Source organism: Triticum aestivum, chromosome 7B, assembly GCF_018294505.1.
Source record: "Triticum aestivum cultivar Chinese Spring chromosome 7B, IWGSC CS RefSeq v2.1, whole genome shotgun sequence".
NCBI lineage: Eukaryota > Viridiplantae > Streptophyta > Magnoliopsida > Poales > Poaceae > Triticum > Triticum aestivum.
Genome location: NC_057813.1, coordinates 10050598 through 10194776, shown reverse-complemented (window position 1 = coordinate 10194776; position 144179 = coordinate 10050598). Strand labels below are relative to the sequence as shown.

General features: G+C 44.7%; 2 protein-coding genes and 1 pseudogene across 3 annotated transcripts; all 3 read left to right on the top strand.

Annotated features, from left to right (window-relative positions):
- Positions 1-95980: 95980 nt before the first annotated feature.
- On the top strand, positions 95981-97935 carry LOC123159104 (protein HEADING DATE 3A-like; annotated as a pseudogene). Its single transcript, XR_006479513.1, has 3 exons — positions 95981-96314; positions 96941-97002; positions 97100-97935. The product of XR_006479513.1 is annotated as a protein HEADING DATE 3A-like (transcript).
- A 10403-nt stretch (positions 97936-108338) lies between these two features.
- Positions 108339-110292, top strand: LOC123162402 (protein HEADING DATE 3A). The gene is made up of 3 exons (XM_044580186.1): positions 108339-108668; positions 109296-109357; positions 109455-110292. Exons 1-3 carry the CDS (start codon positions 108468-108470, stop codon positions 109723-109725), a joined length of 534 nt encoding a protein of 177 aa, XP_044436121.1. The 5' UTR covers positions 108339-108467; the 3' UTR covers positions 109726-110292.
- Positions 110293-120684: 10392 nt separating this feature from the next.
- LOC100037541 (protein HEADING DATE 3A) lies at positions 120685-122636 on the top strand. Its single transcript, XM_044580170.1, has 3 exons — positions 120685-121012; positions 121640-121701; positions 121799-122636. Exons 1-3 carry the CDS (start codon positions 120812-120814, stop codon positions 122067-122069), a joined length of 534 nt encoding a protein of 177 aa, XP_044436105.1. The 5' UTR covers positions 120685-120811; the 3' UTR covers positions 122070-122636.
- The last annotated feature ends 21543 nt before the right edge of the window (positions 122637-144179 follow it).

Sequence of the window (144179 nt, the reverse complement as noted above, 5' to 3'; positions counted from 1 at the left end):
ACGAAATCCTTTAGCCTTTCTTTTGTTCATCATTTCCTTTATCTCAGCAATCTCCTTGTCAGTCTTCTGAGCTTCTCTGATCTTATCCATCAAAGTGGAATGAATTTCCAATGTTGCTACATAACCTCTCGGAACTATTTCCAAACATAGCTCACAAAGATCCTCTACTAATTCCTTGGGTAATTCTTCGGTCATGAGCGTATTGACATAACTCTTGCGACTCAACGCATCGGCTACTATGTTAGCCTTTCCGGGATGATAGTGCAACTTCATATCATAATCCTTGATGATCTCCAACCATCTCCTCTGCCTGAGATTCAACTCCTTCTACGTGAAGATATAATTCAAACTCTTGTGATCCGTGTACACCTCACAATGGTTTCCGATGAGAAAATTTCTCCATGTTTTCAACGCATGCACTACGGCTGCTAGCTCCAAATCATGTGTAGCATAATTTAGCTCATGAGGTTTAAGATGTCGTGAGGCATATGAGACAACTCTTCCCTCCTGCATAAGCACTGCTCCAAGTCCTCGACGTGAAGCATCGCAATACACTTGATAATCCTTACATTGTTCTGGAAAAATCAGCATTGGGGTTGTAACCAAACCTTTCTTTAACTCCTGAAAACTGGCTTCACACTCCTCAGTCCATTTGAACCTGGTGTCCTTCTTCAACAACTCTATCATGGGCTTTGCAATCTTGGAGAAATTCTCAATGAACCTCCGGTAATATCCTGCGAGTCCAAGAAAACTCGTGATCTCTCCAACTAACATGGGTGCTACCCATTTAGTCACAGAAACAACCTTGGTGGGGTCTACTGCTATTCCTTCTCCGGGTATAACATGTCTAAGAAATCCAACTTCCTTCTACCAAAACTCTCATTTGCTGAACTTGGCATATAACTGATGTTCTCTGAGCTTCTCAAGAACTAAACGCAAATGCTCCTTATGCTCCTCTTCATTCTTCGAGTAGACCAATATATCATCTATGAACACCATGATGAACTTATCCAAAAACTCCATAAACACCTTGTTCATCATGTTCATGAAATAGGCAGGCGCATTAGTCAGACCAAATGACATAACGGTATACTCATATAGCCCGTACCTTGTGGTAAAAGTTGTTTTAGGTATATCTTGCTCTTGAATCTTCAGCTGGTGGTATCCTGATCGCAGATCGATCTTGGAAAATACTTTAGCTCCTTGCAATTGGTCAAACAAATCATTGATCATCGGCATTGGGTACTTGTTCTTGATCGTAACTTCATTTAACGCACGATAATCAACAACCATCCTTAACGATCCATCCTTCTTCGCCACTAGAAGTACTGGACATCCCCAAGGTGATGAGCTTGGTCGAATGTACCCTTTATCCAGTAACCCCTTAATCTACTTCTTAGTTTCTTCCAAATCCTTTGCGGACATCCGATACTGTCTCTTTGATATTGGCCCGGTGCTTGGCAAAAGCTCAATCAAAAACTAAATGTCTCTATCCGGTGGCATGCCTGGCAACTCCTCGGGAAATACATTAGGGAAATCCTTCACCACTAGTAGTTCCTCCTATACAACTCCTGATAAGGAATTCAGTTGAGTCCTCTTCGGCACATGCCGGGATGCATACTTAATCCTTCTTCCTTCTGAGGTGGTGAGCATAATCGACTTACTGGCGCAGTCAATGTTCCCTCCATACTTTGATAACCAATCCATGCCTAATATTACATCCAGTCCTTGTGACTCCAATACTATTAGGTCTGAGGGGAATACGTAGTTACCAATCCTTACTGGTAATCGATCACACCATAGGCTAGCCAAATACTCTGCTCCTGGCAAGGTTACTAACATGGGTGACCTAAGGCTTGGGTTGGCAGGTGATACTTATCCACAAATCCCCTTGATATGTATGAATGCGATGCACCAGTATCAAAAAGAACGATTGCAGTAAATGACTTAACCAGGAACTTACCTATAACTGCATCGCGTTGCGCTTCAACCTCCTCCACGCTAACGTGGTTCACTTGTCCCCTGTTGAAAGGGTTGGGCTTCTTCCCAGAGCTTCCATTGCCATTTCCACTCTTTTCTTCAGAACATGCTGTGGCGTAATGTCCATTCTTCCCTCACTTGAAACAAGTAATGTGACTTAGATCCTTCTTGGCGGGCGTTGCTGGGTTGGAACGTTTCTGGCCATTGCTTCCTCCATTCCCATTCCCATTCGTGGGGCCAATATGGTTATGTGAACTTCCTCCATTAGTATTATGGCCTCCATGGTTATGGTGAATGTGTCTGCCCGTGTTTGGGGTAAAACGGGGCCTCTGCTGAGCTCCTGAATTGTACTTCCCTTATCCATACTTCCTCTTGCGGTTGTCTATCTGTGCTGCTTCCCTTCAATCATGAGAGCTCTATCTACCAACTCATGGTAGTTGCTGAAGGTTGCCACCATCAACTGCATGCTCAGCTCATCATTCAATCCTTCCAGAAACTTCTCCTTCTTAGCAGCATCAGTAGCAACGTCATCAGGGGCATAACATTCTAACTTACTAAAATCATCCACATACTGGCCCACTGTGCGTCCTTCTTGGCGTAAGTTGTGAAACTCTTGCTTCTTCATGGCCATAGCTCCTGCTGAAACATGGGCAGTGCGGAAAGCCTGCTGAAATTGATCCCATGTAACAATGTCAATGGGGTGAGTGGCTGTGAAATTTTCCCACCATGATGTTGCGGGTCCATCAAGCTGGTGTGCAGCAAAATGCACTCTCTCCGCATATGTGCATCCTGCAGTGGTCAGCTCTCTTCCAATCTTTCGGAGCCAATCATCTAACTATCGGCTCAGTGCTACTGGAGAACACCGGCGGATTCAGCCTTAGGAAATGGGCTAAGTGATCAATAGGTGGGGTGGGGTGGGTTGTTGTTGTTGTTGTTGTTGTTCCCCTGGTTCTGATTCTGAACTAGTAGCTGCATTAGGGTATTCTCCTGCTGGATCAACTGAGTGATCTCCGGTGGGAAGGCAAATCCATTGTCACATCTCGGAGGCATATGATGGGTTTAGAAAAGACGAGAGAACAGAATAGAATGAGGTCTAGGGGAAAACACTACCCAATGCACACGAGACAAACACAAACATATCACTTCAATCAATTCAAACAAGGGCATACAATCGGTCTAACTATCATTATAAAAGTGCTTCGACTATACTATATACATGGGGAAATACTACTACTCATATGGTGGTCGACTAGAAGTTTTAATCGGTGGAAGACTCCATGATATCTGCTCTAGCTTCATCAATATAGTCATCATCGCTATCGTCGGGGTCCTAGTCGGTGTCTTGATGATGATGTAGTCCTCCAAACGAATGTCCTTGGAATCATCGTCATCTCCTCCTGGCGCTGGGTCTCCCATGAATACTCCTAGCTTCCTTGTCAGATCATCATTCTTCTCCACTAGTATCGTCATTTCCTCCTCATATACATTGCATGTAGACTTGAGTTCTTCATCTAGCTCCGTGATTCTGATCATTGCCTTCTTCAGATCTATCATGCCTGCGCACATCTGGTTCTCCTGGCGACGAATGTGTTGGTTTAACTCCTGGATGAAAGCTGCAATGGACCTGTCCCTCCTAGTGCTGATCATCTCCCATTGCTCATCTCGGGGCCCACATACCTGGTAAATAGTGTCCTTAAGATCCTTGTGATAAACTTCTCCAATGCGTCTCATGGTGATGTGGGCTGCCATGCTCGACTCCAGGTTGGTGCATCAAAGGAAAACTCTATGGGATCAGTGACTGGCATGAACATCCTTCCTAGAACTTAAACTCAAATCATCCAACGCTCCTCTTCTGGTAAAGTGGCGATGTAGGTCCCACGAAGCTTGGTATTCTGATGTTTAGGTACCTAGTGACTTCCTCACTAATAGGGAAAAGCCTAGCAGCAGCGCGGGTTTTGGGCCTATCAGTAGCGCGGGCAGGAGCGCTACTGATAAGGCGCTACAGCTAATGCTTAGCAATAGCGCGTCTTGGCCCACGCTACTGCTAAATTGACTTAGTAGCAGCGCTTCATCAGAACATCGCTACTGGTAACTAGTAGTAGCGCTTCTCCTTACCCGCGCTACTACTATTTTTTAGTATTTTATTTCTTTTCTTTTTCTTTTCATGTTGTATTCATACACCTTTACACAAGTTTTCATACAACAGGAATTTAGAGATTGTTTTTACATCATAATGAGTTATTACATCATGGGGTGAAAGAACCGTGGACTAGTTTCAAGTGGATGTCGATCCACTTGAAACTAATCCGCGGTTCTTTCACCCAATGATATAATAATATCATCATCATCATCATATCATTAACAACTTAGCATCATAATACATCATTGTCATATAACACCTCCTCAATATCATCGTTTTTATCATTGACATCACATAACACCTCCTCAAGATCATCATTATCAACTCTAACACATTACCACATAATAAACATATTGTACCTCATAGGACCTATTACATTCGATTAAGACCTACTACATTTCTAAGGTAAAATAACAAAAAACAAGATAGCCCCTGACTCTCCATTATGGAGAATGGAGATTAGCCTGTCTCCAATTCTTGCCTTTCGCTGAATGCTACTTCCAAGAACCTCCTTGCGAATGTCCATACATTTCTTCCATTCTCTAATGATCATGTGTTCACGGGTTTTAGAAATCTGATATGCACAGGTGAGCTTTATAGATTTACCTGGCAGTATGTTCAGAACTGGGAGGCGACCATGCAGAGACATCAGATGAGGCACACAATCCATCGGGAGTTTCTGTTGAAAAACATAATAATAACTTCGTAGTTAGCAATGATCTACTAGTTTTAGAAGTATGCAAAAGATGCACGGATGTCGTAATAGTAAAAAATCTTACCAGGGTATCTCTAGAGAAGTTATCGTTGTTCAAGACATGCACCAGTGGCACGTATTCACCATAATTTGGAGGAGTTCGATAATAGTCATTGTAATTCTCAAGAAGAGCAAAAAATGCGATCAGATGATTTTTCTCCTTATACATTAATTGGGTGCCTTCGGTGTAGTGGGTTTTATCTACCATCTTCCACACAGTCTTTGAAGAATCAAAATAAGCTATCAATGGAAATAAGCTATCAACTATTTTGAAATAAACAATATAAATTAGTTAATAACTATGTTTGAGAAACTCACATAGTGGTACAATCGGAAGCATATCAACAAGGACCCAAATGTCCATATTGTCTTCCTCGCTGTCAGGGTCACCAAGATCCATGGTGACAATCATACCCTCATAAAAACCATACATTTTGCAAAGTGCTTCCCAATTTTGGCAACCAAAATGGGTTACGCTCTAAGCATTGCACAGATTTACTTCAAAATCCATATCATGATGGGTCCTTAGGTGTATTTTCTTTATTTCGAAATTTTCATGGTCTTCAAAACCCATCCTCTCCAAGACATAGCGTCTTGCATGGCATGGGATAAGCTAGTCGAATTGTAAAATATGAAAATTAGACGTTGAAATAGTTGAAGTCATGCTTAATGGAGAAAAAAACACTTGTCGTTGTTGCGTACCGTTTCACAATCGAAGGTCTCCTCGAGCTTAATGCTGAAGCGCCGATCTTCGTCCAGCCGAACGAACCTGTCACACATGCCTCGATCATCGTGGCACCAGCTACACTCCCCCGGGAGACCGTCGTCGTCCGATTACGACATTTCCTACAATCATAATTCAAAGATTAAACTTGTACATATTCTAGCACAAGTCATGCCAGAATTCACGACAAAATTCGGCATGACCTTTGCTAAAAAAGGACATATCGAGCACCTGAAATTTGCCGGAACGGAAATTAATCAACACTCCGGCAAAACATAGGCCACTCGGAGATGTAAACTGAACATGAACGGGCACTTGGGCAACCACATATCCTATTTGAGCAACAACACAAGATATACAAGGATATTTGGCTGGTCTCACCTCGATGTCGGAGGGGGTCGGTGACTGGGACGACGGCGGGGATGTCGGAGGGGGTCGGTGACGGGGACGACGGAGGTCACCTGAAACCATATAAGTTATCACTAACAACAAACATGACATGTTCAACTAGTTTTATTAATTCAACTAGTTCTTACTAAATATAAACTTACTATAAATAGAAAAAAAACTAGTTCTTTCTAAAAATAAAGTAGTTCAACTAGTTATATTAATTATCTTACTAAAAATAGATTAGTTCTGTTAATTCAACTAGTTCAACTAGTTTATTAATTTACTTACTAAACTAGTTCAACTACAACTGAAGTAGTTCAACTACCACTACTACTACTAAAAATCTAGTACTAACTAAGCAACATCTAGTACTAGCTAACCCTAAATTAACATCTACTACTACTAAATCTAGTACTAACTAGTGGCAGGGGGTGGGGGCGACGGAGAGGTAGCTAGGGGCGGCGAGGTCGAGGGCGGTGGGAGGAGGGCTGCTGGCAGAGGAGGGAGGAGGGGCGACCGCAGGCGGAGGGAGGAGGGCGGCGGCGGAGGAGGGAGGGGCGGCCGCAGGAGGAGGGAGGATGTGCGAGGAGGATGGAGGAGGGACGGAAGGAGGGGAGTACCTCGGCGGCGGACGGACGAAGGCGGCGGTGGCGGCGACGCACGACGACGGTTTACGCGGGCGAGAGTGAGAGTGTGAGTGAGAGGGCCGGTCGTGCGCTTGGGAATAAGGTAGGGATAGTTGTAGCGCGTTTCCCCAAATGCGCTACAGCTAACCTGAATAGCAGTAGCGCTCTATAGTAAAGTGCGCTACTGCTATAGCTAGCGGGGGGCGAGGTCATGGCAACTATAGCAGTAGCGTTGTATGCGGTGCACGCGCTACTGCTATTTCCAAGTCAGCAGCGTGTTTCGGTCACACGCGCTGCTGCTAAGTAGCAGTAGCGTGGTATTTTGAAGAGCGCTGCTGGTAAGATTCTGTGTATAGGCTTTTCCCTAGTAGTGCCTTCAAGTGTCGTCCAAAAGGTGTATATTCATGAGGTTGGGTCAACTTGTTCCTTGCATCCGCCATCCTATAGAGTTGAAAATGGAGAGAAGTCAGAAACGAGTAGAGAAGAGAGTGACCTATGGTTTTAGCTTAGTGATCGTGTCCTACAGTCAACGTGTGCTCTGATACCATCTTGTAGTGACCACACCTCAAACAGTCTAGTCTCTGTGCATCAGTGTCATCCTTGGATCGGTAATGCTGACACGCAAAATACTTGGGGATTTATAATAGAGTAGCAATCACACACTTATTACATCGAATGTCTCAAAAGAGAACTTATTACAATAATATGGCTTAAGGCCATCTAAAAACGATAATAGCAAAAGGCTTGGAAGATAAAGTGAGTCCATTAACTCCAACAGCATAGCTGAGTGAACGACAATGACCTATGGCACCTTACTCATCGTCTGAAAAGTATGCAACATGATATGTTGCAGCCCAAAATGGGTCAGTACATGGAATATGCTGGCAATGAAATACATAGAGTAATGATCAGAATAAATGCTATAACTACATGCATATTTGGCTGGTGGAAATCTATATGGTTACAATTTTGCATAAAGCCAATTTTTTCCTACAACAAAGGAATAAAATTATTTTAACTATCATGGTGGTTGTTAAACATTGAGAAGGTTCCTCCAACTCAATCCCAATTAAACATCATCATTAAAACCCTATCAAATTAATTAAGAGTGATTAGATCAACATGATAATCCAAGATCCATATACTCAAGATGTCCATAACCAGGGAAATGGCTAACCATGATTAGTTTGTACACTCTATAGAGGTTTGCGCACTTTTACCCACAAGACTCAAACACATCCATGATCGGAGATTCGAGACACAACCTTTCTGAAGCATTAACCCTCTACTCTGGTAGACAGTACCACCTACAACCCACTACATCTGCTAGTCTACCTCTTCAAGAGCTCACGCAACTTACTCAACTATGCCAGAGCCCATATTGGCTTGTGGCTGCACACGGAAGTTTCTAGCATGAATAATCTTATGATACCTTTGAGCCTGGGTGGCGAACCATAGGATGATCACACGGGTACTCCGGGATATCCTAGGACAACACTGGATTACCCAGATGCCCTGACAACCATTGGGTACTCAAGGGTGCCTCAACCAATCCACACAGATGTGTATTTAAGTAGCCACCTTAGGTTAACCATTAATTAACAAAACTCACATCTGTCACGGATACACTCACCCAAACCACGTCTACGAGCATAGCATAGCAATCCTGAGCATAACGTAGAAGTAACTCCCAAAGGTTTGATAATAAAAGGGTAATAGGTTCTACCTCATCATCTACTTCTGAAACCCACATGTTATTCAGATCCTAACCATGCAATGTTTGAGGGTTGATCTAATGCATAAAAACTAGTTAATAAAGAGGTATGATCAAAGTGTTACTTGCCTTGCTGATGATCTGCAAAACCTAGGGACTCGTAGTAGCACGCTTCGCACTCTGGGTGTTCTATCGTAAACAAACAATAACATACAATTAGCGCTCAACTAGAAGCACAGGTTAAACTCAAATAAAAGAAGATGTAACCAGAAAGTTCAACTGAAGAACTGCGGTTTGCAAAAAGAAACAAATCAAACGGGGCAACGAAACTCAAACCATGAAAGAAACACGATCTGTTTACTAATCTGGACTAAAGCTAAATTTTACTGTACCAAAATCTTGCCCAAGTTGGTTTAACAGAAAGAGGGCTACGAGACGAAGATCTAGGCGCTTGAATCACCTGATTCCGATAAACGAGCGAAAAGATAAACTAATACAAAGATCGGGGCGGAAATCGTGATCGAAAATAATCGCGGAAAAACCCTGGAAAAAGAAAAACTGATGAACAGGCTAACGAACCAACGTTCACTGTCTGCGCTAAACAGACGATCAATGTTCGTTAAAACAAATGTACGGACGAATGTCCGCTATTTAACTAAACCGAAAAACGAACCAAAACAAAAAAATTGCATCTAGGGTTTCTAAAAAACCGATCGGTTTTCTTAAGAAAACCGGCAGTGGCGGCGGCTACCTCGGCGGCGGCGGGATCGGCGGCGGTGGGGCGACGGGCGGCGGCATGTGGCGGGATGCGGCAGCGGCGGTGACGGCGGCGCTAGGGTTCGCGAGGCGGGGCTGGGCTGGCGGCGGGGCGAGGCCTCGGCCTTTAAAGGGCCGGCTGGGCTAGTGCCCAGGTCGGACACGGCCTGGTTAGGTCGGTTGCCTTTTTTTTAAATCCTAACACAGAAAAACTAATAAAATAAATAATAAAAGGACTCCAAAAAATCCCAAAATAAATTTTCTTGGTCCTCTAATAATATTGCAGACAAAGTGAACATTTATTTGGGCCTCTAATGCAATTTTGAAAAACACACTTTTTTCCTAGTTCAAATAAAATGGTAATAAAACTCCAAATAAAATACTTATTTGATTTTAATATTTTTCCTCCCATATTTCTTTATTTTGGAGAAGTCATTTTATCCCCTCTCTTTTATTTTCATATTGGAAATATTCAGAGAGAAAAATAATTAAAAGCAAACGATCCTCTTTTCAAAAATTTGAGAAAATTCAAATTTGAAAATATCAAAATCCCCAACTCTCTCCGTGGGTCCTTGAGTAGCTTAGAATTTCTAGGATCAACCAAAATGAAATAAAATATGATATGCAATGATGACCTAATGTATAACATTCCAAATTGGAAATTTGGGATGTTACAAGTAGGCTCTCCAAGAGTACCTAGAGATCCAGTTCGAAGGTATGCCTAGTTTTTACATAGTGCACACATAGTAACTACTCATTTCATTGTGTGCAAGAGATGTGGCATGTTTCATTATGTGGTGTTGTTCTGTTATAATATCATCCTTTTTTGTTGCTCATAGACTGGAAAGTATGCATATTGTGCTCATTCCATTGTGTGCAAGAGATGTGGCAAGTTTCATTATGTGGTGTTGTTTTGTTATAATATCATCCTTTTTTGTTGTTCACAGACTGGAAAGAATGCATATTTATCTTCCAAGGAGACCAGTAACTAGTTTGTGTCACCTTGAAAAGGTGGTGCAATGAAGATAAGATTGAGGATTTCCAAGTACAAGATGTTAGGAAGGAGGCTTGCAAGATAAGAAGGGGCAGCGCTGAGCCTTATCAACCAGTTAAGGTAAGTCACACTGTATTACAATTACCAGGACAACGAGTTAGGGTTCTTCACCTGTAACCCAGCCATTGGGCCATTGATTAAAAAAACCTCCACTTACCACTATATGAGTTCTAAATTTTTTGTAACTCAGATGTATGTAAACACATTTTAATGTGTCTGTTCACTCATTATGGAGTCTACTTTTAAATATCTAAAACATCTTATAGTAGTGAATAGTGTGAAACTACTTCCTACCATGGTAGAGTTGTCGATGTCAGAAATGTCATAACCAAACGCATATTCACATCATTAGCCTCCCTATAATTACTAGGATATTGATGACATACTAGTCGATATGCTTAATGGGGGGCAAACAATATTACATTACTTGTTCCTTTATATAGTAATTGTAGCTAGGCCATGGATGTTATTGAGGCGTGCGTGTATGCATGCTACCAACACAACAGTTCAATTGCTTGTTTGTTTCAGGCATAGTTAAATTGCTCTTTTCAATTGATTTATTTGTCCTCAGTTAATGAGATGCCCAAACAATGATGCCTGATGTTGGGTACTTGTATAACTATTAGCTGATATAATTAAAGTCCTTACCATTTAATTACTCTAGCGAAGTGTGCCTGAAGCTTTGAAGTCTATTAACCAACTATTACTACATGAGGCTCACAATCCAGTTTATACTAGGCTAATGATTGCATAGTTTTGCGTGCTATAGTAGGTTTGCATGAATCCCTCTATTGTTCATTATGCTCCCTAAGACTTTAATTGATCTACAGAATGGCCAACTGCTTGCTTATACGCAACATGTTGTCTAAATTTGTAACATGTGTGTGTTTTGGATTTTCCCCAACATCATGCTCCTCTAGTGAGCTAAGAGAGATTTCTGTATGCGGGCTACACAGACTACCATTTTTATAATTTTTAAAATATTACCTACTTATGCTTCATGACGTGTAACATTATTGTTAGTCCTGTTTTGCCATGTACAAAATAGTTTGTCTTGCTCGATTCATTGTTGTAACTATATTTTTGGCCTAGTCATGTGTACTTACAGAAACATTTCAGGATGAGTTACATCAACACAAAGATCTGTGAGCAGTGCGGCATGGCCGTTACCAAATGATTATGGATTGGAATTGGAATGTGCTGATGTTCTCGAGCATCAACTAGAGGTGGCAAGACAACATGTACAAGATCCTGAACGTGCAATCAACAAGTTGAGACTGGACTTGCAGGTATTAGATGCAGGAGTCAAGAAAATGAAACGAGAGACTGAGGTAGCCATGAAGGAATTGGAGATTTTGCAGACTGAAATTTGTGCTATCTGAATTCGGCCAATCCTATTTTCTGAAGAGATTATAGTTCAAATGATAAGTTATGTTGATGCGTGTCCAAGATGTATGAGCTGTATTTCACCAATGCATGTAATTTGTTGTTTGTGCATGCTTTATTATCACTGGTGCCGAACCATAATGCCCAGTGGGTATAATCGGTTGTAATTTCTTTATTGTATAGTGTAAGATTATTCTATGTTTCTATGCCTTAGTCTCTTTATTGTGTAGTGTATGTTTTTTAGAGGTGATGGTATAGAGTAGGATAATTCTTTGAATATGCTATATCGTTCAAACGGGGGACAACTCGCCCAAATGTTGTAGATACCATGGACCTCCACGGGTCGTATGATCCATGAGCCATCTACAGGACGTGGGATCCATGGCCTTCTATGGCCATCGGATCCGTGGGCCTTCTATGGGTCGTCGAATCCGTGGGCCTTCTATGGTATGTCGAATCCGTGGGCCTTCTACGGGCCGACGGATCCGTGGGCCTTCTACGGGTCATATAATCATTTCACCAAACATGGGATGTACCATTTGTGGACCAATAACAGACCGCCAAATGGGTCGTAAACGGGCTAGAGTGGAAGTTGTGTCTTTTATGTCCCAACCATAACAGGTCATTAGTAGGCCGTATTTGATGATGCTCTGAAAATGGCCCAATGGGTTAACGGGCCAAAAACAGGCTGACTGTAACCACGGGCTAAATTTGGCCCACAAGCAGAAAAGGCCAGTAATTGGCCGTAAGTAATAGAATGATGGAAATGAGCCCAAGAATAAATGGGCCCTGAGAAGGCCGAAAGGTAACACGGGCTGGAAACGGCCAATTGGAATAATGGGCCGCTAATGGGTATAAAGCGATATACTGTTCATTACGGGGCAGTTTCACCACGGGCCGTTAATGGGCCAAGAGTTACAAAGGGACTCATATGGGTCGAAAGACGTCATGGGACATACATGGGTCGGAAGTTACAACAGGCTGGAATCATATTGAATGGCTCAGATGACGCTACTGGGCCTAATTCTAGTAAATCGTAACGGGCCGTGAGTTAGCGGGTTGTAAATGGGCTATATGTGAAAGCACAAGTGCTCCCTGGGTGGTTTTGGTAATTAATGTCAACATATCTCTTGTTGGACTAACACTTTTACCTAGTATGTTTCAGACAAGTTCAACAATGGAGTGGCATGGACTAAAGGATGTGGAACCCATTTAAGATGCTAAGGACAAAGGATTGGATCAAGCTCCAAGATCAAAACTCTACATTTTCCATTTTAGTGATCCAAGATCACATTGAGTCTATAGGAAAAGCCAATACTATCAAGAGGGGATGAGGTGTTGCTTAATGGCTTGCTTGCTCAAAGTGCTTATTGATATGCTCCAAAGCCCTCAACTACTTTCTCACATCCACATATGACCCAAACCTAAAGTCCAACTCGGCCCCACTGATTCTTTCTATCCGGCGCCACCGAGTTCAGATGTCATAGCCACCGCCACAAACCCTAGGAAAATCGGTCTCACCGATAGGGATCTCGGTCTCACCGAGATGGGATTGTAATCTCTCTGTGTATGTCCATTACCAAAATCGGTCTCACCGAGTTTAGGCAATCGGTACTACGGAGATTACAATGCAAACTCTCTGGTTAGCTTATTACCAAAATCGGTCCCACCGAGTTTGTGTAATCGGTCAAACCGATTTTTCCTGACCAACTCTCTGGTTAGCTTATTACCAAAATAGGTCCCACCGAGTTTGTGTAATCAGTCTCACCGAGATCACGTTATGCCCTAACCATAACCATATCGGTCCTACTGAGTTGCATGTCGGTCCCACCGAAAATCCTAACGGTCACTAGATTTGCTAAATCGGTCTGACTGAGTTTGTTGATTCGGTCCCACCGAGATTGGTAAATTGTGGGTAACGGTTAGATTTTGTGTGGAGGCTATATATACCCCTCCACCTCCTCTTCATTCGTGGAGAGAGCCATCAGAATGAACCTACACTTCTAGCATCCTATTTGTGAGAGAGAACCACCTACTCATGTGTTGAGGCCAAGATATTCCATTCCTACCATATGAATCTTGATCTCTAGCCTTCCCCAAGTTGCTTTCCACTCAAATCTTCTTTCCACCAGATCCAAATCTTGTGAGAGAGAGTTGAGTGTTGGGGAGACTATCATTTGAAGCACAAGAGAAAGGAGTTCATCATCAACACACCATTTGTTATTTCTTGGAGAGTGGTGTCTCCTAGATTGGCTAGGTGTCACTTGGGAGCCTCCGACAAGATTGTGGAGTTGAACCAAGGAGTTTGTAAGGGCAAGGAGATCGCCTACTTCGTGAAGATCTACCGCTAGTGAGGCAAGTCCTTCGTGGGTGATGGCCATGGTGGGATAGACAAGGTTGCTTCTTCGTGGACCCTTCGTGGGTGGAGCCCTCCGTGGACTCGCGCAACCGTTACCCTTCGTGGGTTGAAGTCTCCATCAACATGGATGTATGATAGCACCACCTATCAGAACCACGACAAAAACATTCGTGTCTCCAATTGCATTTGAATCCTCCAATCCATTCCCTTTACATTCTTACAAGTTGCATGCTTTACTTTCCGCTGCTCATATACTCTTTGCATGCTTGCTTGTTATGTATTGTGAGTGTTAAACTTGTGCCTAAACTCCACTCCAACTTAAAGAAGTTAAAAACTGCTACTTTTAGCACTTAGTGTATAATCACCCCCCCCCTCTAGACACCTCTTCTCGATCCTTTCAATTGGTATCAGATCTTTGGTCTTCATTGCTTTGGTTTAAACACCATTGGAGGAAGATGGATGAGTCTACTATTGGGAGTCTTAGACATAGAGTGCCTATACTTGATGGAGGTACTTTCATGAGTGGAAAAATGAGATGCTTGTAATTTTCAATCAATATCATTTGAACAAGAACATTGCTAGTCCTTGTGCACCTCATGTTGATCCTATGCATCCTACCCTTGATGAGTCAATTGACATGATTAGGAATCTTAGAACTGTTAATCTTATCACTAGAGGCTTTCCTAGAAACTTGATTAGAAACTTGCCTACTCTTGAGTGTGCCTACACTATATGGAAATTTCTTGAGGAATGCTTTCCAAATTATTCTTTGAAAAATCTAGATGAAATTCTCCATAAGTCTATTGCCTTGAGTAAGATGAATTCCAGTGATCCTATGTTTGGTGATTGTCTATTTGAACTTACAAACCTTATGCGTGCCAAAGGAGATGTTGGAATTATTAGTGATATTATTTCCGAAGCTATAAAAATTCATCAGCAAGATCATTGTCAAACTCACTCTAACGAATCACCCTCTCTAGGATTTGATCCACCACATGACGATGTTGAACATGGATACTATGATGAGGATGATGATAGTGACTTCGATCTTGATGATGCAATGAGACACTTTGGTCTTATGGCAAATCTTTGGGGATATATGGCAGGAGGAAAGGAATGGGTTCTTGATAGTGGGTGTACCGATTACATGACCGGAGATAAAGACATGTTTTGTGAGCTTGCTGAAAATGATAGTCCTCGAAAGTATGTCACCTTTGGTGACAACTCAAAGGGTAAGGTGGTTGGCCTCGGTAAGGTGGCCATATCACATGATAGCTCCATACAAAATGTCATGCTCGCTGAATCTCTTGGCTACAACATACTTTCAGTATCTAGACTTGCTAATTTCGGTTTCAATGTCCTACTTACTGAAGTAGATTGCCAAGTGTTTCATACAGACAATCATAAAATGGTCTTTACCGGTATACGTAGAGGTGATCTTTACATTGTTGATTTCACTAAAAAGGCTCAACCTAGAACATGCTTCATTGCTAAATCCTCTAAAGGTTGGTTATGGCATAGACGACTAGGTCACGTTGGTATGCGAAACCTTGACAAGATTATTAAAGGAAATCATATCCTTGGAGTTAACGATGTCATATTTGATAAGGGTAGACTTTGCAGTGCTTGCCAAGAAGGTAAACAGGTTGGTGGAAGGCATCCCGTGAAAAACATCATGACCACAAGGAGGCCACTCAAGCTACTTCACATGGATCTTTTTGGTCCCAACACCTACAAAAGTCTTGGTGGAAATTCTTTTGGTCTAGTTATAGTTGATGATTTTTCAAGATTTACGTGGGTGTTCTTTCTCGATGACAAATCGCAGGTCCAAAAGATCTTCAAAAACTTCGCCAGGAAGGCTCAAAATCAGTTTGAAGTGAAGATCAAGAAGGTTCGCAGCGACAACGGAACGGAGTTCAAGAACGCAAATGTGGACACCTTTCTTGACGAAGAAGGGATTTCACATGAGTTCTCGGCTACGTACACACCTCAACAAAATGGAGTTGTTGAGAGGAAGAACCGGATGCTCATCGAAATGGCGAGAACGATGCTTGATGAGTACAAGACGCCAAAGCACTTTTGGGCGGAAGCGGTTGAGATGGCTTGTCATGCAACAAATCGCTTGTATCTTCACAAAGCTACTCAACAAGACGGCATACGAGGTCCTCACCAGTAACAAACCCCAAGTTGGATACTTTCGAGTATTCGGCTCAAAGTGCTACATTCTTGATAAGCATCGTCGTTCTAAATTTGCTCCTAAGTCTCATGAAGGTTTCCTAGTTGGTTATGGCTCAAACTCTCACACATATTATGTCTACAACAATTTCACCCGAAAGGTTGAAGAAATGGTAGATGTGAAGTTTGATGAATCTAACGGCTCGCAAGTAGAGCAATTGCCAATTGATATAGGAGACAAAGATACCTCGGAAACAATCCAAGACTTGTCTATTGGCAAGATTCGCCCAACGGAGGTGAAGGAGAGTACCTCGTCCGTCCAAGTGGAAGCTTCTACCTCACGACAAGGTGAACCAAGAGTTGATACGGAAGCATCCACAAGTGGGACACACCAAGATGAAGAAAACAAGGAGGTACACCAAGAACGTCAACAACCTCCTTCTCCACCACGACAAGAAAACGACAACGCCAACAATGAAGAAGGCCAGGAAGAAGAACAAGATGAAGGAGATGTTCAACCAAGACCCAAGCAAAAGCTTTCACGAGTTCGAGCAAGAATTGCTAAAGACCATCCCCTCGAGCAAATCTACAACGATATCCAAACCGGGAGAATCACTCGCTCAAAAACTCGTTTAGCTAACTTTTGTGAACACTATTCATTCATCTCTAGCATTGAACCTATGAAGGTTGAAGAAGCATTGGAAGATCCGGATTGGATAAATCCCATGCATGAAGAGCTACACAACTTTGAGAGAAATCGAGTTTGGACATTGGTTGAGAAGCCCGACAACAACCACAACATCATCGGTACCAAATGGGTGTTTCACAACAAGCAATATGAAGATGGACAAGTAGTTCGCAACAAAGCACGTCTCGTCGCCCAAGGCTACACACAAGTTGAAGGTATGGACTATGGTGAGACTTATGCTCCCATTGCTAGACTTGAGTCCATTCGCATCTTACTTGCCTATGCTAATCACCATGATATCACCTAATACCAAATGGACATTAAAAGTGTTTTTATAAATGGTGAAATATAGGAGGAAGTTTATGTTAAGCCACCTCCCGGCTTTGTCAATCCTAAGAAACCAAATCATGTTTACAAACTTCACAAAGCTCTTTATGGTCTTAAACAAGCTCCTAGAGCGTGGTATAAATGCTTGACCAAGTTCCTTATTGAAAAAGGCTTTGAAATTGGAAAAATAGATTCTACACTTTTTACTAAGAGGGTCAATGGAGAATTATTTGTATGCCAAATTTATGTTGATGATATTATATTTGGTTCTACTAACCCTCATTTTAGTGAAAAGTTTGGGAAGCTGATGTCGGAGAAGTTTGAGATGTCTATGATGAGTGAACTCAAATTCTTTCTTGGTTTTCAAATCAAGCAAACTAAGGAAGGTACTTTTGTCTCTCAAACGAAGTACACCAAGGACTTATTCAAGAAGTTCAATATGCAAGAATGCAAAGGTATGACTACACCCATGCCTACTAGTGGACATCTTGACTTGACCAAAGATGGTGAACCGGTTGATCAAAAGGTTTATCGCTCTATGATTCATTGTTATATCTATGTGCTTCACGTCCCGATATCATGCTAAGTGTGTGCATGTGTGCACGATATCAAGCTGCTCCTAAAGAATGTCATCTTAAGGCCGTGAAAAGGATAGTGAGATACTTAATCCATACACCAAATTTTGGCATTTGGTATCCTAAGAGGGCCTCTTTCGATCTTGTTGGCTACTCCGACTCGGACTATGCCGGTGACAAGGTTGATAGAAAGTCCACTTCGGGTACTTGTCAATTTCTTGGTAGATCTCTTGTATCTTGGTCTTTCAAGAAACAAAACTCGGTATACTTATCCTCCGCCGAAGCGGAATACATTGCCGCTGGTTCATGTTGTGCTCAATTACTTTGGATGACCCAAACTCTTAAAGATTATGGAATATATGTGAAACATGTTCCATTACTTTGTGACAATGAAAGTGCTATCAAGAATGCTCATAATCCCGTGCAACATTCTCGAACTAAGCATATTGAAGTTCGTCATCATTTCATTCGAGATCATGTTGCCAAAGGGGACATAATCTTAAGCATGTTCGCACCGAAAAACAATTAGTGGATATTTTCACTAAACCACTTGATGAGAAAGTGTTTTGCAGGTTAAGAGGTGAATTGAACATCATTGATGCTTCAAACTTGGAGTAGAAACTCCATTTGATACATGCAAGACATATGCCTATGACTAATCCTTGATATTTCTCTTATGATGATAATCTTATGTCTTGGATATATTTGCACCTTGCATGTTACCTAACCCATGTAGGTACTTGGATGAATCGAATTCCATGAGATTGTAACCTACTCATATCTTGAGCAGTCTCTACATCACCAAGTCTCTACATAATGGTGGATGAAGACAAGGAAGCACGGAACCATTCAAACATATCCTTTGACAAATTCTATGTTGAGTTTCATGATTGTCATTTTGGACACACAAGTGCTCTTACTTGCAAAAACTAACCCATGTAGGTAGATGAACTCAAATTCCAAGTGGTGCTCCCAACTCTTGATGAGCTACATCAACCTTGAGCAACCCACACAAGTTCAACTACATGATCGACACCACCACCCAAGGTATGTCATTCCATCTTAGAGAAGCTTTACTCCAAGTCATGAGTCAAAGCAACTCGACAAGATGTGAATACATCAAGATGCTTAAACGATAAATGGTAACCCCATTTTGAGCTTAAACGATGAGTATAACCTATGATCAAGTGATCTCACTTGACTCCTAAGTCAATATACTCTAACATAGGTGACCTTGTCGCCGACCATCTCTAGATGAAGTTTACTTGTGTTCTTTTCTGTGCTCCTGCATTTGTCTCATGCATGTTTGTTTCCCCTTTCAAAAAAAACTTCATCTAGATTTCTTTCTTTTCTATTTGTTCTGCATTCCCTGCATCCAATTCATTGCAAATCTCTCTGTTAATTCCTTGCAAATCCTTGTGAGACCTAACTTGTCTAGTGAGCTGAGGTGACAAGTGGTTTATCTGTGATGAACTCGGCCTCACCGGTGTGTTATTTTCAGTCCAACCGAATCCTTTCGGTGCAACCGAAGCATACCACTCGGTGCCACCGATTTCACAACAGGAAAAACATGTTGCCATTTTTTCCTACTTTACTTTTGATCCATCTCCACTCAATGAATCTTGTCCTCTACAAGCATCACACTTTTATCAGTGCTTTGTGCTGTGACTCAAGGACCAAACCCATTCACGACAAATTCCAGAAGGCCCTTCTTGGAAATTGATGTCAAAGGGGGAGAGAGAGATCACATCAAAGCTTATCACTTCCAAAGGGGGAGAGAGAGTATCACTTCCACAGGGGGAGAGAGAGATCTCCAGGGGGAGAGAATACTCAAGAAGAGAGGATCCCAGATGCTTGGTGTTCAAGAGGAGAGATGCCACATGTCTTCATGAGGGGAAAGACATGTTCATATGTGCCTTTTTTGCATTTTGCTCTGTTTTTCTGTTCCCTATCTTCTCCCAGTATCCCATGCTAGATTCAGGGGGAGCAAGACATCTAAGGGAAAGAAATTCCTTAAATTCATTACACATCTTTACCTTTGGGGACATGTCTATGTGGTACTTAGTACTCACTCTCTACATGTCATCCCAGTCTTGGTATTCTTGTGGTTTCTTCTGTTTGCTCTGGCTAGTAGGTGTATCTGTGTTATCTAACATTGTTTACGTAGGTTCATTCCATCCTAAGCCAACTCAAGACCACAAGGTAAGTATATGCATCACAGTCATGTGTATGAGGAATTCTTGCTGATGTACATATTGTTTGCAAGAAGGACACATGAGCATGAAGGTACATTTCCCACATACACATCTATTGCTATCATTTGCTCTGATGCATATGGCCAAGATACATGTAACACATTGCTTACTCTATCATGATTATGCATTCACATGCTTCTATATTCCATATTCACATGATTGCATACATGTAGGGGGAGCATATGCTTGTTATATGTCTTTCCAAAGCTTTACTTGCTATTCTCTATATCTTTATCTAAAGCTTTGATGCATGTTGTCATCAATTACCAAAAAGGGGGAGATTGAAAGCACAAGTGCTCCCTGGGTGGTTTTGGTAATTAATGTCAACATATCTCTTGTTGGACTAACACTTTTACCTAGTATGTTTCAGACAAGTTCAACAATGGAGTGGCATGGACTAAAGGATGTGGAACCCCTTCAAGATGCTAAGGACAAAGGATTGGCTTAAGATCCAAGATCAAGACTCTACATTTTCCATTTTAGTGATCCAAGATCACATTGAGTCTATAGGAAAAGCCAATACTATCAAGAGGGGATGAGGTGTTGCTTAATGGCTTGCTTGCTCAAAGTGCTTAGTGATATGCTCCAAAGCCCTCAACTACTTTATCACATCCACATATGACCCAAACCTAAAGTTCAACTCGGCCCCACCGATTCTTTCTATCCGGCGCCACCGAGTTCAGATGTCATAGCCACTGCCACAAACCCTAGGCAAATCGGTCTCACCGATAGGGATCTCGGTCTCACCGAGATGGGACTGTACTCTCTCTGTGTATGTCCATTACCAAAAATCGGTCTCACCGAGTTTAGGCAATCGGTACTACCGCGATTACAATGCAAACTCTCTGGTTAGCTTATTACCAAAATCGGTCCCACCGAGTTTGTGTAATCGGTCAAACCGAGTTTGCCTGACCAACTCTCTGGTTAGCTTATTACCAAAATCGGTCCCACCAAGTTTGTGTAATCGGTCTCACTGAGATTACGTTATGCCCTAACCCTAACCATATCGGTCCTACCGAGTTGCATGTCGGTCCCACCAAAAATCCTAACGGTCACTAGATTTGCTAAATCGGTCCGACCGAGTTTGTTGATTAGGTCCCACCGAGATTGGTAAATTGTGTGTAACGGTTAGATTTTGTGTGGAGGCTATATATACCCATCCACCTCATCTTCGTTCGTGGAGAGAGCCATCAGAACGAACCTACACTTCCAGCATCCTATTTGTGAGAGAGAACCACCTACTCATGTGTTGAGGCCAAGATATTCCATTCCTACCATATGAATCTTGATCTCTAGCCTTCCCCAAGTTGCTTTCCACTCAAATCTTCTTTCCGCCAGATCCAAATCCTATGAGAGAGAGTTGAGTGTTGGGGAGACTATCATTTGAAGCACAAGAGCAAGGAGTTCATCATCAACACACCATTTGTTACTTCTTGGAGAGTGGTGTCTCCTAGATTGGCTAGGTGTCACTTGGGAGCCTCCGACAAGATTGTGGAGTTGAACCAAGGAGTTTGTAAGGGCAAGGAGATCGCCTACTTCGTGAAGATCTACCGCTAGTGAGGCAAGTCCTTCATGGGTGACGGCCATGGTGGGATAGACAAGGTTGCTTCTTCGTGGACCCTTCGTGGGTGGAGCCCTCGGTGGACTCGCGCAATCGTTACCCTTCTTGGGTTGAAGTCTCCATCAACGTGGATGTACGATAGCACCACCTATCGGAACCACGACAAAAACATCTGTGTCTCCAATTGCGTCTGAATCCTCCAATCCTTTCCCTTTATATTCTTGCAAGTTGCATGCTTTACTTTCCGCTGCTCATATACTCTTTGCATGCTTGCTTGTTATGTATTGTGTGTGATAAACTTGTGCCTAAAATCCACTCCAACTTAAAGAAGTTAAAAACTGCTACTTTTAGCACTTAGTGTCTAATCACCCCCCCCCCTCTGGACACCTCTTCTCGATCCTTTCAATATGTGAACATGCCATTAATAGGCTTTCCGTGGGCCGGCCCACTACCTTTTGACCAACTCAAACGGGTCGACCTTTTCATCGGAATGGGCCTCTGTTGGGCCGTGCCACGTGTCGACGTATCATAGGTGCCTTCCATCCAATGAGTGGATGACATTTGTCCCAACCGTGAACCGACACATGGTTCCTCTGGCCAATGAGAAATTTACACATGGATAATCCCCATTGGTCGTGGCTGTTAGCGGGTTATCGGATCCAAAACCGGACCTGATAGCTTAACGGCGGCCCGTTACGGTGGATGCCATGTGTCAGTCACCCTTGACGAAAGCACTTCCATGACACGTGATTTATCTTCATGGAAGTGGACACTTCTGTGATGATACTTTTGGTAATTTCATGGAACACTCTACGACAGCACAGGTATGACTATCTTGATTCTGTCATAAAATCGTCATGGATGTACATGCATGACAGAAAACGTGACCTACTGTGACAAACACGTATCATCACGGAAGTGTATTTTTTTGTAGTGTGTGTTGCATCCCCTCATTTTTGAGTTGAGCAATGAGCATCACGTATGCCCCATGCAACAAGAAGCTTGTGTTATAAAGTAGCAGTCGCGTGTTCGGGCCTTTTGTGATGTGGTAACCCTGAAGAAAGGGCAAGAAAATCATAAGCTTTGTAAGAGAAATTAAGGTTAGCCAGTCATGTAGGCCATATTCAATCATGTAAGTAGAACATCGCTGATTAGAGAATTTCAATGTAGGTGGTGTGAGTAGAGGGCAGAGAAGGCGACGACTCGTGGTTCGACCAACAACCAACAATCATACTTGAAGAGTGTAGATCGGTCATTGTCAACACGACATTGTGTAGCTGGCCTAAACATGGTAGTATGTTTGAAATTCATATTGGCTAAGTAGGAGGCATTCTTAATTTGAGTAAAGGGGAGGGCCCAGTAGTTTAACATAGTACAACATTTGAACGCACATTTCAACAAAAGGCAACAATATATGTTTAACGCTAAGGTATCGTCATACCTTAGGGGTGGAGTGTTAACTAATGTATTTGCCTTGGATGGCACTAGCCCCCACCCTCCCCTACAGCCTTGCTCCGCAAGATGGTATTTCCCTTGAATACCATGGTAGGGTTAGCAAGAGGAGAGGAATAAAGGAGAAGGGCATTTTAATGTGATTCAAAGACATTTTAGGGGGTTATTTGTAAGGTTGTACCATCGGTATGGCTATGCATGATGATTGAGCTTGAGCATAACTCGAGCGGGGTTGTCTCTTGCTGCACGTACACGGGCGGTGCAGGCTGACCTACAAACTTGGAATCGAGAGACTATAAAAGTACCAAAGTGAAGAATTAATAAATTAAAAAAGGAGTTGGAGAAATTAAGGCGGGGACCTATGAATACGGTGTCTCGCTCTCGCCAAAAGGAAGTTCTAGTCCTGACTGAGAACTTGTTAGATCAAGAGGAGATTTTTTGGTTACAAAGAGGAGGACCTAATTGGTTGATGCATGGGGATTGTAATACATCTTTTTTTTCATAATGCCACAACGGCGAGAAAGAAAAGAAATAACATAAAAAAGCTTCTTGTTGACAATGGTGTTTGGCGGCAAGGAATGGAGTTAAAGAACCATATCAAGGGCTATTTCTCAAACCTTTTTACATCTGAAGTGTGGCAACTGAATATGGAAGTTTTATCTCTTGTTAGGAGAAGAGTGTCAGATGAGATGAATAATGCCCTCCTAGGGCCCTATATGGCTGATGATGTCCGTAAAGTTCTTTTTGACATTGGAGATTTAAAATCCCTAGGCCCTGACGGTCTCCATGCTATTTTTTATAAAAGATTTTGGCCTATGCTTGGGGATGATCTTGTTCAACAAGTTTTGCAAGTTGTGAATACTTGTACTATTCTAGATGGATGAAATGATACTGCAATAGCAATGACCCGAAAGGTTAATTCACCGGAAAACGTAACCCAGTTCGAACAATTAGCCTTTGTAATCTTGTGTACAAGATTATATCAAAAAGGGTGGCTGCTCGATTTAAGGTGTTTCTCCCAGAAATTATCAGCCCGACTTAGAGTGCTTTTGTGCCTGGAAGAATGATTTATGGTAATATTTTAGTGGCCTATGAATGGTTTCACAAAATAAAAAATAAGAGGGAAGGAAAGGAAGGACTGTGTGCTATCAAACTTGACATGCATAAAGCATATGACCGGGTTGAGTGGGTTTTCCTAAAGGAGATTAAGTTAAAGTTGGGCTTCCATGAGAGTTGGGTCAATTTTATTATGCAATGTGTTTCCACTATAGAATATCGGGTTAGGTTCAATACGGAAGAAACTACGAGCTTTAAGCCCTCCAGAGGATTACGACATGGAGACCCATTATCTCCTTATTTATTTTTATTATGTACTAAGGGCCTGACCGCTCTCTTGTCACATGCGGATGAGACTGGAAAAATTCAAGGTGTGAAGGTATGTAGGGAGGCTCCATCAATTACGAATCTTCTATTTGCGGATGACTCATTGATAATGATGAAAGCTAATATACACAATGTCAAGGCTTTGAAAGCCATTCTGGATACGTATTGTACCACCTCTGGGCAAATGGTGAGTGTTGAGAAATCAAGCATATTTTTTAGCCCCAACACGAGAGTGGATATCAGGGAGCAAATTTGTACCACTCCCAGTATTATGACTGAAGCTCTGGATGATAAATATTTGGGCCTACCGGCTATTGTGGGTATGGACAAGTCTGACTATTTCCAGTACTTGATTGACCGTATCATCATGAAGATTAGTGGATGGAAAGAAACACTTCTATCTGCGGGAGGGAAGAAGATCCTCCTGAAATCTGTTGTACAAGCGATCCCCACCTATGCGATGTCCGTCTTTAAAATTCCTAAAAAACACTTGCAAGGGAATCACTGATGCGATGTCTCATTATTGGTGGGGAGACGAGGGCAACCAGAAGCGGATGCATTGGATGGCTTGGTGGAAAATGTGTGTACCCAAAAATCAAGGGGGTGGGGGGATGGGATTCTGGGATATTCATTGTTTCAACCTGGCAATGTTGGCAAAACAAGCTTGGCGTATTCTTGAGAATCCAGAGTCCTTATGTGCTACCATGTTGAGAGCTAAGTATTTCCCTGATGGTGATTTGTTGAATACGAAGTTAAAGAAGGGATCCTATTTTACTTGGCAAAGTACAATGGTGGGGGTTAATTGCCTAAATCATGGTTATGTATGGCGTGCTGGAAATGGTCACAATATTAATATTTTGAAAGATGCTTGGATCCTGGATTGTGCAAACAAAAAAGTAATCACACCTAGAGGGAGTAATTTGATCTCAAGGGTATCTGATTTGATTGACCAACTTGGAGGAAAATCTAGTTACACAAAGGTTGTGGCCAGTTGACGCACAGCGGGTCCTTGCAATTCCGCTTTCGCAACATGATATGTTAGATTTTGTTGCTTCGAGCTATTCAAAAAATGGGTTGTTTTCAGTTCGCTCAGCCTATGTTGTGGAATGGGAACACCAACACAGGAGAAAATTTAAAAGAACTGGTGATATGGGACATTTAACTATTAATCCTATTTGGAGTGAGATTTGGAAGTTATCTTGTCCAGCGAAGGTAAAAAAAATCATATGGCGCACGTTGCACGACACTCTTCCGTGTAGAGTTACTTTGGTGAATAGGCACATAAAAGCTCCCCCCAGTTTTCCTTCTTATCCTTTGGGACAAGAGGATACAAAGCATATGTTATTTCAATGTCAGAAAGCAAAGGAGGTGTGGAGAACGCTAGGACGATCAGGTCATTAAAAGAGCTTGTGAATTTGATTATGTTGGTGAGGCGGTCCTCGAGTTTTTACTCTCTATACCTGAAAATGAGTTGAATATCTTGGGTAGACGGAATGTTCATGAAATGATTGCAAATATAGCCTGATATTTATGGTGGGAGAGGCAAAAATTTGTCCATAAAGAGAAAATTCAAGATGTCAACTAGATTTCTATGAGGATTCGTGATGTTACGTTAAACTATGTTATGGCCATATCACCGAAGGCTACAATGAAAAGAGGTGGATGGATACAACTTCCAATGGGGTTTGTAAAACTTAAAGTGGATGACTCTTTTGATCATGGCCTACTTAGGGGCACGGCTGACACTGTTTTGAGGGATGATAAAGGAAAATTCATTGCGGGGGGGGGGGGGGGGGGGGGGGGGGGGGGATTGAAGAATTGATTGGTGCACGAATGTCATGCCGGCGGATGCTCTAGCACTCAGATATGGACTATCCATTGCTCAAAGGACGGGTTTCAACCGTATTGTATAAACTTAGATAAGCTGGAGGTCATTGAAACCATGAACAACACAGGACGGACGACGAGTACAGCGGCAGCAATGTTTGACGATTGCTACTTTTTGGCTTGTGATTTTCCCATTACTAGAATCGAGCACTCTAATAGGGAAGCAAATAAAGTTGCCCAAGAACTTGCTAAGTTAGCTAAATTTTCTTGAATTTTTGACTGGTTTGAGGAGTCTTTGAGTGGAATTGTACCCCTCCTCATAAACGATGTAATTGTTATTGAAAATGAATAAAGATCTGTGTTTTTTTCAAAAATAATAATTCGAAAGGGGGCCATGACTTGAAGGAAAACCGATACATAAGGAGGGGGTAATCCATAGTTTGAACACCAATTATGCCTAAAATGCATCATAGTCTTTAGTGTAGTGCAAAAATTAAGGGTTGGCTACACTGCTTCGCCTGTCTCTTAGACACAAGTAGGCTGAACTTGCCTGTTTACAACAAAATGAATCCCGGAGTCAAGTTCGTGAACTAGTTCATCGCAATTATGTATAATGTACCAAAATTAGTCTAGAGGGCAACTTTGTGTGACTATTACCTCTTTCGAGCTCGATCATTGAGCAATTCAGATAATTGATACCCTTTTTCTGCATTTTGCTCACGCAATTACATCTAGGACCTAGCAAGCATAAAACCTCCTGCAAACGTCGATAGCTAATGTGGATGTCTGCAGATAAGCGAGGCATCAATCAATCACGCGTGCCCCACCAGCAATTCATTTCGTCCAAGGACGGGAGCACATCAGCTGCCACCATGTCCTCGAACAACGAAACTGCAGGGAAAACCCGAGCTGCACCACCGCCGCCGCCCTCCACGCTGTCATTGCTCTTCGGGCTGGAGCCACCGGCGGCCTCCGCGCCGACATTACAGTTCCGGCTCGACACACCGGCGTCCGCCACCGCTGGCACCGTCGTCATTCTAACCGGATTACAGTCGCCGAGGAGTTCCAGACGCGCTGCCGCAGAGTCTTTCCCGGTGAGCCTCTGCACGACGTCTTTGAAGCTGGCCTCGTCCGCGATCACCTCCCTCGGCACGATGTGCGTCACCTTCACCCCGTGCTTTGGCGCCGTCCGCCCGGCGCTGGTCGGCGGCCGCCTTAACGGGCCGCCGCGGTCGCCGTCTATTGCTCGCCTATCCATATATATGTGCTGGGGTACGTCACCGCCTGCCGGCCGGTGCGAAGATGGAAAATATATTATATTAAGCTACAGCTCCATATATATAGGCACGGCGCGGCGGTAGCTCGATCTGCCGACCACTGGTCTGAGTCAATCTGGATCATTGAGCTCCGGGACTCCGGGAACGGGGAAGGATGGAAGGAAAGGTCGTGGCAAGATCTGGAACCGAATCGCGAGTGTTGAATGGAGAAGGAGAGCTACCTTTCCGTGGATGGAGTGGACGCGATCTGGAACAGAATAGCATCAACGCATGACTGGTCGTTGCCTGTGTGGAAAACTGGAACTGCAGGTAAGTTATACTTTCCGCCTTCCGAGGTTTTCCCCCTCGTGCAACATGCAGGTAGGAGTACGTAGTGGATGACATCAAGGCGTCCATAGTTGTGCAGCTCCGATGACATCGGCGAGGTTCAAATCAACTGGTGTATGTCACGTGGAATGTACTACTTAAGTAGATATTCCCTCCGTTTCTAAATAATTGTCTTTGTAGAGATTTCAACAAGTGACTACATACGTAGCAAAATGAGTAAATCTACACTCTAAAACATGTCTACATACATCCATATGTTGTAAGTCCATTTAAGATGGATAGAAAGACAATTATTTGGGAACGGAGGGAGTAGATAATACTCCGCACGTTGCTACAGGAATCGGTTACAATACGTGTCAATAAGATTTGCTTGTGATGAATGTATTTACATTAATAACACGTGAATCAAAATAAAAATACTTACGATTATGTTTGACTATATATAGTTGTAAAACATTTATTGAATCCAAGTAGAGTAACAGAATACCGGGTGGCAGGCCAGTTAGCAATCTCATACATTGAATATGAAATAAGTAGAATAGTAAAATGAAATATGTTTTTTCACGTATGGTTGCATGTGATGGTGGGTCTTTTTCCATGCATGTTTGCATGATGAGATGTGCCTTATCCGATCCATAATTATATGATGATGTGGCATGCTTGCATGTTGAGATAAATAAATTAGTGAGGATCGCTCTCTCACTTATATATGATTAGGAAAGATCGTGATAGGATCATTTTCATGGTGCTGGACAATGATGTACATGCATAGCATAGAGTTGGCTTGCGAAGCGCGAAACGGTTCAACCGGGGCAAATCCTAGCGCCGCCGGCGGCAAACCCCGAAGATGCTCCTCCCTCCGCCACTTCTACCTGCCTACGTCGCGGTGGCGGTCGGTCCCACTACCAGAATGGTGGGGGTCTCTCTGATGGTAGTGCTCGCATCGTATGGGATGTCGGCAGCTCGGAACATGCACATCATGGTGGCGCGTTGCGGTCATCTTCCCTTGTGGAAAAATGATGTATGGGTGACGACCTAGCCGGCACCCGTGATAGTGGAAGTTCGAGGCATAGTAGTGCTGCTCGGCCATGTTCGATCTATGCATGTGTAGGCCTGATGCGGGAGCTACTGGGGGTGGCACAGATGTGCCTTTTTTGCTCTAGGTCTAGCAACGTCGGCCATGGGCCGATAGCCTGGGCAAAGCTCTCTCCGGTGATACGGTCGCCGGTAGTAATGTGCTGCGTCGTCAATGTTGTTCCATGTGGTGACCACTCCAGCCTACAGCGGCCCCACCTAGCAGCGGATTGTTGTAGCCACCGAAAGACTTTGTGAGAGTTCCGCTCTTCAAATATGGTGGTTCACTTTGGTGATGGATGCAAACTATGGACGACGAATTGACGCAGATGAATGGTTGTGCAACAGCAGTTGTCGCACGTCGCATGCATGCACCTGGTCTCAAGCTCCGTGGTGATATCCTAGGTCTGACCCGAGTTGGTTATACCTTGCAATGATGATGTTTTTACATCACGTTATATATCTTTTTCAAGGCAATGCTCAAACTGGTTTTTTAGGATGAAAACCTAGATTCCGGCCTTGGGTGATTGGACCCGGTGTTGACGACGCTTGAGCATCACACCCTTTTTGAAGGTGTTACTGTTGAAGAAACTCGCCATCTGCGTGGTGTCATGAGATGATTGGTTTGGATATAGTCATGCCATAGTTTGTTGGCCGTGGATCTGATCACTTGGGTTTTAAAGTTTTCCTCACCTACACATAATTGTGGTCCTATATGATGTTTTTTGTCAGCGTGTTTTTATGTGTATACATTAATTTTGACTATCTGCATTCTAGTTATCCAGAGGCCGATGCATCCTTATTGTGTTTGTATCTCCTTGATCTTTGTTATGTATCAAATAAAATCTACTCTTTATGGGGAAAAATATAGAGCCGGTTCATCTATCGTCCGAGGAGAGAGGACATAGACCAAGGACGGAGACATCAGTGTTTGCCTGTTCCCTCGACCAATCACTGCACACGGTCGATCACAAGTAGCCATCTTTTGTCCTTTTCACACATGGTTTATGGGTTTGTTCCAATGAAAGCATGGTCGATCTCTTCCAAAATATCTACTCTTATCCTCTGACCGATCAGCTCTGTCTGTCTCATGCTTCCACACGAAGTCATGCAGTCGTGTATCGCTCTCGGTCGCGTACCGTGTGTGTACCAGTCTGAACCGCTTGAAGCCTACTATCTACCGTGGTCCTGTCAAAGGCTGCCACCCTGATGGCTTGATCTGAAGCTGCATGGAAGGCCTGCACGAAGGATCGACGCGCATGCAGACACAAAGATATTAACCGAGGTTACATACTGTACATGTGATGCCGATCGAACCCAGCTGTCGCCCGGACGCAGGACCGGCCAGCTAGTCGTCCGGTGGAATTCCTGCGGTGAAAACCCACGCGGCCGGTAAAAGGCGAGAGACCCACGTTTTCTCTGTTGGATGCTAGTTTTTTTTCTTTTTTGAGGGGTTGTTGGATGGCTTCTTCTTCTGAATCATCTGAAAATATCACGCATCCACCGTCATGACGTGTTCGACCAAAACTGATCCATGGGCTCAGCCGGCGATGTTTACTGTTTTCCCGGGCCGCTAGGCGTGGGTGGGCCTTTCGCCCTTTCAGATGGACGTGAGAGCGAAATCACTAATTAAGGAGTACTTCTTGCGGAAATCCCTTCAACTTTCCCTGGTTGCGACAAGTGGCGCGTTGCATGTGCGTCACTTGTCGCAACCTGGGAGTTTTTCCTTTTTTCGTAGATCCGTTTATTCAAAATGTTTTATCTCTTAAACCGTGCGTTCAAATCTCGAACCGCTTTCGTCATTGGATTCCTCGCATCGAGATCTTCAAAACTAGATCCCATGTTGATAGGTTTTGACGAACTTTCTTTCACGAAAAAACCGGACGAAAAAAACCGACGAAAAAACCGAACCGGAAACACGGATTTTTTTCCTTTCCGAAAGGGGCACGCCCGTGCCTCTAACGAAAGCACAACCGTGCCTCTGGCGGAAGCAAAACCGTGCCTCTCGCAAAAGAAAAAAAAAACAAAAAACACGTTTTTTTCCTTTTCCGAAAGAGGAACGGCCGTGCCTCTGGCGGAAGCAAAACCGTGCCTCTCGTAAAAAAACAGAAAACGCGCTTTTCCCTTTCCGAAAGAGGCACGCCCGTGCCTCTCGCGAAAGCACAATCGTGCCTCTGGCGGAAGCAAAATGTGCCTCTCGCGAAAGAAAAAAATAGAAAACGCGTTTTTCCCCTTTCCGAAAGAGGCACGCCCGTGCCTCTCGCGAAAGCACAACCGTGCCTCTCGCGAAAGAAAAAAAACAGAAAACGCGTTTTTTTTCCTTCCGAAAGAGGCGCGCCCGTGCCTCTCGCGAAAGCACAACCGTGCCTCTGGCGGAAGCAAAACCGTGCCTCTCGCGGAAAAAATGCATTTTTTTTGCGCAAAAAACTTATTTTTTTCAAAAAAAAAATTTGGTCGAAAAGCTAGGGAAGACCGGTAGAAAACCAAAACGTCAAAAAAACGAAAAAAAACCTTTTAAAAAGCCAAAAACGCGTGCGTAAAAATAAAAAAACAAAATCCGGAGGGAGCGCCTAAAGCGCGACACGTGGCGAATGGCTGTGAGCGCGCCAAGTGGCGTTGATCATTGCAAGGCTCCCGAAGGAGCGCTCGTTAATTGGTTGCTCCCACGTGAGAGTTGCTCCGATCGGGCCTGCCACTGCCTGATGCCAGACCGTTTGCAGCTGGGTGGGTAGTGGGTACCTGAGGGAAAACAAAGCAGTACAAGGCCATCTTCAACGCCAACTCATAAACCTCTCGCATGCGTCCGAACCGCGTTGTTCGAAAAGAGAAGGCCATCCAACGCAGGTATGTATCGGTCTGCGGCGCGCTATTCCTCCCGCAAACCAGAGACAATTATGGTGGACTTTGCAGGAGTTCACACTGATCTCAAGCCTGCTTCTGACCGCTGTGGCCAACCAAAAACCCCTCACCCCTTCTGTGCTCGCTTCCTGCCCGGCGCCAGTTGCCCGCTGCTACTCCACCTCCCTCATCTAGCCCAACGGAGCAAGTCACGCCGCAAGCCGGCGCGTGGTTCAGCAACTCGCCGCTCCAACCTAGCTCGTGGAGGAGTGGCAAGTTGCTCCAGGCTGGCACAGCGGGAAGCAAGACGGCACGGCCATCATCGTTGCCATTGACGACGGTACGTCGTACCGCGCCCCCAGTTTCCTCGACCGCGCCATCCACTGAAGGAAATATGTCCTAGAGGCAATAATAAAGTTATTATTTATTTCCTTATTTCATGATAAATGTTTATTATTCATTCTAGAATTGTATTAACCGGAAACTCAGTACATGTGTGAATACATAGACAAAACATAGTGTCCCAGTATGCCTCTACTTGACTAGCTCGTTAATCAAAGATGGTTATGTTTCCTAACCATAGACATGGGTTGTCATTTGATGAATGGGATCACATCATTAGAGAATGATGGGATGGACAAGACTCATACGTTAGTTTAGCATAATGATCATTAAGTTTTATTGCTATTGCTTTCTTCATGACTTATACATGTTCCTCAGACTATGAGATTATGCAACTCCCGGATACCGGAGGAACACCTTGTGTGCTATCAAACGTCACAACGTAACTAGGTGATTATAAAGATGTTGTACAGGTGTCTCCGAAGGTGTTTGTTGGGTTCGCATAGATCGAGATTAGGATTTGTCACTCCATGTATCGGAGAGGTATCTCTGGGCCCCCTCGGTAATGCTCATCACTATAAGCCTTGCAAGCAATGTGACTAATGAGTTACTTACGGGATGATGCATTACGGAACGAGTAAAGAGACTTGCTGGTAATGAGATTGAACTAGGTATGACGATACCGACGATCGAATCTCGGGCAAGTAACATACCGATGACAAAGGGAACAACGTATGTTGTTATGCGGTTTGACCGATAAAGATCTTCGTAGAATATGTAGGAACCAATATGAGCATCCAGGTTCCCCTATTGATTATTGACCGGAGACGTGTCTCGGTCATGCCTACATAGTTCTCGAACCCGTAGGGTCCTCACGCTTAACGTTCGATGACGATTGGTATTATGAGTTTATGTGTTTTGATGTAGCAAAGATTGTTTGGAGTCCCAGATGTGATCACGGGCATGACGAGGAGTCTCGAAATGGTCGAGACATAAAGATTGATATACTGGGTGACTATATTTGGACACCGGAAGTGTTCCAGAGAAGTTTCGGATAAAATCGGAGTGCCGGAGGGTTACCGGAACCCCCCGGGGGAACTAGTGGGCCTAGATGGGCCTTAGTGGGAGAAGAGGAAGGGCCAGGAGGGCCTGCCCCCCCCCCCCCCGAGTCCGAATAGGACAAGGGAAGGGGGGCGCCCCCCCCCCCCCCCCCGAGTCCGAATAGGACAAGGGAAGGGGGGCGCCCCCCCCCCTTTCCTTCCCTTCCCCCTCTTCCTTCCTCCTTCCCCCTCTCTTCCCTTGTTGGAAACCTACTAGGAATAGGATTCCTAGTAGGAATCCTACATGGGGCACGCCCCATGAGGGCCGGCCGGCCTTCCCCCTTGCTCCATTATATACGGGGGCAGGGGGGCACCCTAGAACACACAAGTTGATTGTTTAGCCGCGTGCGGTGCCCCCTCCACAGATTTCCACCTCGGTCATATCATCGTAGTGCTTAGGCGAAGCCCTGCGCCAGTAACTTCATCGTCACCGTCACCACGCCGTCATGCTTACGAAACTCTCCCTCGACCTCAGATGGATCTAGAGTTCGTGTGATGTCACCGAGTTGAACGTGTGCAGATCGCGGAGGTGTCGTACCTTCGGTGCTAGGATCGGATCGTGAAGACGTACGACTACATCAACCGCGTTGTCATAACGCTTCCGCTTTTGTTCTACGAGGGTACATGGACACACTCTCCCCTCTCATTGCTATGTTTCACCTTGATAGATCTTGCATGATCGTACGATTTTTTTTGAAATTACCGTGCTCCCCAACAGTGGCATCCGAGCCAGGTCTATGCGTAGATGTTATATGCACGAGTAGAACACAAAGAGTTGTGGGCGATAATAGTCATTCCCGTGAAGAAGCCCAAAGCTAGACCTAAGCCTGAAACTGAGTGCTTCTACTGCAAAGGGGCTGGTCACTGGAAGCAGAACTACCCCAAGTATTTGGTGGAAAAGAGGGATGGCAAAGTAAACAAAGGTATATTTGATATACAGGTTATTGATGTGTACCTTGCTAGTGTTCATAGTAGCCCCTGGGTATTTGATACTTGTTCGGTTGCTAAGATTAGTAGCTCGAAACAGGAGTTACAGAATAAATAGAGAATAGTTAAGGATGAAGTGACGATGTATGTTAGAAGTGGTTCCAAGATTGATATGATCATCATCGCACACTCCCTCTACTTTTGAGATTAGTGTTGAACCTAAATAAATGTTATTTGGTGTTTGCGTTGAGCATGAATATGATTAGATCATGTTTATTGCAATACGGTTATTCATTTAAGACAGAGAATAATTGTTATTCTGTGTACATGAATAAAACCTTCTATGGTCATACACCCAATGTTGATGGTTTATTGAATCTCGATCGTGGTAATACACATATTCATAATATTAATGCCAAAAGATGTAATATTGATAATGATAGTGCAACTTATTTGTGGCACTGCCGTTTGGGTCATATCGGTCTAAAGCGCATGAAAAAACTCCATAAAGATGGACTTTTGGAATCACTTGATCATGAATCATTTGATACTTGCGAACCGTGCCTTATGGGCAAGATGACTTAAAACTAAGTTCTCCGGAACAATGGAACGAGATAGTGACTTATTGGAAATAATACATACCGATGTATGCGGTCCAATGGATGTTGATGCTCGTGGCATGTATTGTTATTTTCTGACCTTCACAAATGATTTAAGCAGATATGGGAATATCTACTTAATGAAACACAAGTCTGAAACATTTGAAAAGTTCAAAGAATTTCAAAGTGAAGTGGAGAATCATCGTAACAAGAAAATAAAATTTCTACGATCTGATCGTGGAGGAGAATATTTGAGTTACGAGTTTGGCCTTCATTTAAAAACAATGTGGAATAGTTGTTGGAGATCGTTGCAGAAAATAAAAAAAATCTACGCATCACCAAGATCAATCTATGGAGTCATCTAGCAACGAGAGAGAGGAGTGCATCTACATACCCTTGTAGATCGCGAGCGGAAGCATTCAAGAGAATGGGGTTGATGGAGTCGTACTCGTCGTGATCCAAATCACCGATGATCCTAGCGCCGAATGGACGGCACTCCGCGTTCAACACACGTATGGAGCGGAGACGTCTCCTGCACCTTGATCCAGCAAGGAGGAGGGAGAGGTTGAGGAAGAGGGCTCCAGCAGCAACACGACGGCGTGGTGGTGATGGAGAGGCAGTACTCCGGCAGGGCTTCGCCAAGCTATGACGGAGGAGGAGAGGTGTTGGGAAGGGGAGGGGCTGCGCCTTGGAGGTGTGTGTGCAGCCCTCCCCTCGCCCCTCTATTTATAGGGGAAGGAGGAAGGGGGCCAGCCCCCTCTATATGAGATCTAGAGGGGGCGGCGGCCAGGGGGGGACTTGCCCCCCAAGCAAGGGGGGCCTTTAGGGTTGCCCCCCCCCCAACCCTAGGCGCATGGGCCCAAGGGAGGGATGCGCCGAGCCCTCTAAGGGCTGGTTCCCTTCCCTCCACGGCCCATGAGGCCCTCCGAGAGAGGTGGCCCCTCTCGGTGGACCCCCGGAACCCTTTCGGTGGCCCCGGTACAATACCGGTAATGCCCCCAAACTTTTTCGGTGACCGTGTTACAACTTCACATATATAAATATTCACCTCCGGACCATTCCGGAACTCCTCATGACATTCGGGATCTCATCCGGGACTCCGAACAACATTAGGTAATCACATACAAGTCTTCCTAATAACCCTAGCGTCACTGTCGTGGAATTGTCACGTCAGATGTCCTCATGAAAGGACTTAGTTGTGGAGCCATCACAACTAGGAAGCTTGAAGGGGTTAATCGGGACAAGGGACACAAGAGGTTTTTATACTAGTTCGGCCCCTTACGCTGGAGCCATCACAACTAGAAGGCCTACGTCTAGTTGGGTTGGTATTGATGTCTCGATGACCAGGGAGCGAGATACGTTATGCCCGGTTCTCGATGAGTTGTTTCTTGCCCTAAACCGCCAGCAGGTCGTCCCCTTATATACACGGGTTGACGCCCTCTGGCTTAGAGAGTCCCGACCGGCTTATAAACAGTGTCCAGACGGTGACTAGTTAAATCTACCTTATGATACAAGTCATGCCATTATGGCGGTTTACTACAACGGGCCTTAAGTCGCCTGTGGGCTTTAAGCCCTTTATTGAACCGCCATCTTCATGCTTGGTTTTGGGCTTCCTTCTGGTAAGTCTTCTTTGCGTAACCCGGACCCTCCTGGGCGGCTTACACAAATAGTTGCATCCCCAACATTACGCCCCAGATTGATTTGAACCTGTTCATGTCAATCTTAAAATACCTTAAAACATAAATCTTCAGTCCTCTAACTATGCAAAAGGGTTTCTTTAACCTTCCCTGACGTCATCTTTTGGATCCGTGTTAACCCGTCGTGACGTCATCTTTTCTTAAATCCCCCCCCCTTTTTTATTCCACCATATCCTTCAACGGATCTCTGTCTTTATTAACTGTTCCGAAAACCGAGGCGTTGGGGCCGCGGGATAATAATTCTTATCTCCTCGTTTCTCGCGCTGTCTCAATTTTCCTTTCCTTATAAATAGGTGCGACCTAGGTCTTGCCATTCTCCTCCTTCCAGTTGTCTCCTTCCTCTTGCTACTTCTCTGTCGCTCGAGCTCTGCCGCCGCCGTCATCGCAGATCTCGTCTTCACCAACTCTGGCCGCTGCATCAACCTGGTTTGACCAGAGAAACGTGACGATCCTCCGTTGCAACCCTGCATCCGTAAGTCTACTCTTTCCTGCCTCTTAGATCCACATTAAGACCTTCGAGTTCTTGCGTTCTTCGTTGTTTAGCAGTTCCCTTTCATAGATTCCATTACCCCCACTTTTCTTGATCTTTAGAGATGGTAGAAACCGATATGGTAGATTTTCCGCACCTACTTTGGACGTAGATAGATCCCTTTCTGTTACACAGAGGCCCCATTCGAGCTCTTGAACTTCATCTGCATCAGTTTTAGGTCTAGAAAATTATCTTGTCAGTGTCATTTTTTGATCTCAAATATCAATAGCAGATTATGAAACCTGTTTGTATCACCCGGAAAACTACTTCTGTCAAATACTCTTCCACACAACTGTCCATGTAGCCGGCTTTAAATAAATGACACTGAGTTGTGAACCTTGCTTGCTTCTCATGACCTTAAGAAGTTGGAACTGCTTTTGATATTTGTGGCGGCTTAAATACCATTGCGTAGTTATCCTTATATCATTAGGCCCCTTCTTAAGCCGCCACCTTAAATAATTAAGATATTTCTCCCGGGTTAATATTGAACCAGAACTTTTGATTTTGTCGTAGGCCAACTGTTGTCATCGCACCTAAGGCAACCAAGGCCCCTGTGACCTGCAATTGGGTCCCATCCATAGTCACTAATAGTAAACTATCTGAATTTGTGAAGTCCGGCCATTTGCCAAAAACGGAGGTCATGTCTTATCGTGCCCCTGACCCTTCTGAAGAGAGGCCTCAACCCAAAGAAGGGGAGGTAATAATTTTTACGGATCATATGAACCGGGGATTTGCTCCTCCCGGCTCAAAATTCTTTAGGGAGGTTTTGAATTTCTTTGATCTTAGACCTCAAGACATTGGACCCAATTCCGTGTCAAATATTTGCAATTTCCAAGTCTTCTGCGAGGTGTACCTGGGAGAGGAGCCAAGTTTGCTATTGTTCAGGGAACTTTTCTACTTGAACCGGCAGAAGGAACGTGCCAATGGGCCTAGTCTTGAGCTTGGCGGTATTTCAATTCAGCGGCGGAGAGATTGCCTTTTTCCTTACGCTGAGCTACCGAGTCATCCAAAAGATTGGAACCAGACGTGGTTCTATTGTCAGGATACTTCACCGGCCGATGAGATCCCTCTGCCCGGCTTCCGTGCCCTGCGCCTTGAGTCTAACACCCACTAGCGGACAAACTGGCGGCATTGAGCGTCTGCCTCTCAATCCCACCATCAAGAAGATCAGAGCTCTCTTGGGAAATGGTTTAAACAGCATTGATCTGCTCCAAGTCTGGGTCACTTGGCGAGTACTTCCATTAAGCCGTCGTTCCGGCTTAATGTGTACTTACACAGGAGAAAAGGATGACCCGCTACGCCATAGTCCTGACGACTTACCAGATGATGTGGTGGATGCTACGACCCAGTCGCTGCTGAAGGAGGGCACTGTAACTATTAACGCCTTCGGCTTACTTCCCTTTTGCAAGAAGAACCCGGCCCCTGCATTAAGTTATCAATCTTAATAAATACTCTTTGCTATGTTATACCTTTTTTTGTACTCTTAATTCCTTATCCTTTCCACAGGCCGATGATAACTTATGGAAGGTCAAATATGACCATGAGGCTGCCAAACAAGCCAGGACGACCAAGAAAACCGAAAGGAAAGCCGCCAAGACGGGAACCTCAAAGAAGAAGAAACCCAGCGCCTCTGACTTACTCAAATTGGATGATACTTCTTCGGATGATGAAGAGGTAATCTTTAAATTTTCTTAATTCCCTTGTCATTACCTGACTTACATTCTATCCCTTCAGGAGGATACGGGGAACAGTCAAGCAGCTGATGAAGAGGTAACTATAATCTCCTCCGACTCAGAGCCTTTGCCAAAGCAAAAGATCCGAAGGGTGACCCGGAAAGTAAGATTTTCACATCCTCTTGCTTATCAAGATCCTCAATTTGTTTTGAAGCAACAACAGCTTCAGAACCGCAGGCAGACCCGAAACAACAAGGATGCAAAACTCTCCTCCGGCTTACCTGTCGTAACCAAGAAGCGTCGGACTGAGGTTATCTCCGATTTACGTTCTGTTTTACCTTTAGCGGGCTTAATTCGCCAACCTCTCAATTCGTCTGACTCCAATTATCAGGATACCTCTCCTTCTTCCAGCGAATCCATGCAATCAAACATGCCGGCTTTCAAAACTGCTCTCGTGTAATGTAACCTTATGTACCTTGAGCTTTACTTTACCCATGCTTTAGTATTCATCCTTCTGCCTTTGTTAACAGCATGCAAGTGAAATCCAGCAAGAGGGCAAAGAAGAATAAGCCGTCCCAAGACCCGATTATAATTGAACCGGTGATTAATACGTCTACTCCAGACAGCTCTACCCATCAGCCGCCTGAACCGGCCTCTGATATTCTAGTGCCAACTTCTGATCTGCCTGCCGAAGATACTCTCAACAGCTCCGATAACCCGGAAGCTCCTAGCCCGGTCAAGACGTCTGAACCGGAAGTTGAGTTTATGAAAAATCAGTTTGTTGAACCTGGGCGGCCTACTGTCCTCGCCAAATGTTCTGCCAAAGAAGAACTTGTCGAACGCCGAAAGGCCAAGCAGGATATTACTGATTATACTCACTTCAGCATTGGTGATACAGTCTCGGGCTATCTGAATCAAGTGCATAATAGTCGTGACCTGGAAATTGACATGGTAAAACAAATACAGCACAAATCAGAGGTATAACTTATGCTTTTTCCTGAATCTTATTTACTGTACCAGCACCCAAGTCTATTGCTTATGAATAAATGTGTTGTAGACTTAGAAATCTGCTTTACTGTTAGTTTGCCTGGTTTTAAAGAGAATATATTTAACCCGGTTGTGACATGATAGCTTAAATTTACGATACACATTACCCCCAAGTGTCAAGTATCTTTACTTGTAAAGTGCTTGAGACTTAATATGTGTGACCCGGCATGGTAGGTTTGAAAAATACTTCAGCATACATTAGCCTCCAAGTGTCAAGAACCTTTGCTTGCAAAGTACTTGGGACTTTAATATTATCTTACCATGATTCTTACCATAACCCGGTATTGATGAAGGCCACTATAAGTCAATTTGAGTCAGAGCTTGCTGTCCTGAAGAGCTGGTTGGAAACTCAAGAACTTGAAACTCAAAAGGAAAATTCCAAATTTGAATTCACTGTCTCTGAAAATGAGAAGTTGAAGAAAAGTTTTGAGTCAGAGAAGAAAGCCTGGGCTGATGAGAAGGCTTCTCTGGTGACTCGGGCCGAGATGGCAGAAACATCTCCTGCAGAGGCAACAACCGAGCTGTCCGACTTAAAACGGCAGATATCTCAAATGGTCTTAGCCATCTTTGGTAAGTTACTGTGTAAAACCTCAAACATTGTAATCTTCCAATGACTATTGTAATAGTTAACTTTGTCTTACTGCTATGCTTGTGCACACACAGGCCCCAGGAGTGCCAGCTTTAAGCAAAAGATTCTGATCAAGCTTAAGGCGGTTTACACCCTAGTGGAACAGTTGTACTCCGGGTCACAATGTGCCTTGGCCGTTGTAGCCTCATCAAACACCACTCCCCGCCTTTTGCAAGATGTGCTGAAGCATCTCGCTGTGCTACCTCAGCGAGTTCAGGATTTAAGGCGGGCATCCGCCAGAGCCGGAGCCGTAGCCGCATTGAGCCGGGCAAAAGCATCGCTTCCAGAGCTAGACCCAGCCGACCTTGCTCTTGGATATCCCAGTCGGAAGGAGGACGGTACTGTATTTGATGATCATGACTTCATCGCCTGTGTCAAAGTTATACATCCCGTGGCAACCCTTATTGGGAACGATACCGACCTCACCAAGTATTCTCCGGGCTATGACAGTGAGAACCGGAGAATTCCAAACGTTCCATATGATGAAGTCAGCCTGATCCCTCCTACTCGTAAGCATACTTTTGCCCCTGAAGTGGACCCAGCCGGTTTAATAGATGATGAAGCTGAGTTTGAAGCTTTGAGCGGCATTGACTGGGCCTCGTCAACTTTCCAGGACAAAACAGCCGACGGAGAGGCAGAGAAGGATAACCCGGAGACTTCAAGCCCATCGAAGGAGTAAAGCGTCATGTGTTTTACAAAAGACAATGCTTCATTTGTTCAGACTCGGGGAGTCTTGTAATAGGGTAGAAAAACTTCTCAATGTTTGTCATGCCTTCGCGCATATTCCTAACGCTTAACATTTTTGTAAGCCTTCGTTCCTATATACTTCTGGCTTATGTTGATCGTTTATGCCCTTGGTGTTTTAAATTTGCTTACCTTATCCTGCACATAAAAACAAGCAAAAATTCCCTTGGCGGTTTATTGCGCCGGGGGTCCCATAAAGTATTGACAACCCAGAATACCAACCAAAGATACCATATATGAGCCGATTTATGACTATAGTTGTTTAAACATAACCATGATAACATACCTGCGATCCCCTTGATAATCTCTCCTGCTGATATGATGCTCACCTGGTACTTAACAACCTGGTGTGACCAATATTAAACCGGAAAAGAAAAAAAACATCTCATAATGCCTTTCACAAGGTCTTAGGATAGTCAAAATAATTTATGCTTATAATGGATAATAACCAACATTTACAGGCTTCTGATTCGAATACGATCAGTAAACCGTTCCAAAGGGGTTAAGCTAAGATTCGAATACGATCATATAGCCCCCAGTGGCTTTGGCGATGCCGATCAAGTGGGTATCGACAACTATGTTCTCTTTGGTTCGAATACGACCCATGTGTGAACAGGAAGCCCCCAAGTGACCATAAGAGTTGTTTAATGACGCTGATTCGAATACGATCCACGTCAGACCCAAAGGGGTTAAGCTGTGATTCAAATATGATCAAGAAGCCCCCAAGTGGGTTTGGCAGTATGCCGATCAAGCGGGTATCGACAGCTATGTTCTCTTTGGTTTGAATACGACCTATGTTTGAACAGGAAGCCCCCAAGTGATCATGGCTAGATTCAGATATGATCATAAGCCAGACCAAAGGGAAAGCCGGATTCAGATATGATCTGTTCCCCGTTGGTAGTTTCGATCCTCATCCAATAAGTCAAGTGCATCCTGACGAGCCTTTTCGTTGTCCGCCTCAACATAAGCCGCCACACGGGGTGAGTCGTGTCGGATGTCACTTGGTAGAACTGCCTCTGCTCCATAGACCATGAAGAAAGGTGTGTAACCCGTAGATCTGTTAGGCGTAGTGTTGATGCTCCATAGTACAGAGGGTAACTCCTCCACCCAGCAACCCGGAGTCCGTTTTGAGGGGACAAAGAGCCGGGGCTTAATACCCTTCAGTATCTCTTGATTATCTCTTTCTTCTTGACCATTGGATTGAGGATGAGCAACAGCCGAAACATCAAGCCGGATATGTTCTCGCTGACAGAACTCTTCCATGGCTCCCTTGGAAAGATTAGTACCATTATCAGTTATAATGTTGTGTGGGAAACCAAAATGAAAGATCGCCCTTTTCATGAACTGAACCGCTGTGGCCGCATCACACTTACTGACCGGCTCCGCCTCAACCCACTTTGTAAAGTTATCCACTGCCACCAGGAGATGTGTCTTTTTATCCTTAGACCTTTTGAAAGGTCCAACCATGTCAAGCCCCCAGACTGCGAACGGCCAGGTAATTGGGTTCATCCTCAATTCTTGAGCCGGCACATGAGTGCATCATGAGAACTTCTAACAACCATCACATTTACTGACCAGATCCTCCGCATCAGCATGAGCCGTGAGCCAGTAGAAACCATGACGGAAAGCCTTGGCCACAAGAGATTTTGAGCCAGCATGATGACCACAATCTCCTTCACGAATCTCACGAAGTATCTCTTGTCCCTCTACAGGTGACACACAGCGTTGAAACGCCCCTGTTACACTGCAATGATGCAATTCACCATTAACAATCGTCATGGATTTGGATCGCCTGACAATTTGTCTTGCCAAAGTCTCATCCTCCGATAACTCTCCCCGGGTCATATAGGCCAAATACGGCACGGTCCAATCCGGGATGACATGAAGAGCCGCCACCAGCTGTGCCTCCGGGTCTGGCACCGCTAGTTCTTCCTCAGTAGGCACCTTGATAGAAGGGTTATGCAGAATATCAAGAAAGACGTTAGGTGGCACCGGCTTACGTTGAGATCCCAGTCAGCTCAGAGCATCAGCCGCCTCATTCTTCCTTCGATCAATGTGCTCCACTTGATAGCCCTTAAAATGCCCAGCCACAACATCTACCTCACGATGATAAGCCGCCATGAGAGGATCCTTGGAGTCCCACTTGCCTGACACCTGTTGAGCCACAAGATCTGAGTCGCCTAGACACCTTACCCGGCTTAAGTTCATTTCTTTGGCCATCCAGAGACCATGGAGTAAGGCCTCGTACTCATCCGCATTGTTAGTACATGGAAACATAAGCCGGAGCACATAACAAAATTTATCACCTCGAGGGGAAGTTAAAACAACTCCAGCCCCCAAGCCTTCTAGCTGTCTGGACCCGTTAAAGTGAATAGTCCAATATGTGTTATCTAGCTTCTCCTCAGGTGCCTGCAACTCTATCCAATCATTGATAAAGTCCACCAAGGCCTGAGACTTAATAGCAGTACGTGGCATGTACTTCAAACCATGAGGCCCAAGCTCGATAGCCCACTTGGCGACTCGTCCTGTGGCCTCCCTATTCTGGATGATGTCTCCCAAAGGGGCAGAACTTACCACATTTATAGGATGACTTTGAAAGTATTGCTTCAACTTCCGGTTGGCCATAAACACTCCGTAAACGAGTTTCTGCCAATGTGGATACCTTTGTTTAGACTCAATGAGCACCTCACTGATATATAAAATGGCCGTTGAACCGGATGCTCCCTGCCAGCTTCCTTACGCTCCACTACGATAGCAACACTGACGGCTCGTGAATTGGCAGCCACATATCAAAACAACGGCTCTTTGTCAATAGGAGCTGCAAAAACCGGGGGTTCAGGCAACTGTCTTTTTAAGTCTTCAAAAGCGGAATCAGCAGCATCACTCCAGACAAAAGTGTCTGTTTTCTTCATCATCTGATATAACGGCAGGGCCTTCTCCCCCAACCGACTTATGAACAGGCTTAAAGCGGCAACACGACCCGCCAGGCGCTGGACATCATTGATACACGCCGGCTTAGCTAGAGAGGTAATCGCCTTGATCTTCTCCAGATTAGCTTCAATGCCTCTCTTTGACACCAGAAAACCTAAGAGCTTGCCCGCAGGTACACCAAACACACACTTGGCCGGGTTAAGCATCATCTTGTAAACCCGGAGATTGTCAAAGCTCTCTCTCAAGTCAGATATCAAGGTTTCCTTTTCTCTGGACTTCACCACGATGTCATCTACATAAGCATGAACATTACGCCCAATTTGATTGTGCAAACAGTTCTGTACACATCACTGATAAGTCGCATGGGCACTTTTGAGTCCAAACGGCATAGATACATAACAGAAGGCTCCAAACGGAGTGATGAAAGCTGTCTTCTCTTGGTCCTTAACTGCCATCTTGATCTGATGATAACCAGAGTAAGCATCCAAGAAGCTCAAACGTTCACAACCCGCCGTAGCATCAATGATTTGATCAATACGGGGAAGAGCAAAGGGATCAGCCGGACAAGCTTTGTTTAAGTCCGTGTAATCCACACACATCCGCCAAGTGTCGTTCTTCTTGAGTACAAGCACCGGGTTAGCCAACCACTCCGGGTGAAAAACTTCTACAATAATCCGACCGCTAAGAGTCGGGCGACCTCTTCCCCGATAGCTTTCCGTCTCTCTTCGTTGAACCGTCGGAGAAACTGCCTGACCGGCTTATACTTCGGATCAATGTTGAGAGTGTGCTCAGCGAGTTCCCTCGGTACACCCGGCATGTCAGAAGGTTTCCATGCAAAGATGTCCCGGTTCTCACGGATGAACTCGATGAGCGTGCTTTCCTATTTGGGATCCAAATTGGCACTAATACTGAACTGCTTAGAAGCATCTGCTGGGGTAAAATCAACAAGCTTTGTCTCAGCGGCCAATTTAAACTTCAACGCTGGGTCATGCTCAGTCGTCGGCTTCTTTAGGGAGGTCATATCTGCCGGGTCAACATTGTCTTGATAAAATTTGAGCTCCTCCACAGCACAGGCAGACTCAGCGTAAGCCGCGTCGCCCTCTTCACACTCCAAGGCCACCTTTCGACTCCCATGCACAGTGATTGTGCCCTTATAACCCGGCATCTTGAGCTGTAAATAAACGTAACACGGCCGTGCCATGAACTTAGCATAAGCCGGTCGCCCAAATAAAGCGTGATATGGACTCCTGATTTTAACCACTTCAAACTTTAATTTCTCAGCCCTGGAATCATACTCATCTCCAAAGGTCACCTCCAATTCAATCTTGCCAACTGGGTAAGCCGACTTGCCTGGAACCACCCCATGGAAAACAGTGTTGAATGTTCTCAAATTCTTCTCAGTCAACCCCATGCGCTGAAAAGTCTCGTAGTAGAGGATATTGATGCTGCTACCTCCGTCCATGAGTACCTTACTGAATTTATATCCACCAACCTGGGGTGCTACCACCAAGGCTAACTGGCCCAGATTATCGATTCATGGAGGGTGATCCTCTCTGCTCCATATAATGGGTTGCTCTGACCATCTCAAATAACGAGGAATTGCCGGCTCAATAGAATTTATGGCCCTCTTATGAACCTTCTGGTCACGTTTGCATAAGCTAGTGGTAAACACATGGTACTGCCCACCACTCAACTATTTCGGATGGCATTGATAACCCGACTGCTGCTGTTGTTGCCCTCCCTGACCAGACTGTTGCTGATTATTTCCACCCGGATGTCCCTGAAAACCGGAGTTTGAACCGCCGCCCGGGCCATGAAAGCCGCCAGCCCCTGAACCGCCGCCAGATCCATGACTACTATCAAAGGTATTGGAATTTTTAAAAGCCTTCATGATCGCGCAATCTTTCCACAGGTGTGTCCCGGGTGCCGTGTCTCGGGCAGGGCTCATTGAGTAGCTGCTCAAGAGATGGGCCTGACCCACCGGATCGAGGCGGCTTACCCTTATGTCTCTGATTGTTACCCTGTGCATTAGCGTTGGCTACAAAATCCGGGTTGCCGTCCGTCTTATGCTTATTGCCGCTTTGATTCACCGGGTTGTGTTGTTGACCCTTTCCATTGCCGTTCCTTTTTCCCTTCCCTGTCTTCTCATCGTCAAACGCGGGATCCTTGGTACTATCAGAATCGGCATATTTGACTAAAGCCGCCATTAGCGTACCCATATCCTTGCAGTCACGTTTAAGGCGCCCCAGTTTCTGCCTCAGCGGCTCAAAGCTGCAATTCTTCTCCAACATAAGGACTGCAGAGCCGGCATCCATCTTATCAGACGAATGAATTATCTCCTTGACCCGGCGTACCCAATGGGTGGTGGATTCACCCTCCCCCTACTTAAAATTCGTCAAGTCCACGATCGACATAGATTGCTTACAGGTGTCCTTGAAGTTCTGGATGAAACGGGCTTTTAACTCTTCCCACGAACCAATGGAATTGGGTGGTAAACCCTTTAACCAAGACCGGGCCGTTCCATCTAACATCATGGTGAAATATTTAGCCATTGCCGCGTCACTGACTTCCAACAGCTCCATGGCCATCTCATAACTCTCGATCCATGCTACCGGTTGTAAGTCGGCCGTGTAATTTGGCACCTTTCGAGGTCCCTTGAAGTCCTTGGGCAGGCGCACGTTGCGCAAAGCCGGTACCAAACAAGGAACACCACCAGTTCTAGTGGCTACTCCCGTCTCAACAGAAGTCGTTGGATACTCTGGAATATCCTGATGAGCCGCCTGTTGAGCCGCCAGCTGAGCCGCCTGCTCGTTCTCCTGACGTACTCGGTCTTGCACCGGGTTATAGCCACCGTGTTGGTTACGGCGTTGTGCGTTGCTTGACAAAGCTTCAGATTCCATGTGCCTGCTGTAACTCGGGCTCCGGTTCTAACAAGGGGGTGCTAACCAAGGCGGAGGAGTTGAATGAATCATGTCCCTGCTGTAAGAATAGGTCTCTTGCTGAGCCAGGGCCATCTGGAGAAGCTCTCTGACCCTCCGGGTCTCCACCGCTGTCGGGTCATCACCGTCCATGGGCAGAGCCGCCAAGCGCGCTGAAGCCGCGATTAAGTTCTCCATGGGGTTGGAAAAGTGACCCTCCGGTATCGGCACATAACGCGGTGGTGCCATGCTCACATGAGGAGGTGGCATCTCTCGAGGCTGAGCCGGTCCTCCTGCTCCGTCTGTCATAAACTGATTGGCATCTGGTGGGTTACTTGGGTCGGCTCCGGGTGTAGCGAAAAGAACCCGAGGGTCGTAATTCGGAGCTAAACGGGATTGGGTCTTCTGGTGTCTCCTCCTCATTACCTCATTGGACGCGTTTAAGCTCATCGTGAGCTGGTAAGCTTCTGACTGCAACCGCTGTGCCCGGGCATCGAGAGCCGCCCGCTCCGTAGCTAGTCTAGTATCCTCAGCTGCCAAGGCCTCCTTGGCCTGAGCTATCTCCTCACATACCTGTGCCACCTCCGCGTCATGCTCATCTTTGTTTGCATGGATAACCGTGGCGGTTAACACGGTCGTAAGCTTGTCCATGAGGTCTATCAGCACCTGAGCCGATGGGCGCACAGGGCCACCTGCCCCGGTTGTCCCTATCCCGGATGTTATTGTTGCAGTAGCTGTAGAATTAGAGCCTGGCTGAGTCCCAGCCATAAAGATTCCTACCCATCTTGGCGGCTCATAGGGGTCCGGAATACTAATGCCATCGGAACAGCCCCCGAGCACGCCGTCTTGCACCTGGTACAACGAATATGTTGAACCGGCGGACGAGTCACCATCTAAGAGGACGGCCATCTCACCACCATCTTCAGATCCTTCAGAAAGTTCCTCTCCATGGATACAACCCACGAAAGCACGCTTCATGATGGGTTGAGCTCGGGTCTTCCTCGCACGTTGAGACGTCTCGATGAGGTCGATGCTTCTGTCCGGCTCAGGTCCCGGCTCTCCGATCTGGCCGATGAAGACGTGGATTCCGCCGAAGGGGACCCGGTACCCGTACTCAATTGAGTCGGCGTCGGGGGCCCAGCCTTCTTCGTCGATGTAGATCTTGCCACGACTACTCTTGGTTATCCGGCCCCACTACGTATCCCTTGAGCCCTTCGAAGTTGCCCTTCAAGAAATCAAATCCACCGTGCGCTGGCCCCACGGTGGGCGCCAACTGTCGTGGAATTGTCACGTCAGATGTCCTCGTGAAAGGACTTAGTTGTGGAGCCATCGCAACTAGGAAGCTTGAAGGGGTTAATCGGGACAAGGGACACGAGAGGTTTTTATACTAGTTCGGCCCCTTACGGTGAAGGTAAGGCCTATGTCTAGTTGGGTTGGTATTGATGTCTCGATGACCAGGGAGCGAGATACGCTATGCCCGGTTCTCGATGAGTTGTTTCTTGCCCTAAACCGCCAGCAGGTCGTCCCCTTATATACATGGGTTGACGCCCTCTGGCTTAGAGAGTCCCGACCGGCTTATAAACAGTGTCCAGACGGTGACTAGTTAAATCTACCTTATGATACAAGTCATGCCATTATGGCGGTTTACTACAACGGGCCTTAAGTCGCATGTGGGCTTTAAGCCCTTTATTGAACCGCCATCTTCATGCTTGGTTTTGGGCTTCCTTCTGGTAAGTCTTCTTTGCGTAACCCGGCCCCTCCTGGGCGGCTTACACAAATAGTTACATCCCCAACAGTCACTGAACCTTAAGTGTGTAGACCCTACGGGTTCGGGAATCACGCAGACATGACCGAGATAGCTCTCCGGCCAATAACCAACAGCGAGATCTGGATACCCATGTTGGCTCCCACATATTCGACGATGATCTCATCGGATGAACCATGATGTCGAGGATTCAAGTAATCCCGTATACAATTCCCTTTGTCACACGGTACGTTACTTGCCCGAGATTCGATCGTTGGTATCCCAATACCTTGTTCAATCTTGTTTCCGGCAAGTCACTTTACTCGTTCCGTAATGCATGATCCCGTGACCAACCACTTGGTCATATTGAGCTCATTATGATGATGCATTACCGAGTGGGCCCAGAGATACCTCTCCATCATACGGAGTGACAAATCCCAGTCTTGATTCGTGCCAACCCAACAGACACTTTCGGAGATACATGTAGTGCACCTTTATAGTCACCCAGTTACGTTGTGACGTTTGGTACACTGAAAGCACTCCTATGGTATCCGGGAGTTACACAATCTCATGGTCTAAGAAACTGATACTTGACATCAGAAAAGCTTTAGCAAACGAACTACACGATCTTGTGCTATGCTTAGCATTGGGTCTTGTCCATCACGTCATTCTCCTAATGATGTGATCCTGTTATTAATGACATCCAATGTCCAGAGTCAGGAAACCATGACTATCTGTTGATCAACGAGCTAGTCAACTAGAGGCTCACTAGGGACATGTTGTGGTCTATGTATTCACACATGTATCACTATTTCCGGTTAATACAATTATAGCATGAACAATAGACAATTATCATGAACAAGGAAATATAATAATAATCATTTTATTATTGCCTCTAGGGCATATTTCCAACAGTCTCCCACTTGCACTAGAGTCAATAATCTAGTTACACTGTGATGAATCAAACACCCATAGAGTTCTGGTGTTGATCATGTTTTGCTCGCGGAAGAGGTTTAGTCAACGGATCTACGACATTCAGATCCCTATGCACTTTGCAAATATCTATTTCTCCATCTTGAACATTTTCACGAATGGAGTTGAAGCGACGCTTGATGTGCCTAGTCTTCTTGTGAAACCTGGGCTCCTTGGCAAGGGCAATAGCTCTAGTGTGGTCACAGAAGAGAGTGATCCGCCCCGACGCATTGGGAATAACTCTTAGGTTGCTGATAAACTCCTTCATCTAGATTGCTTCATGTGCTGCCTCCGAGGCTGCCATGTAATCTGCTTCACATGTAGATCCCGCCATGATGCTCTGCTTGCTGCTGCACCAGCTTACTGCCCAACCATTCAAAATATACATGTATCCGGTTTGTGACTTGGAGTCATCTAGATCTGTGTCGAAGCTAGCATCGACGTAACCCTTTACGACGAGCTCTTCGTCACCTCCATAAACGAGAAACATATCCTTAGTCCTTTTCAGGTACTTCAGGATATTCTTGACCGTTGTCCATTGTTCCATGCCCGGATTACTTTGGTGTCTTGCAACAAAACTTACGGCAAGGTTTACATTAGGTCTGGTACACAGCATGGCAGACATAATAGACCCTATGGCCGAGGCATAGGGGATGACACTCATCTTTTCTTTATCTTCTGTCGTGGTCGGGGATTGAGCCGAGCTCAATTTCACACCTTGCAACACAGGCAAGAACCCCTTCTTGGACTGATCCATATTGAACTTCTTCAATATCTTGTCAAGGTATGTGCTTTGTGAAAGACCTATGAGGCGTATTGATCTATCTCTATAGATCTTGATGCCTAATATATAAGCAGCTTCTCCAAGGTCCTTCATTGAAAAACACTTATTCAAGTAGGACTTTATGTTATCCAAAAGTTATATATCATTTCCCATCAAAAGTATATCATCCACATATAATATGAGAAATGCTACAGAGCTCCCACTCACTTTCTTGTAAACGCAGGCTTCTCCATAAGTCTGCATAAACCCAAACGCTTTGATCATCTCATCAAAGCGAATGTTCCAACTCCGAGATGCTTGCACCAGCCCATAAATGGATCGCTGGAGCTTGCATACCTTGTTAGCATTCTTAGGATCGACAAAACCTTCCGGCTGCATCATATACAATTCTTCCTTAAGATAGCCGTTAAGGAATGCCGTTTTGATGTCCATTTGCCATATCTCATAATCATAGTATGCGGCAATTGCTAACATGATTCGGACGGACTTTAGCTTCGCTACGGGAGATAAAGTCTCATCATAGTCAACCCCTTGAACTTGTCGATAACCCTTAGCGACAAGTCGAGTTTTATAGATGGTAACATTACCATCCACGTCCGTCTTCTTCTTAAAGATCCATTTATTTTCTATCGCTCACCAATCATCGGGCAAGTTTGTCAAAGTCCATACTTTGTTTTCATACATGGATCCTGTCTCGGATTTCATGGCTTCAAGCCATTTGTTGGAATCTGGGCCCGCCATCGCTTCTTCATAGTTCGAAGGTTCGCCATTGTCCAACAACATGATTTCCAGGACAGGGAACGTGTCCTTGTGGACCTACGAAGTTCAGTAGCAACTTGATCCGAAGTACCTTAATCATCATCATTAACTTCCTCTCTAGTCGGTGCAAGCACCACAGGAACATCTTCCTGAGTTGCGCTACTTACCGGTTCAAGAGGCAGTACTTCATCAAGTTCCACTTTCCTCCCACTTACTTCTTTTGAGAGAAACTCTTTCTCCAAAAAGGACCCGTTCTTGGCAACGAAAATCTTGCCTTCGGATCTGAGGTAGAAGGTATACCCAATGGCTTCCTTAGGGTATCCTATGAAGACGCATTTTTCCGACTTGGCTTCGAGCTTTTCAGGTTGAAGTTTCTTGACATAAGCATCGCATCCCCAAACTTTTAGAAATGACAGCTTAGGTTTCTTTCCAAACCATAATTCATACGGTGTCGTCTCAGTCGATTTAGACGGTGCCCTATTTAAAGTGAATGTAGTTGTCTCTAAAGCGTATCCCCAAAATGATAGCAGTAAATTGGTAAGAGACATCATAGACCGTACCATATCCAATAGAGTGCGATTACGATGTTCGTACACACCGTTACGCTGAGGTGTTCCAGGCGGCGTGATTTGTGAAACAATTCCACATTTCCTTAAGGGCGTACCATACTCGTGACTTAAATATTCTCCCCCACGATCTGATCGTAAGAACTTTATTTTTCTGTCATGTTGATTCTCTACCTCATTCTGAAATTCCTTGAACTTTTCAAAGGTCTCAGACTTGTCTTTCATTAAGTAGACATACCCATATCTACTTAAGTCATCAGTGAGGGTGAGAACATAACGATAGCCACCGCGAGCCTCAACGCTCATTGGACCGCACACATCAGTATGTATAATCTCCAATAAGTTGGTTGCTCGCTCCATTGTTCCAGAGAACGGAGTCTTGGTCATTTTGCCCATGAGGCATGGTTCGCATGTGTCAAATGATTCGAAATCAAGAGATTCCAAAAGTCCATCTGTATGGAGCTTCATGCGTTTGACACCAATGTGACCAAGGCGGCAGTGCCACAGATATGTGGGACTATCATTATCAATCTTACATCTTTTGGTATTCACACTATGAATATGTGTAACATCACTTTCGAGATTCATTAAGAATAAACCATTGACCAGCGGGGCATGACCATAAAACATATCTCGCATATAAATAGAACAACCATTATTCTCGAATTTAAATGAGTAGCCATCTCGTATTAAACGAGATCCAGATACAATGTTCATGCTCAAAGCTGGCACTAAATAACAATTATTGAGGTTTAAAACTAATCCCGTAGGTAAATGTAGAGGTGGCGTGCCGACGGCGATCACATCAACCTTGGAACCATTCCCGACGCGCATCGTCACCTCGTCCTTCGCCAGTCTCCGCTTATTCCATAGCTCCTGTTTTGAGTTACAAATATGAGCAACCGCACCGATATCAAATACCCAGGAGCTACTACGAGTACTAGTAAGGTACACATCAATAACATGTATATCATATATACCTTTGGTGTTGTCGGCCTTCTTATCCGCTAAGTACTTGAGGCAGTTCCACTTCTAGTGACCGTTCCCTTTGCAATAAAAGCACTTAGTCTCAGGCTTGGCTCCATTCTTTGGCTTCTTCCCGGCAACTGGCTTACCGGGCGCGGCAACTCCCTTGTCGTCCTTCTTGAAGTTCTTCTTACCCTTGCCTTTCTTGAAGCTAGTGGTTTTATTGACCATCAACACTTGATGTTCCTTTTTGATTTCTACCTCCACTGTTCAGCATTGAAAATACCTCAGGAATAGTTTTCACCATCCCCTACATATTGTAGTTCATCACAAAGCTCTTGTAGCTAGGTGGGAGCGACTGAAGGATTCTGTAAATGACCGCCTCATCTGGGAGGTTAATGTCCAGCTGGGACAAGCGGTTGTGCAACCCAGACATTTTGAGTATGTGCTCGCTGACAGAACTATTTTCCTCCATCTTACAACTGTAGAACTTGTCGGAAACTTCATATCTCTCGACCCGGACATGAGCTTGGAAAATCATTTTCAGCTCTTCGAACATCTCATATGCTCCGTGTTGCTCAAAACGCTTTTGGAGCCCCGGTTCAAGGCTGTAAAGCATGCCGCACTGAATGAGGGAGTAGTCATCAAAGCGACTGCCAAGCATTCATAACGTCTTGGTTTGCTGGGGCGGGTGCTTCACCTAGCGGTGCTTCTAGGACATATGCTTTCTTGGCAGCTATGAGGATGATCCTCAAGTTCCAGACCCAGTCCGTATAGTTGCTACCATCGTCCTTCAGCTTGGTTTTCTCTAGGAACGCGTTGAAGTTGAGGTTGACATGAGCGTAGGCCATTTGATCTACAAGATATTTTGCAAAGGTTTTAGACTAAGTTCATGATAATTAAGTTCATCTAATCAAAATATTTAATGAACTCCCACTCAGATAGACATCCCTCTAGTCATCTAAGTGATACATGATCCGAGTCAACTAGGCCGTGTCCGATCATCATGTGAGACGGACTAGTCATCATCGGTGAACATCTCCATGTTGATCGTATCTTCTATATGACTCATGCTCGACCTTTCGGTCTCTTGTGTTCCGAGGCCATGTCTGTACATGCTAGGCTCGTCAAGTCAACCTAAGTGTTTTGCATGTGTAAATCTGGCTTACACCCGTTGTATGCGAACGTTAGGATCTATCACACCCGATCATCACGTGGTGCTTAGAAACAACGAACTTTCGCAACGGCGCACAGTTAGGGGGAACACATTCTTGAAATTGTTATGAGGGATCATCTCATTTAATACAGTCGTTCTAAGAAAATAAGATGCAAAAACATGATAAACATCACATGCAATCAAATAGTGACATGATATGGCCAATATCATTTTGTTCCTTTTGATCTCCATCTTCGGGGCGCCATGATCATCATCGTCACCGGCATGACACCATGATCTCCATCATCATGATCTTCATCATCGTGTCTCCATGAAGTTGTCTCACCAACTATTACTTCTACTACTATGGCTAACGGTTTAGCAAAGAAGTAAAGTAATTACATAGCGTTATTCAGTGACACGCAGGTCATACAATAAATGAAGACAACTCCTATGGCTCCTGCCGGTTGTCATACTCATCGACATGCAAGTCGTGATTCCTATTACAAGAACATGATCAATCTCATACATCACATATATTTCATTCATCACATCCTTTTTGGCCATATCACATCACAAGGCATATGCTGCAAAAACAAGTTATACGTCCTCTAATTGTTGTTGCAAGTTTTTACGTGGCTGCTATAGGGTTCTAGCAAGAACGTTTCTTACCTACGCCAAAACCACAACGTGATATGCTAATTTCTATTTACCCTTCATAAGGACCCTTTTCATCGAATCCGATCCGACTAAAGTGGGAGAGACAGACACCCGCTAGCCACCTTATGCAACTAGTGCATGTCAGTCGGTGGAACCTGTCTCACATAAGCGTACGTGTAAGGTCGGTCCGGGCTGCTTCATCCCACGATGCCGCCGAAACAAGATAAGACTAGTAGTGGCAAGTAAATTGACAAAATCTACACTCACAACAAAGTTGTGTTCTACTCGTGCATAGAAACTACGCATAGACCTAGCTCATGATGCTACTGTTGGAGATCGTTGCAGAAAATAAAAAAATTCTACGCATCACCAAGATCAATCTATGGAGTCATCTAGCAACGAGAGAGAGGAGTGCATCTACATACCCTTGTAGATCGCGAGCGGAAGCGTTCAAGAGAACGGGGTTGATGGAGTCGAACTTGTCGTGATCCAAATCACCGATGATCCTAGCGCCGAACGGATGGCACATCCGCGTTCAACACACGTACGGAGCGGAGACGTCTCCCGCGCCTTGATCCAACAAGGAGGAGGGAGAGGCTGAGGAAGAGGGCTCTAGCAGTAGCACGACAGCGTGGTGGTGATGGAGAGGCAGTACTCCGGCAGGGCTTCGCCAACCTATGACGGAGGAGGAGAGGTGTTGGGAAGGCGAGGGGCTGCACCTTGGAGGTGTGTGTGTAGCCCTCCCCTCGCCCCTCTATTCATAGGGGAAGGAGGAAGGGGACCGCTCCCCTCTAAATGAGATCTAGAGGGGAGCGGCGGCCAAGGGGGGGGGACTTGCCCCCCAAGCAAGGGGGCGCCCCCTTTAGGGTTTTCCCCCAACCCTAGGCGCATGGGCCAAAGGGGGGATGCGCCCAGCTCTCTAAGGGCTGGTTCCCTTCCCTCCATGGCCCATGAGTCCCGCCGGGAGACGTGGCCCCTCTCGGTGGACCCGCGAAACCCTTCCGATGGCCCCGGTACAATACCGGTATGCCCCCGAACTTTTCCGGTGACCGTATTACGACTTCCCATATATAAATCTTCACCTTCAGACCATTATGGACCTCCTCGTGACATCCGGGATCTCATCCGGGACTTCGAACAACATTCCGTAATCACATACAAGTCTTCCTAATAACCCTAGAGTCATCGAACCTTAAGTGTGTAGACTCTACGGGTTCGGGAATCACGCAGACATGACTGAGACAGCTCTCCGGCCAATAACCAATAGCGGGATCTGGATACCCATGTTGGCTCCCACATGTTCCACGATGATCTCATCGGATGAACCACGATGTCGAGGATTCAAGTAATCCCGTATACAATTCCCTTTGTCACATGGTATGTTACTTGCCCGAGATTCGATCGTCGGTATCCCAATACCTCGTTCAATCTCGTTTCCAGCAAGTCACTTTACTCATTCCGTAATGCATGATCCCGTGACCAACCACTTGGTCATGTTGAGCTCATTATAATGATGCATTACCGAGTGGGCCCAGAGATATCTCTCCGTCATACGGAGTGACAAATCCCAGTCTTGATTTGTGCCAACCCAACAGACACTTTCAGAGATACCTATAGTGCACCTTTATAGTCACCTAGTTACGCTGTCACGTTTGGTACACCCAAAGCACTCCTACGGTATCCGGGAGTTACACAATCTCATGGTCTAAGAAACTGATACTTGACATTAGAAAAGCTTTAGCAAATGAACTACACGATCTTGTGCTATGCTTAGGATTGGGTCTTGTCCATCACATCATTCTCCTAATGATGTGATCCCGTTATCAATGACATCCAATGTCCATAGTCAGGAAACCATGACTATCTATTGATCGACGAGCTAGTCAACTAGAGGCTCACTAGGGACATGTTTTGGTCTATGTATTCACACATGTATCACCGTTTTCGGTTAATACAATTATAGCATGAACAATAAACAATTATCATGAACAAGGAAATATAATAATAATCATTTTATTATTTCCTCTAGGGCATATTTCCAACAGTCTCCCACTTGCACTAGAGTCAAGAATCTAGTTACACTGTGATGAATCGAACATCCATAGAGTTCTGGCGTTGATCATGTTTTGCTCGCGGAAGAGGTTTATTCAACGGATCTACGACATTCAGATCCATATGCACTTTGCAAATATCTATGTCTCCATCTTGAACATTTTCACGAATGGAGTTGAAGCGACGCTTGATGTGCCTGGTCTTCTTGTGAAACCTGGGCTCCTTGGCAAGGGCAATAGCTCCAGTGTTGTCACAGAAGAGAGTGATCGGCCCTGACGCATTGGGAATAACTCTTAGGTCGGTGATGAACTCCTTCATCCAGATTGCTTCATGCGTTGCCTCCGAGGCTGCCATGTACTCCGCTTCACATGTAGATCCCGCCACGACGCTCTGCTTGCTGCTGCACCAGCTTAGTGCCCCACCATTCAAAATATACACGTATCCGGTCGTGACTTGGAGTCATCCAGATCTGTGTTGAAGCTAACATCGATGTAACCCTTTACAACGAGCTCTTCATCACCTCCATAAATGAGAAACATATCCTTAGTCCTTTTCAGGTGCTTCAGTATATTCTTGACCGTTGTCCATTGTTCCATGTCGGGATTACTTTGGTGTCTTGCAACCAAACTTACGGTAAGGTTTACATCAGGTCGGGTACACAGCATGGCATACATAATAGACCCTATGGCTGAGGCATAGGGGATGAGACTCATCTTTTCTTTATCTTCTGCCGTGGTCGGGGATTGAGCCGAGCTCAATTTCACTGTTTCCGGTTAATACAATTATAGCATGAACAATAGACAATTATCATTAACAAGGAAATATAATAATCATCATTTTATTATTGCTTCTAGGGCATATTTCCAACAATAGTTTCACAGCTCATGCCACCTAGAACACCACAGCGTAATGGTGTGTCTGAACGCCGTAACTGCACTTTATTGGATATGGTGCGATCTATGATGTCTCTTACTGATTTACCACTATCGTTTTGGGGTTATGCATTAGAGACAACTACATTCACTTTAAATAGGGCACCATAAAATCCGTTGAGACGACGTCTTATGAACTGTGGTTTAGTAAGAAACCAAAGTTGTCGTTTCTTAAAATTTGGGGTTGAGATGCTTATGTGAAAAAGCTTCAACCTGATAGGCACGAACTCAAATCGGAGAAGTGCGCCTCCATAGGATACCCAAAAGAAATTCTTGGGTACACCTTCTATCACAGATCCGAAAGGCAAGATATTCATTGTTAAGAATGGATCCTTTCTAGAGAAGGAGTTTCTCACGAAAGAAGTGAGTGGGAGGAAAGTAGAGCTTGATGAGGTAATTGTACCTTCTCCTGAATTAGAAAGTAGTTCACCACAGAAATCAGTTCCAGTGATTCCTACACCAATTTATGAGGAAGCTAATGATGATGATCATGAAACTTCAGATCAAGTTACTACAGAACCTCGTAGGTCTTCCAGAGTATGGTCCGCACCAGAGTGGTACGGTTATCCTGTTCTATAAGTCGTGTTACTAGACCATGATGAACCTACGAACTATGAGGAAGCGATGATGAGCTCAGATTCCGCAAAATGGCTTGAAGCCATGAAATCTGAGATGGGATCCATGTATGAGAACAAAGTGTGGACTTTGGCGGATTTGCCCGATGATCAGCAAACCATAGAAAATAAATGGATCTTCAAAGAGGAAGACGGACGCTGATAGTAGTGTTACTATCAAGGTTGTAAAAAGCGGTAGGCATAAGCGAGGCAATTGGCCTTTGTCTAGTGCCTAGGCGGTGCTTAAGAGCCCTAGACGCAGCCTAGGCGGTAATATAGTTTTTAGTATCAGGGTGTATTTGTGGTATTATATGTGTAACTATATTAATTAAGGTCATATTAATGATTTAACTATCGGCTATTGCCATTTGAATATGGCATGTTTGGAATATCAGTGCAATACGGTAAAATTTCTTGCTTGACCTGCCTAGACTTCTGCTTATACCCTAGGTGAGGCGTTTGGCCATCACCTAGCGCTTAAGCATGCCTAAGCGCCTCCTAGTCACTGCCTTTTCAACAGTGGTTACTATCTACAAAGCTCGACTTGTCGCAAAAGGTTTTCGATAAGTTCAAGGTGTTGACTACAATGAGATTTTCTCAACTATAGTGATGCTTGAATCCGTCCGAAACATGTTAGCAGTTGCCATATTTTATGAAATCTGGCAGATGGATGTAAAAACTGCATTCCTGAATGGATTTCTAGAATAAGAGTTGTATATGATGCAACCAAAAGGTTTGTCGATCCAAAAGGTGCTAACAAAGTGTGCAAGCTCCAGCGGTCCATTTGTGGACTCGTGCAAGCCTCTCAGAGTTGGAATAAACGCTTTGATAGTGTGATCAAAGCATATGATTTTATACAGACTTTTCAAGAAGCCTGTATTTACAAGAAAGTGAGTGGGAGCTCTGTAACATTTCTAATATTATATGTGGATGACATATTGTTGATTGGAAATAGTCGGTGTCAAAACCGGCGGATCTCGGGTAGGGGGTCCTGAACTGTGCGTCTAGGCGGATGGTAACAGGAGACGAGGGACATGATGTTTTTACCCAGGTTCGGGCCCTCTTGATGGAGGTAAAACCCTACGTCCTGCTTGATTAATATTGATGATGTGGGTTACAAGAGTAGATCTACCACGAGATCAAGGAGGCTAAACCCTAGAAGCTAGCCTATGGTATGATTGTTGTTCGTCCTATGGACTAAAGCCATCCGGTTTATATAGGCACCGGAGAGGGCTAGGGTTACACAGAGTCGGTTACAATGGTAGGAGATCTACATATCCGTATCGCCAAGCTTGCCTTCCACGCCAAGGAAAGTCCCATCTGGACACGGGATGAAGTCTTCAATCTTGTATCTTCATAGTCTTGGAGTCCGGCCGATGATGATAGTTCGGCTATCCGGACACCCCCTAGTCCGGGACTCCCTCAGTAGCCCCTGAACCAGGCTTCAATGACGACGAGTCCGGCGCGCATATTGTCTTCGGCATTGCAAGGCGGGTTCTTCCTCCGAATAATTTATAGAAGATTGTGAACACCAGGATAGTGTCCGGCTCTGCAAAATAATTTCCACGACCACTGTAGAGAGAATAATATTACACAAGATCAATCTGCTGACGTATTCTGCGGCGTGACGTCACACCGCTCCCAAGCCTTTACTCGAATTGTTTTTATTGTTCCACCTCAGCACGTTTAGCGAGGCGGTTTCCTTGGCACGTCTTGTCGAAGCGGAGATCATGTTCCCCTTATTCCGGGATTCCCATCAATATGGACGTGGGTAACCCAACCGCGCCATTGATTGTGACGCTTGGGAGATAAGCGAGTTTTACCAGGCCGGTGGGGACGCGTGTTTCTGTCCGCCCATATAAGGGGATAAAGATCCAACCTTTTTACCTGCGCCTTCTTCCTCCTTGGCTTATCCATCTCTGCGAACTCGAGCTCCAGCGCCCAAGCCCGCACATCCCACCTCAACCTTCTCCGATCTTGTCCGGAGCGGGAGGCAAATGGATGGCCTCCTCCGTTACGAAGGCGCACATCAAGAAGCTGCACGACGTCGGATATCTATCCAGCGATATTGCGCACCGGCTCCCCAACGAGGGAGAGCTCATCCCCACCCCCAGGCCCCATGAGAGGGTAGTATTCCTTCCCCATTTCCTCCGCGGACTGGGCTTCCCACTTCATCCCTTTGTCCGGGGGCTCATGTTCTACTACGGCCTAGATTTCCATGATCTGGCCCCGAATTTTATTCTCAACATCTCGGTGTTTATCGTCGTGTGCGAGGCCTTCCTCTGCATCCAGCCCCACTTCGGCTTGTGGCTCAAGACCTTCAGTGTCAAGCCGAAGGTTGTGAAGGGCAGCCAAGCGGAGTGCGGAGGCGCCATGGTGGGCAGGATGTCCCACGTTACGTGGCTGGAGGGCACCTTTGTGGAAACCATCAAGGGGTGGCAATCGGGGTGGTTCTACATCACCGAGCCGCGTGATCCCGAATGGGCAGCGGCCCCCGAAATCAGATCCGGCATCCCCACATGGCTCACCTCCTGGAAAGAGAGCGGCCAGATTTGGGGCGATTCGGAGGAGCTGACCGGACTCCAAGCCTGCGTCCAAAAGCTGGTGGACAAGAAGCTCAAGCTCGTCAACATAGTACAGGTCATGCTCATCCGCCAGATTCTCCCGTGCCAATGACGGGGCTTCAATATGTGGGAGTTCGATCCGGCGTAGCACCAGACTTTGAATGGGCTCTTCGACACTATGTACGAAGAGGTCTGGAAGGTGCTGTTCAAGGGCGCCGAGGCTCCCGCATCCGCTACTGAAGATCGCGGATTCAGCTCGCAGCGTCCAGCTGACGAGGTAAGTGATATTGTCCTTTACGGGACGCCTGTTATTCATAGTTTGACTCTATGCGGGATCTAAATTCCCTTTCCTTTGACAGGACTAGCTGAAGAAGGCCGCACAGGCTATCTGTCCGGCCCCATTGCGAGAGGACCCAGCTGACGCCCGCCTAACGGGGCTGCTGGCTTCGGCACCCCACATGGTGCCGGAGAAGAAGGCTAAGAAGAAGGCCACGGGGACTCGGAGGAGTTCCCGTTTTCAGGTGCTATCGGACGATGAATCCGAGGCCGACTCCTCCCACCAAGGCGAGGAGGAGAAGAAGAAAGCCTCTCCCCAGTGGGGGGAGGGAAGAAAAGGAAGGCCTCCCCAACAAGGGAGGCCGAAGGGTCCAAGAGGGGAAAAACTCTTCCCCCGGACTGTTCCGCCAATGCCAGTGACGACGACGAGGACTGGCCTCCAAGGGCCAAGCCTCTGGCGAGATCGTAAGTATCCGGACTCCCGAATAACTTCAAGGTTTTCATTTTCCGCCACATTATGTCTTTCTAATGCCGCATACAACCCTGCAGTCCGCCTAAGGATGATCTCCCCACTTCGTCGAGTGGGTCCTTAGGGGCGTCGGATATGGATTCCCTTCCGACTGCCTCCACCCCCCGTGATGCGGATGATGCCGAGGTGGGATCCCAAGAAGGGACCCACCAGGAGGAGAGGGCCCCGGAGGTGTCGCAGGACAACCTCCCAGACTTTGCACCGGACTCAGCCCCGGAACCCATAGTGGCTCCGGAGTCCGGCTGGCGACCCCTTCGTAAGAAGGGCAAGACCGCGACACCGGCTGCCTCCGTCCAACCGGAGGTGCCCGATAATTTGCTAGAGGCGCTCAACGGCGCCTCCATCAAAGAGGAACACCGCACTGTTATGAGTGCGGTGATTCAGAAGGTTCAGCTCGCCAAGAGCGGGCTGACCGAAGCCTGCAGCAGCCTGCTAACAGGTTTTGAGGTAAGAATTGCAATATATGTAAAATGGTACTGCATAGATAGTAGCCCCTGATGCTCGGTTCGGTGTTTGGAAAGAAAAGCCGGACTGAGGATCTTTAGAAAGATAAACGCAGGAGTCATGAAAATATGTCAATATGGGATTGCAGATTGTGCTGCTGACCTCTGCCGCACTGACTGTGGAGGTCAAAACTTTGAAGGAAAACCTCGAGCGGTCCGAGAACGAGCTCGGCCATGCCAAGAAGCAGCTCGAGGAAAAAGAAGGTGAGTAATACCTTATGAAAATTGTACCTTACAGAAAAGGATTTGGTTGCAAGAAAAATGACAAGGATAACTGGGGTATTGCAGGGGCCACTAATGAGGTGGCGACCCTGAAGGAAGCGGTGGCCGCGGCCGAACGCAATGCGGCTGCAGAGCGCACAGAGCGAGAGAAACAGGAGGCGCGGGTGGCGGAGGTACAGCAAGAGCTCCAGGATCTCATGAGGAAACATGAGAGCCTGGAGCGTGACTCGAAGACTCGAGAGTCTGAGCTTGCAACGGCTCTTGAGAGTGCCAAAGCCGCTAAGGCCGAAGCCTACAAGGCCAGGAGATCGAGGCGGTAAAGAAAATAGCAGCGGGTAAGGCATTTTTCATGCAAAGTAAGCATGTGAGTGTTAATTACCTGTCGCTTACCCGAATTCGGAGCTCTCCAGGAGCGTTCGCAAATCTTCCTTGCAGCGTGTCCGATGCTGCTGCATTCTACCGGGCCGAGGAGGGGAGCTCGACGAAGAAGGTCTTCTGGTCTCAGTATGCTGAGGCCGAACATCCGGTGCCCCTTAGCGACCAGCTGAAGCAGCTGGTCGAGCTCCACAAGGCAGCCGAACAGGCCATGAAGGGCCTCATAGTTCGGCTGTGGCCTAAGGAGGCCATGCCTGGGAGCTACTTCGGCCTGGTGCGACGGCTGGTGGATGCGTGCCCGCGGGTTGAAGTCATCAAGCACTCCGCCTGTATTGAAGGTGCGCGTCGGGCCCTTGCCCGCGCAAAGGTGCACTGGGGCAAGATGGATGCCCAGAAGCTTGTGACGGACCCCCCACCAGAGGGCAAGGAGCATGGCACGCCCGAGATGTATTATAGGAGTGTGCTGAAGGGCGCCCACACTATTGCGGGTGAGTGCTCCAAAGATGTAATATTTGAGTAGATTCGCATTTTGTTATCCTGTGCACTGAAAACTTGGTTCATATGCGCTAAGCAACACTTGTTAATTTAAAATATTACCTTTTGTGCGGTTGTTTATCAAATCTGAGAGATGGCAAGTCGTCGGCTTCAGCCCCCATGCCACGAGTGCTGGGGTGTTCGGGATAAATTTGGGCACTCTTGTTCCCATATTTGGGTCCATCGAGGGAGGCGCTCAACACAACGAACAAGGCAACCGGACTTATAATGCTTGAACACTCTCACTTAGCCATAGAATTCTATAATTTTAAATTTTGGCGAAGCCCCTAGTTTTCGGAAGGCCGAATTTGGGGCGCTATCCACGCCTTGGCCGGACAGAATCCGGCTCCTCGCTCGAAGCGGCATAAGTCTTCAGGGACTCGCAAAGAACCTCTCGAACAGCGACCAGCTCTCGCCTCATCATGACGGTCAGTTTTAGCTTTCTCCACTGAGGCGTTAACCCAGCTCAACTGGGGCACAATCGCAGTGGTTCTCCCAGTGCTACCTTAGCCGATAAAACGGAACGTAAGGTACCAAAACATGGGAGCCGGGCAAACCCAACTATTGACCCAAGAACATGATTTGGAGCCGATGCATATAATGCTATAAGTTCGGGGTGCCGCACTTGTGAAAGTGTTCGGACTTATCACACCATAACGCGGGAAACATAAGCCCCTGGTGTATTTGGCCGTACCAAAATGTACGGATGCAACATGTCATAGATGAACATATGTGTAAGAAAGAAATGCAATTGGAAGCAAAAATGTGCCGCATTGCTTTAGTCAATAAAAAGTGTTGTAAGTGCAGGACGATACAAGTGGTGTGGTAAGCAAGGGATGGGACTGTTTAACATGTCCCCCTCCAGGGGTAGGCTACGGAATAATGCATGAAACGGATTTAATGCTCATGATGGAGACCACCTGGATTTTCGTTGTAGCCTTTCTCCTTCCCTGGCTGTTGCATCATGGGTTCGGCATGTCTGCTGCCGGACAGGGCCTCTGACGAACGGAGTCCTGTAGGTAAAAAAGGAAAAGAAAAAGAAACGACACACTTAAGAGCCCCTGGTGCGGTTGAGCCGCAGTCTGGGCTTATCGTGGTCGAGCCCCTTGCCCCATGCCCATGGTATCTTCAGAGCGTAATGGAGTACGCGAAGGGTCTGTCTTAATGTTTTACAGGGGCTGGGGTTGGGGCCGCACTGCTACGCATGCTCGGAACGTGGCAGGTGGTCGTGTTGTAGGTTACTCCGGGCACGCTTAGCTGTGTCCGGCCACTTGGCAGCCGGACTCGAGAATTGCCTTAAAAGGCTGCTTTGTACTTCTGCCGTGAGAGCCGCTGTATGTTCCTCCGTTCGGAGGGAGCGTTCAGTGTTTCTGTTGACCGTGATGACTGCTCTAGGGCCTGGCATCTTGAGCTTGAGGTATGCGTAGTGCGGCACCGCGTTGTACTTTGCGAACGCGGTACGTCCGAGCAAGGCATGATAGCCGCTGCGGAACGGGACTATGTCGAAGATTAACTCCTCGCTTCGGAAGTTATCCGAGGATCCGAAGACCACTTCCAGTGTAACTAAGCCTGTACAATTGGCTTCTACACCTGGGATGACGCCTTTAAAGGTCGTCTTGGTAGGTTTAATCCTTGAGGGGTCTATGCCCATTTTGCGCACCGTGTCCTGATAAAGCAGGTTAAGGCTGCTACCGCCGTCCATGGATTGAACTTCGGGGCAACTGGCTCCATCGCGTATACATCCCTGAGTGCACGCTTCCGCTCCCTTTTGGGTATGTGCGTGGCATATATCATGTTCACCGTCCGCACCTGTGGGGGGAAACCCTTCTGTCCTCTATTGTTCGGCAGTCGGGTCTCTTCCTCGTCATCGCTATGTAGCCCCTTGTCGCTATTTTCGGCAATTAACTTGCCTACCTGCTTGAACACCCAACAGTCCCTATTGGTGTGGTTAGCTGGCTTTTCAGGGGTGCCATGTATCTGGCACAAGCGATCGAGAATTCGGTCCAAATTGGACGAACCCTGAGTTGTTCTTTTGAATGGCTTTTTCCGTTGACCGGGTTTAGAGCCTCTGAATCCGGCATTGACTGTCGTATCCTCACTGTTATCGCTGTTGTTTTTGTTGCGACGCGACCTGCCACTATGGTCCTTGATATCCGGACTGCCAGAATTTTTGTTGAGGTTGTTGCTGCGTGCTAGCCAGCTGTCCTCACCCGCACAGAAGCGGGTCATGAGTGATGTAAGGGCTGCCATGGATTTCGGCTTTTCCTGTCCTAGGTGCCGGGCAAGCCACTCGTCGTAGATGTTATGCTTGAAGGCTGCGAGGGCCTCGGCGTCCGGACAGTCGACGATTTGGTTTTTCTTGGTTAGGAACCGTGTCCAGAACTGTCTGGCCGATTCGTCTGGCTGCTGAATTATGTGGCTTAGGTCATCTGCATCTGGTGGTCGCATGTACGTGCCTTGGAAGTTATCAAGGAATGCGGCTTCCAGGTCCTCCCAACTCCCGATTGACTCTGCTGGCAAGCTGTTCAGCCAGTGCCGGGCTGGTTAAGTTTGAGTGGGAGATATTTGATGGCGTGGAGATCGTCTTCGCGGGCCATGTGGATGTGGAGGAGATAGTCCTTGATCCAGACCGCGGGGTCTGTTGTGCCATCATAAGATTCAATATTGACGGGTTTAAACCCTTCTGGGATTTGATGATCCATTACCTCATCTGTGAAGCATAGTGGGTGTGCGGCGCCTCTGTACTGGGCGATATCGCGACGGAGCTCAAAAGAGCTTTGTCTGTTGTGTTCGGCCCAGCCGGACTTACTGTGTCCGGGGTGACGGTGATCGTCACGTATCATGGGGCGCCCACGTGATCCATAGATCGATCTTGATTGTCTTGCCTTATCCTCCAATATGTCTCGCAGGTCCGGAGTGTTCCCCTGTGGCCTTGTGCTTTTCGAGCGATGCCGGGGTACGGGTCTAGTGAAGGGCCTTAAGGCCTCTCTGTCGCGACCACGGGGTGGTCGATCAGCCGTATTGTCTCCTGGTGAAGCGGGATCATATGCCTCCACCTCTAATCAGGGGAGCAGCTTACGTTTGGGGTAGCTTTTGGAGGGGCATTCGAGTTCATGCTCTTCGGCCACGAGGACTTCGGTCCATCTGTCGGCTAGCAGATCTTGATCAGCTCTAAGCTGCTGCTGCTTTTTCTTGAGGCTGTTTGCCGTGGCCATAAACCTGCGTTTGAAATGTTCCTGTTCGACGGGATCCTCAGGCACGACGAATTCGTCGTCGTCGAGGCTTGCCTCGTCTCCGGAGGGAGGCATATAGTCCTCTACCTCTTCTTCTACCACTCTCTCATGAGGGCTGGCGTCCCCCTCCTCCTGTGCTGGATCTTGCTGGAGTGGGTTGTCTTCGGCGCTATCCGGTGTATTATTGTCTCCGGTGCCGGAATCCTCATTCTTGCTATGGCGGGATTTAGAGCGGCGCCGCTGACGCCGGCGCTTGGGCTGTTTCTTGGAGGGGTCATCCTCCGCTATTCCTTCGCCGTTCCCATCCTTTGGGGTATCCACCATGTATATGTCGTATGAAGAGGTGGCTTTCCAGTGCCCGGTGGGCGCTGGTTCTTGGTCGTCTCCGGCATCATCGTCCATACCGTCGATGTCCTCGGAGTCGTAATCTAGCATGTCGGTTAGATCGTCGATAGTGGCTACCAAGTGGGTGGTGGGTGGGCTCTGAATTTCTTTGTCGTCCGCATCCCAACCGTCCTGGTCGCAGTCCGGCCAGGCCTCTCCTGATAACGAGAGGTGCTTTAGCGAACTCAAGATCTCGCCAAAAGGTGAGCGTTGAAAGATGTCCGCTGCGGTGAACTCCATGATCGGCGCCCAATCGGATCCGACTAGAGGGGGCGCGGGAGGTCCGGAGTCCGGCAAGGAGTCCGGCACCTCGGAGTCACGAGCTTCATGAGGGACAAGATCGGTGTTCGGCTCTATCGCCGTAGAGGTTGCAGCCCCCGAGGTGGTGTCTAGGCATCCATCCTCGATCTGCGGAGCTGGCTCCGAATTGAAGATCGGAGTGGTTTCGAGTGCGGCCTCCAGGGTACTGTCCGGCGGCAGAGCTAAATCATGCCCGACGTGGCAGTGCGGCACGCTCGGCTGTGGCTTGAATCCGTCGAAGATCAAGTCCCCGTGGATGTCAGTCGTGAAGTCCAAACTTCTAAATCTGACCTGACGGCCCGGCGCGTAACTTTCAATCTGCTCTAGATGGCCAAGCGAATTGGCCCGCAGTGCAAAGCCGCCGAATACGAAGATCTGTCCGGGGAAGAAGGTCTCACCCTGGACGGTGTCGTTGATGATGATCGAAGAAGCCATCGCGCCTATCGGTGATGACACAGAGGAACTCTCAATGAAAGCACCAAAGTCGGTGTCAAAACTGGTGGATCTCGGGTAGGGGGTCCCGAACTGTGCGTCTAGGCGGATGGTAACAGGAGACGAGGGACACGATGTTTTTACCCAGGTTCGGGCCCTCTTGATGGAGGTAAAACCCTACTCATGCTTGATTAATATTGATGATGTGGGTTACAAGAGTAGATCTACCACGAGATCAAGGAGGCTAAACCCTAGAAGCTAGCCTATGGTATGATTGTTGTTCGTCCTATGGACTAAAGCCATCCGGTTTATATAGGCACCGGAGAGGGCTAGGGTTACACAGAGTCGGTTACAATGGTAGGAGATCTACATATTTGTATCGCCAAGCTTGCCTTCCACGCCAAGGAAAGTCCCATCCGGACACGGGACGAAGTCTTCAATCTTGTATCTTCATAGTCTTGGAGTCCGGCCGATGATGATAGTTCGGCTATCCGGACACCCCCTAGTCCGGGACTCCCTCAAAAATGATATAGAATTTCTGGATAGCATAAAGGGATACTTGAATAAGAGTTTTTCGAAGAAAGACCTCGGTGAAGCTGCTTAGATATTGGGCATCAAGATCTATAAAGATAGATCAAGACGCTTGATAAGATTTTTCAATGAGTATATACCTTGACAAAATTTTTGAACGAGTTCAAAATGGATCAGTCAAAGAAAGAGCTCTTGTCTACATTACAAGGTGTAAAGTTGAGTAAGACTCAAAACCCGACCACGGCAGAAGATAGAAAGATAATGAAAGTCACTCCCTATGCCACAGTCATAGGTTCTATAAAGTATGATGTGTTGTGTACCAGACCTATTGTGTACCTTGTCATGAGTTTGGCAAGGGGGTACAATAGTGATCTAAGAGTATATCACTAGATAGCGGTCAAAATTATCCGTAGTAAGGACTAAGGAAATGCTTCTCGGTGATGGGGGTGATAAAGAGTCTGTCGTAAAGAGTTATGTCGATGCAAGCTTTTACACCGATCCAGATGACTCTTAAGTCTCAATCTGGATACATATTGAAAGTGGGATCAATTAGCTAGAGTAGCTCCATGCAGAGCATTGTAGACATAGAATATTTGCAAAATACATACGGCTCTGATTGTGACAGACCCGTTGACTAAACTTCTCTCACGAGAAAAACATGATCACACCTTAGTACTCTTTGGGTGTTAATCACATAGCAATGTGAACTAGATTATTGACTCTAGTAAACCCTTTAGGTGTTGATCACATAGCGATGTGAACTATGGGTGTTAATCACATACACATGTGAACTATTGGTGTTAAATCACATGGCGATGTGAACTAGATTATTGACACTAGTGCAAGTGGGAGACTGAAGTAAATATGACCTAGATGCAATAATACAGTTATTATTTATTTCCTTATTTCATGATAAATGTTTATTGTTCATGCTAGAATTGTATTAACCGGAAACTTAGTACATGTGTGAATACATAGACAAAACATAGTGTCCCTAGTATGCCTCTACTTGACTAGCTCGTTAATCAAAGATGGTTATGTTTCCTAACCATAGACATGTGTTGTCATTTGATGAATGGGATCACATCATTAGGAGAATGATGTGATGGACATGAAACATCCGTTAGCTTAGCATTATGATCGTTTCAGTTTCATAGCTACTGCTTTCTTCATGACTTATACAAGTTCCTCAGACTATGAGATTATGCAACTCCCGAATACTGGAGGAACAATTTGTGTGCTACCAAACATCACAACGTAAATGGGTGATTTTAAAGGTGCTCTACAGGTGTCTCCGAAGGTGTTTGTAGGGTTGGCATAGATCGAGATTAGGATTTGTCACTACGTGTTTCGGAGAGGTATCTCTGGGCCCTCTCGGTAATACTCATCACTATAAGCCTTGCAAGCATTATGACTAATGAGTTAGCTACCGGATGAAGTATTACGAAACGAGTAAAGAGACTTGCCAGTAACGAGATTGAACTAGGTATTGAGATACCGACGATCGAATCTCGGGCAAGTAACATACCGATGACAAAGGGAACAATGTATGTTGTTATGCGGTTTGACCGATAGAGATATTCATAGAATATGTAGGAACCAATATGAGCATCCAGGTTCCGCTATTTGTTATTGACTGGAGACGTGTCTCGGTCATGTCTACATAGTTCTCGAACCCGTAGGGTCCGCATGCTTAACGTTCGATGACGATTGGTATTATGAGTTTATGTGTTTTGATGTACTGAAGATTGTTCGGAGTCCCGGATGTGATCACGGACATGACGAGGAGTCTCGAAATGGTCGAGACATAAAGATTGATATATTGAACGACTATATTCGGACACCGGAAGTGTTCCGAAGAAGTTTCGGATAAAACCGGAGTGCCGGAGGGTTACTTGAACCCCCGGGGGAACTAGTGGGCCTAGATGGGCCTTAGTGGGAGAAGAGGATGGGCCAGGAGAGGCTTCCCCCCCCCCTTGAATCTGAATAGGACAAGGGAAGGGGGCGCCCCCCCCCCCTTTCCTTCCCTTCCCCCTCTTCCTTCCTCCTTCCCCCTCTCTTCCCTTGTTGGAAACCTACTAGGAATAGGATTCCTAGTAGGAATCCTACTTGGGGCGTGCCCCATGAGGGCCGGCCGCCCTCCCCCCTTGCTCCTTTATATACGGGGGCAGGGGGCACCCTAGAACACACAAGTTGATTGTTTAGCCGTGTGCGGTGCCCCCCCTCCACATATTTCCACCTCGGTCATATCATCGTAGTGCTTAGGCGAAACCCTGCGCCGGTAACTTCATCATCACCGTCACCACGCTGTTGTGCTGACGAAAGTCTCCCTCGACCTCAACTGGATCTAGAGTTCGTGGGACGTCACTGAGCTAAACATGTGCAGGTCGCGGAGGTGTCGTACCTTCGGTACTAGGATCGGTCGGATCGTGAAGACGTACGACTACATCAACCGCGTTGCCATAACGCTTCCACTTTCGGTCTACGAGGGTACGCGGACACACTCTCCCCTCTCGTTGCTATGCTTCACCTAGATAGATTTTGCGTGATCGTAGAAAATTTTTTGAAATTACCGCGTTCCCCAACATCCACCGCGCGCGTATCCGCGCCATGCAGGTAGAGAAAGAAGTCGGTTGCACGGAGATCGACGAGTCAGCGGCTAGCGCGTTTGCATCCGCCGCCAACATCGAGGGAAAGTAGAACGCGGGAAGCCGCCGTCGCTTGGGTCCAAGGAAGGCCACCGCCGAGGCGACGCCAGCATACACGGCTGGTGTCTTGCCCGGTTCTTTAGCGCAGACCATCGTCGACCCACTGCCTGGGCTCCACCGAAGCGGGGGCGCCCCCACCTTCCCCTCTGGCTGAGGCATCAGCCGGCGGTTCCACTCCGATGAGCGGTCGGGAAGCGAGCCACCCTTACCGCTGAAGTATATACCTCCGGGGCTCCCAATAGTCCGTTGAGCGGGCTGCCGAACATGAGGAAGACAAGTCGCGACCGACCGTAGACTAGTGTAGTGTATCTGTGTCATGGGTGTGGAGCTCTGTGCGACTCGTACGTGCACATAGTTTTACCTTTTTATTTAATATTTCCAAAATGTAAACTTTTTTGTCTTTGTATAAAATTCGTCATGTTTCTATGAAATTTGGACTTGTTTGAACGAATTTCATCCGGTTGATTCGAGTTATACTGAAAATGTATGTGGCTACGGTTGGATAGCGGCCTCCCGCATCCGTGTCGCGAACTGGTCTCCTGTCCGCGGATGGATGCCTGAGAAAATCTGCGGGCTGCCGTTGGATGCCCTAACAACTTGGGCGGTCTCATACCCCTAAAAAAACTTGAGTGGTCCCATCATTCACCTAAAAGAACATGAGTGCTCTCACAAAAGAAAGAAAAGAAAATGTTCTGAAAAAAAGTTAACCTCGAGTGGATGGGCACTTGAGGCTTGAGTGGATCGGTTCTTACTTGTCTTTTCTATCTTTATAACCACTCGCAGTGAAAGTAAAAAAGTATAACCACTAGTGATCATGCGCATATATTTTTTTGACAGGGATCATGCGCATATGTGTTTACTCACGTAACATCTAGCACATCATGCATGTTGAACTAAAAGGTGTGATTATCAGTGGCGTGCGCGCAAGTGCTTGCTCTCGCGTCTAGTATTTGAAGATCCACAAAGTTACCACGGGCAGCTCGCGGCCGACGAGCCTGCCACCAAGAGAACATTTCATGTTGATATGACACAACCACATAGGAAGCTGAGTTGTTCCCCGGTGGATCGATGTTTGACAACCACCTTCACTAAAAACCGTCAGTGGAAGCGACAGTTTTGTTCTCTTGGCTCCCTATTCGTGGATTCATGGCCCAAGCATTGACAATACACGAGCCGTCCTCATTTCACCATTGCACGTCTACTGTCTAGACTTTCTTTTATCTCATCAACGTTTCTATTCCTCATCTCCGACAACCGGCTCATGAAAAAAAGAGCACAATTTTCCTACCCTAGCCGCCGCCGCCACCAGGCGACTAGGGCGAGGCACTTTTTTCTCCGATCTCCACCGGCCGGTGCGCTGGCCCCCTCTCCCTTCGACTGCTGCTCCGGCGGCAGGAGGGAGGGGGGACCCCGTTCCTCCGCTCTGTAGTTAGGTTTTGGATTTGTAGATCGTGGTGCGTCGTTGGGGTGGTGGGAGCGACGCCCGGACGAATAAATCTGCCTCAACCCCACTCCCACACCGGCGGTGTCCTTCATGGCGGCGTCTCGGAGTTGATGGCATCGTGTCTATGTCGATCCCTCAGATCGACAGCGTTAGGGTTCATGGATGGTGTTGACGAGGCGGCGGCGGCAACTCCATCAGGTGTGTCTCTCCTTCTGCTCTGTCCCCGTTGCTGTGGCGTTGTCTCCGACGTCATGGTGGAGCAGGGAGGCTTTGTCGTTCAGGAGTACGCGCAGGCGGTTGTCTACGCAAGTGACAGCTGTAAGATGGAGTATCTTGTGTTGGGTCTGTGGTCGAAGGCGGGCAGTTCTGGTTTCCTTCTCCGACCTCGTCGTCATGCGAGGGTGTCAGTTCTGAAGTTCAATGGCGTGTCCGGGGACATGTTGCCCCGGTCTGATTCTTTCAACGGCTATGGTTTTGCTTTTGGCAAATTACTTTGGAGATCCGTAAAGCTGCTGATCAGCGATGGAGCCGCGTCGAGCTTGGGCGAAGAGGTGATCTGTCTTTTTAGCCTTTGGTGGCCGCTTCGGTGGTGTCGAAGGAAAGGGACAGGCGCTGGTATTTTGCATAAGATTTTCCTATCTTTTCAGTCATGTATGGTCGGTACTTACGTGCCTTGTAACTTGATCTTTATTCTATATAAATGAGACACGTATTACCATGCGGAAAAAAAAAAGACAACCGGCTCATGATGCATACCCTGTCAACTTCTCTAGACGAGGCAACGAATGTCTTTCACCGCTCCAAATAGCAATCCGCAAATCTTGCCGCATCGATCAAGAGTGACATCATCACCCATAACTAAGTAGGATCGGTATGATTTGGGCCCAACAACAAGTATTATATAGATCTACCTACATCTCTTTGATTTACACAGTCTGACGTTATGAGTCCGATCTTGCAGGCTATGAGGACTCGTTGCAACCGCCGTCGACAAAACCTCACGACCCGATTGAGGCGGACTTGTTGTTGCAACACTTATTGATATTCTTGCGTGCAATTCTAACTAAATTCGGTATTCATCTAAAAATAATAAGTTAAATATTTGAATTGGTAATTAAAGATGAAAACTCTACTAAACCTATACTATGTTCTGACAGCAGGCCCCACGCACTGGCGTGGCTTTTTCTTTTCTTCTGAAAACCCCAATAGCCATGCATTCATTCCGTACGAATATCTCAAAGCATTCGTGTGGTGTGTGGATGAAAAGGCCACCGGCACTCCGGCAGGCAGCGACGAGCACGTGATAGATATATGCAGCCGATGGATGCTAAATGCGGAGCATCCAGAAGGCCTCAGGCGAAGCTTTTTTTTCTTTTTCTTTTTCTTTCTCTTTTTCTTTTTTTTTTCTTTTCCAGATGGTACAAGGAAAAGAAGGGCTGACGCGGACACAAGCCCATGTGAATGATGTTGAGCGGTGACATGGAAACTTCTGTGCACGTCGCCTCATTCCGATGACGTCGAGCACCCGGCCGGGCGTTATCTTTATCGAAGATGGATTTGCCTCCACACATGTACGAGAGAGTATTATTTCCGCTGAAAGGGGCATGCAGAAACATATCCGTGGTGGGCGGGCGTTATCCTCCAGGGAGAAAAAGATATCCCTGGCCCGGCTCGTCGCAGGCCATGCATCTGCGGAGATAAAGATCCTCCGGCCGCCGGAGGCCATGCAATGCTAGGAAAAAGATACAGCCGTTAGAGGCCACGCAAAACGCGGGAGAAAGGAGGATACAGCCATCGGAGGCCACGCAAAACGCGCGAAAAGATAGGGATACTGCCATTAGAGGCCGCGCAAATACAATCTGATTCTCCATTTCTCCTCCCTGTCCAACGGCGTGAAGGATTTTGATCCGCTCGCTGGATCAAACGCAAGTGCCCTTTCTCTGTCGTCCCTGAAAGTTGAACTGAATTTACGGAAGGAGCTCATTGCACAATGTTGTTTAGATGGCGCCGAGAGGCCTAAGAGAAGATTATCCTCTCAACCATTCCACATATTATATACCAAAAATGACATGTTCAGAGGTATCAACACAACAGTATCTTTTAGCAAAACATGTTACCAAGACACATACCAGTAAAAAATTCAGACGAGTGTTAATTGGTGAGAGATGGACCGCCTGGATGCACCTGGTTCGGAGATTGATAGAAGTTCAACTCTTCGATCAATCGGATTCAATTGAATGGAAATTAGCTTCGAATGGGAGATTTACGGTGAAATCTTTATATATGGATCTCATTAACTCCGGCCCCCTATCTCGGTCGGTACACATTTGGAAAGTTAAGATCCCTTTGCGTATTAAAATTTTCATGTGGTTTGTTCATAAGCAAGTGATACTCACCAAGGACAACCTAATTAAGAGGCGATGGGTAGGTTCTTCGCGGTGCTGTTTTTGTGATCATGACGAAACAATACAACATTTATTTATTGAATGCCCACTTGCCAAATTACTTTGGAGAACGATTCATATAGCTTTTAATATTAATCCACCAGTCGATATTGCGTCTTTGTTTGGGACGTGGTTAGCTGGGGTGGAGAAAATAACTGCGGTCCGTATTCGGATTGGAATATGCGCGCTATTATGGGCTATATGGAACTGCAGGAATGATATGATTTTTAATAGACAACACACTTTAACTTTTTTGCAGGTTATCTTCAGGGCTATGGCTTGGATCCGTACGTGGTCCTTACTCACTCCTATGGACTCCAGGGAGCCTTTGGTTACTGGGTGCAACCAATGGGAGATGGTAGCTCGGGTTATCTTCAACCGGTTCGGATGGCGCTCGCATAACAGGATAGGAGTCTAGAGAGCTTATCCTATTTATCTTCATTGTGCCGGTTGACTCGGTTCGCTTGTAATTTTCCTTTTTTGGATTTTCTTGGCTGCTCCGTTTTGTGAGCTGTAAGACTTGTTCGACGATATTGGTTTGTTAACAAGATGGCCACATGCATCATCATGATGCAGAGGCCGGGGGTACGCCTCCATTTTTAAAAAAAACATACCATTAAAAAAATTGACAAAACATGACTGGTCTCTACCGACATGGTTATGACCTATATTCGCATTTTCAAACCGTCTTTTAAGAGCTTTGGATTGGTTAAAATTGGGGGGGGGGGGGGGCGTAGTGGAAGGATTACGTAACAGGCCCGCAGGTGTAGAATTGTTGATTTTTTTTAATACCCTTGGGTGCTGAGCTTAATCTCAAGGAATGTGGGGGAAACCTTGTTGCGGCTATGTATTGGAGCCACAAGAGGGCCCAAATCCCACGGAAAAACTTGGATCTGCAAAGTTCGAGAGAAAATTTTGGATATCAACATACATTAAGAAGTCAAAGCAATAACAAGGGGTACATAATTTTTCATGTGGAAAATTCTTTGATAATAGAACCACGAGTGCGCGCTTATAACTACCATAATCGAAGAAGCATTCTAAACACATAAAATTTAAAACAATCACCATAAGCTCATCCCGTTTGTGAAACTTAATCCATGTAAATAATCCGTATGATAGAGCATGGCATCTCTTCGTAAGAATCTACGAAGATCACATGTTACCGGCTTAATTAACGGAAGGACTTCAGTACCAGACACCAATCTGAATACATTAACATTTCTAGTGGAGAAGTGCATATTGCAGGACGCAAACAATTTAAGGTGGATATTATATTAAAGTGGCATCCAGTGGTGGAACTAAAGCTTGATGAGCCCGCCCAGCTGCCTGAGCTCCTGAGCTCCGACGGCGAATCTCTTTTCGTGCCTAGAAACAAGTGCTAGTTTAAGTAAGATTTTTAGGACAAACTCTAACGAAGAAGATTGCACTTAAATCTTGCCCAGGCTCAATGATTGAGTTTGACCCATCACTATGGCCAGTGGCAAATCTTGGATGAAAGTGAAGGGCGGGCTCAACTTCTCGGTACAAGGGATGGAACGGATAAACAACGATCTAGACACTAGACAGCGCGAGATGGACTAGGAACTAGTAGTAATTTTTCATTTTTCAATTTCAGAGGGCAGGCTTGAGCCTGTTAAAGCATGCCAGTAGAATCACCACTGACTATGGCATCATAATATATCTATATAGCTCCCTTCCTATCAACTAAAGAGTAAGTTCAGATAGTGTACAACTAGATCAATGAAAATGGGTTTTCAACCAAAAGGTTAATTGGAGCACCAAAACAAATCCAATGAAAGTTCAAAGATATATCGATCAATAGCGAAAGGTCTAGCTCTTTCTATCTATTACCTCCGTCCCAAATTAGTTGCCTTAGATTTGTCTAGATACAGATGTACCTAACACGAAAACGTGTCTAGATCGATGCAAATGGATTTTCAGATGAAAGGTCAATTGGAACACCGCAAGAACTCCAAGGAGTGTTCAAAGATATATCAATCAATGGTTAAAGGTCTAGCTCTTTCTATCTATTTTGTTACATGTCCAGCCAAGTGGCTTCCTGGGCTAGAACATATGGCCCATGTTAGCCTATCCGCCATGATTCTAGGTATCACAAGAGAGAGGAAAATGTGGTCATATCATATGCCTACTTGAGTGCTTCCTTGGTCACATCATATAAGAAAGTGACACATTATTCTCATTTAGCTAGTTGAACAACCATTTCTCGCAATTCTCTACCCCTAGTAATGTTTGAATTTTTTTTCTTGCATATAATACTCCACATAGATAGCCAATTGCATATATGTTCATCACTTGAAGAATTGGATTTTGTAGTAATTTATTTCTTGTACCCCTTTGGGCACCTCAAAGAACAACAACATAAACATCAACACACTAGTGAGTACCACATTTATTGAAACAAGTTGCCCTCCATAGCAACTAACCATTCCAAATGCTAAGTTTTTCTTAAAATAAGCATTGATCCCTTCACATTCTTTGTTAATAAGCATTTGTTGGGAATATACCCAAGAGGCAACCATCGATATGATTGTATTCCTTTGTATTAATGTGTTATTACATTTGTGCTTGAGTATCATCCTGACGTGGATTGACAGATATATGATTGTTTGTGAAACTTAATGTTGGCTGATGTTATTCTAGTTGTCTCTAGTCCTCGAGGATACGGGGATATATACTTGAAGAGTAGCATATCTATTAGCAAATGACCATATTTCACATGTCATGCATACGTGATGTCAGTCTTATATAGGTAATACCTTGTGTTGGTAGATTTGATGTCGGACAAACCCACTTTGAGATGCATCCATAAGTTTCATTTGTTAGTCCCAGCAAATAAATTTATATGTCATGTCCTAGACTTGGGTTCGTCATATGTTTTTGGGACATGGCCAAATGCCTAGAGATCATTGAGTGCTACTCCATAACTGAGTAGTCATAAAAGGTAGATTTTAGGCTTGTCATGAAGCAATGATGCGAGGAATGGTCAACCAAGTCATGATTCATGCTTCCTACTTTGAAAGATATCACTGAACCCTCTTGAGTGATCAGATTTAGAAATACATGGCAATACAACTAAGATTAAGTGTTAACCTTAGCAAGGAATCTATATGGGAGTTTGAGAAGATAGGTTGAACCACCCGGGCAAGATGAAAATAAAATACTAGCCTTGAGTTCGACGATGCATGTCATGAGACAAAAATATGAATCATTGTGAAGTTTCTCAGGATGAATTTGTGAGCACATGAGAGTTGGCAAATTCTGCTAGGGCTTGCTACTAGCTATTGTCCGAGTTAGAGTAAGTCATAGTCTAAGTACTATACTCGCGGTACCCCCACCACACCAGGTACTCGGAGGTTGGGAGAGTGTTACTCCCTACTAGCTATTGTACTCGGAGGTCATGAACCTACAGGGTCACACACTCCAGGGGTCAGAACCCACTTGGGATTAAATCTGGGTAGATAATGGGACACGGGTGTCAAACCGGTTTAGAGTATTATTGGGACATGGGTGTCAAAATCATATAAGTATGTCTATATAATCTGATTGGATAAGGGTATCGAGTTTTGTTGGGACACAAGAGTCGTAACCCATGTAAGGACGTCTATATAAGTGGGAAGGAATGAACGACGTTTGGATACCTTGGAGTTGTTGCATCTGTGACTCTGGGATGTACCCTAGTAGGATCTCGCGGAGAGAAGAAGATTGTACACCTACAATAATGCTGGCATGCTACATCGACTATACTTCCACTACAGGTCAACTTTCTTTTGAGAAACCGACAGGAGCTCTTCCTCTTCAAAATCGACACAACAAGCACACACCTGCCCTGGGCTGAGTGCCAAACCAGTCGACGACTCTATCGCCCAAGTAACCAAAGTAGACACCCTAACACTCGATGCGGAGCCGCCACTCCATCTTATAGACCTCAACAACGCACACACACCGACCCCGAGGGCGTGCTCCACACTAGCGGACGAATCTGCAACCCACACGACCTGATCCAACACTCCACACCACATTGGTGCTCTTTGAAGCTGTCGCTCGGACTTCCCTGCATTGACCCCAAAGCCGCGCTCCAAACGAGCCGACGACTCAGCCGATCACATCACCAGATGTGACATGCCACAACATTGAGGTGCTCTCCGGAGCCGCAGCTCCGACTTCCACGCCGACCCCGAGGCCGACACGTACCTAGCCGATGATGAAAATGTAGGACAACAACAGTCACCAAGGTACAACAAAAGACCGGGAATCCAATACGATGCCCCCAAGGGGGATGCGGAGGGTACGTCATCGCCGCCCACCCCGACCATGGCTGTAACATAGCTTTTCACCCTAAAAGCTCGAGATCCCAATAACACGGGAGGTGAAGGGGCTCCATGACGACGCCTCCAAAAAGGTGAACAACGCTCATGACCGCCGCCATCATCGGCATCACCCGAGGCCGATGCAAGGCTTTCGCCCGGAGCTCACCATGCCCAAAGTCATAGCATCATGTCCCGACCTCTGCCCGAGAACCGGTAGGCAAGTGTCCAAGACGGCTACCACATGCCAGATCTAGGTCGTGCAGCTCCAAATCCCCTAGGACGCGCTGGCGGCGCCAGGGGTCTTCTTGGGTATTCGGTTGAATACCCAAGATTTTGACAAACCATTGTAATTTTATATAAAACATGCGATTTTTTTTGCTAAACAGTGATGATTTGGGCAAAATGAATACCCTCCTCCAAAATCAATACCCACCCTCTAGAACCTGGCGCCGCCACTGCTAGGACGCCGCCAGCCGACCACTCCGTCGCCACAGCCCTCAGCCGCAGACAGTCAAGCATGGATGTCGCTGCCTCAGCCACCACCCAAGCTGCCACCACCTCCATACGAGTGTCGACGAGCCAATCACAGGGCTGCCGCCCCGGCCTCCTCGCGCTAGGCCACCAACCATTGCCGCCCCAGCCGGCGGGATCGACTCCTAGTGCCTCCCCGAGCGGAACCCCCGACACCTTCGGTAGCCTGGTTTGCCACCACCGCGGCGGAGGCTTGTGGCAACGGCGGTGAACAAGGGCAGAGGGAGGTAAACCCATGATCTACAATAATATTACGTTCCTAGTTTACGTGGTATAGAAAATTTAAATTTGGTCTAGTGTAGTCTACCCATATGCCAAGAGTTTTATGTGGTAAAGGGGATGCCAAGTTAGCGAGAAGGTAAAGACTCAAGTCTCACAACCCATGCATAGATGACGGCAATCACAACATGCATGGAAACGTCTGCACTCCAATTATTCTGGATAGATGTTTCGTTGAGGACAACGGCCCGCACGCGCCTGGGCGTTACCTTTGTTTCGGTTCTGTCAACGCACACCAGAATAGTACTCCCTCCGTCCCACAATATATAGCTTCAAAAAATGATCATATATTATGGGACGGAGGGAGTAGTTCAGTTGAAAGAGCAGTGCAAGTTGCAAGCAAAGTGGCGTTATCTTTGTCTGAAGTTCAGTCTCCACACAAAGAGGTATTTCCGTAGAAAGAACAGTGCAAGTTGCAAGCAAAGTGGCCTCGGTTATCTTACAGAGAGAAAAAGATATCCTCTCAGGGTAGTTGGAGGCCATGCATATGCAGAGATAAAGATCTCCCGGCCGCCGGAGGCCATGTAAATGCAGACAGAAAGAAGATCCTCCTAGAGGCCGTGCAAACGCAGGAAAAGATAGTGCTGTTTTGGAGGCCGTGCAAATGCAACCTGATTCTCATAGCAATATCTCCCTGTCCAACAGTGTAGAGGATTTAGATCTGGCTCGGTCCAAGTGCCCTTTCTTTGTCATCTGGGAAAGTTTAGAATTAAATTTTAATTCTTTCGTAACTACAATGTCTGATTGTATCGTCGAAATTTTAAATGACGCAACATAATTGCAGCATGGTATTTGCCCCCTGAAATGTTTTAAATGCTATGGAACTATTTCTTAATCTAATTTCCTTTGAGCCAACTAAATTGGCCAATATCCGAAATTGCTAACAATGTGTTTCTAAGTATTAACATTGACACCTTTGCAGGGGATGTTCGAAAACGGGTTGAGCTCTAACCGTGAGAACCAGCAATTAGTTTTTTGTTCATGTTCATTTGCGTTTATAATAATAAAAGTTTTGAACCGAGTTCAAACTCTTTATGAGCAACTGTGCTTAACCTAAACCTAATCTAGATGGAGCACAGCAAAACTCATGTCCTTGACAATAGGAGCCAACCAGAGGCATGAATCACATGGCAAAACTGAATGTGAAAATTTTGAGTAGTCCATCGATGAGAAAATGCTACATAACAACAAAAATAATGGTAAAAGAGTAAAATCAATAACGACGGTCGCTGCCGAATCTTCACGTCGAAAAACCTTTCGGCAAAGAACCACGAGGTCATGATGGTGATCTTCATGCCTCCTTTGCGATGTAAAGGGGTGTGTTTGTTGGGTCGATTATGCTGTCATGGGGTTTCATGCTTTGTGAGTGGTATGCATGTGGCCTTTCTGTATCGGTTTTCACCTGGTTTTCATTACGTAACTAGGGAAATCACTTCCTAAAAAATCATTTAGGTAAAAAAAAATTGTCGCCTTTTTGAAAGAAAAAAATCTTCACGATGTCATAAGAAGTGTTGCAAACACAAGGAATTTGCATTTGAGTCATAGCAACTCATCTCATGCGACTTTTTTTTTTTTGAAAAAGGACATTGTACCCCCCCCCCCCCCCCCCCCCCGCCCCCAACCTTTGCATTGACTGATTCACACAACCATTTCATTGCAACATTTTTAAATGCACTATCAAAAGGTAAAAAAAGGACTCATAAACAACCATAGAGCTTACATAAAGCACTTATGCATTACTAATCCTTTTGTTAAACCATCATTTAAATCAGTGAATAAAGCTGGTGCGGCCATCTTCAAATAGTTGCAACCAGAGTCTAGAAGCTCCCAAGTCTTCACATACTGTAAGAACCATGTACGGCTCCAATGAGCAGCCTTGTAGATAATAAACCGTAAATTCTCCAAACTCTCACTTTGTTAAACACAATATTATGTTGACCCAGTTACAGAGGAGGAGAATGATGTACTCCCTCCGTCTCAGTTTACAAGTCCTACGCGTATACCTAGGTTGCCAATTTGACCACCCTAATATAAACTATATAACACAAAAATTATATCTTTTGAAAATAGAACATCTGAAGTTTATATTAGTATATATTTGTAATATATGACTTGTATTAGGTTGGTCAAATAGACGACCTAGGGGTACGCGCACGCCCTGTAAACTGAGAGAGAGGTAGTACAACTGCAACAGTCCCAGGTTCCAACACACTGCATCGACTCTACTTCCGTTGGGGCTGCATCTCATGGTAATCCGGTAAGAGTAATGATACATCTATAAAATAATATTTACATTTTTACAGGCACGCTGATGTGTGCGATTATGATTGGTAATGGAGGGATGAAATGGCCCACCCCAGTTAAAATAGAGAGGGGGAGGGGGATTAAGGTAAGTAAACGTTTGTAGAATCTTTGTAGGTCTACCATTATTGATCCAGTAATCTATAACTGTAACATAGTCCTACTTTATGTGGTAGAATATTTTAATTGGGATCCAATGAAGCAAAATTTCCGGTAATTCCAACTTTTTATGAGCTAAATGGGGATGCCAAGCTACCAAAAAGGTACAGATTCAACCTCACAACCATATAGCTGTTCACATTACTCCTCAACTTGTTCCGTTTGACCAATCATAAAATTTCCCTTTTACGAAAATTAATTATTAGGCCAGCCAACTGCTTCAATAATGACAAAATGAGTTCCCTGTTAATGCTTTATAAAAAGAAAATCCTAAATCTACATATAGTGAGACGTGACTGTCATTGTCCAAAAAAAATTGTAATGGCAACCCATTAGTTAGGTTATAAAAAATAATTTGGGAGGGCATTTAGGCTGGTCATAATAAGAGTATCATAGATAGTACTCTATCATACATGCATGCCAACTAGATATTTTTGCTGAGGTGACACATAATTAAATAAGAAAAGAAATGATTGAATATCATGATACGATACATATTCATATTAAATGATGTATTAGTATACGATGCATGGCAATAAATAAGATCACTATGATACCAAGTTATGATAGTATGCATTATAGAGATACTACATACACTAGTATCATATATATCATACTAACATATGATACTTCTCATTGTTAGTTGCAATAACAAGTGAAATTCACGACACACACCGTCGCTGTGAAGTGTGAGGAGTGGAAGAAGAGAAGGAGGATCGGAAGCGTGTGCACATCGCCTCATTCCGATGTCCGCCGTTAGAGCATGATTAATAGTATAGCCAACTGCTGGCTATAAGCCATTGCCATGTCATCTATAGCCCATCTTATAGCCAATATGTACAATAGTTGATTAGAAAAGTGTATTACTTTTTTATTATATGGCCCACCTTTCACTCTCACAAAGTGCCTAGAAGCACGTGCTAGAGCTGGCTCTTCACCAAGAGCCCGCTTATCTTCTCTCTCCTCTTCTCTTTCCTCCAACTAAGCAAGAATATAATAATTTATTTCTTATAGCCAGCTGACTCAGTTTTATTGTACTTGCTCTTAAGTGCCTGCAGCTTGCAGGTGCCCGAGCGTTATCTTTGTCACCTTGTCGGAGTTCTGTCTCCACATACGAGAGAATTTCCGTTGAAAGAGCTGTGCAAGTTGCAAGCAAAGTGGCGCCGGTTATCTTCCCGGGAGAAAAAGATATCCTCCGGCTACTTGGTGGCCATGCATATGCAGAGATAAAGATCCTTTCCGGCCGCTGGAGGCCATGCAAACGCAGGAAAAGATCATGCCCGTTGGAGGCCGCGCAAATACAATCTGATTCTCATTGTAACATCTCCTTGTCCAATGGCGTGAAGGATTTAGATCCACTCCATCCTAGCAAGTGCCCTTTCTTTGTCATCTCGGAAAGTTGATTTAAATTTTAAAACCTGTCACACAATGTTCTTTTCGACCGGCAAGACTTCAAATAGTGGATTTGACTTTTGGAATGCCTGAAGTGCTACACAATTTTCACGTTGTTTAATTTCATCCTGGGAGTAAATAGCAAAAAAGTAACACAATTTGGGTTTGGGGCCTAAAACAGCTCCTACCACTTTGAGATTTTACATTTTTTCTTACAGAAAACACTAGTTACAGCCGAAATTGTTAGCGGTTATGACATGTCATGCCAGCCCGTCAGGTCCATGTGACACCACAAGGTCAACTCCGTTCGGGTGTGAAGTGGTGCCACATGGAGCTGACGGGCGGGCCCGACATGTCATAACCGGGATCAGTTCTGGCCAAAGCGGTAATGGGTGTTTTCTCCCAAAAAAAATAGACCCAAAGTTGTACTCCCTCCATCACATAATATAAGAGTGTGACACTACACTAATGTGGAAAACGCTCTTATATTATGGGACAGAAGAGTAGTTATCTATTAAACAAAATAAAGTGATAGTTATTCTGAAACCCTAATCCAAATTGTGGTAGTTTTTTTACTATTTACTCTTCCTTCGGGCCAACCAAAAATATAGTCGGTGTCCTTTCACCGTCAGCAAAGTGTTTCTAAACAGTAAGATCGACGCCTTGGCTCAAATATATATTACAGAAAGGTAAGATTTCATGAAACATGTGAATCAAACAAAATAAACTAATCTTTAGATGATGTGGTGAGGATAAGAAAAGGTTGTCGTCTCAATAACTCTACATGTAATAAGCCAATAATGGCATGCTCAATGTATAAATATCATATATTGTGGCAAAAACATGCCACGCTAGACAGGACTAATACGGTGATCGAGATAACTGGTCTCTTATTTAATACTCCTCTCTATTGTATCCCTCGAGTGATTTTTCCGAAGACATGGCTAGTACGGTCATCGATCTTTCCATTTATTTGTTAAACAACTCTCTGGCATTGATCCTCACAACCAGATAGTTGTTTTTATTCTCGTCCTCGGTCTCTTTAGGTTGACCAAAAAAATTGCTTTTATGGAAATTATTTTTAGGCCAGACAACTACTAAAGTATACACAGTACAAGTTTGCACTTTGATACTCTATATTTTGTTTCTTCTAAATCTAGGTACAACGAGATGTGGCTGTCATGGTCCACAAAGTTAGCAGCAATCCATTGACCACAGAAAAATAATCCAGGACAGACCCATTTACAGCTAGCATTACAATATGTGAAATTCGCGTCGCCGGACGTGGGGGAGAGGGGCAGGAGAATCATGGTGGCAATGACATGGAAACGTCTGCACATCGCTTCATTCTCGAAGTTCTGCCTCCACACACAGGAGTATTTCCGTTGAAAGAACAGTACTGCAAGTTGCCTGCAAAGTGGCCGGCGTTATCCTACAGGGAGAAAAAGATATCCTCAGGGCCATGCGTATGCACAGATAAAGATCCTCCCGGCCGCTGCAGTCCATGCAAACGCAGTGACGATATAGATCCTCCTGGCCGCTGGAAAAGATTCTGCTGTTGGTGGCCGTGCAAATGCAACCTGATTCTCATGGTAATATCCCTCTGTCCAACGGTTTGAAGGATTTAGATCTGACTCGACCCAAGTGCCCGTCCTTTGTCATCTGGGAAGTTGCAACACAATGTTTGATTGTATGGTCAAAATTTCAAATGAATGGGCGTACAATTGCAACGTGGTAGATCTGAATTTTTAAATGTTTGAAATGCTATGGCACTTTTGCTTAGTCTAATTTCCTTTGAGCCAACTAAATAATGTCAACATACTTGCATTGCCAACAATGTGTTTGTAAGTACTAGGATTGACGCCTTACAGGGGTTGTCCAAAAAAGGATTGAGCTCAAACCGTGAAAACCAGTAATTAGTTATTTGTTCATATTAATTTGCCTTCACTAAGTACACTTTGCGCAAGCCTTAGTAGAAAATAAAACAAATTAAAGTTTGAACGAGTTGAGTTCAAATTATTTGACGGTCACCCCTGCATAAACCTAAACCTTATCTATGCATGGGTGCTCATAAATAGTTTGAACTCATCGCTGACCATAGGAGCCAACAAGAAGCATGGATCAAGTGGAATGCTCGGGAGAACATCAACATGATCTCCGCCGACCTTCGCTCCATCGCCTCACGACTCTCGCCTTCGCCGCCACCTCCACCAACGCCGCCGCCACCTCCCGAGCCGGATTAGACTCATAGCTTCATTCCAGGGGATGTTGTGCTGAGCCCCCAGCAAGACTATTTGTTTTCTGTTTTCTCGCAACTTGGACGCCTATTTGTATGCACTTTGTAGTTGGTTGTTCCTTTATGATATAAAGTATCTTTAATTGAATGCTAAAAACTTGAGTACTCCATCCATGAGAAAATAATATATATATATCAACAGAAAATAGAGAATAAAAGCAATAACAATGATCGCCACCGAATCTTCATGTGCAAAAACCTTTCGGCAAAAACCACGAGGTCAATAGTGATCTTCCCGATGCATAAGAAGTGCTGCAAACACATTTACAATGAGCCATAGCAACTGATCTCATGCGACTTTTTTTCTTCAAAAGGGGGGTTGTAACATTTTTAAGTGCAATGTGAAAAGGTAAAAAAAAGATACGGCAACAACCAATAGAGCTTACACAAAGTGCACTTATGCATTAATAATGCTATCATTAAGCCGTCATCGATTAGTTGAATAAAGCCTCTATGACCATCTCCAAATAGTTGCGCCCACGGTCTAGAAGCTCTTGAGCCATCACATGTTATAGTAATAACCATGTATGGATCCAGTGAACCAGTTGGTTCGGGGATCATGCGCATTGGGTGTAGGGTAGGACGAAGAGAGGGTACTCAGAAATTCAATCTGATCGATGTTGGTCAGTATCGTTTTTGGAAAGAGCTCGAAGCACAAGAGTGAGATTTTTAAAGCAGCTGCTAGCAAAATGAGATAACCAAATTGGACCCTGAGCTTATACTTAGAGTTTTCGCTTCGTAGACTTCCTTCTTCCTTCCAACAGTGGGTCTTAGCGTGAATTGATTGTGCCCCTCAATCTTCAGTTATCATATAGCTTGACCGAGCTTCCATATTGGCATTTATGTTGGAAGGACTGCAGCCTGCGATGTGCAAGCAACTGTAGATATTTTTGAGAAATTGACAGCATACGTTCATTAATGTCTGCATATCAATGACTAAAGCGGGAGAGGTTTAGGCAGTAGCACACTCGACCAATGCAAAGGGTTCCGGGTTATGGACAGTTGAAGAGGTAATAGTATTCACCAAAAGGCCAGAACACGGAGAGAAGTCTAGAGAGTGTCCAAAGATATTATGGATCGATGGCGAAAGCTAGGGCCTAGGGCTAGCTCTTTCTTTCTCTTTTGTTCCATGTCTAGTCAGCTCCCTCCCTTGGTCATATCATTATGGGCGACCGTAGCTCCTCTACCGTGATTCTAGGTAGCGCGCTGGAGAGGAAAAGGTGGCCATGCAAATGCAATCCGATTCTCTGATCACGCTGGCGTCCTTGTCCAATAATGTGTAGCGTTTTGATCCGCGCAAGCTCGAGCCAATCAAAGCTCCTTTTTTTATCCGCCTTGGAGAAAAAGCTGCCGGAATCTCCCCGGAGAGAAAGCCCCCTCGTGGCCACGACGACGACGCTGGTCCCGGCGGCTCGTGGCCGGGGGACGAGGCTGCGGGGGCCGCCGGTGCAACTTCGCCTACGTAACTAGTGGCGCCGGCAGGGGGGAGTACGAGACGCCTTGTGGAGGTGGTGCCTAGACGATTGCTTTCGTCACGTGCATCTTTCCACGCTGTACACATGCATGGACAAATCAGCTAAGCCGCAGCATACGTCCTCCCTCAGTTGACAACGCGAGATGGCTTACTAAATCATCCTCTATTGCATGCTCTAGCATATTAGTAGTATATAAATATAACATGATAATATTAGCACGTAAGTAATATTTAATATTAGTATTTTTATGTCATTCCTCATTAGACCATTACGGAATGTAGACGAGGAACAATATTTGTTTACGATGTCTAGCCATCAACGCCTACCTTCCATGGGCATGATTATGGACAAAGTGCATGAGCCAATTAGACGCATCTCCGATCACGGTCTAGCCTATCAGTTCGTTTAGTCTATTTTGCATACTTCCTCCATTTATATTTCGTCCGCGTATTAGATTTTGATCAAAGTCAAGCTTTGTAAACTTTGACAAAGTTAAACAAAAACACTAACATATACAATAACAAATCGATACCATTAGATTCATTATTGAATGTACTTTCAAGACATATAGATTTGTTAGGGTAAATGTTTATATATTTTTTCTATAAACTTGGCCAAACATTACGAAGTTTGACCTCAGTCAAACCTAATATACAGAGTAAATAAAAAACAAAGGGAGTACTTTGTAGTGCCTTTATATATTTGGCCAGGTTACATTTCTTCAACTCCAACACCTAACCCTTCGTATACTTTAGTCCAGCTGTGACACCAGTTTCAATATTTAATTTTAGGGCATCACTAGAGCGCGACTGGCAATGGGCGCAATGCGCACTCGTCGCCACACACATCAGCCAAGGATCGTCGTTTTATCATCTGCGCCTTGCATGCATTGCACAACAGTTGATCGCACGGTGTGAAGTGTGTCACGGCGCAAGACACCGGACACAGCTCCCCTAACGTGTCGTTGACACACTGGCATGTGGACCCGGGCCCACAAGTCAGTGGCCCCACGTCAGGGGCCAGTACGTCAGAGAATCCGGCTCCCAAGACATCAGGCCAAACGTCCGTGCCATATGACTAGGGTAATTTTAATGCTTTTGCTAATTCCAAATCATGATTTCTGAAAAGTACAACTTCAATTTATGAAAATATAACTTTTTGAAAGGAGGGAAAAAATTGCAAGTTGCACTTCTCATAATCGGCTTAGACATAAGAAAACCTCTGGCTACTTACATGTAATAGATCCCTATCTAGAAAGTCGTTAAATATATACTATATGCCCTTACTGATACTTTAGACTGTGAGTTCAATTTGATGCCCCACTGGCTAATACTAGGAATTAGTCACACTTCTATGTGCGCTTGCACTTTACAGAAACACCAACTTGACTTAGGTATCACATACAAATCAGCCCTTGAAAGGACCAAACATTCTCGTTGGCAATAAGAACCCAAAAGGAAGCAAATTGGCAGGATGTTCTCTCTTTGCCACAGCAGACATTCATCCATTATTGGCACTACTTGCGATAACCTTAGGGCATCTCCAACGCTGATCTTTAAATCAGACACCATATCCGTCCACGGATCAATGGAACTAGTCCGCAGACAGTGATGCAGGCACCGACCATTCAACCATGCCCGCATACATTTCAAAACAAAGTTGAATAAGCTGGAGAAAGATTATCAAACAAGACGGGTTTCAGCATAGTTCGGACTTTATTTACATAAAATGGATGATAATTCGACCGTTCAACTATTTTTTTAAACTAGGAGGCTACCTTGTAGCGGACGATGACCTCGTACGCATGCCACCCTAGCTGGTTGCACCGTCGTCGCCGTCCTTCCAATGGGTCGCGGCAGCCTTGCCCGGTCTTCGCATGGCGCTCGCCAAGGAGTCGTTCCGCTTCCTTATGCACTGTGTCGAGGGCCGGTGCGGCCAATGCCGACATGGTCACGTGCCCTGTCGGCGGCCTTGGCCCCGCCGGCATTGGCAATGTGTGGATGTGGACATCACCGGAGCAAGGATTTTACCAAACATGCCAAGATCTGGAGACGTCGCCGCCACCTGCTATCTTGAAGGACCACAACTTGGGCATGGTGTGTGTGTGGATGGGAAGAGGACGAGGAGTTCGGAGAAGCGGCTGAGCGCGGAGGTGTCGATACGGACGTTGCCGGAGCACGGATTATATAGGCTCGGCCAAGCCAGGAGAACGGATGGTCATTCCCCTTCAATGCGGCGCAACGGCTGGAGTTGGTTTCCCGGTACAATGCGTCCGCATTGAAGCGGTGACGCCCGCGTTATCGCATCGGTCAGTGCGGCCCTCATGTCTGGTCACATAACGGTACATCAATGTCGGCCGCTGCGGCTCTGGTCCGGCATGAATGCGACGCAGGAAGCGGCTCATCCGTTGAAGAGAAAGCGCGGGAGAGGAGGGGGCAGTTTTGGTGGGTCTGGGGTGTCAAACGCGTGCCCGGGTTTGCGGAAAAACGGACGTTTGGACCGGTCGACGGACGGATGCAAACCGCGTTAGATGGCAGAACACGTCAGAACCGCGCGGTCCGAACGGATGCGTGGGGTTTGGGGTCAGCGATGGAGATGCCCTAACCTTACATGTATACAGAGAAGCATGACAATGAAATGCACCACATATATACCATATTTTGTGTCCCCTACCCTAAGTGAGTTTTTGTAAGGAAAAGGCAGGCCATCTGCCATTCAGCTGTCCACGTTTGACAGTACTACACATGCCCTAGTGATGATTTAAATGTGAAACTTTTTTCTACAAACACTGAACCCTTTCTTGCATTTTTATGCACGGTGCGCATGCATAACGCAAAATTTAAGCCGCATGCAAGCATGGATGTGTCCCGCTCGATCGTCTAGAACCTGTGTCCTCGCTAGACAGACTGTGAGATTCGCCAAGTCGGGTGGTAGTGGTTCTTACTTTTCTCTACGAATCAGAGGCAACCACCATACGTACACCACCATACGTGCTCCCCGGCTCCACTTGGAGAGAAAAGAAGAAACGGGACGCCGATGCCCGATGCGCAGCCACGTATTTTTGTGCGTGCATCTGTGCCGATTTGACCGGCCGGGCCTCTCTTTCCGGCGACAAGACGGACCGCCGGGCTCGCCGCCCGATACGTGTCCTCCGGCGCCCGAGCACGGCGCGGCGACACGTAACGCCGAGACCTTTTGGGACGATCAGGCCAGCCATGCATGTGATCGGGCTGCAGGAAGGGGGCTGTGAAACGACGTGCGCGGTGCCGTACTGTCGCCGGAAAGCCAGAGGGATATATACCTCCGGTTGGAGCTCGATGGGTTCCTGCCACACGCGGGCGAGATCTCTCGGCGCGCACGGCTCCCTCCCCCGTATCGATGCGCTCCGGTGAAAATGGAGATATGTTTCACATGGAGAGAGAGATATGGAGGAATTTTATCCAACAATACCGATCGAGCGAGCGATAGCAGCACGAGTTACATCTCACGTACGTAAAGCAGTGCAGGATAGATTCGCTCCCAGGTTATCTGCTAAGGAATATGAATATAATCCAGTGTCGTTTCTTATTTATCCTTGTTGTTTAGGGTACAGATATATATTAGATATATACATGTGTGTGTGTGTGTGTGTGTGTGTGTAAATTCTGAACCACACATAACTTAAAAAAGAAGTCATGATGTGCATTCATCACGAAATATATTTTTTCATATGATATATATTCGGTATTGTAAATGCTCTTTTCTTTTTCTACAAACTTAGTCAAGACTATAAAAATATTATTCACTATAATTTGGTAAGGAGTGATTAACTATTTTTTAAGTCAAGGTGAGTCATAGTCACCCCCTAAGTATGATACAAAATAATAGATCTAAAAAACTATAAATACAAAAAAGGCCAACCCAAATAAGTTGTTTTCTCAAAAGGAAAATTCATGTTTAAAGATACCAGGACATAGTTTGATCGAGCATACATATGGGTCTGTTTCATCTTATGGGTGAAAATCTATGAGCCGGCTTTGGTGGATCATGGAGCGATATACCCTCACCTCGTTGTTTGTGTCGAGCAACTGTTTTTGGGATCGGGTATCTGTTCCGCCTATGGTTTCATCTTCGTATGCACAACTTGAAATCAGAGTTCGTAACAGCAATCCTAGATCACGGATGTCAAGATTTAGTGGCTCGCCTCACAAGATGGCTTGAGTTGGCATTCCTTTCAGTTGGTTATGAAATTGATAGATTCACTGTGAAGCTAAGAGGCGCTATGGCCTAGGCGATGCATTATTCTGAGATAATTGCTATGGGCGTTGCCCTTAGCACTTCTTGGCTAGCGGGGTTGTAAAAACGTAGGAATAAAAGAAACACATGAATATGATATGAAGGTATGTGCAAAACAGAGGATTAACAAACATAGAAATTCAATCAACTTCGGTGTTTGGTTCACGAAAATTGAAAAAACACAAAAACCTTAATAAACATAGTCAAATCAAAGTCAAACACATGAAGATATATAGTCAGAATGTTATTGCACCATTAAGAGTCTTAGCCTCTGTTCTTTGTGCGTAGGGATTTGAAAAAGGTCCAAGTGGAAGTTAGAATTTTTGTGCTTTTCCTTGGAACTGGGATCAAAGAAAATGGCCTCAATTTTTGTTTGCTCCATTCCTTTGAACCAAAGACATAAATAGTACCATCATAGGGGAAAATATTTCTATATTTTCTCTCCACTTTTCATTTGGCCAATGGAGCCATTAGTTTTGATTTTCCTCTTAGATTTTGGAGTTGGTCAGTACACTAGCTGGGTTTTTTTTCTGAAAGTAAGCTGGCCAATAATTGAGCTGAAAACGTACGTGTGTATACAGTCGCTGCATATTTGGAAAGGGAAGGTTAGCTAGGTGGGACAAAAAGGCAGAAAAAGATATGCAGATTTCGAAGCTAATAAGAACTAACTAAAAAACAGATGCTTTTTTGGACTTTAGCCTCACTGGTCATCGATAAAAGGAAAGGTAGATGAGAAAGGGACGTGACTTTTGTGCTACAGCCTGATAGATACTGGAGAGACATACATGAATGTGCCTAGATGCTCCGGTCATTAACTGACAGTGAAGTTAGTAACTATACAACTTTTTTACCGCCAACGGTACAATATTCCAAAATATTTAGGTTGGTTAAATTGCAATAGGACAATTAGCATATGCGTTGTAGTATGCAAACAGAATGTGAGCAGAAAGAGCATCCGGATTCCTAGCTAGCATCTCGTAAAAGAGGGGTCAAGATAGACATATCAACTTTCTCTCTCCATTTATCTCTTTGAGTTTATTTAATGCATCTTTTGCCACTTGGGACTTTAAATTTGACATCTAAATTAAAAACCATATGTAAAGTAAATTTTGTTACTACTATTATTTTCAGTCAAATTTTGTGGCACTGTGCATCAACCCATAAAATACAGGATGGATGCAAAAACTCAGTTTTATAAGGGGAAGAATAATTTCTCCATATTAATACAGGTTGATCTTCTGTTGAACCCCAAACACATAGTGCTCCCTCCATTCCCTTATACAAGGCCACTATCAAAAATACATTTTGCATCAATATAAGGCCACCAACAATAACCGAGGCAAAAATTAATGATGTTTCCTCCTACTAGCAACTTTTTAATAATTACATGCATGTAGTCATAATGACACTTAGCTATTTCCTTTCCATTCATTTGTTGCATGCTTATGGTGTATTAATGATCCCGGTTAACAAGAAGAAAAGTTGACTTGCAAAGCAATCATTAAATTTTATCTTGGTACCTGTAATATGAGTTTGTGGCCTTGTATAAGGGAATGGAGGGAGTATCATCCATGGTGGGGTTGACTATCGTTGACATGCACCTCATAGGTTGTCAACGGAGATACAAACCAGACCCGCTAAGGTTGGTCGTAATGGGGAGTATCATATACTAGTATCATGCATATGATACTAGTGTATGATACTACTTACGTAATGCATAATATCATAAGTTAGTGCTACTATCTTAGGTTGACTTATTAATTGTCATGCATGACACAAAGTAGTAGTACAACATTTAATATGATACAGTATCATTATATGATACCACATCCTCTCTTTTCTCATTTAATTGTGTGCCACATCATCCAAAAAGTCTAGTTTGCATGCATGATACTGCTTATGATACTTCCATTATGACTAGCCTAAGGGGATCTCCACTGATGCCCAGGAAGTAGTTTTGACCATCGGCGAGTAGTCAAACCGGGGTCCCAGAACCCCATAGAGCGAAATCCCCTTCTCCTATGTCCGGTCGCCTTAGCATCCCATCAGTGACCATGACTTTTTGCTCGCAGATCCGCAAGGCTCCCCATTAGTAACACCGGAGCCTCCTCTATAAACATGTGAGGCCACACTAAACATAATATGTTGATAATCATACTAGTCTTTGGATGTGTGTCCTAACATGCTCAGTGACTAGAGACATTTGGCAAGTCTAAAAATTTGGCTTTCAATTTGTTGGCTACCAACTGGTTCTTGCTCACCTCTCAAAAAGTTGCCAATTTTTGACAACTTTTGGTTTTGCCAAATATTGGCAATGCCAAACTTTGGTAGTGAACCAATTAGCCTCTACATAACATCGTACGATTAAAGTTCCGCAGATGAATCACACATTCATTGATCCAAGTTGAGGTTGTATTTAGGGACAACTAAAGATAACTCATGAATAATCATGGAATACTAGATTTTTTTGAAATATATGTGTAGAGACCAATAAAACTATAATAGGGCCAAAATATTTCTAGACATACATATAAATATGATTTATTAAATTCCAGATTGAAATACTACAATCAATGTGGGTGCTCAAAGCTTTCAATGTTTGGATTAAGACATTTCCAAAGTGTGTTTGCATACCTGGATGTAATTTTTTACATCTGGTGTTCTTTGTACTACCTTGACAGTTAATGAATAGATCGAAATTTTTCTCAAAAGAAACTAAAGAAAGTACATCTAAAAGTAAATAATTAGATGAACCTGGAAAACCTAATGACTTAAAATACTGCCCAAAAGGATATTTCTCTCAGTCTCTTCTATAGAGCGTCTCATACTATTGACTATAAAATTTCCAATGGAGAAGGTATTTTCTATATCTAAATAGCAAGCCACCACTACTTAATTTCTCTCGCATGTGCTTTCACATCACCTCAATTATTGATAGTTGTACGACCTAAATTGTGTGGCATGTACTCATAAGTTATGTTTTGTGCATTAATCTGTCCATACAAATCATGCCACCTCATCAATTTATGCATGCCTTTTTCCCCTGTTGATCAAGTCATGCATGTCGGTCGCACTTTAATCTTCCTACATTAATTTCTATGTGGACATGGATAGTATACGTGTTGTACTATTGAAGCAAAATCATGTAATTCATATTTCACTTTTTTGTTAAATGTTGGTGTCGTCGTGTTAAGTTCAATTCAAGAAAAAATCTTTTTGTACCTAGTCATCACGTAACTCATAGCTTCATTTTTCTCTAAATGTAAGCTGAGAACATTCCTATATTAGTTTTAGATATTTTAAACATGTGTTTATTAATGGACCCAAATAGTTGGCGAACGTTCGTTGTGAGGGGTGGCATATGCAAATGTTTTTGCTGGCAGTTTCTTCAAAGACGCATGACGGTTTCTAGGAGGGAAATTTTGAGGCAAAAACTGACATAAACTACGATCTTTTGATCTTGCGTCGCAACTAAAACTGTCAGAAAAATGCTTTCGCTTGCCATCCCATCTCAGGAAACGTTCGCCAGACAGCATTCCTATTATTAATTTGTTTCAATATGATTTTTGCAGCTCATACCTTTGGAATAAAAAGAATCCAAAGGAAAAGATATAGGGTAGTGAAAAGATGCGCTCAAAGGGAACCAGGGCAACGAAAGCGGAGGGTATATTAAAAAGAAATTCAAAAACAATCAGAGGGTTTATTTCGAGCCCAGGGACAGGTGGAGCATTATCATCGTCCTTGAGCCGGGACCGGCACTGTATATATATTCTCGCGGGAAAATGATTGTGGGGGGCTTTTTTCCTAATACGGCCCGCGTCCCGTGTAAGCTAACGTTTCGGGAAAGTCCGTCTTCTTCATCCTTTCCGACCACGCACACAACCAGCAGCAAGAATGAAACCTGTCCTCCAATGATCTCCCCCGTACGACCCATCCGAGGCTGTGTGATCTTGCTCTCCCTCCCCGTCGTCACCATGCACGTGAAACGGCCGGGCTTTCGACACCTTCCCAGCTACGGCCGGCGGCAGCTGATGAAGCTTACATCAAATCGAGCCAAGGAAGCCTGCACCCCAGTCACCGTCGGCCGCTAGCTAATTGGCAGACATTCCCTGTGCCCGCTTGCCGGCCGGCCGCGGCGTGACCGCCGGTCGGCCCAGAGCCCCGGACGCAACGCAAACCTACACCCCAGCAGGCACGGACAGAAACCACCATTAATTTGCGTGGTGATCATGATCAGGAGCTTATTACGGCAGACAGATGCATCCATCGGTCTCGCTTCTGCCTGTGGGGGTCAAAAGCGCTGCCGGTTACACCACATCCACAGAACCAATTGTACAGAGGGAGGCGACGAGATTCCGTGGCCACGCCAGCTCGGCAGCGCCAAGGAGTACTAGAGCGGCGAGCAGCGGCTGAACTGGTCTGGACATGGACATGTACCCTGCGTGAGCTTTTCGGCCCTATATAAAGTGGCCACCGGCCGTGGGGCAACACTCATCATCACCACTTCCTCAATTCACAGCTTACTCCTGCTCCAGAGAACTTCTGCTTGCTGCCTCGTACCCTAGCTAGCAAGGCAAGCTAGCCGGTCGATCTATACTAGGAAGGAAGGGCTAATGGCCGGTAGGGATAGGGACCCGCTGGTGGTTGGCAGGGTTGTGGGGGACGTGCTGGACCCCTTCGTCCGGACCACCAACCTCAGGGTGACCTTCGGGAACAGGACCGTGTCCAACGGCTGCGAGCTCAAGCCGTCCATGGTCGCCCAGCAGCCCAGGGTTGAGGTGGGCGGCAATGAGATGAGGACCTTCTACACACTCGTACGTACACAGTCACTATCTAATGCCAATTTATCTCTGAAAGTGCTCACCACACGCACATGATCGATCGAGCTCGATCTATAGTACGTGAGGGAAATTGATTTTCGATGCTTCTGTTCACATGTTTGCCTCAGCAAGCACATGACTAATGCTCCATCTTGCATATGTCTCTGTGCCCTCTGGTGTTGATCATGATTTTTCTATGCTTCTTCTATGTTCGGGGAGCATTTATTTTTTATGCTTCTCTTGACATGTTTCATGTTTGTCCTAGCAAGCACACGAGTAATTAAAGCTCGATCTTAAATACTCTCTCCGTCCGAATAAATGTACTTCTAGCTTTTGTCTTAAGTCAAAGTTTTAAAATTTGACCAACTTTATAGGAAAAAGTAGCAGCATTTATGACACTAAATTAGTATCACTAGATTCGTTTTGAAATGTATTTTCATAATATATCAATTTGATATTATATATGTTACTACTTATTTGTATATAGTTGGTCAAAGTTTTAAAACTTTGACTTAGGATAAAAACTAGAAGTACACTTATTCGTGGACGGAGGGAGTATATGCTTATGTAGGTAGTACTCTCTACTTTGATCATGATGTGCACGCGTTTACTGCCCGCAGGTGATGGTAGACCCAGATGCTCCAAGTCCAAGCGATCCCAACCTTAGGGAGTATCTCCACTGGTAAGTACTAAATTTGTAACTCAGTTGAATAATTTCTCTGTCCCTAGATATACACACTAGCTCATGTGTGCGTGTGTGTGTCTACATGTGTGTGCAGGCTTGTGACAGATATCCCCGGTACAACTGGTGCGTCGTTCGGGCAGGAGGTGATGTGCTACGAGAGCCCTCGTCCGACCATGGGGATCCACCGCTTCGTGCTCGTACTCTTCCAGCAGCTCGGGCGGCAGACCGGTGTACGCCCCCGGGTGGCGCCAGAACTTCAACACCAGGGACTTCGCCGAGCTCTACAACCTCGGCCCGCCTGTCGCCGCCGTCTACTTCAACTGCCAGCGTGAGGCCGGCTCCGGCGGCAGGAGGATGTACAATTGATCTACCCACGGCCCTCGTACGCCACCAGCCCGCCGCCAAGTCAGCAAATTATCCAACGTGGCTAGTTTACTAGTATATAGTTTGTGATAAGAAGCCAGCCACGAATTAAGCATTACCTATATATTGGCAACACATACACTACATATATGCATACTATGATCGATGTATAACTAGCCGCATGCATATATGCAATCAACGGCTAATTAAGGGGGGTGAACCCTAGATCAATGGCTTGGTACTGCACTATATAATATAGTCTGCAATAAACTGATGCCAATAGTATACAGCACACAATATTGGAGGAGCTACACGCCATGTGCAACTTAGTGCTACCTGGTACATATCTGCAGGTTGGTCTTGTGCGTTCACTTATGCGTGCATGAACATCAGTCAATCATATAGACATAGTTATGCATGGGAGACAAACATGTAACTGACAGCGACTGCTACAAGACACAGTGATATGTACGCACTTAGCGCAGTAGCAAAGCACATGCATGTGTTGGGTCTTGTACAACTTCCTCATGATTATGGCAATATAATCAAGTGTCATGTTATGTATGAGACCGGTGGCTTCTCTCTGTGATATGAGCAATATTAATGTCTGGTGCGCTCATCAATCTGTGTCTTATGCTATATGCTAGCTAGGTAGCGTCTCTTTCAGTTGAGTTCCACGGTCTGCCGTCCTAGGTTTCAGAAATATCTTGTAGTATCATGCTTCAGAAATATCTTTCAGAAGTTTCTTGCTTCCCAGCACCCAAAGTGCAGATAATAATCGGTTCATCGTCAGCGCTTTGCGCCTTTTCGAACTTCAAAGTGAGTATATATCGACAACTTCTTTAACTTTTTCCTGGCCTTGGCTTGATTGGACTTTCTCAGCTCTTGCCATTCAGCTTCCTCTCTCCTCTACCCGCAAAAAAAAAAAAGCTTCCTCTCTCCTCTCTCAACTTGTCTTTCGGTAGATGGCATTAGGAAGTAGGGCTCCATGCTTAGAAGCAAGTACTCCCTCTGTAAACTAATATAAGAGCATTTAGATCACTAAAGTAGTGTTCTAAACGCTCTTATATTAGTTTACGGAGGGAGTAGTTTCGATCCTTGTGTTTTATTCTACTACAGTATTATATGAACTCAACGAAAATAAACCTACACGCGTAAGGATGTTATTATTCCTGGGTAAGGACTAAGGAGAGGTAGCTAGAGCATCAACCTTTGGTGCACGATTTGTGGGCGCAGCAGCCGCCTTTTTTCACCAGCCTGGACGCAAGATTCACCATGTGTAAAAATGATCGATCGTCGTAGCAGTGGGTAAAGTTGCTTTACGGATGTACCATGCACCACTCAAGTTGCGTTGCATGTACTGACATTGGCCCGCCGGAAGGGGCTCTGGAGTGCACTTTGGGGCCGCCGTATATACTGGCAGCAAGTAGGCGTAGCAACTGGGGCAGGAATCATGCTGCAAGAAGTGTCGTTGTTCTTCTTCTCTCCTTACGGGATTAGTGTGTGCAAGTATGTTCATCGCATGCGTGCCGGCATGCGGTCACGTCTATTTATTAACAAGGTAATGTGGCGAGCGCGCTTAAGGATGTCGCGTACTTCGCCGCCGTTACGTCCATCCGGGCTCGCCGGCGACAACATCAAAGTCCCTGCGTGTAGTCTTCGACCGCCTTCGCATCCATCAGGAGAAGGGCTTCCGCCAGCATGTTTCATAGCCATGGGCTTCTCATCACTAGAAGGGCTTCCGCCAGCATGTTTCATAGCCATGGGCTTCTCATCACTAGAAGGGCTTTCCGCCAGCATGTTTCATAGCCATGGGCTTCTCATCACTAGAAGGGCTTCCGCCAGCATGTTTCATAGCCATGGGCTTCTCATCACTAGAAGGGCTTCCGCCAGCATGTTTCATAGCCATGGGCTTCTCATCACTAGAAGGGCTTCCGCCAGCATGTTTCATAGCCATGGGCTTCTCATCACTAGAAGGGCTTCCGCCAGCATGTTTCATAGCCATGGGCTTCTCATCACTAGAAGGGGCTTCCGCCAGCATGTTTCATAGCCATGGGCTTCTCATCACTAGAAGGGCTTCCGCCAGCATGTTTCATAGCCATGGGCTTCTCATCACTAGAAGGGCTTCCGCCAGCATGTTTCATAGCCATGGGCTTGCGCCCATTTTAGGGCCTGTCTTTTTTGTTTCGACTCAAAAAAAGACTGGCCACAAAATGGACGCGAGCGCTATTCCTCGCATTAAGCGAGACGTATGGGATCTCCCGCAGCGTCACCATCAACTTCGTATACAATAGTTAGGGCACGTCCTACTTGAAGCAAGTCAAGCCGGGTTTTCTCCAAAAAAAATTCGTTTTCTTTTTATCTTCTCATATTTTTTTCCTTTTTTCTTCTTCATTTTTGTTTGTTTTTCTTTGTCTTCTCAATTTTTATTTTTATTTTGCTTTTTCTTATGTTTGTTTTTGTTTTCGCTCTAGATTTTCGTACATGTCAAAAACATTTTTTAATAAGTGATCAACATTTTTTGTATAGACGTTCAACATTGTCTGAATGCTTATTAAATATTCTTTTTAAATACTTGTTTAATATTGATACTTATGCAACATTGTCAGATACTTCTACGATATTTTTTAAATACTTGTTCAACATTTACTAATAAATATTCAACATTTTTCTTCAATACTTGTTCAACATTTTTTCAAATACTTTTTCAATATTTTTAATACTGGTAATATTTTCAAATATTTGTTCAACATTTTAAGTAATCGTACACTCCGGCCACTTTGAAGCGCGCCGCTAACCAATCCTGACTCTAATTCTACCCCAACATCAACACTGTAAATCAATCGTAACAAAAGAAGAAATTTAGTAATGCCATTACTACCTACCTCATAGCGGTTAATCAATCGTAACAAAGAAAAGAAATGTAGTAATGCCATTACTACCTTCGTAGCACCAGCTAATAGCAACCGACTTGTATTGAGTCTGTACGGAGTAGTAAGAAAGTTACCATCTAATATGTTTTCTATTAATAGAATTACCATCCAATTTTTAATTGTACCTATGTACCACATGACTCTTGTGTTGGCTATTCACAAGTAGTTGCTAGTAATAAAATTACCTCCTATCTAAAGTGTATAGCTAATAACAATTGACTCTACCGAGCCAAGTTTTGGTTTACTACATGGTCAAAATAATTATGATATTTTATATGTTGCATTACTATATTTTGTAAAGAGTGTTACTAGGGGTGTAGAATAAGTTATTCTACAGTCTTAAGATTATCTCGGGTGAAAATGTAATTTATTTTAAAGTATAAAAAAGCAAAAAAATAAAGCAACAAACGAGAATAGAAAACAAAAAAAAACAGTCCATGGCCTCCCGCGAGGCTGGGGCCAGCCCATATGGGGCTCCGCACGACGTGAGTATTTCCCCCTATCTCGCTTAAAGCGGGATATAGGGGCACCCAAATGGACGTGAACTATGCCGAAACATGGTCAGCCTGCAAACTAGCCCATGCAGTCGAACGGCTATCAAAGTTGGGCTGCCCGGGCAGCAACCCCGGACGAACAAGAAATCTTATTTTCCCTTCGAAAATATGTCCTACGGGTACTCGCAACTAAGTGAGTGGTATCCCTTGCGGGAGCCCTCAAGACTCATTTTTGGTGGGTTGAGAGAGCGCCACTTGGCACGCTCTCAACCGCCGTGACGTGTTGTGTGTTAGGCCTTTCCTCGAGATTTTTTACGTGTTTTGGGATTTTAGATGGGCTTTTCTCCAGGTTTTTTTGGCTTTTCGGTGTTTTGCCTGGTTTTCCATAGGTTTTGGACACAGCTATGCCTCTTGGAAAGGAAAAGAAGTGTCGGGGGTTGGGTGCGACATATGCCAATGGATATCCTATCATGGTGGGAGCGAGTAGAACATCGTCGGTGCCTGGAAGCGGGATGAGGCGTAGACACGAATTCCGACATACTTTACCCAGATTTGGGGCTCTCCTAGGAGATAACATCCCTACTCCTGCTCTGCGGGGTCTCCGCATGATCACTATGGCACTAGCGAATACAATGGTGCTCTTCGAGCTGTATGCTAGAGGTAGAAGGAGGTTGGGCTAGCTCTCTTCTCCCTCTATGTATGAGTCTAGTTCTATCTGATTCGGAACCCTTTGCATGGGTGCCCTGAGGTGTTTATATAGGCCCACCCCCAGGGGTACATTGGTAATCTGGCCGGGTGTAGGGCCCGGCTGTCAGCGTCTCCGGTCGCCGGCTTCTCTGTCGGCTGTTGGGGCCCGCCGCTTGGTGGGCCCCGCCGACTGGTCTGGTACGGAGCCGGCAGGTCGCCTCCGCCGCTGGCGGGTTCCGGTAGGCTGGTTACTGTAGCCGTAAGGCTAATGACGCATGCTTGGTCGGGGGAAGGGCGTGGCACTCTCGCTTAGTTTCATTTTTCTTCACGTTGAACAGAAAAAGAAACCATGGATCAAGGACTAGTGCAAAAAACTTGCCAGGCCTGCCCAGAAATAATTGGCTATCAGTGTTTTTGGAAGATTATAAAAAGGAATGATTTAAGAAATTTGACGAATTTAAGAAAATGTACATGAATTTCAAAAGGAGGGCCAAATTTGAAAAAACACGGGTTTATTTTTAGTTACTGAATGCTAAAAAGTGTCCATAATTTCAGAGTTAATTGCATATAAGTACCACATATGGGGCTAGGATAATGAATTAGTACTGGTTTTCGTGCATATAAAAACACGTCAGAACCGCGCGGTCCGAACGGATGCGTGGGGTTTGGGGTCAGCGATGGAGATGCCCTAACCTTACATGTATACAGAGAAGCATGACAATGAAATGCACCACATATATACCATATTTTGTGTCCCCTACCCTAAGTGAGTTTTTGTAAGGAAAAGGCAGGCCATCTGCCATTCAGCTGTCCACGTTTGACAGTACTACACATGCCCTAGTGATGATTTAAATGTGAAACTTTTTTCTACAAACACTGAACCCTTTCTTGCATTTTTATGCACGGTGCGCATGCATAACGCAAAATTTAAGCCGCATGCAAGCATGGATGTGTCCCGCTCGATCGTCTAGAACCTGTGTCCTCGCTAGACAGACTGTGAGATTCGCCAAGTCGGGTGGTAGTGGTTCTTACTTTTCTCTACGAATCAGAGGCAACCACCATACGTACACCACCATACGTGCTCCCCGGCTCCACTTGGAGAGAAAAGAAGAAACGGGACGCCGATGCCCGATGCGCAGCCACGTATTTTTGGTGCGTTGCATCTGTGGCCGATTTGACCGGCCGGGCCTCTCTTTCCGGCGACAAGACGGACCGCCGGGCTCGCCGCCCGATACGTGTCCTCCGGCGCCCGAGCACGGCGCGGCGACACGTAACGCCGAGACCTTTTGGGACGATCAGGCCAGCCATGCATGTGATCGGGCTGCAGGAAGGGCTGTGAAACGACGTGCGCGGTGCCGTACTGTCGCCGGAAAGCCAGAGGGATATATACCTCCGGTTGGAGCTCGATGGGTTCCTGCCACACGCGGGGCGAGATCTCTCGGCGCGCACGGCTCCCTCCCCGTATCGATGCGCTCCGGTGAAAATGGAGATATGTTTCACATGGAGAGACGAGATATGGAGGAATTTTATCCAACAATACCGATCGAGCGAGCGATAGCAGCACGAGTTACATCTCACGTACGTAAAGCAGTGCAGGATAGGATTCGCTCCCAGGTTATCTGCTAAGGAATATGAATATAATCCAGTGTCGTTTCTTATTTATCCTTGTTGTTTAGGGTACAGATATATATATAGATATATACATGTGTGTGTGTGTGTGTGTGTGTGTGTAAATTCTGAACCACACATAACTTAAAAAAGAAGTCATGGATGTGCATTCATCACGAAATATATTTTTTCATATGATATATATTCGTATTTGTAAATGCTCTTTTCTTTTTCTACAAACTTAGTCAAGACTATAAAAATATTATTCACTATAATTTTGGTAAGGAGTGATTAACTATTTTTTAAGTCAAGGTGAGTCATAGTCACCCCCCTAAGTATGATACAAAATAATAGATCTAAAAAACTATAAATACAAAAAAGGCCAACCCAAATAAGTTGTTTTCTCAAAAGGGAAAATTCATGTTTAAAGATACCAGGACATAGTTTGATCGAGCATACATAATGGGTCTGTTTCATCTTATGGGTGAAAATCTATGAGCCGGCTTTGGTGGATCATGGAGCGATATACCCTCACCTCGTTGTTTGTGTCGAGCAACTGTTTTGGGATCGGGTATCTGTTCCGCCTATGGTTTCATCTTCGTATGCACAACTTGAAATCAGAGTTCGTAACAGCAATCCTAGATCACGGATGTCAAGATTTAGTGGCTCGCCTCACAAGATGGCTTGAGTTGGCATTCCTTTCAGTTGGTTATGAAATTGATAGATTCACTGTGAAGCTAAGAGGCGCTATGGCCTAGGCGATGCATTATTCTGAGATAATTGCTATGGGCGTTGCCCTTAGCACTTCTTGGCTAGCGGGGTTGTAAAAACGTAGGAATAAAAAGAAACACATGAATATGATATGAAGGTATGTGCAAAACAGAGGATTAACAAACATAGAAATTCAATCAACTTCGGTGTTTGGTTCACGAAAATTGAAAAAACACAAAAACCTTAATAAACATAGTCCAAATCAAAGTCAAACACATGAAGATATATAGTCAGAATGTTATTGCACCATTAAGAGTCTTAGCCTCTGTTCTTTGTGCGTAGGGATTTGAAAAAGGTCCAAGTGGAAGTTAGAATTTTTGTGCTTTTCCTTGGAACTGGGATCAAAGAAAATGGCCTCAATTTTTGTTTGCTCCATTCCTTTGAACCAAAGACATAAATAGTACCATCATAGGGGAAAATATTTCTATATTTTCTCTCCACTTTTCATTTGGCCAATGGAGCCATTAGTTTTGATTTTCCTCTTAGATTTTGGAGTTGGTCAGTACACTAGCTGGGTTTTTTTTCTGAAAGTAAGCTGGCCAATAATTGAGCTGAAAACGTACGTGTGTATACAGTCGCTGCATATTTGGAAAGGGAAGGTTAGCTAGGTGGGACAAAAAGGCAGAAAAAGATATGCAGATTTCGAAGCTAATAAGAACTAACTAAAAAACAGATGCTTTTTTGGACTTTAGCCTCACTGGTCATCGATAAAAGGAAAGGTAGATGAGAAAGGGACGTGACTTTTGTGCTACAGCCTGATAGATACTGGAGAGACATACATGAATGTGCCTAGATGCTCCGGTCATTAACTGACAGTGAAGTTAGTAACTATACAACTTTTTTACCGCCAACGGTACAATATTCCAAAATATTTAGGTTGGTTAAATTGCAATAGGACAATTAGCATATGCGTTGTAGTATGCAAACAGAATGTGAGCAGAAAGAGCATCCGGATTCCTAGCTAGCATCTCGTAAAAGAGGGGTCAAGATAGACATATCAACTTTCTCTCTCCATTTATCTCTTTGAGTTTATTTAATGCATCTTTTGCCACTTGGGACTTTAAATTTGACATCTAAATTAAAAACCATATGTAAAGTAAATTTTGTTACTACTATTATTTTCAGTCAAATTTTGTGGCACTGTGCATCAACCCATAAAATACAGGATGGATGCAAAAACTCAGTTTTATAAGGGGAAGAATAATTTCTCCATATTAATACAGGTTGATCTTCTGTTGAACCCCAAACACATAGTGCTCCCTCCATTCCCTTATACAAGGCCACTATCAAAAATACATTTTGCATCAATATAAGGCCACCAACAATAACCGAGGCAAAAATTAATGATGTTTCCTCCTACTAGCAACTTTTTAATAATTACATGCATGTAGTCATAATGACACTTAGCTATTTCCTTTCCATTCATTTGTTGCATGCTTATGGTGTATTAATGATCCCGGTTAACAAGAAGAAAAGTTGACTTGCAAAGCAATCATTAAATTTTATCTTGGTACCTGTAATATGAGTTTGTGGCCTTGTATAAGGGAATGGAGGGAGTATCATCCATGGTGGGGTTGACTATCGTTGACATGCACCTCATAGGTTGTCAACGGAGATACAAACCAGACCCGCTAAGGTTGGTCGTAATGGGGAGTATCATATACTAGTATCATGCATATGATACTAGTGTATGATACTACTTACGTAATGCATAATATCATAAGTTAGTGCTACTATCTTAGGTTGACTTATTAATTGTCATGCATGACACAAAGTAGTAGTACAACATTTAATATGATACAGTATCATTATATGATACCACATCCTCTCTTTTCTCATTTAATTGTGTGCCACATCATCCAAAAAGTCTAGTTTGCATGCATGATACTGCTTATGATACTTCCATTATGACTAGCCTAAGGGGATCTCCACTGATGCCCAGGAAGTAGTTTTGACCATCGGCGAGTAGTCAAACCGGGGTCCCAGAACCCCATAGAGCGAAATCCCCTTCTCCTATGTCCGGTCGCCTTAGCATCCCATCAGTGACCATGACTTTTTGCTCGCAGATCCGCAAGGCTCCCCATTAGTAACACCGGAGCCTCCTCTATAAACATGTGAGGCCACACTAAACATAATATGTTGATAATCATACTAGTCTTTGGATGTGTGTCCTAACATGCTCAGTGACTAGAGACATTTGGCAAGTCTAAAAATTTGGCTTTCAATTTGTTGGCTACCAACTGGTTCTTGCTCACCTCTCAAAAAGTTGCCAATTTTTGACAACTTTTGGTTTTGCCAAATATTGGCAATGCCAAACTTTGGTAGTGAACCAATTAGCCTCTACATAACATCGTACGATTAAAGTTCCGCAGATGAATCACACATTCATTGATCCAAGTTGAGGTTGTATTTAGGGACAACTAAGATAACTCATGAATAATCATGGAATACTAGATTTTTTTGAAATATATGTGTAGAGACCAATAAAACTATAATAGGGCCAAAATATTTCTAGACATACATATAAATATGATTTATTAAATTCCAGATTGAAATACTACAATCAATGTGGGTGCTCAAAGCTTTCAATGTTTGGATTAAGACATTTCCAAAGTGTGTTTGCATACCTGGATGTAATTTTTTACATCTGGTGTTCTTTGTACTACCTTGACAGTTAATGAATAGATCGAAATTTTTCTCAAAAGAAACTAAAGAAAGTACATCTAAAAGTAAATAATTAGATGAACCTGGAAAACCTAATGACTTAAAATACTGCCCAAAAGGATATTTCTCTCAGTCTCTTCTATAGAGCGTCTCATACTATTGACTATAAAATTTCCAATGGAGAAGGTATTTTCTATATCTAAATAGCAAGCCACCACTACTTAATTTCTCTCGCATGTGCTTTCACATCACCTCAATTATTGATAGTTGTACGACCTAAATTGTGTGGCATGTACTCATAAGTTATGTTTTGTGCATTAATCTGTCCATACAAATCATGCCACCTCATCAATTTATGCATGCCTTTTTCCCCTGTTGATCAAGTCATGCATGTCGGTCGCACTTTAATCTTCCTACATTAATTTCTATGTGGACATGGATAGTATACGTGTTGTACTATTGAAGCAAAATCATGTAATTCATATTTCACTTTTTTGTTAAATGTTGGTGTCGTCGTGTTAAGTTCAATTCAAGAAAAAATCTTTTTGTACCTAGTCATCACGTAACTCATAGCTTCATTTTTCTCTAAATGTAAGCTGAGAACATTCCTATATTAGTTTTAGATATTTTAAACATGTGTTTATTAATGGACCCAAATAGTTGGCGAACGTTCGTTGTGAGGGGTGGCATATGCAAATGTTTTTGCTGGCAGTTTCTTCAAAGACGCATGACGGTTTCTAGGAGGGAAATTTTGAGGCAAAAACTGACATAAACTACGATCTTTTGATCTTGCGTCGCAACTAAAACTGTCAGAAAAATGCTTTCGCTTGCCATCCCATCTCAGGAAACGTTCGCCAGACAGCATTCCTATTATTAATTTGTTTCAATATGATTTTTGCAGCTCATACCTTTGGAATAAAAAGAATCCAAAGGAAAAGATATAGGGTAGTGAAAAGATGCGCTCAAAGGGAACCAGGGCAACGAAAGCGGAGGGTATATTAAAAAGAAATTCAAAAACAATCAGAGGGTTTATTTCGAGCCCAGGGACAGGTGGAGCATTATCATCGTCCTTGAGCCGGGACCGGCACTGTATATATATTCTCGCGGGAAAATGATTGTGGGGGGCTTTTTTCCTAATACGGCCCGCGTCCCGTGTAAGCTAACGTTTCGGGAAAGTCCGTCTTCTTCATCCTTTCCGACCACGCACACAACCAGCAGCAAGAATGAAACCTGTCCTCCAATGATCTCCCCCGTACGACCCATCCGAGGCTGTGTGATCTTGCTCTCCCTCCCCGTCGTCACCATGCACGTGAAACGGCCGGGCTTTCGACACCTTCCCAGCTACGGCCGGCGGCAGCTGATGAAGCTTACATCAAATCGAGCCAAGGAAGCCTGCACCCCAGTCACCGTCGGCCGCTAGCTAATTGGCAGACATTCCCTGTGCCCGCTTGCCGGCCGGCCGCGGCGTGACCGCCGGTCGGCCCAGAGCCCCGGACGCAACGCAAACCTACACCCCAGCAGGCACGGACAGAAACCACCATTAATTTGCGTGGTGATCATGATCAGGAGCTTATTACGGCAGACAGATGCATCCATCGGTCTCGCTTCTGCCTGTGGGGGTCAAAAGCGCTGCCGGTTACACCACATCCACAGAACCAATTGTACAGAGGGAGGCGACGAGATTCCGTGGCCACGCCAGCTCGGCAGCGCCAAGGAGTACTAGAGCGGCGAGCAGCGGCTGAACTGGTCTGGACATGGACATGTACCCTGCGTGAGCTTTTCGGCCCTATATAAAGTGGCCACCGGCCGTGGGGCAACACTCATCATCACCACTTCCTCAATTCACAGCTTACTCCTGCTCCAGAGAACTTCTGCTTGCTGCCTCGTACCCTAGCTAGCAAGGCAAGCTAGCCGGTCGATCTATACTAGGAAGGAAGGGCTAATGGCCGGTAGGGATAGGGACCCGCTGGTGGTTGGCAGGGTTGTGGGGGACGTGCTGGACCCCTTCGTCCGGACCACCAACCTCAGGGTGACCTTCGGGAACAGGACCGTGTCCAACGGCTGCGAGCTCAAGCCGTCCATGGTCGCCCAGCAGCCCAGGGTTGAGGTGGGCGGCAATGAGATGAGGACCTTCTACACACTCGTACGTACACAGTCACTATCTAATGCCAATTTATCTCTGAAAGTGCTCACCACACGCACATGATCGATCGAGCTCGATCTATAGTACGTGAGGGAAATTGATTTTCGATGCTTCTGTTCACATGTTTGCCTCAGCAAGCACATGACTAATGCTCCATCTTGCATATGTCTCTGTGCCCTCTGGTGTTGATCATGATTTTTCTATGCTTCTTCTATGTTCGGGGAGCATTTATTTTTTATGCTTCTCTTGACATGTTTCATGTTTGTCCTAGCAAGCACACGAGTAATTAAAGCTCGATCTTAAATACTCTCTCCGTCCGAATAAATGTACTTCTAGCTTTTGTCTTAAGTCAAAGTTTTAAAATTTTGACCAACTTTATAGGAAAAAGTAGCAGCATTTATGACACTAAATTAGTATCACTAGATTCGTTTTGAAATGTATTTTCATAATATATCAATTTGATATTATATATGTTACTACTTATTTGTATATAGTTGGTCAAAGTTTTAAAACTTTGACTTAGGATAAAAACTAGAAGTACACTTATTCGTGGACGGAGGGAGTATATGCTTATGTAGGTAGTACTCTCTACTTTGATCATGATGTGCACGCGTTTACTGCCCGCAGGTGATGGTAGACCCAGATGCTCCAAGTCCAAGCGATCCCAACCTTAGGGAGTATCTCCACTGGTAAGTACTAAATTTGTAACTCAGTTGAATAATTTCTCTGTCCCTAGATATACACACTAGCTCATGTGTGCGTGTGTGTGTCTACATGTGTGTGCAGGCTTGTGACAGATATCCCCGGTACAACTGGTGCGTCGTTCGGGCAGGAGGTGATGTGCTACGAGAGCCCTCGTCCGACCATGGGGATCCACCGCTTCGTGCTCGTACTCTTCCAGCAGCTCGGGCGGCAGACGGTGTACGCCCCCGGGTGGCGCCAGAACTTCAACACCAGGGACTTCGCCGAGCTCTACAACCTCGGCCCGCCTGTCGCCGCCGTCTACTTCAACTGCCAGCGTGAGGCCGGCTCCGGCGGCAGGAGGATGTACAATTGATCTACCCACGGCCCTCGTACGCCACCAGCCCGCCGCCAAGTCAGCAAATTATCCAACGTGGCTAGTTTACTAGTATATAGTTTGTGATAAGAAGCCAGCCACGAATTAAGCATTACCTATATATTGGCAACACATACACTACATATATGCATACTATGATCGATGTATAACTAGCCGCATGCATATATGCAATCAACGGCTAATTAAGGGGGGGTGAACCCTAGATCAATGGCTTGGTACTGCACTATATAAATATAGTCTGCAATAAACTGATGCCAATAGTATACAGCACACAAATATTGGAGGAGCTACACGCCATGTGCAACTTAGTGCTACCTGGTACATATCTGCAGGTTGGTCTTGTGCGTTCACTTATGCGTGCATGAACATCAGTCAATCATATAGACATAGTTATGCATGGGAGACAAACATGTAACTGACAGCGACTGCTACAAGACACAGTGATATGTACGCACTTAGCGCAGTAGCAAAGCACATGCATGTGTTGGGTCTTGTACAACTTCCTCATGATTATGGCAATATAATCAAGTGTCATGTTATGTATGAGACCGGTGGCTTCTCTCTGTGATTATGAGCAATATTAATGTCTGGTGCGCTCATCAATCTGTGTCTTATGCTATATGCTAGCTAGGTAGCGTCTCTTTCAGTTGAGTTCCACGGTCTGCCGTCCTAGGTTTCAGAAATATCTTGTAGTATCATGCTTCAGAAATATCTTTCAGAAGTTTCTTGCTTCCCAGCACCCAAAGTGCAGATAATAATCGGTTCATCGTCAGCGCTTTGCGCCTTTTCGAACTTCAAAGTGAGTATATATCGACAACTTCTTTAACTTTTTCCTGGCCTTGGCTTGATTGGACTTTCTCAGCTCTTGCCATTCAGCTTCCTCTCTCCTCTACCCGCAAAAAAAAAAAAGCTTCCTCTCTCCTCTCTCAACTTGTCTTTCGGTAGATGGCATTAGGAAGTAGGGCTCCATGCTTAGAAGCAAGTACTCCCTCTGTAAACTAATATAAGAGCATTTAGATCACTAAAGTAGTGTTCTAAACGCTCTTATATTAGTTTACGGAGGGAGTAGTTTCGATCCTTGTGTTTTATTCTACTACAGTATTATATGAACTCAACGAAAATAAACCTACACGCGTAAGGATGTTATTATTCCTGGGTAAGGACTAAGGAGAGGTAGCTAGAGCATCAACCTTTGGTGCACGATTTGTGGGCGCAGCAGCCGCCTTTTTTCACCAGCCTGGACGCAAGATTCACCATGTGTAAAAATGATCGATCGTCGTAGCAGTGGGTAAAGTTGCTTTACGGATGTACCATGCACCACTCAAGTTGCGTTGCATGTACTGACATTGGCCCGCCGGAAGGGGCTCTGGAGTGCACTTTGGGGCCGCCGTATATACTGGCAGCAAGTAGGCGTAGCAACTGGGGCAGGAATCATGCTGCAAGAAGTGTCGTTGTTCTTCTTCTCTCCTTACGGGATTAGTGTGTGCAAGTATGTTCATCGCATGCGTGCCGGCATGCGGTCACGTCTATTTATTAACAAGGTAATGTGGCGAGCGCGCTTAAGGATGTCGCGTACTTCGCCGCCGTTACGTCCATCCGGGCTCGCCGGCGACAACATCAAAGTCCCTGCGTGTAGTCTTCGACCGCCTTCGCATCCATCAGGAGAAGGGCTTCCGCCAGCATGTTTCATAGCCATGGGCTTCTCATCACTAGAAGGGCTTCCGCCAGCATGTTTCATAGCCATGGGCTTCTCATCACTAGAAGGGCTTCCGCCAGCATGTTTCATAGCCATGGGCTTCTCATCACTAGAAGGGCTTCCGCCAGCATGTTTCATAGCCATGGGCTTCTCATCACTAGAAGGGCTTCCGCCAGCATGTTTCATAGCCATGGGCTTCTCATCACTAGAAGGGCTTCCGCCAGCATGTTTCATAGCCATGGGCTTCTCATCACTAGAAGGGCTTCCGCCAGCATGTTTCATAGCCATGGGCTTCTCATCACTAGAAGGGCTTCCGCCAGCATGTTTCATAGCCATGGGCTTCTCATCACTAGAAGGGCTTCCGCCAGCATGTTTCATAGCCATGGGCTTCTCATCACTAGAAGGGCTTCCGCCAGCATGTTTCATAGCCATGGGCTTGCGCCCATTTTAGGGCCTGTCTTTTTTGTTTCGACTCAAAAAAAGACTGGCCACAAAATGGACGCGAGCGCTATTCCTCGCATTAAGCGAGACGTATGGGATCTCCCGCAGCGTCACCATCAACTTCGTATACAATAGTTAGGGCACGTCCTACTTGAAGCAAGTCAAGCCGGGTTTTCTCCAAAAAAAATTCGTTTTCTTTTTATCTTCTCATATTTTTTTCCTTTTTCTTCTTCATTTTTGTTTGTTTTTCTTTGTCTTCTCAATTTTTATTTTTATTTTGCTTTTTCTTATGTTTGTTTTTGTTTTCGCTCTAGATTTTCGTACATGTCAAAAACATTTTTTAATAAGTGATCAACATTTTTTGTATAGACGTTCAACATTGTCTGAATGCTTATTAAATATTCTTTTTAAATACTTGTTTAATATTGATACTTATGCAACATTGTCAGATACTTCTACGATATTTTTTAAATACTTGTTCAACATTTACTAATAAATATTCAACATTTTTCTTCAATACTTGTTCAACATTTTTTCAAATACTTTTTCAATATTTTTAATACTGGTAATATTTTCAAATATTTGTTCAACATTTTAAGTAATCGTACACTCCGGCCACTTTGAAGCGCGCCGCTAACCAATCCTGACTCTAATTCTACCCCAACATCAACACTGTAAATCAATCGTAACAAAAGAAGAAATTTAGTAATGCCATTACTACCTACCTCATAGCGGTTAATCAATCGTAACAAAGAAAAGAAATGTAGTAATGCCATTACTACCTTCGTAGCACCAGCTAATAGCAACCGACTTGTATTGAGTCTGTACGGAGTAGTAAGAAAGTTACCATCTAATATGTTTTCTATTAATAGAATTACCATCCAATTTTTAATTGTACCTATGTACCACATGACTCTTGTGTTGGCTATTCACAAGTAGTTGCTAGTAATAAAATTACCTCCTATCTAAAGTGTATAGCTAATAACAATTGACTCTACCGAGCCAAGTTTTGGTTTACTACATGGTCAAAATAATTATGATATTTTATATGTTGCATTACTATATTTTGTAAAGAGTGTTACTAGGGGTGTAGAATAAGTTATTCTACAGTCTTAAGATTATCTCGGGTGAAAATGTAATTTATTTTAAAGTATAAAAAAGCAAAAAAATAAAGCAACAAACGAGAATAGAAAACAAAAAAAAACAGTCCATGGCCTCCCGCGAGGCTGGGCCAGCCCATATGGGGCTCCGCACGACGTGAGTATTTCCCCCTATCTCGCTTAAAGCGGGATATAGGGGCACCCAAAATGGACGTGAACTATGCCGAAACATGGTCAGCCTGCAAACTAGCCCATGCAGTCGAACGGCTATCAAAGTTGGGCTGCCCGGGCAGCAACCCCGGACGAACAAGAAATCTTATTTTCCCTTCGAAAATATGTCCTACGGGTACTCGCAACTAAGTGAGTGGTATCCCTTGCGGGAGCCCCTCAAGACTCATTTTTGGTGGGTTGAGAGAGCGCCACTTGGCACGCTCTCAACCGCCGTGACGTGTTGTGTGTTAGGCCTTTCCTCGAGATTTTTTACGTGTTTTGGGATTTTAGATGGGCTTTTCTCCAGGTTTTTTTGGCTTTTCGGTGTTTTGCCTGGTTTTCCATAGGTTTTGGACACAGCTATGCCTCTTGGAAAGGAAAAGAAGTGTCGGGGTTGGGTGCGACATATGCCAATGGATATCCTATCATGGTGGGAGCGAGTAGAACATCGTCGGTGCCTGGAAGCGGGATGAGGCGTAGACACGAATTCCGACATACTTTACCCAGATTTGGGGCTCTCCTAGGAGATAACATCCCTACTCCTGCTCTGCGGGGTCTCCGCATGATCACTATGGCACTAGCGAATACAATGGTGCTCTTCGAGCTGTATGCTAGAGGTAGAAGGAGGTTGGGCTAGCTCTCTTCTCCCTCTATGTATGAGTCTAGTTCTATCTGATTCGGAACCCTTTGCATGGGTGCCCTGAGGTGTTTATATAGGCCCACCCCCAGGGGTACATTGGTAATCTGGCCGGGTGTAGGGCCCGGCTGTCAGCGTCTCCGGTCGCCGGCTTCTCTGTCGGCTGTTGGGGCCCGCCGCTTGGTGGGCCCCGCCGACTGGTCTGGTACGGAGCCGGCAGGTCGCCTCCGCCGCTGGCGGGTCCGGTAGGCTGGTTACTGTAGCCGTAAGGCTAATGACGCATGCTTGGTCGGGGGAAGGGCGTGGCACTCTCGCTTAGTTTCATTTTTCTTCACGTTGAACAGAAAAAGAAACCATGGATCAAGGACTAGTGCAAAAACTTGCCAGGCCTGCCCAGAAATAATTGGCTATCAGTGTTTTTGGAAGATTATAAAAAGGAATGATTTAAGAAATTTGACGAATTTAAGAAAATGTACATGAATTTCAAAAGGAGGGCCAAATTTGAAAAAACACGGGTTTATTTTTTAGTTACTGAATGCTAAAAAGTGTCCATAATTTCAGAGTTAATTGCATATAAGTACCACATATGGGGCTAGGATAATGAATTAGTACTGGTTTTCGTGCATATAAAAACACGTCAGAACCGCGCGGTCCGAACGGATGCGTGGGGTTTGGGGTCAGCGATGGAGATGCCCTAACCTTACATGTATACAGAGAAGCATGACAATGAAATGCACCACATATATACCATATTTTGTGTCCCCTACCCTAAGTGAGTTTTTGTAAGGAAAAGGCAGGCCATCTGCCATTCAGCTGTCCACGTTTGACAGTACTACACATGCCCTAGTGATGATTTAAATGTGAAACTTTTTTCTACAAACACTGAACCCTTTCTTGCATTTTTATGCACGGTGCGCATGCATAACGCAAAATTTAAGCCGCATGCAAGCATGGATGTGTCCCGCTCGATCGTCTAGAACCTGTGTCCTCGCTAGACAGACTGTGAGATTCGCCAAGTCGGGTGGTAGTGGTTCTTACTTTTCTCTACGAATCAGAGGCAACCACCATACGTACACCACCATACGTGCTCCCCGGCTCCACTTGGAGAGAAAAGAAGAAACGGGACGCCGATGCCCGATGCGCAGCCACGTATTTTTGTGCGTGCATCTGTGCCGATTTGACCGGCCGGGCCTCTCTTTCCGGCGACAAGACGGACCGCCGGGCTCGCCGCCCGATACGTGTCCTCCGGCGCCCGAGCACGGCGCGGCGACACGTAACGCCGAGACCTTTTGGGACGATCAGGCCAGCCATGCATGTGATCGGGCTGCAGGAAGGGGGCTGTGAAACGACGTGCGCGGTGCCGTACTGTCGCCGGAAAGCCAGAGGGATATATACCTCCGGTTGGAGCTCGATGGGTTCCTGCCACACGCGGGCGAGATCTCTCGGCGCGCACGGCTCCCTCCCCGTATCGATGCGCTCCGGTGAAAATGGAGATATGTTTCACATGGAGAGAGAGATATGGAGGAATTTTATCCAACAATACCGATCGAGCGAGCGATAGCAGCACGAGTTACATCTCACGTACGTAAAGCAGTGCAGGATAGATTCGCTCCCAGGTTATCTGCTAAGGAATATGAATATAATCCAGTGTCGTTTCTTATTTATCCTTGTTGTTTAGGGTACAGATATATATTAGATATATACATGTGTGTGTGTGTGTGTGTGTGTGTGTAAATTCTGAACCACACATAACTTAAAAAAGAAGTCATGATGTGCATTCATCACGAAATATATTTTTTCATATGATATATATTCGGTATTGTAAATGCTCTTTTCTTTTTCTACAAACTTAGTCAAGACTATAAAATATTATTCACTATAATTTGGTAAGGAGTGATTAACTATTTTTTAAGTCAAGGTGAGTCATAGTCACCCCCTAAGTATGATACAAAATAATAGATCTAAAAAACTATAAATACAAAAAAGGCCAACCCAAATAAGTTGTTTTCTCAAAAGGAAAATTCATGTTTAAAGATACCAGGACATAGTTTGATCGAGCATACATATGGGTCTGTTTCATCTTATGGGTGAAAATCTATGAGCCGGCTTTGGTGGATCATGGAGCGATATACCCTCACCTCGTTGTTTGTGTCGAGCAACTGTTTTTGGGATCGGGTATCTGTTCCGCCTATGGTTTCATCTTCGTATGCACAACTTGAAATCAGAGTTCGTAACAGCAATCCTAGATCACGGATGTCAAGATTTAGTGGCTCGCCTCACAAGATGGCTTGAGTTGGCATTCCTTTCAGTTGGTTATGAAATTGATAGATTCACTGTGAAGCTAAGAGGCGCTATGGCCTAGGCGATGCATTATTCTGAGATAATTGCTATGGGCGTTGCCCTTAGCACTTCTTGGCTAGCGGGGTTGTAAAAACGTAGGAATAAAAAGAAACACATGAATATGATATGAAGGTATGTGCAAAACAGAGGATTAACAAACATAGAAATTCAATCAACTTCGGTGTTTGGTTCACGAAAATTGAAAAAACACAAAAACCTTAATAAACATAGTCAAATCAAAGTCAAACACATGAAGATATATAGTCAGAATGTTATTGCACCATTAAGAGTCTTAGCCTCTGTTCTTTGTGCGTAGGGATTTGAAAAAGGTCCAAGTGGAAGTTAGAATTTTTGTGCTTTTCCTTGGAACTGGGATCAAAGAAAATGGCCTCAATTTTTGTTTGCTCCATTCCTTTGAACCAAAGACATAAATAGTACCATCATAGGGGAAAATATTTCTATATTTTCTCTCCACTTTTCATTTGGCCAATGGAGCCATTAGTTTTGATTTTCCTCTTAGATTTTGGAGTTGGTCAGTACACTAGCTGGGTTTTTTTTCTGAAAGTAAGCTGGCCAATAATTGAGCTGAAAACGTACGTGTGTATACAGTCGCTGCATATTTGGAAAGGGAAGGTTAGCTAGGTGGGACAAAAAGGCAGAAAAAGATATGCAGATTTCGAAGCTAATAAGAACTAACTAAAAAACAGATGCTTTTTTGGACTTTAGCCTCACTGGTCATCGATAAAAGGAAAGGTAGATGAGAAAGGGACGTGACTTTTGTGCTACAGCCTGATAGATACTGGAGAGACATACATGAATGTGCCTAGATGCTCCGGTCATTAACTGACAGTGAAGTTAGTAACTATACAACTTTTTTACCGCCAACGGTACAATATTCCAAAATATTTAGGTTGGTTAAATTGCAATAGGACAATTAGCATATGCGTTGTAGTATGCAAACAGAATGTGAGCAGAAAGAGCATCCGGATTCCTAGCTAGCATCTCGTAAAAGAGGGGTCAAGATAGACATATCAACTTTCTCTCTCCATTTATCTCTTTGAGTTTATTTAATGCATCTTTTGCCACTTGGGACTTTAAATTTGACATCTAAATTAAAAACCATATGTAAAGTAAATTTTGTTACTACTATTATTTTCAGTCAAATTTTGTGGCACTGTGCATCAACCCATAAAATACAGGATGGATGCAAAAACTCAGTTTTATAAGGGGAAGAATAATTTCTCCATATTAATACAGGTTGATCTTCTGTTGAACCCCAAACACATAGTGCTCCCTCCATTCCCTTATACAAGGCCACTATCAAAAATACATTTTGCATCAATATAAGGCCACCAACAATAACCGAGGCAAAAATTAATGATGTTTCCTCCTACTAGCAACTTTTTAATAATTACATGCATGTAGTCATAATGACACTTAGCTATTTCCTTTCCATTCATTTGTTGCATGCTTATGGTGTATTAATGATCCCGGTTAACAAGAAGAAAAGTTGACTTGCAAAGCAATCATTAAATTTTATCTTGGTACCTGTAATATGAGTTTGTGGCCTTGTATAAGGGAATGGAGGGAGTATCATCCATGGTGGGGTTGACTATCGTTGACATGCACCTCATAGGTTGTCAACGGAGATACAAACCAGACCCGCTAAGGTTGGTCGTAATGGGGAGTATCATATACTAGTATCATGCATATGATACTAGTGTATGATACTACTTACGTAATGCATAATATCATAAGTTAGTGCTACTATCTTAGGTTGACTTATTAATTGTCATGCATGACACAAAGTAGTAGTACAACATTTAATATGATACAGTATCATTATATGATACCACATCCTCTCTTTTCTCATTTAATTGTGTGCCACATCATCCAAAAAGTCTAGTTTGCATGCATGATACTGCTTATGATACTTCCATTATGACTAGCCTAAGGGGATCTCCACTGATGCCCAGGAAGTAGTTTTGACCATCGGCGAGTAGTCAAACCGGGGTCCCAGAACCCCATAGAGCGAAATCCCCTTCTCCTATGTCCGGTCGCCTTAGCATCCCATCAGTGACCATGACTTTTTGCTCGCAGATCCGCAAGGCTCCCCATTAGTAACACCGGAGCCTCCTCTATAAACATGTGAGGCCACACTAAACATAATATGTTGATAATCATACTAGTCTTTGGATGTGTGTCCTAACATGCTCAGTGACTAGAGACATTTGGCAAGTCTAAAAATTTGGCTTTCAATTTGTTGGCTACCAACTGGTTCTTGCTCACCTCTCAAAAAGTTGCCAATTTTTGACAACTTTTGGTTTTGCCAAATATTGGCAATGCCAAACTTTGGTAGTGAACCAATTAGCCTCTACATAACATCGTACGATTAAAGTTCCGCAGATGAATCACACATTCATTGATCCAAGTTGAGGTTGTATTTAGGGACAACTAAAGATAACTCATGAATAATCATGGAATACTAGATTTTTTTGAAATATATGTGTAGAGACCAATAAAACTATAATAGGGCCAAAATATTTCTAGACATACATATAAATATGATTTATTAAATTCCAGATTGAAATACTACAATCAATGTGGGTGCTCAAAGCTTTCAATGTTTGGATTAAGACATTTCCAAAGTGTGTTTGCATACCTGGATGTAATTTTTTACATCTGGTGTTCTTTGTACTACCTTGACAGTTAATGAATAGATCGAAATTTTTCTCAAAAGAAACTAAAGAAAGTACATCTAAAAGTAAATAATTAGATGAACCTGGAAAACCTAATGACTTAAAATACTGCCCAAAAGGATATTTCTCTCAGTCTCTTCTATAGAGCGTCTCATACTATTGACTATAAAATTTCCAATGGAGAAGGTATTTTCTATATCTAAATAGCAAGCCACCACTACTTAATTTCTCTCGCATGTGCTTTCACATCACCTCAATTATTGATAGTTGTACGACCTAAATTGTGTGGCATGTACTCATAAGTTATGTTTTGTGCATTAATCTGTCCATACAAATCATGCCACCTCATCAATTTATGCATGCCTTTTTCCCCTGTTGATCAAGTCATGCATGTCGGTCGCACTTTAATCTTCCTACATTAATTTCTATGTGGACATGGATAGTATACGTGTTGTACTATTGAAGCAAAATCATGTAATTCATATTTCACTTTTTTGTTAAATGTTGGTGTCGTCGTGTTAAGTTCAATTCAAGAAAAAATCTTTTTGTACCTAGTCATCACGTAACTCATAGCTTCATTTTTCTCTAAATGTAAGCTGAGAACATTCCTATATTAGTTTTAGATATTTTAAACATGTGTTTATTAATGGACCCAAATAGTTGGCGAACGTTCGTTGTGAGGGGTGGCATATGCAAATGTTTTTGCTGGCAGTTTCTTCAAAGACGCATGACGGTTTCTAGGAGGGAAATTTTGAGGCAAAAACTGACATAAACTACGATCTTTTGATCTTGCGTCGCAACTAAAACTGTCAGAAAAATGCTTTCGCTTGCCATCCCATCTCAGGAAACGTTCGCCAGACAGCATTCCTATTATTAATTTGTTTCAATATGATTTTTGCAGCTCATACCTTTGGAATAAAAAGAATCCAAAGGAAAAGATATAGGGTAGTGAAAAGATGCGCTCAAAGGGAACCAGGGCAACGAAAGCGGAGGGTATATTAAAAAGAAATTCAAAAACAATCAGAGGGTTTATTTCGAGCCCAGGGACAGGTGGAGCATTATCATCGTCCTTGAGCCGGGACCGGCACTGTATATATATTCTCGCGGGAAAATGATTGTGGGGGGCTTTTTTCCTAATACGGCCCGCGTCCCGTGTAAGCTAACGTTTCGGGAAAGTCCGTCTTCTTCATCCTTTCCGACCACGCACACAACCAGCAGCAAGAATGAAACCTGTCCTCCAATGATCTCCCCCGTACGACCCATCCGAGGCTGTGTGATCTTGCTCTCCCTCCCCGTCGTCACCATGCACGTGAAACGGCCGGGCTTTCGACACCTTCCCAGCTACGGCCGGCGGCAGCTGATGAAGCTTACATCAAATCGAGCCAAGGAAGCCTGCACCCCAGTCACCGTCGGCCGCTAGCTAATTGGCAGACATTCCCTGTGCCCGCTTGCCGGCCGGCCGCGGCGTGACCGCCGGTCGGCCCAGAGCCCCGGACGCAACGCAAACCTACACCCCAGCAGGCACGGACAGAAACCACCATTAATTTGCGTGGTGATCATGATCAGGAGCTTATTACGGCAGACAGATGCATCCATCGGTCTCGCTTCTGCCTGTGGGGGTCAAAAGCGCTGCCGGTTACACCACATCCACAGAACCAATTGTACAGAGGGAGGCGACGAGATTCCGTGGCCACGCCAGCTCGGCAGCGCCAAGGAGTACTAGAGCGGCGAGCAGCGGCTGAACTGGTCTGGACATGGACATGTACCCTGCGTGAGCTTTTCGGCCCTATATAAAGTGGCCACCGGCCGTGGGGCAACACTCATCATCACCACTTCCTCAATTCACAGCTTACTCCTGCTCCAGAGAACTTCTGCTTGCTGCCTCGTACCCTAGCTAGCAAGGCAAGCTAGCCGGTCGATCTATACTAGGAAGGAAGGGCTAATGGCCGGTAGGGATAGGGACCCGCTGGTGGTTGGCAGGGTTGTGGGGGACGTGCTGGACCCCTTCGTCCGGACCACCAACCTCAGGGTGACCTTCGGGAACAGGACCGTGTCCAACGGCTGCGAGCTCAAGCCGTCCATGGTCGCCCAGCAGCCCAGGGTTGAGGTGGGCGGCAATGAGATGAGGACCTTCTACACACTCGTACGTACACAGTCACTATCTAATGCCAATTTATCTCTGAAAGTGCTCACCACACGCACATGATCGATCGAGCTCGATCTATAGTACGTGAGGGAAATTGATTTTCGATGCTTCTGTTCACATGTTTGCCTCAGCAAGCACATGACTAATGCTCCATCTTGCATATGTCTCTGTGCCCTCTGGTGTTGATCATGATTTTTCTATGCTTCTTCTATGTTCGGGGAGCATTTATTTTTTATGCTTCTCTTGACATGTTTCATGTTTGTCCTAGCAAGCACACGAGTAATTAAAGCTCGATCTTAAATACTCTCTCCGTCCGAATAAATGTACTTCTAGCTTTTGTCTTAAGTCAAAGTTTTAAAATTTTGACCAACTTTATAGGAAAAAGTAGCAGCATTTATGACACTAAATTAGTATCACTAGATTCGTTTTGAAATGTATTTTCATAATATATCAATTTGATATTATATATGTTACTACTTATTTGTATATAGTTGGTCAAAGTTTTAAAACTTTGACTTAGGATAAAAACTAGAAGTACACTTATTCGTGGACGGAGGGAGTATATGCTTATGTAGGTAGTACTCTCTACTTTGATCATGATGTGCACGCGTTTACTGCCCGCAGGTGATGGTAGACCCAGATGCTCCAAGTCCAAGCGATCCCAACCTTAGGGAGTATCTCCACTGGTAAGTACTAAATTTGTAACTCAGTTGAATAATTTCTCTGTCCCTAGATATACACACTAGCTCATGTGTGCGTGTGTGTGTCTACATGTGTGTGCAGGCTTGTGACAGATATCCCCGGTACAACTGGTGCGTCGTTCGGGCAGGAGGTGATGTGCTACGAGAGCCCTCGTCCGACCATGGGGATCCACCGCTTCGTGCTCGTACTCTTCCAGCAGCTCGGGCGGCAGACGGTGTACGCCCCCGGGTGGCGCCAGAACTTCAACACCAGGGACTTCGCCGAGCTCTACAACCTCGGCCCGCCTGTCGCCGCCGTCTACTTCAACTGCCAGCGTGAGGCCGGCTCCGGCGGCAGGAGGATGTACAATTGATCTACCCACGGCCCTCGTACGCCACCAGCCCGCCGCCAAGTCAGCAAATTATCCAACGTGGCTAGTTTACTAGTATATAGTTTGTGATAAGAAGCCAGCCACGAATTAAGCATTACCTATATATTGGCAACACATACACTACATATATGCATACTATGATCGATGTATAACTAGCCGCATGCATATATGCAATCAACGGCTAATTAAGGGGGGGTGAACCCTAGATCAATGGCTTGGTACTGCACTATATAAATATAGTCTGCAATAAACTGATGCCAATAGTATACAGCACACAAATATTGGAGGAGCTACACGCCATGTGCAACTTAGTGCTACCTGGTACATATCTGCAGGTTGGTCTTGTGCGTTCACTTATGCGTGCATGAACATCAGTCAATCATATAGACATAGTTATGCATGGGAGACAAACATGTAACTGACAGCGACTGCTACAAGACACAGTGATATGTACGCACTTAGCGCAGTAGCAAAGCACATGCATGTGTTGGGTCTTGTACAACTTCCTCATGATTATGGCAATATAATCAAGTGTCATGTTATGTATGAGACCGGTGGCTTCTCTCTGTGATTATGAGCAATATTAATGTCTGGTGCGCTCATCAATCTGTGTCTTATGCTATATGCTAGCTAGGTAGCGTCTCTTTCAGTTGAGTTCCACGGTCTGCCGTCCTAGGTTTCAGAAATATCTTGTAGTATCATGCTTCAGAAATATCTTTCAGAAGTTTCTTGCTTCCCAGCACCCAAAGTGCAGATAATAATCGGTTCATCGTCAGCGCTTTGCGCCTTTTCGAACTTCAAAGTGAGTATATATCGACAACTTCTTTAACTTTTTCCTGGCCTTGGCTTGATTGGACTTTCTCAGCTCTTGCCATTCAGCTTCCTCTCTCCTCTACCCGCAAAAAAAAAAAAGCTTCCTCTCTCCTCTCTCAACTTGTCTTTCGGTAGATGGCATTAGGAAGTAGGGCTCCATGCTTAGAAGCAAGTACTCCCTCTGTAAACTAATATAAGAGCATTTAGATCACTAAAGTAGTGTTCTAAACGCTCTTATATTAGTTTACGGAGGGAGTAGTTTCGATCCTTGTGTTTTATTCTACTACAGTATTATATGAACTCAACGAAAATAAACCTACACGCGTAAGGATGTTATTATTCCTGGGTAAGGACTAAGGAGAGGTAGCTAGAGCATCAACCTTTGGTGCACGATTTGTGGGCGCAGCAGCCGCCTTTTTTCACCAGCCTGGACGCAAGATTCACCATGTGTAAAAATGATCGATCGTCGTAGCAGTGGGTAAAGTTGCTTTACGGATGTACCATGCACCACTCAAGTTGCGTTGCATGTACTGACATTGGCCCGCCGGAAGGGGCTCTGGAGTGCACTTTGGGGCCGCCGTATATACTGGCAGCAAGTAGGCGTAGCAACTGGGGCAGGAATCATGCTGCAAGAAGTGTCGTTGTTCTTCTTCTCTCCTTACGGGATTAGTGTGTGCAAGTATGTTCATCGCATGCGTGCCGGCATGCGGTCACGTCTATTTATTAACAAGGTAATGTGGCGAGCGCGCTTAAGGATGTCGCGTACTTCGCCGCCGTTACGTCCATCCGGGCTCGCCGGCGACAACATCAAAGTCCCTGCGTGTAGTCTTCGACCGCCTTCGCATCCATCAGGAGAAGGGCTTCCGCCAGCATGTTTCATAGCCATGGGCTTCTCATCACTAGAAGGGCTTCCGCCAGCATGTTTCATAGCCATGGGCTTCTCATCACTAGAAGGGCTTCCGCCAGCATGTTTCATAGCCATGGGCTTCTCATCACTAGAAGGGCTTCCGCCAGCATGTTTCATAGCCATGGGCTTCTCATCACTAGAAGGGCTTCCGCCAGCATGTTTCATAGCCATGGGCTTCTCATCACTAGAAGGGCTTCCGCCAGCATGTTTCATAGCCATGGGCTTCTCATCACTAGAAGGGCTTCCGCCAGCATGTTTCATAGCCATGGGCTTCTCATCACTAGAAGGGCTTCCGCCAGCATGTTTCATAGCCATGGGCTTCTCATCACTAGAAGGGCTTCCGCCAGCATGTTTCATAGCCATGGGCTTCTCATCACTAGAAGGGCTTCCGCCAGCATGTTTCATAGCCATGGGCTTGCGCCCATTTTAGGGCCTGTCTTTTTTGTTTCGACTCAAAAAAAGACTGGCCACAAAATGGACGCGAGCGCTATTCCTCGCATTAAGCGAGACGTACGGGATCTCCCGCAGCGTCACCATCAACTTCGTATACAATAGTTAGGGCACGTCCTACTTGAAGCAAGTCAAGCCGGGTTTTCTCCAAAAAAAATTCGTTTTCTTTTTATCTTCTCATATTTTTTTCCTTTTTTCTTCTTCATTTTTGTTTGTTTTTCTTTGTCTTCTCAATTTTTATTTTATTTTGCTTTTTCTTATGTTTGTTTTTGTTTTCGCTCTAGATTTTCGTACATGTCAAAAACATTTTTTAATAAGTGATCAACATTTTTTGTATAGACGTTCAACATTGTCTGAATGCTTATTAAATATTCTTTTTAAATACTTGTTTAATATTGATACTTATGCAACATTGTCAGATACTTCTACGATATTTTTTAAATACTTGTTCAACATTTACTAATAAATATTCAACATTTTTCTTCAATACTTGTTCAACATTTTTTCAAATACTTTTTCAATATTTTTAATACTGGTAATATTTTCAAATATTTGTTCAACATTTTAAGTAATCGTACACTCCGGCCACTTTGAAGCGCGCCGCTAACCAATCCTGACTCTAATTCTACCCCAACATCAACACTGTAAATCAATCGTAACAAAAGAAGAAATTTAGTAATGCCATTACTACCTACCTCATAGCGGTTAATCAATCGTAACAAAGAAAAGAAATGTAGTAATGCCATTACTACCTTCGTAGCACCAGCTAATAGCAACCGACTTGTATTGAGTCTGTACGGAGTAGTAAGAAAGTTACCATCTAATATGTTTTCTATTAATAGAATTACCATCCAATTTTTAATTGTACCTATGTACCACATGACTCTTGTGTTGGCTATTCACAAGTAGTTGCTAGTAATAAAATTACCTCCTATCTAAAGTGTATAGCTAATAACAATTGACTCTACCGAGCCAAGTTTTGGTTTACTACATGGTCAAAATAATTATGATATTTTATATGTTGCATTACTATATTTTGTAAAGAGTGTTACTAGGGGTGTAGAATAAGTTATTCTACAGTCTTAAGATTATCTCGGGTGAAAATGTAATTTATTTTAAAGTATAAAAAAGCAAAAAAATAAAGCAACAAACGAGAATAGAAAACAAAAAAAAACAGTCCATGGCCTCCCGCGAGGCTGGGCCAGCCCATATGGGGCTCCGCACGACGTGAGTATTTCCCCCTATCTCGCTTAAAGCGGGATATAGGGGCACCCAAAATGGACGTGAACTATGCCGAAACATGGTCAGCCTGCAAACTAGCCCATGCAGTCGAACGGCTATCAAAGTTGGGCTGCCCGGGCAGCAACCCCGGACGAACAAGAAATCTTATTTTCCCTTCGAAAATATGTCCTACGGGTACTCGCAACTAAGTGAGTGGTATCCCTTGCGGGAGCCCCTCAAGACTCATTTTTGGTGGGTTGAGAGAGCGCCACTTGGCACGCTCTCAACCGCCGTGACGTGTTGTGTGTTAGGCCTTTCCTCGAGATTTTTTACGTGTTTTGGGATTTTAGATGGGCTTTTCTCCAGGTTTTTTTGGCTTTTCGGTGTTTTGCCTGGTTTTCCATAGGTTTTGGACACAGCTATGCCTCTTGGAAAGGAAAAGAAGTGTCGGGGGTTGGGTGCGACATATGCCAATGGATATCCTATCATGGTGGGAGCGAGTAGAACATCGTCGGTGCCTGGAAGCGGGATGAGGCGTAGACACGAATTCCGACATACTTTACCCAGATTTGGGGCTCTCCTAGGAGATAACATCCCTACTCCTGCTCTGCGGGGTCTCCGCATGATCACTATGGCACTAGCGAATACAATGGTGCTCTTCGAGCTGTATGCTAGAGGTAGAAGGAGGTTGGGCTAGCTCTCTTCTCCCTCTATGTATGAGTCTAGTTCTATCTGATTCGGAACCCTTTGCATGGGTGCCCTGAGGTGTTTATATAGGCCCACCCCCAGGGGTACATTGGTAATCTGGCCGGGTGTAGGGCCCGGCTGTCAGCGTCTCCGGTCGCCGGCTTCTCTGTCGGCTGTTGGGGCCCGCCGCTTGGTGGGCCCCGCCGACTGGTCTGGTACGGAGCCGGCAGGTCGCCTCCGCCGCTGGCGGGTCCGGTAGGCTGGTTACTGTAGCCGTAAGGCTAATGACGCATGCTTGGTCGGGGGAAGGGCGTGGCACTCTCGCTTAGTTTCATTTTTCTTCACGTTGAACAGAAAAAGAAACCATGGATCAAGGACTAGTGCAAAAACTTGCCAGGCCTGCCCAGAAATAATTGGCTATCAGTGTTTTTGGAAGATTATAAAAAGGAATGATTTAAGAAATTTGACGAATTTAAGAAAATGTACATGAATTTCAAAAGGAGGGCCAAATTTGAAAAAACACGGGTTTATTTTTTAGTTACTGAATGCTAAAAAGTGTCCATAATTTCAGAGTTAATTGCATATAAGTACCACATATGGGGCTAGGATAATGAATTAGTACTGGTTTTCGTGCATATGAAAAAATGTTCATAAATTTTGAGAGTGTTAAAAAATTTAATGTCCGCAAATATAAAAATAATTAAAGAAACAAAAAATGTTCAACATAAATTTTAATGGGTTTTAAATGCATTGATGAATTTTAAAAAGTGATCACATGTTTTCAAAATGGTCATGATATCAAAAAGAATTTTTAATAGAAAATAAAAAGGGGATGTAAAAACTAAAATGAACAAGAGAAAAAATGAAATCATGATAAAAACAGATGAAGGAAACCGTTAAAAGTGGCAGGAAAAACACCAAAGTAAAGAAGGAAAATGGAATAAAAAATAACGGACAGAAACTTCTAAAATCTGAGACCAATTTGATCCAGCCAATCCTGCTAGTTAGGAGACAACCCACTATCTATTTTTCCTAGCCAGACAATCATGCCATGTGCAAGTTATAAGTTGCCCGCTCTTCGCGCCGGGTAGCATTTAATATAGTTTGGTTGAAATAAGTTCATCTTCACCAGCTTTTTTGGGTTGGTCGTGCAGTGCTGATTTTAAGGATCTAAGAGTTACCCCTTTAATGTTTCGCGAAGATACCTGGACGATACGTGTGTGCACTATACTTTTTTCCCTAGACAATGTACATTAGTCATAGGTGCTTTTTTTATAATTCTTAGCTGATGTTTTAGAACAATTTACTGCTGATTATTTGTGCCTTTTGTAGTAAAATATTTTTTCATACTTGAATGATTAGTTGGGCTTTTAGACCAACAGGCTCACGTCTTCACAGTCCACATCTTCACATAGAGGCTGGTCTTGCCCGATCTCATTTGTCCCATTTCTCCTTTCCTTCCATTCTGCGTTGACTCCCTGTTGCTGCTGCCAGCTGATGTCCAGCTACTCATAGAGCAAATACACCCTCCTTTTCTCCGTTGCCTATCTGAATGATGTCACAGGCTGATGTCCAGCTACGCAAAGAGCAACGTTAGTGCTGTTGTTGATTCATTGTGGGAATGGATCTCATCTCCTGTAGCCAGATCGGACCCAGACTGATTTTTCTATCTTTTACAATTTACCTTTCCCTTTTTATTTTCCCGTAGTTTTCTCTATGTTTTCTTTTACCTTTCTTGGTCATTGTTTATTTTCATTTTCTTTCCTTTTGAAGAGGGGGTGGGGGTGGGGTGGGTAGTAGTGCATGATTTTATTTCCATAAGACATTAAATATTTAATCCTTTTTAAACACATGAACATTTTTTAAACATGAACATTTATCCCACTATTTGGACTCTTATTTAATATATGAACATTTTCTCTAAATCCGTGTGTATTTTTATTACTTGAGACGAGTAGATTTTTCCAATGTATGATTATTATTATTATTTGGCATATATTTTTAAATATATTAATAATATATTTTAATAATATATATTCAAAATATCAACCAAAAAATTTCATAAGTAAGCAATAAAACTCCTGTTATCATCCAGCTGGTCCACATAGCTAATCTTGAGCGTTATAGGAGCTACTTAATGCACTGAACATTGAATGTGAACTCGCCGCCTTGTGTGTGATTTCGCTTAAGGACCAGTAAATGGACCTACTACTGGAGAGGCCCATAATTTGGTTTCCTTTGTTTTTATCTTTTGAAATTTTTAAATTTTAATTTTTCCTTATGTATTTCGCTTAAGGGCAAATACATAAATATCTATTTAAATAACTGAAGTGTTATTCAAGTTATGAGTATTCTATTGTATATATACGACATGCCTACTTTTGTGATACACGAATATATTTTGAAGTAACTCAACATGTTATTTTAAAGTCATAAACTTCTATTTTCAAATGCATGAACAAATTTTAGTACAATACGAAAATACTTTCCTTGTTAAAATTCTGCATAGCAATCTTTCTAATACAAATACATGAAGAAAATATGCCCTAGAGGCAATAATAAAGTTATTATTTTATATTTTCTTATTTCATGATAAATCTTTATTATTAATGCTAGAATTGTATAAACCAGAAACTTGGTACATGTGCGGATACATAGACAAAATGTCGTGTCCCTAGTGAGCCTCTATTAGACTAACTCATTGATCAAAGATGGTTAAGTTTCCTAACCATGGACATGTGTTGTCATTTGATGAACGGGATCACATCGTTAGGAGAATGATGTGATGGACAAGACCCATCCGTTAGCTTAGCATATTGATTGTTCAGTTTATTACTATCGCTTTCTTCATGTAAAATACATATTCCTTCGACTATGAGATTATGCAACTCCCGAGTACCGGAGTGTAACATCCCAAAATTCTAAATGTTGGAATGTTAATTATTTAAATATGAGTAATTCAAAACTTGCCTGTATTGCTTGTTGTTAGTTAAATTTGCCTAGGATTTGAAACTTTTGGGATATTTAAATGAATAATTAATGAGAGGGAATAAAAGAACTTTCCCAATTATTCATTTGGATCTTATTTTGGGTTTGAGAATATTTGGAATATTTCAATTTAAATATGAGAGAGGATGACATGACTTCCTCAGTAATTAAATTGGAAAGTGGTCAAATATTCTTCATGTTGGATTTTCAAAATTTAAAACAATTCTAACAAAAAAAATCATAGGAGAGAGGTAATATGACTCCTTAAAAATAGAAAGAGTTGGAAATGTTCTAAATGTTATTTGAGTTTCTCTCTGGAGTCCAAAAATATTTTTTAGAACATTTTATAAAAATATTATATGCATTTTTATAAGTATTTTGGACTGGAAAAATGTTCACTATTCTCTAGATTTCGTTTGGATCAAGTAATTGAACCTAATTGATTTTCTGTAATTCCATTATAAAAACTATTCTAATCCTAATCCTACCCAGTGGACTAGTGCGGCCCAGCCCTACCATAGCTCAGGCGGAGCGCAGCAGCCTAGCAGCGCTAGCAGGCCGGCCCGATAGCCGCTTGCGCATCAGTGCTGGCGTCACCCACCTGGCCCACCTGTCTGCCTCTTGTTTCTCTCTGTTCCACCGACTGCTGGACCCCACGCCCTTCTTCCACCTCTGTCGTGTTCTTCACGAACACTATGCCTCCGAAACAGAACCGAATCAAATCGATCGATTCGATCGATCTCTCAACTCCACGTGCAATTTTGTGTCGTATATAAGTTCTCAGATCCCTCCTATACCGATTTTTGGCCAAATTGAATCCTCCCGTGCCCTAGAACACCGTCTCGATCTCGCCGGAGATCTCCGCCCGAAGCTCTTGTCGCCGGTCTATTTCGCTGCCGTTAGAGGGTCTCTGCACCTCTCCTCCCCTCTGTCCTCTTCTCCTTGGTCTCCTCTCCGTCCCTTATACCTTCTAAAGCACGCAGGGGAGCACCAGGACGACGCCCGCATCCCCGACTCGAAGATCATCGCCACCACCAACAACGGACGCCCCGCTTCGACCTGCTTCAACCCAACGTCCCCGACGACCACCGGGACCACCTCGACCCCCTCGTCGATCCGCACCTCTCCGCCGCCTTCACTGACTCCAAGGGCCACCGGAACGGCCGACGGCAACAACCCCGAGCCGCTCGCGCCGTCATCTTCCTCAAGTACGGCCGCCCCAGCCTCTGTTCTCCGGTGAGCCGCCCCATCCGTCTGATCTAAGGTGGACCGCCCAGATCAAGTTCTATTTTTTTTTCTTCCAACCGGCATGCACTAGAATTCGGCCGCCCGCTCTTTAGCCACCGTAGCGGACACGTCTCAGCCTCTAGCTTCTCGCCACATGGCACATGCTACAGTAGCTGCAGCAGCTCAAGTCCTGTTTGAGACAGTTTTTTAGCCCATTTTCGTTCAACCATATCTCAGTGATCCGTAATTCCAAATTAACTGATTCTTTTTCCTACATGTTCATAATGACCTCTATTATCTTGTAGAATCAATATTTCATTTGTTCAAACTTTTCAAATTTGACAAATTCAAATTCAAATTTGAATCTTCATTCGATCATATCCCGCAAACTGTATATCCTATTCAATTGATCCCTTTTGCCTACAAACTTGTTGATCGTATCCTGTACACTCAATATTGGAGTATTCTTTTACCTATTTTGAATTAAAATTCAATTTAAACCCCCTTTCACTATAACTTGAGTTGTAGTGCTCATATTCCATTAATTCTTTTCACAAATGAATTCCTATGTCATATGCAATATGTCATACAACATTTATGTTGTTTTCCGTATACTATTTATCATATTTCATTGCTATCTCAATATAAGCTTGCATAGCAATATTTCTGTGTCTATTAACTCTGGAGTTGATTCCTTCACTTGTCACCTTATAGCACCGTAAACCTATATTAATATTAAGCCTATATATATTGATGCCCTTCAACCTTGTCATATTTGTTTTGTCATTCTTTTGATTCTTCTATATGGCAGGTTATTGATTTGAGGTCTTTTGTTAGTGATAGATTACTCAGAGCATGACGAGTAGAATTATCAGAATTATGAGTGCGACGATCTTCATCAAACATACCAGGAAAATTACACCTTGATCATCCTCCATCCTATTATTTTTTCTATGCACGTACTCCCTCCATTCCAAAATAGATGATCCAACTTTATACTAACTTTAGTATAAAGTTGGATCATCTATTTTGGAACGGAGGGAGTAGTTATATATATCACATTACTATATTATGCATGTGTAGGAATATTATGGTAGTATGCTATTGCTATTGAGATGCAGTTAGTATGGCCTTTTTGTAGATCTTGGTAGTGAATTCTTGCTATGCTATGCAGACGGGGATTGGTTCGTGTATGCATCAAGATTATGTGAGGACTATATGTAACATAAGTTGAGTAAAACATAATATATAATTCACCTCTGGACGGACAGGGTTGCATCATGGAGTTTCTTGTTCCTTTTCTAAGGACATGGACCATGGCTAAGTGCGCCCGAACGGTATTGTTGGGTGGTTTTAGGAACATCATGGTTTATACCCTCTGAATGTAAGTGGGTGCCGTCCAGGCTCAAAAAGATCGGACAGACTTAGTGACTAGTAGCTTCCATGTGCAACCACTAGCTATATGGGCTCTGGCATATTTGATCATTTGCGGAAACCTTACCCGGATGTGCCATCAGATGTAGTTATAATACTTGGGACGGGCCTCCTTTGGGACTAGGCGACTGCTTCTGAAATACTTCGTCTCAATCTTCAGATTGGGTCCAGTGGGTAAAGTGTACAAACCTCTGCAGAGTGTAAAAACTAATTATGATTAGCTGTGTCCCCGGTTATGGACAAACTTGAGCAGCTAGACCATTCTAGTTGTTGGATGATCTTGATAGATGATACAATTAATAAAGCTCGTTGGGAAATTTAATAATGGGTAATAGGTTGAATTGGAGCGCCCAATTCAACCATATATATTTAACTGTAGCAAGACATAATTAAAATTTGGCTATTATATTATGTTGTTATCATGGAAAAATTAGCCTTTCTGCAAAACAACAACTACATTATCCTCTTGATATACCTTGCATGTAGATGTAGGTTTGTTATATCATTTCCTGTATGACTTGCCAGTACATTCAACGTACTGACCCTCGTGGCTGCAACTTATCAGTTGCAGATTTTATACGATGAGTGAGTGATACGATGTAGGGTTACGATGACTATACTCGACATTTGCCCGTGGTGTTGATGGACTTCATGGAGTTTTTATTTGTTTTTCTGCTGTGTTTTGTTTGTAAGCTACCCTTGGGCTATGCAGACATGTAATATTTAAATTATGGATCTACGATGTAATATTATGACATGTGGTTTATTCTTGATATTACATCATGTACTGTGTGTGCTAGCTATTGATCCAGGGACTAGCATAGTGAGCACAGAGACTCGAATATTATCAGGTTGGATCGTTACACGGAGGAATGCCTTCTGTGCTATCAAACATCACAACATAACTGGGTGATCATAAAGATGCTCTACAGTTATCTCCAAAGGTGTTTGTTGAGTTGGCATAGATCGAGATTAAGATTTGTCACTCTGAGTATGGGAGAGGTATCTCTGGGCCCTCTCGGTAATATACATCATAAGTAGCCTTGCAAGCAAAGTGACTAATGATTTAGTTGCAAGATGATGTATTACAGAACGAGTAAAGAGACTTGACGGTAACGAGATTGAACTAGGTATGAAGATACCAGCGATCGAATCTCGGGCAAGTAACATACCGATGGACAAAGAGAATTACGTATGTTGTTATAACGGTTTGACTGATAAATATCTTCATAGAATATGTTGGAGCCAATATAAGCATCCAATTTTCGCTATTGGTTATTGACTGGAAAAGTGTCTCGGTCATGTCTACATAGTTCTCGAACCCGTAGGGTCCGCACGCTTAACGTTCGTTGACGATATAGTGTTATATGAGTTATATGATTTGGTGACCGAATGTTGTTCGGAGTCCCGGATGAGAACACAGACACGATAAGGAGTCTCGAAATGGTCAAGAGGTAAAGATTTATATATAGGACGATGATATTCGGACACCAGAAGTGTTTCAGAGTACCGGAGGGGGTACCGGGCACGCCCGGGAGGATAATGGGCCATGAGGGAGGGGCACACCAGCCCACAAGGGGCTGGCGCACCCCCCAAGGCAGCCGACCAAGTGGGAGGAAGGAAGGAGGGAGGGGGACTTGGCCTCCCCTTTCCTCTTTCTCCTCCAGCAAATAAGGCAGGGGCGCCACCTTTGGGAGGACCCCAAGTAGGATTCGGCCTACTTGGGGCGCCCCCCTTGACTGCTCTCCCTCCCTCCACCTATATATACATGAGGGAGGGGGCGCCACACACCCACGACATAATCTTAGCCGTGTGCGGCACCCCACTGCACCGTTTACACCCTCGATCATATTTTCGTAGTGCTTAGGCGAAGCCCTGCGGAGATATCTTCACCATCACCGTCACCATGCCGTCGTGCTGTCGAAACTCATCCACTACCTCGCCGTCTTACTGGATCAAGAAGGCGTGGACGTCATCGAGCTGAACGTGTGCTGAGCGCGGAGGTGCCGTACGTTCAGTGCTCGATCGGTTGGATCGGGAAAAAAGTTCAACTACATCAACCGTGTTGTCAAGCTCTTCCGCTTACGGTCTATGAGTGCACTCATGACGAGCTTCAAAAATGCATTTCTCCCTTCATATCAAATAAATCCATAGAAAGATGAATTTCCCTCTCCTAGTAAATGGAAATTCTGTTTCAAATTATGAGAAATTCATTCTAGTACAGGAAAATGCTATATATTTTAATAAAATTTCAAATGGACATGATGTAACATAGTACAAGATGATCTTATTGTTAGAAAAGACGGAGAGATTGAAGCAGTGAATACACATTTGAAATATATGTGGACATTAATTTGAGGGGTGTTGAGAATATGGTGTTAAGAACATGCATCAAACTCTTGTGATATATGTGCACAAGAATTGTTATAGGTGCTTTTCATATACAAAAAATGAGGAATATAGAAGGCCAAGACCACCAACATTTCATGATTAACAAAGAGAAATTATGTCAGCACTATTAAGTATTTTCTAAAAAAAATCACTACGTATGGTATACAGAAGACCACGTTAGATTGTTGATGCGTTCATCCACTTGCCATGTACTCTCTCCGTTTCAAAATAGATGACTCAACTTTGTACTATAAAGTTAGTACAAAGTTGAGTCATCTATTTTGAAACGGAGAGAGTATCTCTTTGTCATTTGCCCCCAAAAAAGGCATCGCATTTGTCAATATGTCAACATTTGTTTGATTTTCTGCCAAAAGATGGATAACCTCGGCCTCTGCATCACGATGCACACAACCATAATCAACATATGTCAACATTTGTTTGATGCCAGACATTCAAACCAGTGTGATAGTTGTCGGCTCTATGAGAATAAAGAAACAAATCTATCAAAAAGTAACAATTGAGAAAATAGTTGGCGTAGCAACGTCCTAAATAAACCGCCGCAGAACAACTTGACACATTTGAAGCCTTAGGGAGTATCTACACTTGTAAGTACATTTCCCTAACGAAAATGGACATTAATAGTGTAGGTATTACCTAAGGCTTTTTAGTGCTTTTAGGGATGTTTATGTGGAATAACTCGTTGCATCATCTTGTTTTAAGAACAAGAAATAAAGGTTGCTTGTTCCTGAATGAAAAAGAAACAGGAGCAAAATCGGAACCACAAACACTACAATAAAGAATGGACACTCTAACCTCCTACTCCTAAAGAAATATAAGAGCGTTTAGATCACTATTATAGAGGGAGCACATGATTGCTCGGGACTTTGCATATTCTCGAATCATGCACCCTTCGTCGCTCGAAGGGACGGATCTTGAAAACGAAAGTGATACGCAGGAGCATCGTGAGAAGAAGAAAAAAAGGTTACGCAGACGTTACCTGACAGTGAGGCAAAGCAGAGTAGAGGAGGGACGCGGAGGTCTCCCTAGCTCGCCGTGCTCGTGCGCGGCCACCGAAGGCGCGCTGCTGTGTCCCGGCGTACCAGCCATAGGGTGTGGGTGTGTGGTGCTATTGTCCGGCCGGACACCGGCGTGCCACTGATGGAGCTACCGGTGGACGCTCTTCCGTTATATACGAGGTGTGGCCCGTCATCGCCCACAGCGCTTTACGGCTGGAACGAGGGCGCGCACCTGATTCCATTCCGCCGAGGAATACAGCGCCGCGCCGGAGGGAGTTGACCCGCGGACGCAGCAGGCACCAGGCAGCATTACGTACGTTGCGCCATCGAGGGGCGGGCGCGTCCAGAACGGCACGTCCGTCTCGCGCGCACACACGATCGAATAAAAAACGATCGTCTTTGCGATATCCGGCAGCTTTAGTTTATTCGGTCGACTTTCTTTACTTTTGATTTGGGAGAGAATTTCCAAGCCGTGTCTTGATCGGATCTTCCTTTTGTCATGACATGGGACGCATCACGCATGGATATCAGCCTTGTCTTTCTTTTTAACACAGAGACGCAAGCGCTCGTATAAACGCGCATACCCTCATCCCCATGACCGCATACACGTACACCCTATCCTTGTGAGCATCTCCGAGAGACTGAGCCGACATATTATTTTTAGATTTTATGAAGTCACCGTAGGCGTCTCGTAGTCGACGGGAACGTCTCCTCCCACTGAAAACGTATCGCCAGAAATCCTGAAATAAATTCAAAATAAACGCGAGCACCAGAATTTGGATCCTGATGGGCTAGGAATACCACTGTTCACCTAACCGTTCCAACCACAGGTTGGTTCGCAATATCGGCCATGTCTTGATCGTTTATTTGGTTGATTTTTTATTTCTTTTGAGGATTTCCAAGCCGTGTCTTCATCGGTCGACCTGTGAAGCACTAACTCGATGACTCAAATCCACCAGCGACCATGGCCCAACTCGGATCTGTTGTGTGTAGAGGCCCAATATTCCCTGAGTTTTACTTTAGACGTAGCAAAGGGCTCCTCTAGTTCCTTCTCAAAAAAAAAAGCCTGACCGTACGCCTGTTTGTAAACTTTTAGAATCCTCAAATTTTGAAAGGAAAAAAAAAGATATGCTCAAATTTCAGTTTTTTTGACTTTTCGTTAAATCTGGTTAAATTGTGGTCAAACTATGGTCAAACTACTTATTCAAGAAATATTAGTGTTAATAAATAATTATTTTAGTTTTTTGACTTTTGGTCAAACTGTGGTCAAAACTGGTCAAACCGTGGTCAAACTATGATCAAACTACTTATTCAAGAAATATTAGTGTTACTAAATAATTATTATTTTTTAGAATAATAGTTTCAAACTCAAACAGTGAAATGTGACTTCATGATCAAGCTAAACTCCTGAGGGTTAGTAGGATTGACACCTTCCTATTGTCAGGTAAACAACGAGTGCAGACTTGGAAACTAGGGGGAATAGAACTCGGAAGTTAAGCGTGCTCAGACTGGAGTAGTGAGAGGATGGATGTCCGGACTGGAAGTTAGACGATTTGGAATGATGAGGGGTGATTAGAGCAATGATGAGGGTGATTAGAGATTAAATCGTCAAATAATTCAGAAATTTGAAAATCGAAAAAAATCATTTTTTTTCAAAATAAATAAATAAAAAAACAAAAAAAAACATTTAGTACCGGTTGCTGTTACCAACCGGTAATAAAGGTCCCCCAGCCCCCGGCGCGAGCTCGTGCCACGTGGTGGCCCTTTAGTGGCGGTTAAGTCCCCACCCTTTAGTGCTGGTTAAGGGCCTTACGAACCGGTGCTATAGCCCGGTTCTGCACTAGTGGATCCAACACCAATCTTCTCTCCATTCGTCCCACCTCTCGTGCTGGTACCCAGGGAGGTATCCCAGATCTTCCTCGCCACGCGTGGCATCCAGCTAATGATTCCGGAGCGGTTAACTTTGCTCTCCACATGCGGGACGAAGTAATGCCGGAACAGATCCACATTGGGCCTAACTCCGACGAAATTCTCGCACAAATGAATAGATATTCGCCATTGCATTTGGCGTGAAATCGAGGAGGTGGAACCCATAGATATTCATGGTTGCCTCAAAGAACTCGGAGAAGGGGGGACAAAGGCCGCAGATGAAGTAAGCGCAGAAGAATCGATAAGAATCCGGCGGATCCTCCTTCCCCTCTACATAAACTACAAGCGCTCCATGCCCTTTTTCAACGGGCCTTCCCCACAGATACCCGTACCTTGCTTGAACGACTGGGCCGCTCAAGTTCGATGGGGTGAAGACGACATCTTCAATACGCTTCTTATTCAGCTCCGCCCCTCTCCTGCTTCCCTCGGCGACAGCCTCCTTCGTCGCGGCCGTTTGTTTCTTCTTCTCCGCGTGTTTCTTCCCCATTCCGGCGGCGGCGATGTGGAAGGGAGAGGGAATCAATGGGAAGGGGAGCGGCAGAAGGGAGAGAGGAGGAACTGTCGCTTGGCTTGCAAAAGGAAGAAGATGGGAAAGCGGGGCAGGAGACAGGTGAATCGTGCCGCTCCATTTTTCCCTGCTCTTAAGGAGGCAAAGCGGAATGGGGGCGCGACGCTTCAGAAAGTTACCGTTTCACCTTAACTGCAACAGTCCCACGACTCCGCGATGCGCAGTAATTATGCAAAGTGGACATTGGATTGACTAGTCATCATGGCAAACCAGCACGCGCAGCCCTCTCCTGCCATGTGTCCGCGCACGGTTTGGGACCTAAATCAACGTGCCACGCGGCATGTATGGCTCAGGCCCAGGGTCTTATGTCGGGGAAAATATACGGGGATATATATTTTCCCCTGACTCATGCACGGACAAGCCAAGGTCGATCCAAGATGTACAAGAAACCAAGAGATTCGAAGGACCAACAAGCAGATAAGAGGGACCAAGACCAAGCCAGAGAAGCAAGATATCATCAAGAGAAATGCCTCCTTTGTCGGGCAGGCGAGCCCAGCAAGGGACGAGGTCACCCCTAGAAGGAGGCGACCAAGCACTACTGCAGGATGCTGCTAACGCGACACTATGATCAGAGACCCTTCGAGAAACTGTGTGCGATGCGATAATCGCAAACGGTGGTGTCAGAGAACCATCTAAAATGTGCAAAACGTTTGTGATGACGGATGCATCAGACACGGTTCAGATTTTAGTTGCGTGTGCGATGCAGGGCATACGGTTCAGTTCAATTAACTGTTTGCGATGAGGAATAAAAGAAACGGGCAGCGAGATGAAGGCATGTGCGATACACAGCATACGGTTCACTCGGATGAACTGTTTGTGATTAGGCAACACAAAAGAAATGGTCAGCCAGATCAAGGTGTGTGTACGATATAGATCATGCGGTTCACTTAGATGAAATGTTTGTGTTGAGACAAGAGAACATAAACGGTTCAATATAACAAGATGTGTGTGATACGTGGCAAACAGGTCTGTAATCAGAAATGTGTGGGAAGACCGATAACAACACTGACGATTCCTGTTAACAAGCCGTGTGTGTTGTGAGCAAACGATTGCTGGTATACAATCATCAGTGATTGATGAAATCATCACCGACGGGTTCCCTTGTTTAGTCCGTGTGTGATGTGATTTGCTCTGTCTACAAAGCATCAACAAATATACTTAAAAAGACAGCATTGCATAACCAAATTAAGCATACAATTAGACAAGTGACTACAAAGATAACATTTTCACACACCAAAGTAAGCAATTAATGCATACTAAACTAGGAGAAACGAGGATCTAATCATCTACTTCTTGTTGCGATGAAACTTGCCATTGCTCTGCTTCCGGCTGGATCCCTCGCCATTTTGGGGAAGGAGGCACTTCCTCATGTCAACGATCCGCCTGTACATGTCGTAGCACATGTACGCCTCCTTGGCCGCATACACGACATGATCTTTGTCGAGTTTCTCCATCCAGGCCGAGTGCTAGGCACACTTGTCGTTGTTGCAGGAATCCTTCATGTCTCTATAGTAGGGGTCGATGATGGCCTCGGCGAGGTGAACCAGTAAGTCCTTCTCATGCTCCTTGCTGCCCCAGATCTTGTATTGGCCATGAATGTCGACAAGATTCTGGCAGGCGATGCCCGAATTCTTGAGCTCCTTGACATCGTTAGTGATGTCGACCGTAGAGAACATGTAGTGGGGGCTGTTGAAAAACCTGGCGAAACGCTCGCAAGGCCTTGTGGCCAGGCAGCAGTGGTAGATGAGGACGTGGTGGCCCACGCACATCTGGGCAACGACGACCTTGGGACAAGACCGGCACGAGCACGGGTGTGCTCGATGTCGAACCTGACCACCTTGTACTTCTCGTCGGCAAGCAACAACTCCATGATGCGGATGGAGTGCTCCACCCAGACTGGGTGGTTGGTGTACACCACCGAGAGCTCCTCTAACCTTCGGTGGGTGTCCACCACGGCATGGATGGTGAACTGCTGCTCGTCGTCGGTAGCCGCTCGGAGCGCCATTGGAGCCACGCAGGATACTCTGTAAGAATTTGTCGTGGTGGGTATGCTTCTTGCAATGGTGGGGCGCGATTGAAAGGTTGAAGATACACAAGGTTTAAATAGCCGCTATAAAAAATGGGGGCCATCCGGCCTGTAATCGTCACGTCTTGTCACCGCGTTCATAATAGAGGATTCCAGTGCATGCTTGACAACACCGCACCGCAGTGAGGATTCCAGTGCACGCTTGACAACACTGCACCGCAGTTTGACCACGCGTGGGCTCGAAGAGGTGCCAAATGTATCGTTGGTGAGCCTGTTCCCACGCTACCATGCAGTTTACCGCGCAAGCTTCCTGCCCGGCTTGGTTTGGCATGCATCGGCTAGAAGAGGGACAAATCGTGGGCGTTTATAGGCAAAAAGCTTTGTAAAAACAAAGTGTGTGGAATGACTTCGGTTGTAAGTTTACCCGTGGGTGATGAGGTCAAAGTTACATAGAAGGGTGATGATGGACACTGGAGTGCGATAATTAATTCTGCGCTCTACAGGGCACACGGTGGAAGAAACCAACTGTGTGCAATAATGTCCAAGATCGCAGTCGAGTTAGCTATACAGATCGTGTGCTGTGAGATCGACAAGGTAAACAAATTCGAGAATGGTTAATAAAATCAAATCTAAGACCATTGCATATTAAGTTCAAAATAGTGCTACCAATATACGAGTCTCATACGATGCCATTTCAACGATTGTACCACAAATGCTCGAAATATTACAAGGTTCAAATTCCAGAGTTATACGGCTCAAATTCAAAGATTACAAGGTTCAAACTGGTATTAGAAATGAAATTCAGCTCATCAGCTGAAAACGCTCACACTGATCCACTGAACATGGATATGAGAGAGGTTCAAACTAATATTACAACTTCTATGTCTGGTTTCGAAACCTCACAACTTTTGCAAAGGGATCAGCCACTGAGAAGTCATGTATGGGGTTGACATGATGAGTTCCGATTACTCTGTCATCTGAAGTTCCAAAATGAAATTCAGCATTTTTGGAGCCTATTCCATTCTGCCGCAGGCGCTGGCAATGATCAACAAACCATTCATTTTTCTGAAATAAATATAGGGCAAACCTCATTACCTTCAGCACCCTTGCTTTGACAACAAAGAACCTGGCGAATATATTCTCTGGTAAGGTCCCTCGGTAGGAGTTCAAAGTAATTTCCGAGAGATGCAAATCTAGGCATTCGACGTGATTTTTATATTGTATCACATTATCCACCATTGGGCCTAATCTCATCTGCAAAAGAAGAAAACGTGTTAGTGCCTAGATGCAGTTTTGAACACTACTACAAGCCTATTTGGTTTGCAGGATTTGTAAAATGTACTAACATGCCATCTTCGATCTGACATGATTAACATGGGCATTAACATGCCATCTTCCATCTTCACAAGATGTTGGAGTGGATGAAAAGTTCCCTGGGAAAACTAGTATAGACGAATCCAAAGGAGAAATGCATATGGATTGTAACCATATGGTGAAGGAAATATGCCCTAGAGGCAATAATAAAGTTATTATTTATTTCCTCATATCATGATAAATGTTTATTATTCATGCTAGAATTGTATTAACCGGAAACATGATACATGTGTGAATACATAGACAAACTTAATATCACTAGTATGCCTCTACTTGACTAGCTCATTAATCAAAGATGGTTATGTTTCCTAACCATAGACATGTGTTGTCATTTGATTAACGAGATCACATCATTAGGAGAGTGATGTGATTGACTTGACCCATTCCGTTAGCTTAGCACTCGATCGTTTAGTATGTTGCTATTGCTTTCTTCATGACTTATACAAGTTCCTGCAACTATGAGATTATGCAACTCCCATTTACCGGAGGAACACTTTGTGTGCTACCAAACGTCACAACATAACTGGGTGATTATAAAGGAGCTCTACAGGTGTCTCCAAAGGTACATGTTGAGTTGGCGTATTTCGAGATTAGGTTTTGTCACTCCGATTGTCGGAGAGGTATCTCTGGGCCCTCTCGGTAATGCACATCACTATAAGCCTTGCAAGCAATGTAGCTAATGAGTTAGTTACGGAATGATGCATCACGTTACGAGTAAAGAGACTTGCCGGTAACGAGATTGAACTAGGTATTGAGATACCGATGATCGAATCTCGGGCAAGTAACATACCGATGACAAAGGGAACAATGTATGTTATTATGCGGTTTGACCGATAAAGATCTTCATAGAATATGTAGGGGCCAATATGAGCATCCAGGTTCCGCTATTGGTTGACCGGAAATAGTTCTAGGTCATGTCTACATAGTTCTCGAACCCGTAGGGTCCGCACACTTAAGGTTTCGTTGACAGTTTTATTATAAGTTTATGAGTTTTGATGTACCGAAGGTTGTTCGGAGTCCCGGATGTGATCACGGACATGACGAGGAGTCTCGAAATGGTGAAGACATAAAGATCGATATATTGGACGACTATATTTGGATACAGGAAAGGTTCCGGGTGAGATTGGGACAATACCGGATCTCCAGGAGGTTATCGGAACCCCCCGGGAGGTATATGGGCCTTATTGGGCCTTAGTGGAAAGGAGGGAGAAGGAGCAAAGGAGGGGGTGCGCCCCCCAAGCCCAATCCGAATTGGGAGGGGGGCCGGCCCCCCTTTCCTTCTTCCCTCCCCCCTCTTCCTTCCCTCTCCTACTCCTTATAGGAAAGGGGGGAGTCCTACTCCCGGTTGGGGTTGGACTCCCCCCTAGGGCGCGCCACCCCCTTGGCCGGCCCCCTCTCCTCCACTCCTTTATATACGGGGAGGGGGGCACCCCATAGACACAACAATTGATCTCTTGATCTCTTAGCCGTGTGCGGTGCCCCCCTCCACCATAGTCCTCGATAATATTGTAGCGGTGCTTAGGTGAAGCCCTGCGACAGTAGAACATCAAGATTGTCACCACGCCGTCGTGCTGACGGAACTCTTCCCCGACATTCTGCTGGATCGGAGTCCGGGGATCATCATCGAGCAGAATGAGTGCTAGAACTCGGGGGTGCCGTAGTTTCGGTACTTGATCGGTCGGGCCGTGAAGACGTACGACTACATCAACCGCATTGTTCTAACGCTTCCACTTTTGGTCTACGAGGGTACGTGGACAACACTCTCCCCTCTCGTTGCTATGCATCACCATGATCTTGCGTGTGCGTAGGATTTTTTCTGAAATTACTACGTTCCCCAACATATGGATCAAGCATTGTTATTGTAAACATGGAAAAGGAGACATGTATGTACTGAAATCCACCAAAAGAATCCTTCAGAAATTATAGTACATTATCATTGTAAACTTGGAAAAAGGTGTCACAAATTGAACTCCCTTATGATTAAAATTTAACAAGAAAGGAACATCACCTCGATATATAGCTCTCCAGGCACGGAAAGCATCTTTGGAAAGTGACAGCTTGCTCCAGGTTGGGGCCGATAGATTCTAGTGGCAAGACCTTCACTGTGCGCAGTTTCGCGGTCAGGCTTGTCAGAATCATTTTCTGAATGACTGACGAACAAACATCTTCAAACTTAGAAATAATGTTAATTTGTAGAAGGAGAGGTAGAAGGCGGTTGTTGTACCTGAATGGGTGTGAATCCAATAACAAGTTCGGAGTATTTGTCAGATGAGTAGCCCAACACTGTCAATTTTGGCGCATAAATGCCATCGATTCTTGTTGGACCTACTTGATCAAGTACAAGTAATATCTCAAATGAAGGTGTGTCCTCAATGATCATACCGTGGTACACATCTTGTGATGTCTTCCTGCCGAAACAACAACACACATAAATAGTCGTGAGAGTCATGGAGGTGATGTGGAATGTACTCAACCCATTGATCGCCTGAAGACGAAGGTACTCGAGTGTAGTACAGCCATGGAGCAGGCGCTCCATGTCACCGTTTGAGAGGCAGACGGCGGCGAGCTCGAGGTGCTTCAGTCATGGTAGAATCAGAGCGGGCGCGTCATTACCGGGGGGGGGGACGGCAGTTCCTGAACTTGGCGACGCGCAACGTGGGCGCGAGGCGGAGCGCGGACGTTGGCAGCGAGCGCATATGCCCATCGTCAAAAGTGAGTTCCTCGAGTTGATCTAGGGTAGGGGATCCAAACGAGTCATCAAGCTTGGCTCGGTCCCTGCCGTTGGAATGGAACTTGCCCATTCTAAGACCTTTGGTTGGGCCAGGGTGACTGCCGAGGATCTTGGAGAACGCATCCAAACTTTTGCGATAGCCATGGCAGAGCTCGTGGGTGTCGATGAGGTTGAGAGGAGTCAAGTTCCATAGGGGGTGCCACCACCAGGAAAGGACGATTGTCCGCGCCCACATTTGATTGGGAGGAGGGAGATGATGACTGTCAACATATCATCGGGGAGGCTGCTGATGAAGTCTATGCGTGCTGGAGTCGCTTGCGGTTCTAGCTT

Excerpts from the sequence above, each read along its gene's own strand:
- LOC123162402 (XM_044580186.1), top strand. The coding sequence starts at position 108,468 with ATGGCCGGTAGGGATAGGGACCCGCTGGTGGTTGGCAGGGTTGTGGGG. Across the intron at positions 108,669-109,295 it reads TGAGGACCTTCTACACACTC|GTGATGGTAGACCCAGATGC; the intron begins GTACGTACACAG and ends TACTGCCCGCAG. Across the intron at positions 109,358-109,454 it reads CTTAGGGAGTATCTCCACTG|GCTTGTGACAGATATCCCCG; the intron begins GTAAGTACTAAA and ends ATGTGTGTGCAG.
- LOC100037541 (XM_044580170.1), top strand. The coding sequence starts at position 120,812 with ATGGCCGGTAGGGATAGGGACCCGCTGGTGGTTGGCAGGGTTGTGGGG. Across the intron at positions 121,013-121,639 it reads TGAGGACCTTCTACACACTC|GTGATGGTAGACCCAGATGC; the intron begins GTACGTACACAG and ends TACTGCCCGCAG. Across the intron at positions 121,702-121,798 it reads CTTAGGGAGTATCTCCACTG|GCTTGTGACAGATATCCCCG; the intron begins GTAAGTACTAAA and ends ATGTGTGTGCAG.